The 144,179-nt window shown below is 44.9% G+C and overlaps 2 protein-coding genes across 2 annotated transcripts; one reads left to right on the forward strand and one right to left on the reverse strand.

Annotated features, from left to right (window-relative positions):
- The first annotated feature begins 9,354 nt into the window (after positions 1-9,354).
- Positions 9,355-49,279, forward strand: TM4SF19 (transmembrane 4 L six family member 19). The gene is made up of 5 exons (XM_088466842.1): positions 9,355-9,531; positions 15,581-15,658; positions 23,558-23,730; positions 35,482-35,656; positions 48,451-49,279. The coding sequence occupies exons 1-5, from the start codon at positions 9,355-9,357 to the stop codon at positions 48,451-48,453; spliced, it is 606 nt and encodes a 201-aa protein (XP_088322968.1). The 3' UTR covers positions 48,454-49,279.
- Positions 43,393-58,201, reverse strand: LOC148534416 (sialidase-4-like). Its single transcript, XM_088466841.1, has 3 exons — positions 58,001-58,201; positions 48,444-48,699; positions 43,393-44,474 (listed from the first exon to the last, which is right to left on the reverse strand). The coding sequence occupies exons 1-3, from the start codon at positions 58,199-58,201 to the stop codon at positions 43,393-43,395; spliced, it is 1,539 nt and encodes a 512-aa protein (XP_088322967.1).
- Between the last annotated feature and the right edge of the window lie 85,978 nt (positions 58,202-144,179).

Consider the following 144,179-nt stretch of genomic DNA (forward strand, 5'->3'; position numbering starts at 1 on the left):
AGACATGCACTTTCAAGTGTGGGACCTTTATGTAGACAGGTGTATGCCTTTCAAAATCATGTCCAATCAACTGAATTTACCACAGGTGGACTCCAATTAAGCTGTAGGAACATCTTAAGGATGATCAGTGGAAACGGGATGCACCTAAGCTCAATTTTGAGTTTCATGGCAAAGGCTGTGAATATTTATGTACATGTGTTTTCTTAGCTTTTTTTTTTTTAATATTTGCAAAAATCTCAAAAAAAAGGTTTTTACACGTTGTCATTATGGGGTATTGGGTGTAGAATTTTGAGGAGCAAAATGAATTTATTCCATTTTGGAATAAGGCTGTAACATAACAAAATGTAGAAAAAGTGAAGCACTGTGAATACTTTCCAGATGCACTGTATGTATACACACACTTCTTAGTAACATAAGCATGTCACTTATATGTAACATAAGCATGTAGACATTTCAATATTCACTAAGACAACCTATGGGTTTGGTATATTATGTTGACTGTCATCATGTATGTATTTATGTATGTAGCCATAATATTACAACCACCTGCCTAATATTGCGTAGGACCCCCTCGTGCTGCAAGAATAGATCTGTCAAGGTTTAGACTCCACAAGACCTCTAAAGTAATATTCCTGTGGTATCTGGAGCGTGTTAACCGCAGATCCTTGAAGTGCTGTTGTGAGGTGGGGCCTCCATGGTTCAGACTTGTTTTTCCAGCACATTCCACAGATGCTTGATCAGACTAGATAGATATATTTGGTATGAATACGCATGCTCTCTTTCTTTATATATATGTTTTAAAATAAAGTCCCCGGTTTAATGGTCTGTCTGTTCGTTCAGGCTAATTTCTTGAACCATTGGATGATTTTGATGGGGTTTTCACTATTCTATAAAGCATTTGTTGAGGAAGGTTTAAGTGTATGAACCATTCCTCTGTGACAAAAGGGAGTCGAGCATTGACAATTTTAGTGAAGCAAGTCAGAGAAAAAAAATATCTTGCATCAAGCTGCTTTATAGGAGCTGGCCTGGGTGCTGAAACATCAACAGAGCATCTGAACTGAGGCTTGGAATGAAGCAAGTCACATAAAAATCTGTTGTGCTATATGAGCGACTACTGCTGTAGGGCAGAGGGCTGCGCTCTGATTGGCTCTCTGAGACAGTGATAGCCAATCAGAGATAGCTATGTGCCCTGTTGCTTAGCAGCAGCCTAGAGAGGGGAGAGAGTCTGAGACTGAGCATGGTCACGTCTGAGGCAGAGTGTGAGAGACAGCCTCCAACGAACCCATGAAGATGTCCTGATGCAGACACAGTAGCCAGGAGAGAGGCATAGCTATCAAGAATTAAAAAAACAACCATCAAAACACCATCGAATGATTTCCAAATAAACTAGTGGGTGCTCTATTGTGCATGAATTGTTTTATGTAAAAGAATAACAAAAATTCCAGGCATTAGCAGGTAATGCTCGTACCTCATCTTAAAACTCTGTGGACTGGGCACCACATGATATAATTACTGAACCTCCGTGGCAAACTCCAACTGTCTGCAGCCGATTAACTAGGGCACCAAAAATTCAACATTGGAGGAGCATGGATTGCAGGTGTGCAGACTGGCCTGTGAGACAGCGTGAAGCTGTAATGGACTGCAGACTCTGAACAACCTGGTGTTACCGTCACCATGTAATACCTCTAGAACCACTACAGGCGAGGTCTTCTACCAATAGCAACCACTCGCTGTTCCCTTAGGACACAATACGTTCACCGGTACTTAGGCGGCCCCCTGGTCTTATACTCTGGATAGTAGTGGCTTACACTGTTATCCTCTGAAAGTAATGTGACTGGTTATGGATTGGAGAAATATTGATGCCAAGGTGCAGGCTACTGGGTTGTTCTAAAGAATGGTGCAATGGCTAGGGTGGCCTAAATGTTATTAGGATAGCCGGAATATTACTTTAAAAGCCGAGGTGTAGACAGGCTGAGATGTGGCCTTGCTGGCCAAAGTGCAGCTATGACAGTTGAGGTGCAGGTTGAAATGCGGCTATGACAGCCAAGGTGTGACTAGTGAGCTGAGATAGTACAAGCTGAGATGTGACCTAGCAGGCCGAGGCGCGGCTATTGAGCCGATATGGTACAGGCTAAGCAGCAAACTGGAAACACAAAAATGAGCAAGAACTTCACTGGCAGGAACCGGAAGGACACGTACGGATACGCTGTAGCCGACAAGGCGGCAATGAACCAGCAGGCTTAAGAAACATGAAGGACCAATGGTAGCAAGGTAGGTGATTAATGAATCCCACAGGTGAGAAGGAAACATCATCCAGTATCACGAGCCACTGTCCGGCGTTCTGGTTTCCCGAAAACAGCAGGTGCCGTCACAGTACGGCGTGAACGTAGGCTAGGAACAGGGCTCAGAACAAGTGGTTGACGAGCCGGGGAAGGAGAGGCAACCGGAGCACAGGAAGGTAACAAGACGCGCTGGCGACTTGTAACACCTGGAAGCTGAACTGGTAGCCAGGAACAGGCTAGATTCAGGTAACTAGGTCTGATGATCTGGCCAGATGTGTGTGTATATGTATGAGATAGATAGATATCAGGCTTAATCCATGGCACTCAACCATCTGGGGTGCCCTTGGCTGGGGTGTATCTATAATGGGTGCATGGTGTGCGGGGCCCCGGACCACACACCCTGCACCCATATAATTTAATACTCACCTGTCCGTTGTCCCGTGTCGGGTGTCAGCGCTGCACAGAACACCGGAAAATGGCCACTGCGGCCATTTTTCCGACGTTCTGCGCATGCGCAGTAGACTCCGAGCACACTCTAGTGCCCAGAGTGTACTGCATCTGCGGTGGCTGGCTAGCTGCGTCAGTCGGCCGCTGGGGAGAGAGGAGGGGACCCTGCACGGAGAATGCACACGGGGCCCCTCCTCTCGAGAGACGCCCCTGACCCTTGGTATGCGACTACACCATTTACATAAATAAAAAAATTATACAAATTCGGCACTTACTTTTCAAACTGTAATTCCTTTAAATGTGTTTCTTACCTGATATGCCTGGGTGTGGTTCTGTCTCTTTAAGTTAGGACCCATATTTATGGAGGAAGCATAATTTGTATTTAAAATCTATGTGTTAGCTGGAGCCAAATGAGGCCCAGATTTTTGATTGTCAGTGTAGGGATTGAGCAGATTTTAAGACATAACATCATGATGTGGGGGTATAACCCCCTCCATGCCGACACCACTGCCAGTCCCGGAAGCAATTTCATCTTGCCAAAGCCCCCTGCATCTCATAACAACCTCTGCCATGTCACCTCAGTCCCCTGCATCTCACCACAACCCCCTGCTTTTCACTCCAGCCCCCTGCATCTCACAAGTGTCACCACAACCCCCACTGCTGCTGCACTTCAGCTGGCAGGGGCCATGCCACTGGGATATGCTTGGAAGGGCAGAAGGATCATGGATAAGAGATTTGTATTGCAGCTACCGTAAGCGTTTTCAGCAGTATGTCCCTGGGGCTGGGGCATCTGTGCACATTTCTGCATCCTCCGTGCGCACCCCAGGTTTCGCACTTGGAGAAGAGTAATGTCCTCTTTGCACAATGTACTTTTTTATTTCTCTGGGCTTCTTGTTGAGCTTCCTCACCGTGGTGCCCCAGGTCCAAGAACAGCACTAACAGGTGACTCCTGTTCACAGAGAGCGTGCGGCTGAGCAGGAAGATCATGCTGGAGAGGGAGCACTTCACGGTGGAGGTGTGGTGGCCGGGCGGAGTCCGTCTGCAGGTTCAGCCTACGGATTGACATCTGCATTTGATGGTTACTATCAATGTTTTTGTTCCCATGGTAGTGTTTTTACCATTTAATGGTAGCGGTCCGTTGTTTGTCACCATTGAATTGAAATCATCCCATGGTGGTCCGATTATTATTTTTTTTTAAATCCTGATAGCTTTTCCTCCCCTAGCTCCTTCCTGACTACTGTGTCGTTGTAAGAGCTTTCTCTCTCTGTCTGCCTCAGATGTGACCCTGCTCAGTCGATGACTCTACACTCTAGGCTGCTGCTAAGCAACAGGGCATACTGCTATCTCTGACTGGCTCTGTTCTCAGTGTAACAAGATAAGACTCTCGGATACAAAGACATTAATCAAGCCACACAAACATATATCTCCTTTAAAAAGACATTTATTACAAAGTAAAAGAAAATATATTATAAACACTTAACTTGCTTATCAGCTCATCTACTTAAATGGTTTCCATTTCCAGGAGCTCCTTCCAACATCTTTGAGCTGGAATCTCGCACATTGAGAGAAAGGCAAAGGCTGATGGATGTGCTTTGTCTTGAACTTTTATACCACCTGCTAGTGAGCTCCAAACACCACTTAAAAATATGGGTATAAATCTGCTTCAAGCTACTCTATTGGTTGAATACTGATAAGAAAGGTATAACAAACTAACGCATGCGTAGATACCTAAAGACAACGCCTTGAGGATTTATGACGTGTCTGGTTTCCACATTCCTGTGTGATCTAATGCAATGTCTTACCACCACCTAATGCCTGACACATTCATAAAATCACTGAACAAAACATGGCTTACAGCAGCCATGTTTGCTCTCCCATTACAGGCTCTCACTGTCTTTTGCTGTTTCAGCACCCTGGCCAGCTCCTATACAGCAGCTTGGTGCAATATTTTTTTCTGTGACTTTGTTCACTAAAATTGTCACTGCTTGGTTCCATTTTGTCACAGATGAATGGTTCATACACCTAAACCTTCCTCAACCAATGCTGTATAGAATAATGAAAACCCCATCAAAATCCATCCAGTGGATCAAGAGATTAGCCCAAATGAACAGACAGACCCCTTAACTTATATATAGAGAGAGAAATAAAATAAACATTTGAGGATGATCTGTCCTGTCTCCGTAGTGCCCCCCAACAGCTCCAACAGCAGCAACAGGGGGGCTTTTTCCTGAGTTGTGCTACACCGGTGTGTGAAGATCTGCGCATGCTCAGGATCTGAACTGCACATGTGCAGATCTCATCCTGCAAATTCTCCAACCTGATTGACAGACTGCAGCCATTTGGGGGTGATGCAGGGCCAGCAGCAGGCAGCACCCCATTAAATGGTGGCTTGTCAGCCCTGTTCTCTGTGTGTGCTGAAGCCAGTGGCTACGTCCTTCTACGCAGGTTCACTGGCTTCAGCTGCATGAAAACACCGGCCATCCTGAGTAACCTGAAGGTCCTCGGACGCAGCAGGGGATTAGAGAAGCCATCAGGAAGCGCCTATTTAAACAAGCCACCTCCTGCAGCATTAGCATATTATCGAGCAGTGGCGGTGTGACCTGCATCCATCTCAGAACCAGGCCCATTATATGAAGTCATTTATACAGGGTATTGAAAAATACCAAGGATTTACACTCGTATATAAGTTCCCAGCCTGTGTTCCCATGTCTTTATATGCACACCGGACTTCCTGGTAGCTTCCACCGGAATGGGTATTATACCGGCTGCTCAATAGCTGTCGGTTCATACAGATGCCGGAAACCTGGACTGTGAAGATCCCGACAGAATAGGTAAGTACCATAACTTTCCCCCTTTCCCTACCTTAACCCTCCCTTAGCGGTGCCTTGCCCTAACCTCCCCCTGGTGGTGCTTAACCCTAACCCCCCCTCCCCTGCACCCTAAACACCCTAAACCTAATCCTCCCTGGGGGGTGCCTAATTCTAACCCCCCCCCCCCCATCCCTGGGTAACTACCATACTCACCGGCGTCAGGACATTCAGAATTCCGACACCGGTATCTTGATCCCATTCGGGATAGCGCCGGCATTCTGCTCGCAGTCGGGATTCCAGCAATGGTATATCTGCGGCTGGAATCCCGTTCACCGGTATTTTAACTACATCCCACTTCCACCCTCCTTATAATTTATAGTAGGAGTACATTATACCATACATTATATTAACAACATTTTTAGGTTATAAAAAAAAAAAATGTATTCAGAGCAATAAGTGGAAGGTTTTCATTCTTAGATCATATATCCAACAGTGAAATCAGATAAGTTGGATAAGATAAGGACACACATTAACGTATAAGACTTAAATGAATCTCTTGTGGGAAATGCATCTGTATTCTCATCTAAACATGTGCGTAACTGACTTTGTATGGAGCTTTAAATTTCCTCATTCTAGGCTAAAATTGGAAATTTGTGGTTCAGTGGGGGTGTATATATAACAGTACAAGAGGAAGTCTTCCAAGCAAAGTGGTTATGAATTATTGTGGATGACATCCAGCTAATCCTTTGCTGAGTAGCTGCCCGACAGTGTTGTGACAGAGCCTCATTAGTGTCCTTCTTATAAAAAAGGTGAGTTTGAATGAATGATCTTACACATATATATATATAATATCTAAGGTGGATATATCTTACCATTTATTTCCCAGCTTCACATTAGCATTTCTGCCAAGTCCTCATTTCAGGTGTTAAAGATTCATCTGAATTGTATCTGGATGACATCCTAGTACAGGTGATTCAATGTACCTGTCCCTGCATTAGTCCATAAAAAATAACGAAATCCAATCAATAAAAAATGATGTGGATTACTATAGGTACAACAATATAAGGACTCTATAATAGAAAAATAGAGGCAGATTCAATTAGCCACAAACTAGGCCACATGCCATGTTACTGCATGTAAAACCCACGGCCCGGCCGCGACTTTTTCTATTCAATTAGAAATCCCCTCTAAGTTAACCATGATTTCAATAGGAGACATCACAGCTTTTAGGTCAAACCTACAGAGTAGATAACTATGAAAAAGTCCTTATTTTAATGTAAAGATGAAAACACATAATGCAACTCCACTGATATACTCCTCCAATGAATAATAATATATTTAAAGGTGTTCAAATAGTAGAATATGTCTAATAAAGACTGACCATTTTCTGTGAAAAGCATAAGTTTAATTATGTGGGGCATATACAGTACTTAACATAATTTCTGCACTGTATAATTAGCACGTAATACTATAGGCGCGATAAACCATTTTTAAATGAATTGTGCAAACTATATATTTTTTTTTTTGCCGGTAATATTCTTCTATATGCGCGGAAAGCTAATGCAAGACTTCACACATCCGCATATTCTCCATGACGGTGACTCTTTTTTTACCTTTGTAGTCAGCTGCATTATTGTATAGGTATATTAGACACCTGCATAGGGCAGGATAAAAATGGTGGATGTATATTTTGTTTGATCTTTTCTATTTTTTTTCCTTCTTCTTAAACTAACCACCTCCTTTCCCTGGTAAATAATAAAGCAGGAGTGAGTATTGCACAAAGAAATATGAGCTTGTGGGCTGCACAATCACTAAAGCTGGCCATACACTGGACGATGATCCTTCAGATCAGCTGATGAAACAACCATTCGGATTGATTTCTATGTAGGGACATAAACAATAATCGCTCTGTCATGTCATGACTGCTTAGGATCATTTGATTTGGATATCAAACGTGTCAGATCGTCCCGACCATCGTTCAGCCGATTCCATATGCAACATATGGAGGCACATTTATAATCGGATTATAGCTATGTCCCCAATGACCGCATTACTTTGGATGAATTCACTCACAGTGCCTACAGCTGCACCAATTAGATATATACGGCCCTGTGAGCCAATATCACATTTTCTTTGGATTTCTCACTAAAGGGCCCATTTATCAAAATGTATTTGAGGTAAAATCCCCGAAAACGCACGTTTTTCAGGGGTTTACCTCAAATACTAAGTATCCCCCGGATGTATTAAGGAGGGACCACAGCAGGTATCTCTGATGCCTGCTGTGATCTCTCCATTACCGCTGGCAGCCGCCTCCCCCATAGGTTTCTATGGGGGAAGCAATGCTGCCAAATGTACCAATATCCGGAATGCGATGCATTCCAGATATTGGCCCTGGCAGCTAACGCTATCTGAAGATGATGTTAGTCGCTCTAGCCTATGGGCTACATTGCGCACTATTAGCCGGCGGAGGGATCCGCCAGAACCCTCCCCGACTATGGCGAATGTGCAGGTGCAGTCAACGGGACTGTGCATGTGCACCACCCCCTGCAGTGGTCGGCAGCTCTCCGGAGACATCGCAGGGATGGGTTCCTTTCAGAGCCCTGGTCCCTGCATGTCCGGGATGATACATCCGGCTGAAGAGATCGCTTTTTGCAATGCAATCATGGGCGTTACTGGCTTGCCCTGGTCGCATTGCAAAAGCGATCAGTGATAAATGGGCCCCTATAGCATCTACTTATCCGAGGTAAAACCGTAGGAAAATGGCAGTTTCCCTATGGTTTAACAGTCGGGGCAATCTAGCCTGATTACAGAAGTACATACATTATGCAATTACCGGCTAGATAATTATCAGCGGATTAGGCCAATAATTGCATAGTGTATGGCTGTGACCGATAAGTTATGATCAGACAATCGGGCATGAAATATCTTCCATCATACCCGACTGATCCGATTATTGGTCAGCGCCATCTGGGTGTGTGTTCTCTGACATGGCCAAGAGCGCATCATTTCCCCTGTTCCTTCACAGAGGAGGACAGCAGATATCGTTTGGCCATACACTGTGAAATATCTGTATGGCCATGATATCTGATGGATTATCAGGCTGTCAGATAAAATGTCTGTCAGACTAAATACCCCTTTTACACCAGAGCAAAAACCTGGGTTTTTGCTGGGTCTTCCCTGGTCGCAGCTCAGTGTAAAAAGGTCCCTGAAAAATAACCCGGGTCAAGTGACCCGGCAATCTAACCCAGGTACTGTAGCTACCAGTGTCTGACCCAGAATGGACCTGGGTAATGGTGCAGTGTAAACGGCGCAACCCAGATTATTCGACCTGGGTCATGCCTAAAATGAGCTGATTGGTGGTTGTGGAGCAGTCACCTCCCACTTTATATGACCTCACAAGTTTAGCAGGGCAGACCTGAGAATAACCCAGATCGAAGGTGCAGTGTAAACGGGGTCTGAACTGGGTTGGAACCATGTCCAAAAACCCAGGTTGGACCCGGGTTTTTGGTGGAAAATAGGTATAACAGACCTTTTATCTGACAGTGTATACCCAGAATAACACTGCAGATCACAGTCACCATTATTGTCAATGAGAACTGCAGTCTGTCCCAATTTACCATGAGTTTTTAATCTTAGCCCTTAAGAATGAACACAATTTTAGTTTCTGCTGTAAATGTACCATTAATAAATGGTCACTGAAAATAACCAGAATTTGTAGCAGTTATTGTTTGTGCAGTGTGTTGTGCATACTAGAAATCATGTGTTTAAATAGATGTATCCATTCCTTATATTTTCAGCCGCGTGCTTCTGAAGGCATGTGCGTAGAGAAGTGCGCCCGTAGTATTGGCCTCTGCCTCATTCTCCTGGCCCTGCTTTCTATTGCTACAAACCTTTTCCTTCTCTACCCCAAACTTGATGGGTTGTACCTGAGAAAGAACCAAATCAGCAGGTACGCTGGAAGCATGCGGGGAGTTTGGGCGGGAGGACTCATGGTGAGTATTGAACTAATAAATATTCTAACAATCCAAACTGATCCGCACCTGCCACAAGTCAGCAAAAGCAAACTGCTATGTGGTCAGATACCACTTAGGAAAAAAAAAGGCAATAGTGACACTAGCGAGGAAATAGATAAATAATATAACATCTATGTAATAGGAAACTTTATCATTATTTGCCAGTGTAAATTTTAAAGCATAAAGTTCATTAAGCAAAGTCAGAGATGGCTTCTCTCGTTTTAAAAAAAATAAATAAAACAAAAATATATGGATATAAATCGTTTAACGATAATCGTTCAAAAAATTGTTGTGTGTGTATGCAGTATGCACCTATAGATGTTAGTTATGGATCACATATTAATTAATTCAGGCAAATATATGCACACGTGTGTGTTCAATAGCACATGGACACAATCATTCAGGTCTCATTAGATTGTGTCCTGGCTTATACTAGACTACTGTATAAAATATATGGGTCTATTTACTAAGCAGTGTTAGGAGACAGAGTGAAAAGTGATAAGAAAGTGCTAAGGTGCCAGCCAATCAGCTCCCTACTGTCATTTCTCAAACACAGCCTGTAAGTTGGGAGCTAATTGGCTTGTACCTTATCACTTTTCACTCTGTCTCCTAACACTGCTTAGTAAATAGACCCCATAAGGTCTTATTTGGTAGTCATGCTCATTTATATAGATACATGTCCTCAGTAACATATAAACTAGGGATGTGCAGGCTCGGATAGGTTCGAGTTTGCACGTGGAGTTCGGATTTTTCCCTCCAAAAAAACGGAACTCAGAACGAGGCAAAACGTCATCTTACATGGACGAACATCATCATTCCTGGACAAAAGACCAGGAATGATGATGTTCGTCCATGTAAGATGACGTTTTGCCTCGTTTTGAGTTCCGTTTTTTTGGAGGGAAAAATCCGAACTCCACGTGCAAACTCGAACCTATCCGAGCCTGCACATCCCTAATATAAACCCAGTCAAACCAGATTTATTAGACTGTGTTCTGGCTTTTTTCCAAACCTCTATATAATATATTGTGATTTGTACATGAAAATATTATATGTTAATAATGTGTAGTTGCACTTATTTAACAAGGAAGTACTCCTTGTTAGCTTCCAAATTAAAGCAAGACACAGTGGGGTAAGAGAGTGTTCACCGTAGCTGGTTTCTAGCAGCGTGTAATTTTATTGCTTTAGGCAATCTGTCAAAGCCGTGCGTGCGTTCTATTAATTTATAGCTTTTTTTGCACTCCGACAAACCCCTGTACGTATTCTATTTAATTTATGGCACAGCAATTAGTAAATTTAACACGGTTGGTTTATGGAGTGCTTACATACAGCTATTGTGCATTGCTTAATTTATAGCATTGTCTTCCTTATAAGTAGATGCTGACAGATTTAATGCGGTCAACGTCTGGGACACAGACGTAAAGTAAATACATTCAAAAGATTTATATCATAGCATCCCTCGTGTGAACATTTTCTAAATTAGCACAGTTGTTAGAAGAAGCATATATGTTCTCTCATGTACGATACAGTATAAGCTGATGAGTTTAATTAAAATCAGCTACATGAACGCGTGAGATTGATTAATGTCAAGACGAGGTGTGTAACTAGAACTCTGTGGGCCCCATAGCAAAATTTCTAATGGGTCCCCCCCAAGTCAGGTATCCACCACAGTGGTAATGCCTAGTGCCGCACTAGAGGCGAGTTTACCGTTGACTATCATTTTTATGCAATGTACAAACCTTCTCCTGCACAAAGCCTATTAAGGCAATCAATGTCGCTGGTATGCCTGTACACTGTGTGCTGCTTTACATATGGTAACAACTATTACCGCTGCTGACCGCGGGCCTGGACACCATCATCTGCAGTGAAGACTCATTTCTTGCTGCAGATGGTAGTGTCCCGGCCCGGAGGCAGCAGCGGTAATAGCTGGGTGTTGTGGGGAGCAGTCCACCTGGACTCACTAAAGGACTAATGCAGCCAGGGGCTGGCTGGCAACTTTTAGCCTGGGGGGCAAATACATGCAGGTGGCCCTGGCAGAGGAGTAGCGTGTAGCCAGGGTGCCCGGAGCACGTGCTTGCTTAGGCACACCCCCCCTCAAGTGTTCCAGGGAGGAGGCGGCTCCATTTGGGATTAATGTAAAGTAAAAATAAAGATATGGGGCAGCCCCCTGTAGTGGTGCCCATATGCAGTGCCCTCTGTGCCCCAGGAGAGGACCCCCTTATGCAGGCCACCAGTAGTGCCCCTAGTAGTGATCTTCCTATGCAGTGCCCCTTATACAGCGCCCCAGTAGTGGTCCCCCCTGTGCAGTGCCCCCTGTGCCCCCAGTATTAAGCCCCTTATATAGTGCCCCCAGTAGTGGTCCCCCCTGTGCAGTGCCCCCAGTAGTAGTCCCCCCCTTGTAGCTTGTAGTGCCCCCAGTAGTTGTCCCCCCCTTGTAGTGCCCCCAGTAGTAGTCCCCCCTTGTAGTGCCCCCAGTAGTAGTCCCCCCCTTGCAGTGCCCCCAGTAGTGCTCTCCCCCTTGTAGTGCCCCCAGTAGTAGTCCCCCCTTGTAATGTCCCCAGTAGTGCTCCCCCCCTTGTAGTGCCCTCAGTAGTGCTCTCCCCCTTGTAGTGCCCCCAGTAGTAATCCCCCCCTTGTAATGCACCCAGTAGTGCTCTCCCCTTGTAGTGCCCCCAGTAGTAGCCCCCTTGTAGTGCCCCCAGTAGTAGCCCCCCCTTGTAGTGCCCGCAGTAGTAGTCACCCCCTTGTAATGCCCCCAGTAGTAGACCCCCTTTTAGTGCCTCCAGTAGTAATCCTCCTTGTAGTGCCCCCAGTAGTAGCCCCCCCGCAGTAGAGACACACGTAATAAAAAAAAAAAAACACTTACCTGATACCCCGCTCCTGGTCCCGCCGCTGCTATCAGCTCCTCCGTCCGTCCTCCCGGGCCGCTTTGCATTATGGGAGAGACGTCATGACATCATGTCGTCTCTCCCATTACCCACTGCGGGAGCTGGAAGATGGCTCCTGCAGTGGGAGCAGCAGCAGCCAATGAGCGTCTGACAGACTCTCATCAGCTGCTGAAACAAACACACAGCTGCCGGAGCCAGCGGCTGTGTGTTTGTCACTGTGTAGCGCTGACCGAATTCCGTCTGGTCAGCGCTACACGCACGGTGCAGCCTGTGTCACAGTGACAAAGACTGCCCGCGGCCAACATGGCGCTGCGGCCCGGGGGGCACATGGCACTCTGCCCCCCCAGCCCAGCCCGCCACTGAATGCAGCTGCGGTCTGCGGGTCAGCAGCGGTAATGGTCGGAGTGCCCGGGCCCAGGTGGTGTGGGGAGAGCGGTTGCCATGCTCTTACCTGCCTATACGCACCGTCTCCTCTCCTTCCTGGACCGTCACTCGCGAAATGATGACGTCATTGTCGTTATCTCGCGAGTCTTGTAGCGGGCGGCTGCGGGCGGCTCACCTCTCATTGCTGGACTCCTTCTCCTGGCCGGGCCTGCCTCCAGTGCGGTTTAAACCTTCGGTGGCTGCCGCATAACTACAGAGGGAACAGGGGGCCCACACCAGATTAAATAAACTTTAAATTTAAAAAAAATAAGATTGCTTGCACTCGGGCCCCCCCAGGCCGCGGGCCCCATAGCAACTGTAGTTACGCCAATGGTCAAGACACTCCTAAATAAGGAACACTAATTAAGCCCCAGTAACCAATGGCTATAGCCTTGAGAAAGCAAACTGTGAAACGTGCGTTGGCTGTGTGCTGATGCACTGCTGTCCTCTTATGTTATCTACTATGGTTAGCGATCAGTAGCCTCATGAAATTAGACTTCCGACTGTTATTCTAAATCTAAAGAGTGGCTGAATGTATGCGCTCTCAAACTCCTATGTGTAATAGATGCAACTATATTTGTCCATTGGCTACTATCGCAGAGTTTCCCAAACTCCGCCTTTAAAGTCCAAGGGCCTGATTCAGCAAGGATCGCTATTGTGATCATGCATGCAGTCTCACTGCGAAGATATGCTAATGATTTCAATCGCAATGCTATATGCAGCCTAACATAATGATGCCCACTTTACCTTACACACATCCGTAGTACTTAGCAAGACTGCGAAACCATCGGTACTATCGAGTACCGTCAGAGCCTCACACACATTTGCACAAGGTCTGACCCTACTCAGGAATTGTTAACCTCATCGCTCGCAGTGAAAGCCCAAGCTGCGTATGGCATTGTCTGTGTAATCCCAGTTGTGATCGCTACTGAATCAGGCCCCATGTTTTAAGGATATCCATGCTTGAGTCCAGACGATTAAATCAAACTGACTAAGGTGCTAATTAAGTCACCTGTGCTCAAGCATGGATATACTTAAAAACTGGACTGTAATGGCGGAGTTTGGGAACCTCTGCACTATGGTGTGGTGTGTACACGCTTTATCATGGAGCTCTCATTGTGTCATATGATGGACTCAGTATTTAATACTGCAGGGGCTAAGTAAATTGACTTTGAAAAGCGCTACCTAGTAAATTTACCCCTTGATGACATATACTCATGAAACTCTACAAGCTGTGTATTACAGAGAGTACAATGAATTCGAATATATAATTCAGGTACCGGATTTATATCGGCCAAGGAGTAATTAGTCAGCAGTATTGTGGTTTGTTTTGGGAGGGAAATAGATGAGAGTTTATGTGGAATTGGGGAAGTCTTTTCAATATCTTCTTATGATTTTTAGGTGCAACCTTCTTTGTTGTTTTAAAATATTTTACACATTTGGTTCTTTCATGCTTGATCTATTTATATTTTGGCATTACGTACCTACTAACCTATGTATAATGAAAAGAGATGTGCACCGACCCTTGTGTTTTGGTTTTGGATCTGGATCCCCCCTGGTTTTGGATCTGGATTGGTTTTGCAAAAACCTCAACTCCGTGTTTTGTTTTCGTGTTTTGATTTTGGATCTGGATTTTTTCTTAACAAACATAAAAACAGCTAAAATCACACAAAATTGGTCTGTTTTTTTATTTCCAGTAATCTCCAATAAATTTTGACCACCTCACAATATTATTTGCTTCATCTAGTTAAGGCCAAAAGGTTGCAACCAGCTAGCTGGCTGACTAAGCTAAGTGACACAGTGGGCGGCACTAACATGTGGCAGTTCAGCTTCTAATTTCCAACACGGATACAGTGTGTTATACAATGTGGGTTGGATACACCAATAGTGCACGTACTGTGACAGCAGTGTCGGCAGAGCGGGGTTGCTGACTTTGTCCTCAGTACATGGAATGGCAGTGCTGGCAGTGTCCTCAGTGAAGGGTACCGGTGATGTTGGGGGTGCCAGCGGTGCCTTTAGTGCAGGTTTGCTGGCTGTGACGGCAGTGCGGGGGTTGCTGGCTGTGTCTTCAGTACATGGAATGACAGTGCTGCGGTGCTGGCAATGTTCTCAGTGAAGGGTACCGGCGGTGTCGGCAGAGCGGGGGTGCCAGCGATAGCCTCAGTGCAGGTTTGCTGTGTCGGCAGTGCAGGGTGTTCTTAATGCAGGGTGTCGGCAGAGTGGGGGTGCCAGTGGTGTCCTCAGTGCATGTGTGCTGACAGTGTCAGCAGTGCAGGGGTGCTGGTGGTGTCCTCAATATGGGAGTGTCGGCAGTGTGGGGGTTGCTGACGGTGTCCTCAGTATGGGGGCAGCAGTGCAGGGGTGCCGGCAGTGTTAGCAGCAGTGGTGTCGGCAGCCAGGAATGCTGCCAGTGGGGGTGCCGGCAGTGTCGGCAGTGGGGGGTGCCGGCGGTGTCAGGCGGCGGGGGATGGCGGGTGCCATCTTCTTTTTCTTCTGTGTGCATTTTCAATAGGCTTAATGCTGATTGGCTGAGAGCCGTGACAGAGGGACCACACATCAGCTTAAAAGTTATCAATGTCATTGTGATTTTGTAAATCACCACATCAACAACATTGCTCATGAGCACAACTGGGCACCATCAAGGCACAGATAATGTACACATGATAAAATCTGCTTACTCTGTATAAAGTACATTTAATATATTTTATTTTTACTTTGAGGTTTTACTGGCTGGTATACAAATCACAGTTGCTGGGTTTAAAGTGAAAGGCTTGTCCTGCTGTGGACCTCGCTGTGACGTAAGTAGTGGAGGAAGCTTTTATCACATTTTCTCCAGAATTATATAAATAATGTGACTTATGGCATTTAAGTCTACAATAGAGAACGAAGAAAAAATGTCCTCTGAACAGTATATGTCCATGCGGATGATGGTTAAACTTTAGGCACACCAGCAATGTCATTCAGAAACAGGAAAGGGCCTTAGGCATGCCAGCAATGTCATTCAGAAACAGGAAAGGACCTTAGGCACACCAGCAATGTCATGCAGAAACAGGAACGGACCTTAGGCACACCAGCAATGTCATGCAGAAACAGGAAAGGGCATTAGGCACACCAGCAATGTCATGCAGAAACAGGAACGGACCTTAGGCACACCAGCAATGTCATACAGAAACAGGAACGGACCTTAGGCACACCAGCAATGTCATGCAGAAACAGGAAAGGGCATTAGGCACACCAGCAATGTCATGCAGAAACAGGAAAGGGCCTTAGGCATGCCAGCAATGTCATGCAGAAACAGGAAAGGACCTTAGGCACACCAGCAATGTCATGCAGAAACAGGAAAGGACCTTAGGCACACCAGCAATGTCATACAGAAACAGGAAAGGGCTTTAGGCACACCAGCAATGTCATACAGAAACAGGAAAGGGCCTTAGGCACACCAACAATGTCATGCAGAAACAGGAAAGGGCCTTAGGCACGCCAGCAATGTCATGCAGAAAGAGGAAAGGACCTTAGGCACACCAGCAATGTCATGCAGAAACAGGAAAAGGCCTTAGGCACACCAGCAATGTCATGCAGAAACAGGAAAGGGCATTAGGCACACCAGCAATGTCATGCAGAAACAGGAAAGGACCTTAGGCACACCAGCAATGTCATGCAGAAACAGGAAAGGACCTTAGGCACACCAGCAATGTCATGCAGAAACAGGAAAGGGCCTTAGGCACGCCAGCAATGTCATTCAGAAACAGGAAAGGACCTTAGGCACACCAGCAATGTCATGCAGAAACAGGAACGGACCTTAGGCACACCAGCAATGTCATGCAGAAACAGGAAAGGGCATTAGGCACACCAGCAATGTCATGCAGAAACAGGAACGGACCTTAGGCACACCAGCAATGTCATACAGAAACAGGAACGGACCTTAGGCACACCAGCAATGTCATGCAGAAACAGGAAAGGGCATTAGGCACACCAGCAATGTCATGCAGAAACAGGAACGGACCTTAGGCACACCAGCAATGTCATGCAGAAACAGGAACGGACCTTAGGCACACCAGCAATGTCATGCAGAAACAGGAAAGGACCTTAGGCACACCAGCAATGTCATGCAGAAACAGGAAAGGGCATTAGGCACACCAGCAATGTCATGCAGAAACAGGAAAGGGCATTAGGCACACCAGCAATGTCATGCAGAAACAGGAAAGGGCATTAGGCACACCAGCAATGTCATGCAGAAACAGGAAAGGACCTTAGGCACACCAGCAATGTCATGCAGAAACAGGAAAGGACCTTAGGCACACCAGCAATGTCATGCAGAAACAGGAACGGACCTTAGGCACACCAGCAATGTCATGCAGATACAGGAAAGGACCTTAGGCACACCAGCAATGTCATGCAGAAACAGGAAAGGGCCTTAGGCACGCCAGCGATGTCATGCAGAAACAGGAAAGGGCATTAGGCACACCAGCAATGTCATGCAGAAACAGGAAAGGGCCTTAGGCACGCCAGCGATGTCATGCAGAAACAGGAAAGGACCTTAGGCACGCCAGCGATGTCATGCAGAAACAGGAAAGGACCTTAGGCACACCAGCAATGTCATGCAGAAACAGGAACGGACCTTAGGCACACCAGCAATGTCATGCAGAAACAGGAAAGGGCATTAGGCACACCAGCAATGTCATGCAGAAACAGGAAAGGACCTTAGGCACACCAGCAATGTCATGCAGAAACAGGAAAGGGCCTTAGGCACACCAGCAATGTCATGCAGAAACAGGAAAGGGCATTAGGCACACCAGCAATGTCATGCAGAAACAGGAAAGGGCCTTAGGCACACCAGCAATGTCATGCAGAAACAGGAAAGGACCTTAGGCACACCAGCAATGTCATGCAGAAACAGGAAAGGACCTTAGGCACACCAGCAATGTCATGCAGAAACAGGAAAGGACCTTAGGCACACCAGCAATGTCATGCAGAAACAGGAAAGGGCATTAGGCACACCAGCAATGTCATGCAGAAACAGGAAAGGGCATTAGGCACACCAGCAATGTCATGCAGAAACAGGAAAGGACCTTAGGCACACCAGCAATGTCATGCAGAAACAGGAAAGGACCTTAGGCACACCAGCAATGTCATGCAGAAACAGGAACGGACCTTAGGCACACCAGCAATGTCATGCAGAAACAGGAAAGGACCTTAGGCACGCCAGCAATGTCATGCAGAAACAGGAAAGGGCCTTAGGCACGCCAGCATTGTCATGCAGAAACAGGAAAGGGCATTAGGCACGCCAGCAATGTCATGCAGAAACAGGAAAGGGCCTTAGGCACGCCAGCGATATCATGCAGAAACAGGAAAGGACCTTAGGCACGCCAGCAATGTCATGCAGAAACAGGAACGGACCTTAGGCACACCAGCAATGTCATGCAGAAACAGGAAAGGGCATTAGGCACACCAGCAATGTCATGCAGAAACAGGAAAGGACCTTAGGCACACCAGCAATGTCATGCAGAAACAGGAAAGGGCCTTAGGCACACCAGCAATGTCATGCAGAAACAGGAAAGGGCATTAGGCACACCAGCAATGTCATGCAGAAACAGGAAAGGGCCTTAGGCACACCAGCAATGTCATGCAGAAACAGGAAAGGGCCTTAGGCACACCAGCAATGTCATGCAGAAACTGGAAAGGGCATTAGGCACACCAGCAATGTCATGCAGAAACAGGAAAGGACCTTAGGCACACCAGCAATGTCATGCAGAAACAGGAAAGGACCTTAGGCACACCAGCAATGTCATGCAGATACAGGAAAGGACCTTAGGCACACCAGCAATGTCATGCAGAAACAGGAACGGACCTTAGGCACACCAGCAATGTCATGCAGAAACAGGAAAGGGCATTAGGCACACCAGCAATGTCATGCAGAAACAGGAAAGGGCATTAGGCACACCAGCAATGTCATGCAGAAACAGGAAAGGACCTTAGGCACACCAGCAATGTCATGCAGAAACAGGAAAGGACCTTAGGCACGCCAGCAATGTCATGCAGAAACAGGAACGGACCTTAGGCACACCAGCAATGTCATGCAGAAACAGTAAAGGACCTTAGGCACACCAGCAATGTCATGCAGAAACAGGAAAGGGCATTAGGCACGCCAGCAATGTCATGCAGAAACAGGAGCGGACCTTAGGCACACCAGCAATGTCATGCAGAAACAGGAAAGGGCCTTAGGCACACCAGCAATGTCATGCAGAAACAGGAAAGGGCCTTAGGCACACCAGCAATGTCATGCAGAAACAGGAACGGACCTTAGGCACACCAGCAATGTCATGCAGAAACAGTAAAGGACCTTAGGCACGCCAGCAATGTCATGCAGAAACAGGAAAGGGCATTAGGCACGCCAGCAATGTCATGCAGAAACAGGAAAGGACCTTAGGCACACCAGCAATGTCATGCAGAAAGAGGAACGGACCTTAGGCACACCAGCAATGTCATGCAGAAACAGGAACGGACCTTAGGCACACCAGCAATGTCATGCAGAAACAGTAAAGGACCTTAGGCACACCAGCAATGTCATGCAGAAACAGGAAAGGGCATTAGGCACGCCAGCAATGTCATACAGAAACAGGAATGGGTCTTCCTCAAACCACAAAATTGGACACACGCACTTCTGTAGAGTGCCATTGTATGTTGTTGCATTGAGAATTCCCTTCATTAGAACTAAGGGGCCTAAACCATTATTCCACCTGAACGGATTCTTACAGTTGGGAGCAGTGGAGGCTCCAGAGGTGAGGCTGCAGTACAGTACAACATTCAAATAGGGGAGCCACACCAACTGCCACCCCAAATGCTGCCAAACATCACTGACTGGGACTCACTGGCAGTTGGTGTAGCTCCCCAATTTGAATTTTGGACTGTGCCGAAGCCGCCTCTGGTTGGGAGTACACATTCAGCTGGATGTATACTCCTAACATCCACCTCTGCCAAACCTAGATTTGTCCATCAGAATGGCAGATGATACATCTCTCAAAAGTGCTTTACACTGCTCCAGCTGACAATTGGCATTGCACATGGTGTATTGAGGCTTGTGTGCAGCTGCTCAGCCACAATGCCCCAAGATAAATAGTTGTTGTGCTGATGTGGCTTCCAGTGGTGGTCTGGTGCAGATTGTTGCAACCAATGACAGGTGACTCTTACTCGCTTTTTAGCTTTCAGCACTCCCAATCTGAGAGCTTGTGTGGCCTACAGCTTCACGCCTGAGCTGCTGCTCCTAGGCTCTTCCACTTCACATTTACAGTGCAGCAGGACAGAAATGTGACAAACTGACTTGTTGTGACCGTGCAAATGACAGTCACTGATCACTTCAGTACCAGGGGTGTATTAAGAGAGGAGGGGCCCATGTGCCTTTCCCGTCCACGATTTATCACGCTGATACGGCAAATCGTGCCAATATTGTCCAAGTGTGTATCAGTCCTTAGACACATGGGGGGTGAGTTGCGTGGAAATGCTGGCAACGACACTGCAGCTCTATCCCCCTTGTGTCCTGATCTCTCCGCGGGTCCGGGGGTACCGTAAGCGCAGCACATAGCCTCACTAACTCGTGGCCATAGCTAATTAGCGGCTAATTGAATCAATTCCATATTGTGCCCTGTACACAATCAGTGTCGCCAATTGCTTCAGACAGTACTTTATTTCTATGAAAGAAGGTAATGGTACTCACCTAAAGCTACAAGCTGATCACAGATTTATAGTAGTTTCCACACTCTGGCCACTTATTTTATTCATTTTTTTATTTACATTTTTTTGCTGATTTCTTCCTTTTTGGGCACTAGTTATAAGAACTAACAATGGTACCAGACACAAGGAGCCAGTACTGCGTACCATTAAGTACCACTGAAGTAAAAATCACTGGTGTTACAGATTGCTACTACAGCATTGCAGAGTATCACTAATGCTAATCTAGCTGCAGGATAGAGCAGCCAGAGACCAGAGAGACAGATGGACTCCGAGAGCTGGATGCTGTGTAGCTAATAACAGGAGATGAGGTTCCTCTGGGCAGCAAGCAGGTCTGGCCTTAGGGAATGGGATTGTATTGCTGGCGGCTGTAAGGCTGCCGGTTCAAATCCCGACAGCAGCTGGCCGAAGGGAGGAAATCCCGACAGCGGAGGTAAGTACAGCTAACCCTCCTTTAGGGGTGCCAAACCTTAACATTCCCCCCTAGTGCCTAACCCTAACCTCCCTCCGTTAGTGCCTAAACCTAACCCCCCCTCCCAGCACACTAAACCTAACCCTGGGGGGTGCCTATCCCTAACGCCCCTTCCCCTAGCCTAACCCACCCCGGGGGGTGCCTCACCCTAAGTCCCCCTTCCCCTAGCCTAACCCACCCCGGGGGGTGCATACCCCTAACCCCCCCTTCCCCAAGTCTAACCCTAAGTCCCCCTGGGGTGTCCTAAACCTAACCCCCCCTCCCCCCCGCGGCTAAGAGGCCGGGCATCCGTACTTACCTCGTTCGGGCATGCGTCGTTCTGCATTCCGGCATCGGGATTATGACAGGCGTCGGTATCTTGCCGCCTCTCATAACTCCCTAGCCGGCATTCCAGCATTAACTACATCCCGGGCCTTAGTATATGCTCAGATAATGTATTTTGGGGTATATTTACTAAAGTTGGGGGTTTTAGAAGTGGAGATATTGCCCATAGCAACCAATCAGATTCTATGTATTATTTTCTAGAAGGTGCTAGATAACTGATAAGTAGAATTTGATTGGTTGCTATGGGCAACAACTCCACTTCTAAAAACTCGCACGTTAGTAAATAAACCACCTTCCTTGAAACATGCTGAATAGTCTTCAATATTGCTGATTTACAAGGTTTGCAGTCTCCTGGATACAACACCATGCTTGTATTATGACACTGACGCTTTTTGTAGGACATCAGGGGGTATATTTACTAAAGTGTGGGTTTTTAGAAGTGGATATAATGCCCATAGCAACCAATCAGATTCTACTTCGCATTAATTTAGCACCTTCTAGAAGATAGTAGCTAGAATCTGATTGGTTGCTATGGGCAACAGCTCCACTTCTAAAAACCCGCACATTAGTAAATATACCCCCAGGTGTCAAAAGTATTATTGAACTGGGAAGAATCATCTGCCATAGCACTAGCTGCTAACGGGAGATGCAGTATCCTGATCAATGGGCTCGATTCTATTCAGTGCGATGTAAATAGCTCCAGGAGTGAGCTCCCGGAGCTATTCAATACACCGCGCTGACAAGTCCGACTAATGATTTCTTCTCTCATCCCTCCGGGGATGAGAGAAGAAATCCGACAAAAGTCCCGGCGCAAGGCTGTTTTCTGCACTTAGCGCCGGGAAAACAGCCTCGCACCGGGAAGTTAGGTCGGGGAATGCCCGTTATCGCGCCTAAACACCCTGTTTAAGGCGCGATAACGAGCCTTCCCCGACCTAACAGCGCGATGAATTGAATAGCTCCGGGAGCTATCTCCCGGCGCTATTTACATCGCGCTGAATTAAATCGTGCCCATTGATAGCTGATGTCACCTGGCAGAAGCTCATTCCAGTTACTTCCTGCTGTTTCCACAACTTGAGAATAATCTCACTGTTGTTCATGAGATAGAATAGAGCGGTATTATTATTATTACATTTTATTTATAGGGCCCCACAAGAGGTCCGCAGCGCCGTACATACAGTAAAGGGTACACAGAACATTACATTACAATACAGTAACCAACTTATAAACAGATCACAAGTAACAATTAGCAACACAATTCTCCATACACAATACAGCTGGGAAGGTGAAGGTTGTCATAGAAGTGCTAGAGAAGAGAGCTGTGAGACAGAAGGGAGGAGGACCCTGCTCCTAGGAGCTTACAATCTAGCCTAGCCTTCTGAAATCAGGTCTATAAGTAAAGTGAATAGCAAACCTGATCTGGTGATCACTATCTCTACCTTTTGTTATATCCATTTTCTTAATGATCAATAATGGTAATTAGGATTTGTGGAGACTACTATAATTGTTGCCATTGGTTGAAAGCCACTCTAAAAGCAAACATCTCCCTGTCCCCAGGGCTTTCTTGAGTAAAGGGCCCATGGATACATCATCCTCTTTGTTGACGGTTACGGAGACACAATGGCCCTTACAGCAGTGTCAGAGGCACTTACTTCCAAGATGAATGAATGTAGGATTTGGATGTGCCAATAACAGAGTGGAGTTAGTAATGTTGCAGAGTTAAGCTGTCACCATTGTTTGTGATGCTCACTGGGGTTGGGGCTATTCCAGGCAAACACAGGATTTTTCCAAATTACACTGGAATTTCTCATTAATCCAGTCAACCACTACCAACAGCAATGGCGTCATGGAAGCGGCTGGCTGCTGAAAACATGGAGTCAGGAAGAATGAAGCTGGCGATAGAGGAGCCTGGAGTGCACAGTATCTGTACAGGGGCCAGGGGGGGGGGTGATAGTGATCCAAGCTCATCAGGAACCGAACCTTGTCTCTCCTCTCCTTCACTAAACAAAAATCTTAAACTTGTAGCAGGATTAATACTGGGTAAAGCCTAATGGTTTGTGTGACCAGTCTGGGGGCCTCTCATAGTAATATAGACAATGAGTTGGGGCTGGAGGGAATGGGATAGCACTCTAAATATCAATGAAATCGCATGAGATAAATAATATTATTTTTGCTCCAGATGCTGCTGTCTGGTATTTCCTCTTTCATGGCTATGGCTGGAGCTGCAATTTCCCTTTTAACATCTGTAGCTGGACTTTTCAATGGTCCTTATTGCTTATACAAGGTGAATGATGGAACGGGAGAGAAGTGGGGTTATCCTTTTAGAAGTACTGATTCAAACTTCAACAGCAGGTGAGTTATGTGCTAGACATGTGCTCGCCTCTGCAACGTCTATAACCATTACTCTAACCATTATTCTATAACCCTTACTCTATATCTATAACCATTACTCTAACCATTATTCTATAACCCTTACTCTATATCTATAACCATTACTCTAACCATTATTCTATAACCCTTACTCTATATCTATAACCATTACTCTATAACCATTACGCTATAACATTACTCTATAACCATTACTCTGTAACCATTACTCTAACCATTATTCTATAAACCTTACTCTATATCTATAACCATTACTCTAACCATTATTCTATAACCCTTACTCTATATCTATAACCATTACTCTATAACCATTACGCTATAACATTACTCTATATCTGTAACATTACTCTATAACCATTACTCTACAACATTACTCTATAACCATTACTCTATATCTATAACATTATTCTAACCATTACTCTATAACATTACTTTATAACCATTACTCTATTATTATTATTATTATTATTATTATTCTTTATTTATATGGCGCCACAAGTGTTCTGCAGCGCCTTACAAAGTACATAAACAAATAATTTGACAAGTGACTTGCAGAACAATATAGTACAAGAATATGGATAATATACATTGCTACATTAGTGACCATAAAACCTAGATATGCAACAGAGCGTAAGCAACCAAGTGTTAGGTGCCCTGGTGGGGGGTAAGAAGTAGATGAAAGTAAAGTAGGGAGAAGCACAAGAGGGTAGAGGCCCTGCTCGTAAGAGCATACATTCTAAAGGGGAGGGACAGACAAACCGGTGTGACACAGATGGGGTAAACAGGGAGGAAGGAGCATGTTGCAACACATTAGGATGGGAGCTGGGAGGCTTTGATGAAGTAATGGGTCTTGAGAGCCCGTTTGAAGGATTGTAAAGAGGTGGAGAGTCTGATAGGGAGAGAGTTCCAAAGGTCAGGAGCAGCATGGGCAAAATCTTGGAGGCGGGAGTGGGAAGAAGTAATCAGTTGGCATGAGAGGTGACGTGCATTAGTTGAGCGAAGGGGGCGGACATGAGAGTGGAGGGAGATGAGGTCAGAGATGTAAATGGGAGAGGAATGGGTGAGAGCTTTGTAAGTGAGTGTGAGAACTTTGAATTGGGTTCTAAAAGGGAAAGGGAGCCAGTGGAGGGCTTGTAGGAGAGGGGAGGCAGATGTAGAGCATTTGGAGAGGAAGATGAGTCAAGCAGCAGCATTGAGGACAGACTGGAGAGGAGAGAGATGGGAGTTGGGGAGGCCAGATAGGAGGAGGTTACAGTAGTCCAATCTGGATATGACCAGTGAGTGTATAAGGGTTTTGGTGGCATCCTGGGTGAGAAAGGGTCTAATCTTGGAAATATTTTTGAGATGGAAATGACAGGACTGTGAGAGGCTCTGGATATGTGGTTTGTAGGAGAGGGAGGAGTCCAGGATAATTCCAAGACAGCGCACTTTGGGGCTAGAAGAGATAGTTGTGCCATCAATTGTTAAAGAAATAGTGGGAAGTGAGGTTATGTTGGAGGGTGGGAAAATGATCAGCTCAGTCTTAGACATATTAAGTTTAAGAAATCGCTGGAATATCCAGGAAGAAATAGCAGAGAGACAGTTGGAGATATGAGTGAGGAGAGAGGGGGAAAGGTCAGGGGAGGAAAGGTAGATCTGAGTATCATCAGCATAGAGATGATAATGGAGGTCAAAAGAGCTGATGAGTTCACCTAGAGAGGACCTATAGAGGGAGAATAGTAGAGATCCAAGAACGGAACCTTGGGGAACACCTACTGTAAGAGGCTGTGCTGGGGAAGAGGAGTAATGAGAAGAAACATAGAAGGACTGGTCTGAGAGGTAGGAGGACAGCCAGGAGAGAGCAGTGTCACCTAGAACAAGGGCGTGAAGGATTTGCAGCAGGAGAGGGTGGTCAACAGTGTCGAAGGCAGCAAAGAAGTCAAGGAAAATAAGCAGAGAGTAGTGGCCCTTGGATTTGGCATCAAGGAGGTAATTGCTGACTTTTGTGAGGGCAGTTTCAGTGGAGTGGAGAGAATGGAAGCCAGACTGAAAAGTATCAAGGAGGGAGTGGGAGGAAAGAAAGATGGTAAGGCAGTTGTAGACAACATGCTCAAGGAGCTTGGAGGCAAAAGGGAGGAGAGAGATGGGACGGTAGTTGGAGAGAGTGTTAGGATCAATGGTAGGTTTTTTAAGAATGGGGGAGACAAGGGCATGTTTGAATGCAGAAGGGGCAGTGCCAGATGAGAGGGAGAGATTGAGGAGGTGGGCATGATGGGAACAGGCACAAGTAGAGAGGTAGCGGAGGAGACGTGAAGGGATAAGGGGGAGGTGAAAGGGGGGGAGGACCAGATAAGAGCCATGACTTTCTCTCCAGATACAGGGGAGAAGGATGTCAGAGTCGGTGAAATGGATGGAGATGGGTGATCCGGGACAGGAGGAGGTGTGGAGCAGGCGGACTGGTGGGATATGATGATCTGATGTATGGAATCAATTTTAGATGTAAAGTAGGTAGCAAAGTCAAGGGCAGTGAGTGAGAAGGGGAGGCGAGGAGGGGGTGGACAGAGGAGGGAGTTGAATGTTGTGAAGAGACGCTGGGGATTTGAGGACTGGAAGGAGATGAGGTTCTTGAAATAGGACTGTTTAGAGAGGGAAAGGGCAGCAATGTAGGATGAGAGCATACATTTGAAGTGGAGAAAATCTGCCTTAGAGCGTGATCTTCTCCACTGTCACTCGGCGGTTCTTGAACACTTTTGCAGATAACTGGTGCATTTGGAATGCCAGGGTTGTAGTGTGGATCTGCGAGGGGGAGTAGTGATTGCCGGAGCAACAGAGTCCAGAGCAGAAGTAAAGGAGATATTGTATAGGGCAGCAGCTTGTTCAGGGCAGGAGAGAGAGAAGATAGGGGAGAGAAGAGAGTCAAGCAGGGAAGATAAAGAAACGGCATTGATAGCCTCAATGTTACATTTAGTGATGGTAGCCTTTGGGGGTAGAAGAGAGGCAGGAGATAGGTTAAAAGAGAGAAGGTGATGGTCAGAGAGGGGGAATGGGGAATTGGAATAATCAGAAATATTACAATGGTGAGTGAAGACTAGATCAAGTGAGTGCCCACTCACATGTGAGGGTGAGGAGGTCCATTGGGAGAGGCCAAATGAAGATGCAAGGGAAAGTAGTTTGGAGGTAGAGGATTCTGTGGGGATATCAATTGGAATATTGAAGTCACCTAGGATAATGGAGGGAAGGTCTGAGGAGAGAAAGTGAGGGAGCCAGAAAGCAAAGTTGTCAAGGGAGGGCCAGGGGGACGGCAAATGACAGCTACTCGCAGGTGTACTGGTTGGAAGAGGCGTATAGCATGAATCTCACATGTAGAGAATGTAAGGGATGGTTGAGAGGGTAGGAGTAACCTGGGGATAGAAGGACCCCCACACCACCACCATGGCGACCCCCAGGCAAGGAGTATGAGAGAAGGTGAGGCCCCCAGAAGAAAGAGCTGCAGGGGAAGTTGTGTCAGAGGGTGAAATCCAGGTTTCAGTAATGGCTAGGGGATGCAAGTTTTTGGAAAGGAAAAGGTCATGGGTGGGAACCAGTTTATTACAGACTGATCTGGCATTCCAGAGGGCACAAGATAGAGGGACATTGTTTATGGGAGAGATTTGAATGAGATTATCAGGGTTGCTGTGAAGAGAAGGTGAAGATTAATTGGGTGACCGAGATGAATGTAGTGGAGAGATTGTGCGGGCACCAGTGTTGGGAAGGGAACCTGAAGGTGGTGGGCAGGGAGGGAGTTAATGAGATGTGGGTGGAGGTGGGAGGCTTGGAGGAAGGATTAGCGGTGGGGTAGTAGGAGCCAGGTTGGGTAGAAGAGAACAAATGTGGAGTAATGGGAGAGGAGAGGGAGGAAGGCAGACAGAGGAGGGGAGATAAAGGAAGGAGGAGGTGGAGGAGATAAGGAGAAAATGATAAAGATGGAAGAAGGGGGCAAAGCAGAGGATCAGGTAGACACTGAGTGGAGGAGGAATTGGATGAAAACATGGTCATGGTGAGGCTGGGTTGTGTTTGGGGAGAAAATCTAGATGTAGAAATAAAGTATGATTGTGAGAGAAAGTGCAGGAGATTTGCAGAGAAGTAGGTAAAAGTACAGTGGAAGAAGGTGTATTTGTGTAATGATAAAAGGTTATAATTGAGTGAAGGAAAAATGGAGATTTAGTGGGGAAGAAATGGAATATTAAAGTAAACTGAATTAGAAGATACATGATAGGCTTGGCAAATAATTAAAATAGAACGAAAGTATTTCTAAAGCTGCATACACACGCAACGATTTTTTGAATGATTATCGTTAAACAATATCGTTTAACAATAATAGTTTGAAAAAATCATTCACTTTCTGAGTCAAACGATGAACGATTACCGTTCATCCATGTTCATGTTTGTAGTTTGTAGTTTGGTGTTCAGTCAGACTTGTCAACTCAACGATTTTCATTAAGTTAATATGCAAAATTCATTTGTAGTTCAAAAAATTTGTTCATTACACTTTAAAAAATCTGACAGATAATCTGACAGATAATATGAGATATGGTAAGAACTTACCCATGTTATCTCTATTTCTACGAAGTCCATAGGGTTCCACAGGATACCTTGGGTATAGGTGTGACGTCAGTCGCTGGGCACCATAGAGTTAAGCTTTTCAGCCTCCCAGGATGCACTAGGGTCCCCCTCCTATACCCCGCCCCCGAACCAAGGCACCTCAGTTAGTTATCAAGCCATAGGCCGGAGGAGGAGAAGGAAGAGAGAGAAAAAAGATCTGGACACATACAAGAATCACATTCTCACCAGAGGGAGACGGAAAACCGGTGACCAGAGCAAAGCCCATCTGCAGCACAGGTGCGACAGGGCGGGAGTCCTGTGGAACCCTATGGACTTCGTAGAAATAGAGATAACAAGGGTAAGTTCTTACCATATCTCATATTTTCTACTTCAGGGTCCATAGGGTATCCACAGGATACCTTGGGGATGTCCCAAAGCAGTATCCTTTAAGGGTGGGGACGCTCCTGTGCAGAAAGGAGAATCCGCCGCCCGAAGGAAGCATCCTGAGAGGCGAAGGTGTCAAACCTGTAATACCTCACAAAGGTATGGACAGAGGACCACGTAGCAGCCTTGCAGATCTGAACTGCCAAGGCACCACGTCGAGCTGCCCACGAAGGACCCACAGACCTAGTGGAATGAGCCTTCAGAGAAGGAGGGACTCATGAAGATAAGCTTCAGAAATAGCCATACGGATCCAGGCTGCCAAAGTTTGCTTTGAAGCAGGCCAACCCTTTTTACGGAAGCCATAGAGGACAAACAAAGCGTCCGACTTCCTAAACGAAGAAGTGCGGTCAACATAAGTCCTTAAGGCCCGCACAACATCCAAAGAGGCCTCACCCACGGAAAGACCCGGTGAGTTAAAGGCCGGAACAACTATTTCCTCGTTAACATGAAACTGGGAAACAACTTTGGGAAGAAACTCGGGCCGAGTGCGGAGCACTGCCCTGTTCCCATAAAAAAACAAGAAAGGGGGTCTACAAGAAAGAGCCCCTAACTCAGAAACACGTCTGGCCGAAGCAATGGCCAGAAGGAAAACAGTCTTAGCTGTTAGCCATTTAAGATCCACTGAGCCCAGTGGTTCAAACGGCGGTCCTTGGAGAGCCCTCAGGACCACAGCCAAATCCCAAGGCGCCACAGGTGGAACAAAGGGCGGCTGAATGCGGAGAACACCCTGCATAAAGGTGCGCACCTCCGGGATTGTAGCAATCCTACGGTGAAACCAGACAGATAGGGCCGAAACCTGTACCTTCAAAGAAGCAAGGCGAAGCCCATGATCTAGTCCCGCTTGCAGGAAGGCGAGAATCCGAGACAGACGAAACTCCCGCGGTGCATAACCTCTCGGTCGACACCACTGGAAGAACGTATGCCACACGCGATGGTATATCCTCGCGGAAGACGGTTTCCGAGCTCGTAACATGGTACGCACCACAGAGCTGGAAAACCCCCGGGACCTCAGCATGGCCGTCTCAACAGCCACGCCGTCAAAGACAGCCGAGTCAGGTCCGGGTGAAGGCAAGGACCCTGAGACAGAAGGTCCGGTCGTAGCGGCAACCGCAGAGGACTGTCCACGGACAGACCCTGAAGGTCTGAGAACCAGTGCCGTCTGGGCCACGCGGGAGCTATCAACAGGAGCGTCCCTCCTTCCTGTTTGAATTTCCGGATTACCCGTGGAAGAAGGGAGACCGGAGGGAACAGGTATGCGAACCGGAACGTCCACCGGACGGACAGAGCATCCACCAGAGACGCCCCTTCATCTCTTGTGCGAGACCCGTACACCGGCAACTTGTTGTTGTGCCGGGACGCCATGAGGTAGATTTCTGGAAGACCCCACCTGTCCACCAGTAGTTGAAAAACGTCCGGGTGCAGGGACCATTCCCCCGGATGAACGTCCTGGCGACTTAGAAAGTCCGCCTCCCAATTTAGCACTCCCGGGATGAAGACTGCTGATATGGCCGGAAGATTGCGCTCCGCCCAAACCAGGATCCGAGAGACATCTACGAGAGCCGCCCGACTGCGAGTTCCTCCTTGCCTGTTTATGTAGGCCACGGTGGTAGCGTTGTCCGACTGGACCTGCACCGGGCGACCCTGGAGAAACCGCTGTGCCTGCTGGAGAGCATTGAAGACCGCACGGAGTTCCAAGATATTTATTGGAAGCTCCGCTTCTGTCGGCGTCCACCTGCCCTGGAACAAGTGTGGACCCGAAACTGCTCCCCAGCCCCGAAGACTGGCGTCCGTTGTCAACAGGACCCAATTTGGAACCCAGAACGGACGTCCCTTGTTGAGGTGGGTCGTCTGTAACCACCACGCAAGGGACAGGCGAACCTCCTGGGTGAGCACAATCGTCTGGGACTTCAGAGACTGAGGCAGCCCGTTCCACTTGGACAGGATCAGGTGCTGCAGAGGTCTGGAGTGAAACTGGGCGTATTCCACCATGTCGAACACCGACACCATGGAGCCCAGTAACCTCATCGCCGAGTGTAAGGACACCCGGCGGCTGTGCAGGCAACTGCGCACCCTTGACTGTAAAGCAGAGATCTTGTCCTCCGTCACGAAGATCCTTTGCTGTCCCGAGTCCAATAAGGCTCCAAGATGCAGAATCCTCCGAGACGGGATTAGAGTGGACTTCTGCCAGTTGATTAGCCAGCCGTGCCGTTGCAGCAGTGCAATGGTCAGGTCCAAGTGGCGTAACAGGAGCTCTGGAGATCCTGCCACCAATAACAGGTCGTCCAAATACAGCAACATGCGGACTCCCTGCAGCCGCAGAGAAGCCGCCATGACCGCCATCACCTTGGTGAAAACACGTGGTGCTGTTGCCAGGCCAAAAGGTAACGCCCGAAACTGGAAGTGGTCGCTGCGGATTGCAAACCTGAGGAACTGTTGATGGCGCAAAAGAATAGGGACATGCAGGTAAGCGTCCTGTATGTCCAATGACACCAAGTAGTCCCCAGGTTCCAGCGCCAGAATGATGGACCGTAGGGTCTCCATCCGAAACTTCGGGACCCGCAAAGACTTGTTGAGTGCTTTGAGGTTGAGAATCAGACGATATGACCCATTGGGTTTCTGTACCAAAAATAGATTTGAATAGAAACCCTGGCCCCTCTGGGAGAATGGAACAGCCACTATAACTCCAGACTGGAGCATAGTGTGCAATACCTTCCGCAGCTCCGTAGCCTTGTTCCGGTCTGATGGGAGACCCGTGGTGAAGAAGCGAGCCGGGGGTCTGTGCCGGAAGGAGAGGGCGTATCCGTGGGAAACCACCTCCAGAACCCAAGTGTCTGTCGTAGTGGTCGACCAACACTGGGCGAACTGTAGCAGGCGGCCTCCCACCCTGGGATCCCCCAAAGGGAGGCCCGGACCGTCAGGCCGCAGGCTTGTCATCTGGCTTGGGGGCCGGACGTCTGGTACTCCATGCCTGCTTCCGGGGCTTGACCGATTTCTTAGGGCCAGCCTGTCGAGGAAACGACTGTGGTTTGGGCCTGCCCTGGGCCCTAGATGACCGAAAGGACGATGGTCCCGAACCAGAAGGAGCAGCGGCCGACGGGAGACAAGCAGATTTGGCTGCCGCCAGCGTGGCCACAATCTTATCCAGATCCGGACCGAAGAGAACTTCTCCGGTAAACGGCAACGCTTCCAGACCTTTCTTGGAATCTGCGTCCGCCTTCCAGGATCGCAGCCACAAGGTGCGACGAGCAGCTACCGCTGCTGAAGAAATTCTAGACACCAGAGTACTAATGTCTAGAGCCGCCTCGTTGATGTAGGTGGCCGAATCACGGAGATTGCCAATCAACTCCGCCTGTTCGGCCGGACAGTCGGATTCAAAAGAAGCCTCTAATGAATCCGCCCAGCGCTCCATCGCTCTGGCAACCCAGCAAATGGCCATAGCCGGCCGTGCTGCCCCCCCTGCAAGGGAATAAGCGGACTTCAGGCAGATTTCTACCTTGCGGTCCGTAGCATCCTTAAGGGAGGACATGGATGGCATCGGCAATGTGGCACTACGGACAAGACGGGTCACGTGAGAATCCACCTGTGGAGGGGATTCCCACTTAGCAAAATAATTATCCGCGAACGGATAAGCCACCGCCAGGCGTCTCTGCGGCTGGTATCTTTTGCCAGGTTGTTTCCACGCCTCCTCTAAATGGTCCACCAACTGACCCGAAAGAGGAAAGACTGTGGCATCGCCCTTCACATCTTTGAAAAAGGCATACTTAGATTTAGCCGCTGGGGGAACTTCGTCCTCAATCACCAAGGCTGTGCGGACCGCCCGAATAAGTCCAGGAATATATACTTTGGACTTAGCATCAGCGTCCTTAGTATGGAGAGGTTCCTGATCGTAAGGATCTAGAATCTCCCCATCATCAGACGTCCCTTCGTCATCCTCATAAGGAGCGGACAGAGATGCCACCGGCCTTTTATGAGGCCGCATCACAGACTCCCCTTGCAACACATCCGACAAGTGCTGTACAGAACTCGTCAGGGAGTTAACCCACGCTGGCTCCTGAGAACCCGGGAGCGGGGAAATAGGGAGACTGTGGGGTACCACCAATTGTCGTGGGAACCCCTGCATGGGTGACGACACCACAGGCTGCTGGGACAAACCCATCGGAGTAAACGCGGGCTGCGGAGCTAACTGGCCCACTAAAGCTGTTAACGCCTGAGTGAAACAAGCCCAGGGCGGCTCCTGTACCGGTGCTGTAACCGTAATAGGCCGCGCCATGGACAAACACTGCCGGCAAAGGCCCTCCGCGCTACCCTCCCCCTCCGCTAACGGTACTTTGCACGTGGTACACTGTAGCCGGAGGGGAAAATCACTTTCAGACATGATGGCACCACGTATGTGACCTCTCTCACCAATTAAGTATTAAATAGGCGAGAGACCACCCTGCAGCACCGCACCGCAAGGGCTTTAGCAGAAGAACAGGGACAGTAATAAAGCTGACAGTTTAGTAGAAGAAAAGTTACAGGCAGCGCTAGCACAGTCACATACAATGCAGAGAAATAACAATTCCTGCACTAACAGCGCTGATCACTCAACTACACAGACACAGGGCCTGGTAGGACACAGCGCTGCATACACAGACCTGAGCCACAGCGGAGGAGAGGTATGCGGGGGGACCCAGACCACGATGCTTCCGTCCAGCGCTTCCAGCAGCGTTCACCATGCGTTCTGGAGAAGATGGCCGCCGAGGAGCAGAGAGGAGGCTGGCCTGGGGGAGGAGCGCTGCCACAGGACCAGTCGGCAGCATGCAGAGAGGGCTGTGTGCAGCGGGGGAGGCGCTGGCTGTGAGACAGGGAAGGCGCGCTCCCCTGGCATGCATTTCACCCCTGGGACGCCGCAGCGCTACCGCTCTGCTGCGGTCCGCTGTCCCAGGGGGTAGTGGAAAGCGCAGGTTGGTCGCCTGGCTCCATGCTGCAGCCTGTCCCCAGGGAGCCCCCTGCCTGGGGACTTAGGACCATGTGACCAGCGGGGACCCACCGCGGGACCCCGCTGCTTACCTTTGTCCCCCTTGGATCCGGCCATGGTCCGGAACATCTGGGGTCACCGCTAGCTGTGACCCCAGATGCTCACCAGCATCCCCGGATCGGTACCGGCGTTCTGGTACCGGCGGGGGTGTAGGGAAGACAGCATGGACGTCAGGACTGACTGTCCATGCTGTACATCCAGATGTGCAGCCACAGCTGCACTGAAGAAAGCTTCAGGGGCTCTTCTAGCCCCCCACTCCGACAGGTGCACCCGACGCCGGCCGGGCACCAAACTAAACTGAGGTGCCTTGGTTCGGGGGCGGGGTATAGGAGGGGGACCCTAGTGCATCCTGGGAGGCTGAAAAGCTTAACTCTATGGTGCCCAGCGACTGACGTCACACCTATACCCAAGGTATCCTGTGGATACCCTATGGACCCTGAAGTAGAAAACCGTTCATAAAATCGTTGGTAACAAAATCGTTGTGTGTGTATGCAGCTTTAGAGATAAACTGAAATTGGCACAGATACAGTACATTATGCTTTGAAATATTTGTGAAATCAGAGAGCCAGCACAAATATTAGCAAGTAAAGTGTTAAACTCTTACAGTGAGCAGACAGAGTCCAGTGATTAATGTCCAGGTAAGCAGATGGCAGTTGCTTGTAGAGAAGAGATTGTGAATTTACATACAGTACTTTGTCGAAATGTTCTGGTTTTTGGATGGGTTGAGGTTAGAGTGGACTCCTTCTGTTTGACTTCGGTTTAACGCCGGTATAATGCCAAAATTTTGTTATAGTGCACTTGTAAAATTATGCACTTATTAATATTATGCACCAGCAGCCACGGCCTGCAGCCTTCCAATGAAACTAAATAGTGAATGCTGTCATGTGTATGCAATGATTACAATCAACCCCCAGTACCCTCCCACTAATATGGCTAATAATAATAAAATAAAATTCCTAACACAAACAAACAAGGAATACCACAAAGCTAAGAGGAACTTGGTCTAGTTATCAATATACTGTGCAGATAGTTTAGAATGGGACATTCTGCAGCAATGATGGAATTTAGATTTATATACCTAGTAATCAGTAGATTATTGCAAACAAGAACATACTTGCATCAATGTTTTTTTTTAGATATACTCTATAATCATTACTCTATAACATTACTTTATAATCATTACTCTATAACATTACTTTATAATCATTACTCTATAACCATTACGACCTGTAAATAATTATTGTTTCTGTTTAGGTTATAAACTCTTTGGGTCAGAAATTCCTGTCCAAATGTTTTCTTCTGTTGTTGTGTGTTATTGTGTGTCCTATGGCAGGAACATGGCCTCTAGGGCTGCAGCTCTGGAATGCAGTCCCATTTGTCATACCGTCTGTCTTGATCACAACAACAGCATCTTCCTGCATACACTCTGTGTAACACGTGTGTCATAGGGGTATCTGACCTTTATGTGCATGCACTGTGACAAATAGTCTCTCAGCTACGGGGACATCGGCCTAACGTTTGAATTGCGTGTGCCTCTGACTAACGCCTAAAAGCTTGTGTTCTTGTACTATAATGGCAGATGTGACGGAAGCATTATTATGAAATAAATGTAATGCACAGATGAATATTTATGTACTTGTGTATATACTTGTGCAGTAACCAAATAACTTCATTATATTTTCTTTGCCTTGCAGCATGGCTACATCAGACATGTCCTCCATTTGCATTGAGCCTCCACAAATCGTGACCTGGAACTCAGCTTTCTTTCTGTTCCTGTCCCTAATCAACATGTTGCAGATTGTGCTGTGTCTTTCCCAGTTCTTGAATGCCTGTCTTGGGGTGGTCTGCGGACACTGTGAGCAGAAAAGGGTTTGTATTGCTGAGAGCGTTGCCTGAGCTTACCTGGCTATGTCACATCTACAGATCTCACAGCTACTAATCCATAAATTCATGTTCATTTGTGATGAGATTGAGATTTTGCATAATTATAATTTTGCAGTAGAACAGGTTTATTTGCAGAGGTAAAAAGTTCTATGATACAATCTTGTTCCAAGCCCCATATTTTCTGCTTATTTTTTTCAAATCCTATTAATACTTACTGTATATACAGTAGTATATAATACTTTACAGCAGGAATACTTTGGCAAGTCATATGTAGAGTCTTCATTAGACATTTGGTGTATTCTTTGGAAGTACCATGCTGGATCTAAAGCTAAGCTTGGAAGGTTAATTGTTTCACATAAAAGTCTATTTTTCTAAACCACTCGATTATGGAGTGTGTGACAGGTCACTTGATCCTCCAGCCAGGGCCCTAGGCAGCAGATAAAGTATAGGATATTGAGCCCCTGGTGGAGCACTTACACAGAAGGTCACTGGGATTTATGGGAGCCTCATGAGTAATGCATAGTGCACTGTATCTCATTGTTTAAGAGCCTGATTCAGAGGCGCTTGCTATTTGCGAGCGCTCGCTCTGAATCAGGGCGTATTTAAAAAAAAAAAAAATCCACCTCCAGGCCGCTTGCATAGCTGTGCGTGACCACCCACAGCTTTTGTGAGCGGCCTGGCGATGGTCACGTTTATCACGACCATCGGGCTTGCGACGAGACCCTTGTGGTAGGGTCTGTGTTCCCGCACAGACCCTACCACAAGGATAGAGCAGGAAGTTCACTACTGACATCACGAATTATGTCATTAGGGCCGCCCACAAACGGCAGGCGTTCCTTCGGGAACGCCTCCGTTTGTCCAGCCACTCCCCACCTACAAAACGTTTTGTAGCGAGCCCTGGAGCAAGTGAAGTTCTCACTCGCTCTGGGGCTCGCGCACACCACGCGTGCGCACTGGCCGACCATCGACCCACTTACAAGCGGGTCTGAATTGCCACTCCCTTAACCTCCAATGTCATCCCTCCAGACGGAGTCCAGCCAAGCCTTGCGTCAAAGGAGTGTCTGAAGACCTTTGCCCCTAAGAAATCTTTTGCCTCTGGAGGGCCATGAGGAGGACATGGATTTCTGACTGCACTCTTTTTTTATATGGTGCACAAGAGCACTGATTCTGGGCTTTTAGGGAAAAAAAAGAGGTTGTATGACAGACAGGTGACTTGTCATGATGGGAAAATGAAGGCATTTGCTGCACTGTTTGGATGTTTTAGTAATCATTAATATTTTGAGACCTGTGAGTAGAAGTAGTGGCCACTTGCTGCCCCAATAAAGTGGCAGTGTAGGATGTGAATTAAGTAGAATAAATGACATGCTGTGGGTTCTGAAGTACGATAGTAGGAGCTTAGGGCCTGATTCAGAGCCGCTCGTTCGCTCCGAGCGATGTTCGCACATCTGCGCATGCGTATGGGTTTTAATGCGCATGCGCCAACCAGTCAGTGCGGTCAGAAATCGTGTGCTCGCAAAATAGCGAATGCCTGCTAATTTGAGTGACAGGTTGAGGCGTTTGCGAGTGGTAACAGGGGAAGGTGCTTGAAAACGGGGAGTGGAGATCCGAACACAGGCGTGCCAAAAGGTCAAAACGGGCATTTTAAGGGTGTGCATAATTAACAAAGCAGCGTCATCGACCACGTCACTTGGTTGTCTTTTAGCCTGAACTGCTTGCATGATTGCGGTAGGAAAATGCTACCACAAGAATAGCGAGCAGTTCATACGCCTTTCGATGTACTCGATTAATCTAATAAATAGCGGAGATGACGTATGATGCGAGCGGCCAAGGGGTGCCTTTACAAAATAGCGAGCGCATGTTTCGGACGCTCGCTCAGACATAGAGACGTCAACAGACCGCAAAGAGTGAGCGCTCAATTTAAATAGCCAGCTCCTTTTTCTGAACGAGCGTCCGCAAATAGCGTCCGGCTCTGAATCAGGCCCTTAAAAAGCTATGAAGGAAACTAAGCCAAGGCTTGCTTTAATATAGAAATATCAGTCGATCCCTCTCTCAGGAGGACAGAGCTCTTTTTGAAGTTTGCGGAAGGGTCAGACTTCACCATCTATATGCCAATGTTTAAGGTTTGAATACGAAATTCAGTGGCAGAGATTGTGGGGTGGGTGCATTAGGGAACATTGTGTATCCCAGGGATTGTCTTTTCACATTTTTAATGATTTATCTCTTCAACTTCTACCCAGAGTTTGGCCTAGCAGGGGGTCCTGTAGTAATGCAGTATTGAGTGGAGTTGTAATCATGGACATCAAGAGGACGGGTATAGATTACCAGGCCTTTCTGGGGGTGCTAACATATGTAGCAGTGGGCAATATACAGAATAGGGTGTGGCCAAGACCCCACAATTGTCCCCACCCCCCACTTTAGCACCAGGGCCCACCTGATGTCTCGGCAGCCCTAATTGTCTCCCAGTTTATGTTGCCATAATGTCAAATACCTTTTTAAAATTGTTAGGAGATTTTGATCGCTTTCTGAAAATGTTTGGTTAGTTGGAAATATTTTTACTTTGTGGACAATCCTCAGCAGGACATTTACTTTTCAATATATTTATGTTGCCAATCTACCAAAAAGAGATGAAAACCCATTGATCTAAGATCCTGCTTTATGTTTGTTAGTAATGGAGGGAAATTAAGTTGATAGAGGAGGCCATTGTATTACTACTGTAGCAAGTGATACGTGATGTGTGTCTGGATATAAATTCAAAGTCGGCTGGCGCCATTGGACCTGTGCATCAAGGAAAACAGAAGAGCAACTGAGTTTGAGTTATTGTAAAATTGGAAATTGACAAAATTGGGGAGAGAGATTATAGGAATAACATGAAAGCCAGAAGATCATTGGTACATAGAGGCATTTTGTGCTTGGAGTTCATTTTTTATGTAGTTTATATTTTTGTTGGATTGGATTGTCAGGGTTTCTATACAAAGAGTTAAGATAAGTTAGGATAAAGGCCCTCCTAGTCTTATACTATAGATATATATTAAATCAGAGGGGGAGCCTCTGAGCCTGATTAATTACAGATAGTAATTGAGATTATGTACGCAGACAGACGATTATTGCGCACTGCAATCGCAGAGACCACGCAGACCCATCGCAAAATGATTGACAGGTAGTGAGCGTTTGGAGGTGTTGATGGGGGTGGTCGGCGAAACGCAGGCGTGCCAGTGCTTTTGAATGCCGTTACAGTGGCGTGCATAAATTAGCCACTGCGATGCCATATGCAGCTTGAGCTCTCACTGCGTACAGGAAGGTTAGCAAGTTCTGAGTAAGGTCTGACCTTGTGCAATTGTGCGTGAGACTCCGATGTTAATGGTACCAATGTTTTTCGCAGACTTGCAAGGTATAACGGATGTGAGAAAGGGGAAGTGAGCTTCTTTATGTTGGCCTGCGACGGCATTGCGATTGCAAACATTAGCATATTTTTGCAGTGGGCCTGTGTGCGTAATCGCAGCTGCGATCGCAATAGCGATCCATAGTAAATCAGGCCCTCTATCTTTATCCTAGCAAAGTGATATTTATAGGGTTAGTATTCTACAGAGGCCACGCAGTCTAGACTCATGTGCCCAAGATCAGCTGTGGTAAAGTTCCAATCAATCCTACTTAAGTCTGCTTAAGATTATTGCTGGGATACTGGCTGCAGTGACATGACGTGTAAATCAATGGACCTTATGGTACTGTCTCTTATTTTTCTCCTGCAAGCAAAGTCCATATTATCCCCCATTAATTGCACCACATCTGGGAGAAGTACGATTTGAGTTAGTGTACTAGAAATTTAGCTAAAAGTTTTTTATATCTATGTTTAGCAAAAAAAAAAAATTCAGTACATAGATGGATTCTTTTATATCTTGGGTTTTGTGAGTTGGGTTAACAAAATTTACCCAGTAAAACCTATAAATCAGAACAGATTTTGATTCCCTTTTTTTTTTAACCTTCCTTAAATTCCTAGTCTAATAACGTGCTGTAAGCTGGAGAGCATATTGCGTGTGGTTTCCATGATGATCCTTTAGGTAGCCATCAGTACATAACCAAGATGGCCGCCGTCTGGTCTTCTGTACATGTGCAACGCCATCTTGCCACTGTGAAGGAGCATCACAGTGGGGCATGAGGTGTTTCATTTAGCTCAGTGAGACCCTGTGATATACTGTATATACTGTACTCTCCACCTCTGTCACCGCTTGCATCCTGCACTGCTACAGTGCATCTGGAATGTATTCACAGAGCTTCACATTTTCCACATTTTGTTATGTTACAGCCTTATTCCAAAATGGAATAAATTCATTTTTGTTCTCAAAATTCTACACACAATACCCCATAATGACAACGTGTAAAAAGTTTTTGTTGAGATTTTTGCAAACTTAATTAAAAAAAAACACTAAGAAATCACATTTACAAGTATTCACGGCCTTTGCCATGAAGCTCAAAATTGAGCTCAGGTGCATCCTGTTTCCACTGATCATCCTTGAGATGTTCCTACAGCTTAATTGAAGTGCACCTGTGGTAAATTCAGTTGATTGGACATGATTTTGAAAGGCATACACCTGTCTATATAAGGTCCCACACTTGACAGTGCATGTCAGAGCATAAACCAAGCATGAAGTAAAAGGAATTGTCTGTAGACCTCCGAGACAGAGTTGTCTCGAGGCACAAATTTGTGGAAGGGTACAGAAAAATATCTGCTGCTTTGAAGGTCATAAATGAGCACAGTGGCCTCCATCATCCGTAAATGGAAGAAGTTCGGAGCCACCAGGACTTTTCCTAGAGTCGGCCAGCCTTCTAAACTGAGTGATCAGGGGAGAAGGGCCCTAGTCAGGTAGGTGACCAAGAACTCGATGGTCACTCTGTCAGAGCTACAGCATTCCTCTGTGGAGAGAGGAGAACCTTCCAGAAGGACAACCATCTATGCAGCAATCCACCAATCAGGCCTGTATGGTAGAGTGGCCAGACGGAAGCCACTCCTTAGTAAAAAGCACATGGCAGCCCGCCTGGAGTTTGCCAAAATGCACCTGAAGGACTCTCAGACCATGAGAGATAAAGATTGTACTCTTTGGCGTGAATGGCAGGCATTATGTTTGGAGGAAACCAGGCACCGCTCATCACCAGGCCAATACCATCCCTACAGTGAAGCATGGTGGTGGCAGCATCATGCTGTGGGGATGTTTTTCAGCGGCAGGAACTGGGAGACTAGTCAGGATAGAGAGAAAGATGAATGCAGCAATGTACAGAGACATCCTGGATGAAAACCTGCTCCAGTGCGCTCTTGACCTCAGACTGGGACGACGGTTCATCTTTCAGCAGGTCAACGACCCTAAGCACACAGTCAAGATATCAAAGGAGTGGCTTCAGGACAACTCTGTGAATGTCCTTGAGTGGCCCATCCAGAGCCCAGACTTGAATTAAGTTGAACATCTCTGGAGAGATCTGAAAATGGCTGTGCACGAACGCTTCCCATCCAACCTGATGGAGCTTGAGAGGTGCTGCAAAGAGGAATGGGCGAAACTGCCCAAAGATAGGTGTGCCAAGCTTGTGGCATCACATTCAAAAAGACTTGAGGCTGTAATTGCTGTCAAAGGTGCATCAACAAAGTATTGAGCAAAGGCTGTGAATACTTATGTACATGTGATTTCTTAGAGGGTTTTTTTTATTTTTTCAATTTGCAAAAATCGTAAAAAAACTTTTTACACGTTGTCATTATGGGGTATTGTGTGTAGAATTTTGAGGACAAAAATGAATTTATTCCATGTTGGAATAAGGCTGTAACATAACAAAATGTGGAAAATGTGAAGCGTTGTGAATACTTTCCAGATGCACTGTATCTACATAAGTCACCGACAGTCTGTTACAGTATGTGCATAACTGTGACTATGGCTGCACATCCACATTGCTGCTAAATAAACCACTCCACTGGTTAAGCACTGGGCTGTTTTGTGACTGTGAGGGATCTGCTTGTGTATTACCCTGCTATTACCATCGCCAATAGTCACAGGTTTTTAACAGTATGGATCACATACTGACTATGGCAGCAGCCATTTTGTGGGCTTAGGCAATATATTTATCAATGCAATGGAATTAGTCACATCACTGAGGTATGAGGTATTATGATGATGCTATTCAACAAAAATATTTCCCACACTTGCCATATTTGTTAGCTCTGTGTGGAAATAATGGGTTTGTATTCCCCGCAGATTACCAATTTCCTCCTCTGAGTAAGCACTTTTCACGAGTTTGAGGAATTGTTTTAGCTTCTGAAGACTTTTATCTTACATAGCAAATGTTATTTTTGTCAGGCTGCTTATCTCATCATTATACAGCAAAAACGATAACCACAGGAAGCAAATTATGTAACTTGCCAATAGTGAATACTAGTGATACTGAGGCTAATTCACGTCTACATATGATATAATCTCCAATGTGTTTAGTGTCATTTTTAATGCACATAAATGGGAGAGAGAATTATATTTATTCTTAGGAAAGTGACATCAAGGCTAGAAACAGTGTATTGTTTATAAATTAATTTTACAGCAGAAGAATCGTTGATCGGTTTTTACTTAAGAGGATGGCTAGATATATATTACGCAGTAATTACTCAATAAAGAGACGTTATCATGTTTGCGTAAAAGTATTATTCATACCTCCCAACTGCACTGATTTTAGCAGAACAGTTCTTATTGGCTAACCATGAAAAGGGGTGGAGTTTATGAATGTGATTATGGTTGGTCAGAAAGTGGGTGTGACTAAATTGAACGGTTTATTTAATTCCAGTTTTTAATGGATAACATTTGGCAGGTATGCTTTCTACATTGCACTACTGGTGTGTTTGTGCACAGGCTGTGGAGGGAAAATAATGTAATCCCTTTGCATTATATATCATTCCTCTGGCTTGGCTTCTGACTCAGCACCAAACTATATTACGCTCATTTCTGGCTACTGCTTTTATGGAAAGATAAACGAAATGACTGTATAGGAGTGGAGAGGGTTAAACTTCCTAGGCTGGGGGCAGACCAGTGTGAGGGATCATGTGATAATTAGGGCCAATGGGTTTTTAGGGTTGTAGGTTATAGCAGGGATATTAGAGATTGTTGGAGGCGGAGTCAGCCTCTTTTGTTCCTGTCTTCCCACCCTCCCTCCCTAAAGTTTATTTTTATGGGCTCTTTTTGATTTGGGTTTGGTGATTGTTTCGTTGGCTATTTTAGGCGGGAAAGAACGGCAGGTTACCTATTAGCACTGTGAATATTTGTTTACTCATTGTTTTGCTCACCTTCGTTGACTCATAAAGTCTGCTGGACCACCCTGCCGGGGGCAGCATCATCACCTTACCGGGTGGGTAGTCAAGATAGAAGGCTTGAGCGTATTGTGTTGTGGTTGGAGTGTTTATAGTGTTAGGCTTGGGCTGTTGTTAGCCGTTCTTTCTTTGCCACCATATTTAAATGAATTTAATTAATATAGTAACTAATTCATTATATGTTTTTAAATAAATAGCTAACAAATTCTGCCAAATACAAGTCTCTGTGTCTTTATTTCAATTAAGTATGTTATTGTCACTGATTCACATGCAGGTCAATCCTCAGACGATGGGAAGTTTAAATGTAGATATTGCCCAGGAGTGAGCATAATATTATATATGGGTGACATGGACAAGTGTCAGGTTTTTCTAGGGATGATTTTATCATTTTCATTTAAGATGTCATACAGTTCCCTTTTATTCTACTTTTGTTCACAGACTGATGGAGAATGGGATTAGGAGGTAGGCTTTGTATGACTTCATACAGGGTAAATATGCTGAATGATATCTGTTCATACGGAGAATGTATGCCATTTTCAAAGAGACATGCAAATGCAACTACTGGAGGGGACCCCATTGCCTCACCATCACCAGAAGTTACTTCTATATATGCCAGGTCTGAGTAGGCACTAGGTCCTTCATATATGATCCAAGGGCCGGTCCAGCTGTCAGCGTCCTTAGGATATGGGCTGAGGTAGACACCCAGGTTCACACGTGTCCGTGCACTGGTAGGATGAGAGTATAGGACCCACGTTGGAGTCTGGAATCTTTGGCTAGTCCTGAGAAGAGTCTCTTGTTGCACTTGTAATTTAAGTAACCCCATTAATGATGGTGATTCTGCACTGACCTGACAACTGTCCCTGCAATTCTCCTTCCCTGGTATCAATTTGCAAAGACTGCTCTCACTGTTTAAATGACATTGTTGTAGCCTGCTTCCAGATTTATTAGGTTGCTGATATACTTGTACCCTCTTGTTATCCCTGTTTCTTACTTGTAACATTTCAGTTTTAGTTATTGCACTCCGTGGCTGTTCAGATAGGAGATTAATGGCATTAAGTCCTGAGAAGAAAGGAAATGGAGCAGGGAAACCAATGACGCTTCCATGGCACCCACTGGGTGTCTCCACCAATTTCTCCACTAGCTGTCCTGGCTGGAAGACAATGCCGCCATCAGAACTCAGAGCCTGCACTCTGAACCCTAGGGGGCTTCTAGCATTACAATACAGGATGTTTGTGCCATCCTCCTCGTCCACTGACACCAGCTGACACTCCACTGTTTGTAGGTTTGGGATGAGTTCTCCAAATGTCCAGGTCTTTCCATGGTCGTCACTGCGAAATGTGAATGCCTGCGGTGTGGTACGGCAGAGCTTCCCAAAACAATCTCTGCAGTTGATGTGATAGGTATAAGCAGGGACAAGGAGACGGCCTGACTTCAGCTGGATGCCATGTCCTGGTCCCAAAGCAAAGGTGGCCCACTCTGAAATACAGAGAAATGTCCATACAGTAATAGTAATTTCCATGGAGCATCATTCTCAAACGCAACAAGTTACATTTCACTCTTGGTAAAGCACTGATCCACAGAGGGCCTGATTCATCACAGATCACAACTGCAACGGCGTATGCAGATCAGTTGATGGTGTGCACTGCGCATGTGTAAGCATCGCAGTGTGTGTGCCTGAGTTAGCATTGTGATCACTCTGCAGTCACTCACGCAGCAAGAAAGTCATCGCAGAGTGAGTGACGGGAGGTCAGCTCTTGGGGGTGCTGATGGGGGAGTGGTCGAGAAACGCAGGCGTGCCTGTCCATTTAAAGGCTGTTGCATGGGCGTGCATAAATTAGCAACTGTGACGGCAGCTTGAGTACTTTCTGCGTGCGACGAGGTTAGCCATTTCTGAGTAAGGTCAGACCTGCTGTAATTGTGCGTGAGGGGCCGATGTTAACCGATGTGTACACAAGACTGCAAGGTATTATGGATGTGAGATAGCGGTAGTGGGCATCCTGGATCCAGGGGGGCCCACACCGCACACCTTGAACCCATGTGTAGTACTTACCTCTCCGGAGTTCCACGATGGCGCTGCAGAAGCAGCGCAAATCACCGGGAAAATGGCACAGCAGCAATTTTCCCGGAACTTTGCGCATGCGCAGTGGATGGTGTCCCCGGTACCAAGACACGGGTGCCATGTTACCGGAGACCTGCACATGCAACGTAGAGGTGTCCCCAGTACAATGGCGTGGACACAATGGCAGAGTCTACTGCACCACATAGAGGTGACTTTCCTGCATGGAGTAGTCTACACATGGGCCCCTCATCTCTCGTAAAACCACCCCTGCCTATAGGTGTATCTACATCTGCATCTCTTACTGTACCTGGCCTCCTGTTGTCTTCCTCTTCCCTCCTCTGTTCCACCTCTCCAATCCTAAAGAGATGTAAGTGTAATACCGGGTACACACTAGATGTCTATAATAATATACGAGATCGGCAGCGGCGGTACCTGGCGGGGTGTGTCGGCAACGGCACGTGCATACACAGTTGCAGATGCCGGCAGCGTTGGAACAACAGCGGGGGCCATGCTGCATTTGGCCGCATGGCCCCCAATAACAATATCGCCCGTTGGACCTGCATGCAGGTCCGCAGGAGGATGCCGCTGATGACGCGCAGGAACACGCATTGTCAGCGACATAGCGGGTACCCACTGGCCGATGTGGACGATATGTCGGCCCAGTTCACCAGATCGGGGAACATATCATCTAGTGTGTAACCAGCTCTTTTTTGTGCTTGTGCAGTGATAAAATGCATCAGTTACATAAAACATATGTGCATCCAACTCTACATGAGACTAGGGGGTAAATTTACTAAGAATCGGGATTGACCCGATTTGCAAAGTGATTCATCTCGGTATAAATCGCCGGAACTCGGGTGATTTTTTTTCCAAATGTACCAACAGGCGATTTGAGGCTAAACGAGTTTGCCGATGGTGATGTACGTCAAGATTCTCGGGTGATTTGTAAGCAAGCTCGAGTGAGTTATGTCACCCTAGATTGCAGTGATTTCTCTCTGCACAACTCTCCTTAGCAAGCAGCCTGCACATATCAGTGAGATATGTGTAAGCTGCTTGTGTTGTACCTGTAAAAAACTGGGTTAATGTTTTAAAAAAATTGACGTGAGGTCCCCCCCCCCAAAAAAACCCCATTTCTTTACAGGTGATCTACACGTACCAGCGGGCCCTAATGCCCTGCATGCTGGTACTTGTGGTTCTCCAAGTACCAGGATGCGGGGGAGGCTTGCTGGGTCCTGTAGTTCCACTGTAAAGACAATGTTGATAATTCTATTTTTAACACTACATATACTCTATCAACCCGCCACCCACCGCCCAGGGGGATAGCCCCGGGCTATCAGCCCAGGCCAGGGGTGCCCTGGAGAGGGGCACCCCTATATCCTTGGAATGGGCTGACTAGCGGTCAGGGCTGATGCTGCGGCTGGGGGGCCTGGTGAAAGGGTAACCAGCCCCCCGCTAGAAAGGGTCCGGAGCTGGTTTTAAATATAGGGGTAACCTCACGCCATTTTGTTTTCTCCCTATATTTAAAACCTGCCCTGTCCCTGCTGCCTGGTGCTGGTTCTTAAATTACAGTGGAACCCTACACATTTTTTCTCCTGTAAGTTTAAGAACCAGGACTGGCTGACAAGTCCGGGGCTGGTTAGTCTTTAGGGGGGGGACCTCACGTTATTTTTTATTTTATTTTTTTTAGAAGATTAACCCTATTTTAACCATTTACAGAAATAAACATACACAAATCACAATGATTTGTGTATGTTTCTGATAATCTCGTAGCTCAGGGGGTTGAGAGATTGAAAAGTGATTTTGGCAGAGAGTTTGCTCCTATTTCACCCGAGCTTGTCGTCCCGATTCTTGGTAAATTTGTATGTATGTTTGAGGTGAAAAGTATTTCCGATTTGGCCCGATGGTGATTTGATTCGAGATTGCTATCTCACCCGAGTTTTACGAGTGAGATGAGCGAAATCTCTCTCTAACCTTTACAAAATTTGCAAGCAGGAAAAAAATGATTAAATCACCCGAGATGGTCATCTCAACATCTCAAATCTTAGTAAATTTACCCCCAGTTGTGATAATTTCAGCATGTATTAAACTGTCACTAAGAGGGACAATTACTACTTTTTTTTTTTTTAAATTTGTGGATAATTCGTTCCCACCTATCAAAACTCATAATCGTATACTACTTTGTCATGCTGCAGTTTACAGTCATTAATATTGGTCATTTTTACTGAATCAACTAATTTAAAATGTAAGTCGTTTTGAGTGGAAAACATATATATAATAAATGTTATTATTATTATTATTATCCTTTATTTATATGACGCCACAAGGGGTCAGTAGCACCTTACAATGTATATAAACACAAAAAAAGTGACACAGTAAAAATCCATGCAGGACAAGGACAATGTTTTATAAATTGACATTAGCCTGAAGTTCATTTTTATAATACCTCACAAAACAACAGAGATCCAATGTCCGTGATCACTACACCCAACTATTCGGGAGATCCTTGCCACTCTCTAGTGGATCATCAACCAGTTTCATCACTCATGAGTGTTAAAACTCGTTGCGTATGATAAATGGTGCTCCAGCCAATCAGCTCCCGACTGTAATTTTTCAAACACATGACAGTTGGGAGCTGATTGGCTGGAGCTCCATTTATCATACACAATGAGCTTTATCACTTGTTGTGAATGATAAAACTCGTTGATAAATGAGGCCCTTAGTATTGTCAGGGTTGGGAGTTTGTGAATTTACGTTATTGGGGGGGATGCATGATGAAAAATGTGAAGGACAGCTCTCTTGGTAAGTGAGTGTGGGAGTGAGGGACTCCTGGCTCCATGACCCAGAAGTCCCACTGGCATCCTTCTGCACATGCGCAGAAGGACGCGCACTGCAGGGGGTGCTGGGAGGGATCCGATTGCGGGGGGGGGGTGTGCTGAGGGATCTAATCAGAATGCGGTCAAACACCCGAAAATTGCATTTTCGTGGGTTTGACTGCATTTCTGGCTTTGCTGCATCCCATCGATGGTATGTTTATGAAGATTGCTTTCATCCTGCATCATTGTTTTTTTTTTTCAATTAGTCTATTAAAGTGGATATGGTAATCCTATAATAAAATCACTCTGATGTATCAAGTAAGAGTGGGGTTGATGTATAAAGTAGTGGAAAAAAAGTAGAGAAGTTGCCCATAGCAACCAATCATCTTCTACCATGCATATGGAATGTACTTGGTAAGTGCTACCTCAAAGCTGATTGGTTGTTATGTTAAACTTCTCCACTGGTTCACTTCCCCACTCTTTTCACAGCTTCATACATCAACCCAAATGTCTCTAGATAACTATCTAACACCATTCAGTATAATGACATACAATATGTTTTCTCATTTGCACCTTTTAGTGACTCCCCGATGACCTTGTTCGTTAAGTCTGTGACATCACTCCAACTTCTGCCTTGATCTGAACTTGTGACATAGCACAGACGCGCCAGGTTACGCCCAGTGATGATCTGGTAGGACTCTGTGGCCCTGCCCAGAACAGCAATAAAGAAAAGGAACATCTGTCCTGTAAAGTCATTGTAGATTGGACATGGGTTCATTGATCGATGTCCAGGAAGGTGGGCTCTCTCCACCGCATACATGTCCTCCCACTGCAGGAATACACAGTGTGCCTTTATTCATTTTTTATTAACATATTAGTGCATATAATGCTATGAAAAGAACATGAATGTATGATAGATCTACTAATACTCTCTGTTATATGAATTGTGCTTCTACAGTGGTAAAACACTCACACTTCAATTACTTCTAATATAGCACTAAAGTTTGCTCATGAAACAATAAATCAGTTCTTATATGTTGTGGACATAAAATAAAAAGAGAAGACATTACATCTGGCCTTTAGTCACATGGATTCCTAATATTTATTTCTTTCCTCACTTTTTTTCCCATGGACTAGAGTAGTAAATACTGTACCTTTTAGTATATACTGTAAGTTCTCACATACATGGCCCTCCTTCCACTTGTTCCTCCCTTAGCCCTATACACAAGCTGTGACTAGGGGTGTGCGAGCTTGCAGGGTGCCTGGAACGGACACTCCTTTGGTCAGCTTGTACAGCTGCCTGGAACATCCTAAGGCCCGCCCCCTCAGGATGCTGTCACGGCGTGAGGCCAGCACAGGTAGTAAAATCAACCTACTCCGTCACTGCCTATACATGACACCTGTGCTCCTTGGCCCTCATTCAGAGCCGTACGCTCTGAGCAGAGCGCACGCTCTGAATGAGGGCCGCCCTCCATAAAAATGGAGCGTCCTCCTGGACGCTCGTATAGCTGTGGGTCACCACCCACAGCCTATACGAGCGTGCAGTTTCATGGCCGCGATGGTCGTGACCATCGCGACCATCGAAACTGCGAGCCGGAGCCTGCGGTTGAGGTTTTCAACCGCAAGGCCCAGAGTGATTTTGGCTCTATCAGAGCCAAAATCACTCCCACTGACATCACTAGCTCCCTCCGTCGTGCGCATGCTCAGTGCAGACCATCGACCCACTTGCGAGAGGGTCTGAATCAGGGCCCTTGTCTTTTGTCTCCAAGGGGTACAATCTATTAAATATCGAAAATGTAGCACCTGTTTCGAAGATTTTCGATGCAAAGCTGTAATGTCAGAGGGGGTCTATTCATCAATACATAAATAGCGATAATTATGTTTTAAACTCGCTGCAAGTTTAAACAACAATTGGGAAGCATTCATCGCGCCTCATTGCCTAAAGTATCACTTCCGAAGAGCTGCTCTTTTTGTGGAGTCAGGTTTTCGTAATTGTGATATTTTTCCTCTGCAGCTAAAGTGTCCATAAGGACTTCCCCAAACTGAGCAAGCGGAGTCACCCCCCACCACCAACCACGCTAACCCTGCCGCTATCTGTAATAACCATAGACCTCTGTTCCCCTGACAGCAGTTTCTGTCCGCCCCTGCCAGTCTCTGTCGTGGCCCCCCCCCACTGCCTATGTCTGTCCGAGCACCTTATCCGCCGGTGTCTTCCCCCACATCCTTTTACCTGTCTCCTTGCAGTGGAGTCTGGCCGGTAAGAGCAGCTGAGGTCAGCCGGAAGCAGTGTAGGGGACAATGGACTGAGGTGCTGCCGGAGCTCTCAGCTCCTGGAGTTATGCAGATACAGCAGGGAGGGATCTGAATAGATGCCTCTGCTGGCTGCAGAGGCTGCTGTGTAAATCTTCACAGGCTGCCATGCCATCTCAGGATGACATACTGTAACACCACCAAGTTCCGAAAAAAAAATGCTTTTTCAGATCTTGATGAACGGCCCTGACAATTTATACAAAAGTAAGTGTAAGTGTTAATTTTCACCTGCTTTTATATTTAATTACGTAATGATGAATAGACCCCATAATTTCCCCAAATCACGCCTGACATACTGCTCAAAAATTTATATGACTCCTGTCGACTTATCTCGGTTAGTTCTTATCAGGAATTATTTTTGAATGTATATCATAGAACATATATTTGCCCACACCGTAGTTTCCTGATGGGTTCCTTGATCTCGCATGCATGTCTCCGTTGTGGGGAAGATAACGCAGATATTATCCACTGTCTGTGGTCTTGCCCCCTTGTTAGAGTTTTTTGGTTAAGGGTTCCCTCTGGATAATTTAGTTAATTTTGTGCCATTTGACCCTACATGGGCAATATTGGGTATTTTCCCCCAAGACCAATATATATCAAAGGGATGTCGCAAACTACTGTTGGCAATTAGCGCAGCCGCTAAGAAACCTATTCTGCAGGTTTGGAGCCAACCAGGCACCCCCCCCCCTTTTCATTATTTAAAGAAAAGTTATTTTACTTGTTCCAAATGGATTGGGTGGAGGCTTCTTTGGGCAAAGAATCCAGAGTGGCTAAATTGTTTGAGATATGGGAGAGCTATATTTCTACACTTCCAGTAGCTACACAACTTATCAAATGTTTTTCTTCTTCCTCATGGTACCTCATGCGTTTGCTTGATAATGATCCCCCAGTGGCCCAATAGATGTGTTCCACACAGCGCGTCCCTTACTTTTATTATTTATATTACCTATATTACTTTTATTATTTACACTCTCAATACATTGTTATTCACAATTTGTATCATATATACACCGATATTCTGTTAGTTCAGTTTGAAAATGCTTGCTACTTTGTGTCCATATACTTATATTTGACTTAATGTTGAATTGTTTGTTTACATGTTTCTGACCTAATAAAAAGAATTTAAAAAAATAATAATAATTTCCTGAATTGAGTGAAAGATAAATTATCCACTCATCCAGCGGTCGCTGACAGCTGATATTCTACAGGGCTAAGGAGCAATGCAACTTCCAAAGCAGCCAAATAGAGCTTGCATAAATTACGCAACAGACTCTCACCCCTAAACCTGCAGTCAGTGACCCTCCCACTGCAGGGAGAAGAAATTATGTCACCCCCAAAAAAAATAAAAAACAACTTTATAGAAAATGTTTTCTGCAGTTTTATGATTCCCATTGTGGGACAAATGATAACGGCGCCATGGATCTGGCGATATGTTTAGAAGATGCAAGGCAAAACCGTAAGTGTAACTAATAAGGGAACAGGGGGAAGGAGAATGTATAAACCCGCCGCACAGGTAGAACTACTGTTTGAATATCAAAAAAGGGAAAAATGAAAAAAAAACTTGTAAATAAGTAGAATATCTTCACGTGTTTCCTCTATTAATTAAACAATTTAGTCCAAATAGGAATTGTGGTGGTGCTACTCAGAGTAACAGACAGTAGTTTCAAAAAGGAGAAGGTCTGTTTGACATGCCAAGACTCTATTATGGAGCACTCTTATAGCCAAAGATAGCATAGTGTCGCATAAAACATAACATTTATTACTCCAAAGGAATATTAAACTTGACTTACAGAACAAACATCTGAGACAAAAGGTACAAGGTGTAAGCAGGGCCGGTTCTAGACATTGTGGAGCTCAGGGCGAAAGTTCACAGTTGCACCCCCCCCTCCCCAAAAAAACAACAACTTTTTGTAGATGACGTTCCTCTGCCAGCGCTGAATGCACACGCGCTTCCAGAATGGGGGCGTGTCCTTGCAGAACACCCCCAATTCATCACACTGTGGGGCGCGACCTCTCCTCTTGTGGCGAATAATTGCCATGTGCAGTAATGCGCCTTACACAGTAATGTCCTTTATAAATACATTATGCCACACGCAGTAATGCCCTGTATAACACATTATGCCACACGCAGTAATGCCCTGTATAACACATTATGCCACACACAGTAATGGCCTTTATAACACATTATGCCACATGCAGTAATGGCTTTTATAACACATTATGCCACATGCAGTAATGGCTTTTATAACACATTATGCCACATGCAGTAATGGCTTTTATAGCACATTATGCCACATGCAGTAATGCCCTGTATAATACATTATGCCACATGCAGTAATGCCCTGTATAATACAGTATCCCCAATTCAAATTACGCCACACATTAGTCCCTTATGCATGTTATGACACACAGTGGTGCCCCTTTTACACAATGCCCAAATTAGTGCCCCTTATACACAAGGCCCACAGTACTGAGTAGTAGTGCCCCTAATACAATGCCCACAGTAGTAGTGCCCCCATTAGTAGTGCCCCAGTAATAATGCCCCCATTAGTAGTGCCCCAATAATAATACCCCCTATAGTAGTGCCCACAGTAGGAATGCCTCCTATAGTAGTGCCCAAAGTTGGAATGCCCCCATTAGTGCCCCATATAGTAGTGCCCCCAGTAGGAATGCCCCCTTATAGACATCTCCCCAGTAGTAATGCCCCCTTATAGACATGCCCCCTTATAGACATGCCCCCAGTAGAAATGCCCCCTTATAGACATGCTCCCAGTAGTAATGCCCCCTATAAACATGCCCCCAGTAATAATGTCCCTTATAGACATGCCCCCTTATGGATATGCCCCCCTATAGACATGCTCCCAGTAGTAATGCCCCCCTATAGACATGCCCTCAGTAGTAATGTCCCTTATAGACATGCCCCAGTAGTAATGCCCCCCTATAGACATGTCCCCAGTAGTAATGCCTCTTATAGACATGCTCCCAGTAGTAATGCCCCTTATAGACATGCTCCAAGTAGTAATGCCCCTTATAGACATGCTCCCAGTAGTAATGCCCCCTATAGACATGTCCCCAGTAGTAATGCCCCTTATAGACATGCTCCCAGTAGTAATGCCCCCCTATAGACATGTCCCCAGTACTAATGCCCCTTATAGACATGCTCCCAGTAGTAATGCCGTCCTATAGACATGTCCCCAGTAGTAATGCCCCTTATAGACGTGCCATCAGTAGTAATGCCCCCTTATAGACATGCCCCCAGTAGTAATGCCCCCATGCCTCCCTTCTGAAAAATACAAACACAATACTTACCTTAGGCCCCGCTCCTGCGTCCGCTGCCGTCCGGTCCGACCACAGATCCACCACAGATCTATGAGAGACGTCATGACGTCCCTCCCATAGTGCTCTCTGCTGGATCCGGAGCTCTGGAGTGAGCTCCAGCTCCACGGATCTATGGGAGAGACGTCCCTCCCATAGTGCTCTATGCGGGAGCCGGAGCTCTGGAGTGAGCTTAGGCTGTTTCTGCAGGGAGGGAGCCTGGTGCCCGCTGATAACAAATATCAGCGGGCGCCCGGCGCTGTTTTTTTTTTATTATGGTTTTTATTTTATTTTTTTACCTTCTGGGGACTCAGTGGTGCTCTCTAGGGGCCGGCGCCCCGGGCGACTGCCCTGTTAGCCCACCCCTAGAACCGCCACTGGGTGTGAATGTTATATAGATGGGATAGGAGGGATCATTCCTCTTGGGGCGGCGAAATATGACAAACAATTCTTAAAGCATATACACAATTACAGACAGAAATACATATAACAAAAAAGACAATTCTCTAGTGTTAATAATTTTGACGGTATTGAAGCCTATGGCGGATATAGAAATAGCTGGAGGAGCATGAGTTGGTTGTCTTTATGACTTGACAGCCCCTTTTATATGTGATGTAGTCGGCATCCTGGTGCACACAATGCCTGTGGTCAGAATCCCAGTGCCGGAATCAGTGGTGGTTCTAGGGGCGGGTTAACAGGGCTGTTGCCCGGCGCGCCGGCCCCTAGAGGGCGCCACTGAGTCCCCAGAAGGGAAAAAAAAATCCCATAAGAAAAAATAAACCGCACCGCAGGGAGGCTCCATTTGCCGGGCGCCCACTGATATTTGTTATCAGCTGGCACTTGGCTCCCTCCCTGCAGTGGCAGCCGAAAGCCGGAGCTCACTCCTGAGCTCTGGCTCCAGCAGAGAGCACTATGGGAGGGACGTCATGACGTCTCTCCCATAGATCCGTGGTGGAGCTGTGGTCGGACCGGACAGCAGCGGACGGAGGAGCGGGGCCTAAGGTAAGTATTGTGTTTGTAATTTTTATTGTATTTTTTTTTTTCAAAAGGGAGGCATGGGGGCATGGCTATAGGGAGGCATTACTACTGGGGGCATGGCTATAGGGGAGCATTACTACAGGAGGCATGGCTATAGGGGGGCATTACTACTGGGGGCATGGCTATAGGGGGCATTAGAACTAGGGGCATGGCTATAGGGGACATTACTACTGGGGGCATGGCTATAGGGGACATTACTACTGGGGGCATGGCTATAGGGGGACATTACTACTGGGGGCATGGCTATAGGGAGACATTACTACTGGGGGCATGGCTATAGGGAGACATTACTACTGGGGGCATGGCTATAGGGTGGCATTACTACTGGGGGCATGGCTATAGGGAGACATTACTATGGGGGGCATGGCTATAGGGGGGCATTACTACGGTGGGCATGGCTATAGGGGGGCACTACTACGGGGGGCATGGCTATAGGGGGGCATTACTACAGGGGGCATATCTATAGGGGGGCATTACTACGTGGGGTATGGCTATAGGGGACATTACTACGGGGGGCATGGCTATAGGGGACATTACTACGGGGGCATGGCTATAGGGGACATTACTACTGGGGCATGGCTATAGGGTGGCATTACTACGGGGGGCATGGCTATAGGGTGGCATTACTACTGGGGGCATGGCTATAGGGGGGCATTACTACTGGGGCATGGCTATAGGGGGCATTACTACTGGGGGCATGGCTATAGGGGGCATTACTACTGGGGGCATGGCTATAGGGGGGCATTACTACTGGGGCATGGCTATAGGGGGCATTACTACTGGGGGCATGGCTATAGGGGGCATTCCTACTGGGGGCACTACTATAGGGGGCACTACTGTGGACACTACTATAGGGGGCAATACTACTTTGGTTACTACTATAGGGAGCATTCCTACTGTGGGCGCTACTATAGGGGGCATTACTGTTGGGGGCAATACTACTGGGGGCACTACTATAAGGGACTTTACAAAAGGGGGCATTAACACTGGGGGCATTACCACTGTGGGCACTACTAATGAGGGCACTGCATGGGGGGCACCACTACCGGGGCCATTGTGTAAGGGGCACCACTACTGTGAGCATTGTGACAGGGGCACTACTACTGTGGGCATTGTATCAGGGGCACCACTACTGTGGGCATTGTATAATGGGCACTACTACTGTGGGCATTGTATCAAGGGCACTACTACTGTGGGCCTTGTGTATGATGGCCACTAATTTGGGCATTGTGTAAAAGGAGCACCACTATGTGTCATAACATGAATAAGGGACTAATGTGTGGTGTAATTTGAATTGGGGATAATGTATTATAAAGGGAATTACTGTGTGTCGCATACTGTATTATAAAGGGAATTACTGTGTGTGGCATAATGTATTATACAGGGCATTACTGCCTGTGGCATTATGTGTTATACAGGTTCTTACTGCGTATGGCATAATGTGTTATACAGGGCATTACTGTGTGTGGCATAATGTGCTATAAAGGCCATTACTGTGTGTGGCATAAAGCGTTATAAAGGCCATTACTGCATGTGGCATAAAGCGTTATACAGGGCATTACGGCTTGTGGCATAATGTGTTATAAAGGCCGTTACTGCGTGTGGCATAATGTTTTATAAAGGGCATTACTGCATCTGGCATAATGTGTAAAACAGGGCATTACTGCGTGTGGCATAATGTGTTCATAAAGGGCATTACTGTGTAAGGCGCATTATTCGCCACGAGGGGAGAGCTTGGGGGCAGCCCAACACCTTCATAAGTGCTGGGCACGCCCCACAGTGTGATGATTTGGGGGTGTTCCGCAAGGACATGCTCCCTTCGGGAAGCGCGTGCGCTTTCAGCGCGTGTAGAGGAATGCCATCTAAAAAAAGTCTTGGTTTTTTTTTTTGGGGGGGGGCAACTGTGAACTTTCGCCCTGAGCTCCGCAATGTCTAGAACCAGCCCTGGCAGGAATCCCGATAGTGGTCAGAATCTCGGTTCCAGAATCCTGATGGCTGCTATCCCGATGGTGAGGGTTAGGGGGAGGCTTAGGGTTAGACACTAGGGGGAGGGTTAGGGTGAGGCTGTGGTGGGGAGGGTTAGGGCTATGCTGTGGGAGGGGAGGTTTAGGGCTATGCTGTGGGGAGGGGGAGGGTTAGGGTGAGGCTGTGGGGGGGAGGGATAGGGTGAAGCTACTGGAGGGGAGGGTTAGGCTGTGGGGGCAGGGTTAGGCTGCCAAAGTGGAAGATTAAGGTTATGCTGTGGGAGGCGACGGTTGGGGTTATTCTGCGGGAGGGGTGGGTTAAAGTTAAGCTGCGGGAGGGGTGGGTTAGGATTATGCTGCGGGAGGGGTGGGTTGGGTTTATGCTGTGGGAGGGGTGGGTTAAGGTTAGGCTGCGGGAGGGATGGGTTAGGATTATGCTGCGGGAGGGGTGGGTTAAGGTTAGGCTGTGGGAGGGGTGGGTTAGGGTTATGCCGCGGGAGGGGAGGGTTAGGGTTATGCTGCAGGAGGGGAGGGTGAGGGATATGCTATGGGAGGGGAGGGTTAGGGTTATGCTGTGGGAGGGGAGGGTGAGGGTTATGCTGCAGGAGGGTTAGGGTTATGCTGCGGGAGGGGAGGGTTAAGGTAAGGCTGTGGAGTGCAGGGTTAGGGTTAGCTGCCGAAATGGAAGGTTAGGGTTAGGCTGTGTGGGGGGGGGGGGGGGTTAGGGTTAGGCTGCCGAAGTGGAAGGTTAGGGTTAGGCTACGGGAGGGGATGTTTAGGGTTATGCCGCGGGAGGAGTGGGTTAGGGTTATACTGCGGGAGGGGTGGGTTAGGGTTCGACTGCGGGAGGGGTGGGTTAGGGTTATGCTGCAGGAGGGGTGGGTTAGGATTATGCTGCAGGAGGGGTGGGTTAGGGTTATGCTGCGAGGTTATGCTGCGGGAGGGGTGGGTTAGTAGAAGGGTTAGAATACTTACCTGCATGCATCAGGATTTCCACCATCAGAATTCTGACCGCCGACATTCAGTGCCGGGATCACGTACCCAACTCCGTTATACAAGGATATGTGAGGCGTATAGCACTGCATTTTTAGTAATTTGTGTTTATCTTATGCTTATTACAATTGTATCCAAGTCAGTTTAATGACACTAATACTATACGCTCGCCATTACCTGGTGCACAGGCTCTGCAAGTGCCAAACTACCTACAGTACTCTGCCTTTAACTTGCCATTGTATGCCCTACAAGATAGTGAGCTGCCCTACCCTCACCCCACTTCTTTCCTTTTCTGTCATTTTATTGTTTCTAAATCTGGAAAATTATTGTCTTAGATAATGACTATGTCAAAACGATGCTCTTTCTGCGTTCATCACCTCTTCTCCAATCATTTACAATAACTGTTCATATCCTTTGTCATGCACTGTTACATTTATCCTGTGATATCTTGTTTTGAGCCATAATAAAAAATAGTTTGATAAAAGATAATGACTGCGCGCCCCCTCTGACCTCCACGTAGCTGTGGTAAAAGGTGCCACGGCGTAATACCAGCAGATTAGCATGGGCATCATCCGCACTAAACCTCTCTTCTGCGAATGCCAAAAGTGTTGACCAGCGTGGGATGTACAGGAGGGCTGGGACGCGATACGTCACTCCATTCTTCTCTCTCTCAAACAGGACTGTCCGAGCAGGAACATGACGGGACCCCATAACAACTGAAACTGTTAAAAAAACAAATGCAGCTGTCAAAACACTCTTTAATGCCTCATTTGCATCCAAACTACCTCACGTCTCCTCTAATCTTCCTCTGACTGGTCGCATGTTACGTAGCATCTGATAGGTTGCTATGGGTAACATCTCCACTTCTAAAAACTCTCACTTTAGTAATTATACATCCAAGACTTTTCCCTGCTCTGAAACTCACTACCGCACTCTATCAGCCTCTCTATCAGCCTCTCTATCATGGTTTCAATGTGCTCTGAAATCATCTGTTTATTAACGCCTTCCAGCTTTTCCCAATCTTATCTCATACTCTCTATCCTCCCTCCTCATCTCTTGCTCATTCCCCACCCAATTATACCTCTCTAAGGGCTCTATTTACTACAATCCGCATATTGAATGCGGATTGTAGTGTGATATTACCGAGTGAATTCGCATTGCGAATTCAGGCAATATCACAGGGATTTACTATAAATCCCTTGCAGGGACAGAGCTTGCGATAAAGCTCTGTCCCTGCGGATCCCATCCGCACTCTAGTCGCGGTATTTTCGGAAAAAATACCGCGACTAAGAGCCCGCGCATGCGCCGACCGACCACCGCTACTACCCCCCACCGACGCTAAGCCCCCCCAGGCGCTAAGCCCCGCCCCCCGCGATCGCGGACCCCCGCGACCCCCCCCTCCCTTCATTACACTTACCTGCATCCTCCTGGCCTCCGGTGGTCTTCTCCGGGCTTCCCGATCAGGTGATCTCCCATACTGCACTGGGGCCTGATCACCTGATGACCGGGCCCCAGTGCACTGTGGGAGACCAGCTGACCGGAGAGGAGCCTTCACCGGAGGCCCGATCACCGGTCCCTGGATTCAGGTAAGTAAAAAAAAAATGGTTTAATTTTTTTATTTCTTTTTTTTACAGCAATCAGCTTGTGGTCTGCTTAGACCACATAGCTGATTACTGGTACCGGCTCCCGCCTCTGCTCTCCCCGTTAGAGCAGAGTGGGAGCCCTGTAACCGGGGGAGACCCTGGATAACGCCACCTCCACCTATGGGAAATGCGATCTGCTTTACTAAAAATAAGTGATACTGGGGGTTTTAGTAGAATTTTACTAATTCTACTCCAATTGCCCTGTAATAACTACAGGTGAAACTAAAATAATGTGAAAAGGGTGTGAAAACACCCTTTTTCACTTTATTTTAGTAAAAATAATGTTAATAAATAGAGCCCTTACTCTTATTACTTACATGTACACTGTTTCCATTACAGTCCTCACTGTCTCTTATTATCCTGTATATGTACACTGTTTCCATTATAGTCCTCTGGCCTCTCTGTCTCATATTATCCTGTACACCCCCCTCTGTCTGCTAAGTACATGTACACTGTATCCTATTATCCTGTACTTGAAAACATTGCACTGCTCTGTGTCCTATTATTCTTTACCTGCACACTGTATTCATTACACTCCTCCCTGTCTCATATCATCCTGGACTGTCCCTGTACAGTACACTGTTGGCCTGATTCAGCAAGCAACGCAAGTGAGAGAACTCACGGTGCGAGCCGATGTTTGCGATCTGTGCATGCGTATGCATAGCATTGTGCATGCGCGAACAGGTTGCTGAGTACAGTAAGGGCTCTCTCACAGTACGCAGGGAGCCCGCAGAGACCTACGATGTTGATTGACAGGAAGTGCCGTTTGTGGGTTGTAACAGGGGGGTGGTCGGCTGAACGCAGGCGTGTCTGTGCGTTCGCACTCTGTTACAGGGGCGTGCATAAATTAATCTCAATGGTGCCGCACGCAGCCTGGCGCCTCTCTGCATGCAGGAATCTCTCAAATCTTGCGGCAGGGTCAGGTCTATAATTAGCTTACACTCAGATTTGATGGCACTCGATGTTCACGAAGTGTACGCTGTCAATCACGGCATAGGTGGGCGGCTTTACGTTTTGCTGGGTGTCTGCTTCTTGTGCTGCGGTCTCCGTGCATATGCAATGATTAGCATATTCTCGCAGCGGCTGGGTGTGTGTGTCTGCTAGCATGCGTTCCTTGCTGAATCAGGCCCTGTATGCATTACACTCTTGACTCCTATTACCCTGTACATCAGGGGTTCCCAACTATGGTCCTCAAGGCACACTGACAGTCCAGGTTTTAAGGATAGCCATAGTTGAGCACAGGTGACTTAATTAGTACCTTAGTTATATTGATTTAACCATATGTGCTTAAGCATGGATATCACTAAAACCAGGACTGTTAGTGTGTTTTACGGACCGAGATTGGGAATCACTTCTGTACATTGTCAAAACTGGATTATTAGCTGAGACAAGATCAGTTTAAAATTGAAGCGTGCGCGACGCCATCTTGCAAATGTAAGCTAGACTCCAGTTTAGAAACAAGAATCTGCAAGACGCCATTTTATGACCAACGTCATTTCAAGTTACAATTCAGGAGCTAAGAACAGATGGCAATGTTAATCTACCAAGGGCAACTAGAAAACAAACTTTCTGAGTAAAAGTAAATAGAAATAGACAATGGGTAGTTTTACATACAAATTGGGAATCCCTGGATGCAGATAAAGTAAAGTTGTGGCAATTGTAATATAATCCAGGCATTGATATACTCAATTGGATTTGTCTGAATCCTAGACAGGATGGCCCCAAATTTCACAGCTTGAGGTGATAATACATTTGCATTCCACACTAGAGTCTAGGAGAACAAAATAGGTTTTTCCCTTTGAACACAGGAAAGGTGGGAGGGCCTGTTGACAGGACATGTAGAACTATCTGGCCCAGCATGCTAAAATGTTAGAGACAAATGCACTCATCTTCATACACACATTAAATATGTCTTTATACCAAACCCTGAATACCAACACATTTCATATTCACTCATAAGGTTCCATAAGCATCAAAATGTATGATCCAAATTGGTTAAGTTAGTTTAAATAATGAGAAATAAAGGTTTTTGATAACTAAGGTATTAAACATGATAAGCAAGTTGTGTTTGGTCTTGTTCTGATGCGTACGCTTTTTACAGCATTCCGGTATTATCGGTGGAGAGATCGCCTCATGCAAACTCAAGTTATGGATCGCAGAACCTACAAGCAACAAAATGTTTAAACTGTTGGAATGTACAGAAGGTGTTACTAGAAAGATTCCCCTGCTGTTAGAGGCAGGAAGAGTCTATTTGAAACAGCCTGTTAAATGTGCTGTAACATATGCTTCTCCTCTGGGAACCAATTACATCAGCAGGAAATTTCCCCTTTGTCCTGTTTTAGTCTGGAGGGGATAAATACATGTGCCCGAATACTGGTTTTTTAGTCAATGCTGAAGGTTGTATGAACTGAGGGTCTCTAGTCTGAGGTCTATCTCTGGGTCCGGAGGCGCAGCGTATGTATACTGTACTTGGATCTGTAATATTTCCTTTTACGCCTAAATTGTGTATGTATCAATTGCGTGTAACTGACTGTACTTTTACCTGAATAATACTTGTGCGTTGGAACCACAGATTCCACTCATGTCTTTATTTGCAGTCAGACTGCGTACGCAAATTAGCGTTATTCTTAGAGGTTTATAGGAAGGATATTTAGAAGGTATAGGCAGGGGTATATAGAGGTTCATTTTTAAATCAACAACATGTACACTGTATCCATTACACTCCTCTATATCTCCTTTTATCAGCTGTACTTCTACACTGTAGCCATTACACTCCCTTCTGTCTCCTATTATACTGTACCTGTACACTGTATGCATTACACTCCTCTCTGTCATCTATTATCCTGTACCTGTACATTGTATGCATTACACTCTTCTCTGTCTCCTATTATCCTGTACATGTACACTGTATGCATTACATTCCCTTCTGTCTCCTATTATACTGTACATGTACACTGTATGCATTACACTCCCTTCTGTCTCCTATTATCCTGTACCTGTACACTGTATGCATTACACTCCCCTCTGTCTCCTATTATCTTGTACATGTACACTGTATGCATTACACTCCCTTCTGTCTCCTATTATCCTGTACCTGTACACTGTATGCATTACACTCCTCTCTGTCTCCTATTATCCTGTACCTGTACACTGTAGCCATTACACTCCCTTCTGTCTCCTATTATACTGTACCTGTACACTGTATGCATTACACTCCCCTCTGTCATCTATTATCCTGTACCTGTACACTGTATGCTTTACACTCCCTTCTGTCTCCTATTATCCTGTACCTGTACACTGTATGCATTACATTTCCTTCTGTCTCCTATTATCCTGTACCTGTACACTGTATGCATTACACTCTTCGCTGTCTCCTATTATCCTGTACCTGTACACTGTATGCATTACACTCCTCTCTGTCATCTATTATCCTGTACCTGTACACTGTATGCATTACACTCCCTTCTGTCTCCTATTATCCTGTACATGTACACTGTATGCATTACACTCCCTTCTGTCTCCTATTATCCTGTACACTGTATGCATTACACTCCTCTCTGTCATCTATTATCCTGTACCTGTACACTGTATGCTTTACACTCCCTTCTGTCTCCTATTATACTGTACCTGTACACTGTATGCATTACATTCCCTTCTGTCTCCTATTATCCTGTACATGAACACTGTATGCATTACACTCCCTTCTGTCTCCTATTATCTTGTACCTGTACACTGTTTCTGTCTCCTATTATCTTGTACCTGTACACTGTATGCATTACTCTCCCATCTGTCTCCTATTATCCTGTACACTGTATGCATTACACTCCCCTCTGTCTCCTATTATCCTGTACATGTACACTGTATGCATTACACTCCTTTCTGTCTCCTATTATCCTGTACCTGTACACTGTTTCTGTCTCCTATTATCTTGTACCTGTACACAGTATACATTACACTCCCTTCTGTCTCCTATTATCCTGTACACTGTATGCATTACACTCCCCTCTGTCTCCTATTATCCTGTACATGTACACTGTATGCATTACACTCCCTTCTGTCTCCTATTATCCTGTACCTGTACACTGTCTGCATTACACTCCTCTCTGTCTCCTATTATCCTGTACCTGTACACTGTATGCATTACACTCCTCTCTGTCTCCTATTATCCTGTACCTGTACTCTGTATGCATTACACTCCCTTCTGTCTCCTATTATCCTGTACCTGTACACTGTATGCATTACACTCCCTTCTAGCTCCTGTTATACTGTACCTGTACACTGTATGCATTACACTCCTCTCTGTCATCTATAAACCTTCTATCGGATGAGGTGTTGTCATGTGTGCAAACCACTTATCATACTAACATAAAATAAAGACACTGAGACGTGGATTTGGCAGATAACTTGATGGCGATTTATTGGAGCAATAATAATTATTATTTATTTAAGGATGTATGGTGGCAAAGAAAGGACGGCCAGAAATCAGCCAGATCTGCTATGCCCACACACAAACAACAAAAGGCATAGCAGGCGTAGATCGCCCAGAGTGCATACACATAACCATGTAACTCATATCATCAACAAAAGGTAACGCTCACCCCCATCTTGACTTCCCACCCGTTTAGGTGGTGATACTGCCCCCCGTTAGGTTGGTACAGCCAACTACCAGTCAACGAAGGGAGCGCCCTTAAATCATAATTGCACCCGGACTGGCGACCTGCCGTTCTTTCCCGCCACCCAAAACCAAACCCACAACATACCAAAATTTATAGGGGAGGGAGGGTGGGGAATCTGGAACAAAGAGGCTTTGGCCCACACTTTTATCCCACTATATAATGTTCCTGTTACAAACCCGCCCCTACTTGCCATAGGCTAACTCCCACAAGTAATTTGCATACATGCCTGCCCCCATCCTAGAGGTTTAAAACACCTCTTTTCTTATGCAATCTTTCGGTTTCTCTAAACCTTCTATCGGATGAGGTGTTGTCATGTGTGCAAACCACTTATCATACTAACATAAAATAAAGACACTGAGACGTGGATTTGGCAGATAACTTGATGGCGATTTATTGGAGCAATAATAATTATTATTTATTTAAGGATGTATGGTGGCAAAGAAAGGACGGCCAGAAATCAGCCAGATCTGCTATGCCCACACACAAACAACAAAAGGCATAGCAGGCGTAGATCGCCCAGAGTGCATACACATAACCATGTAACTCATATCATCAACAAAAGGTAACGCTCACCTCCATCTTGACTTCCCACCCGTTTAGGTGGTGATACTGCCCCCCGTTAGGTTGGTACAGCCAACTACCAGTCAACGAAGGGAGCGCCCTTAAATCATAATTGCACCCGGACTGGCGACCTGCCGTTCTTTCCCGCCACAGCAAGGTTCTGCTTATAGAACCGCTGCACCGCCACCATACCAAGTACTACCCCAATAACGCCAACTCCTCAAAAAGATCCCCAATAAACAATGACCAACCCTCCTCTGTTAAATGAACTCCATCAGGTCTATACATATAACTAAATCGAAATTGAATGTTCTTATGGTAAATGAAACGGCCATAATTGGCCATCACAAATTTGGCAACTGCGAAATTAAGTTTCTTCCTAGCTTCGTCATTAGCAGGAAAACTCCTAACTAGGGATGTGCGCCGGACCATTTTTGCCGGATTTGGATTTGGTTCTAATTCGTCGTCCGGCTTTGGATTTGGATTTGCCAAACTGCGGTGACTGGCTTTGGATTTGGATTTGGATTTGGATTTTTTTACAAAAATTGACAAAAAAAGCTAAAATCACATAAATTGGTCTTTTTTTTCTTCCTAGAGTATTATTAACCTCAATAACATTAATTTCCAGTCAATTTAGACCATATCACAGCTTATAATATTGTTTTCAACATTATTGGCCAAAGGTTGCAGTGAGCTGACTGGTTACTAAGCGACAAAGCAGCGGCACAACGACACAGACACCACAGTATAAAGCACATCTATGACACATTGCCACACAGCAGTGGCAGAAATGAAAAGTAGTGCACCCACCCAGTGGGGTACGGCCAGCAGAGTCACAGTACTTGTTTACAAAGTGGGCTACGGCCCTAGGAGTCACAGTGCACAATCTTATTAGCATTACACCGCACATAGGGCCTGATTCACATTACACCATAAAGTAGTGTCTCTTATTTATGTTACGACACACAGTAGTGCCCCTTTTACACAATGCCCACAGTAGTGACCCTTTTACACAATGCCCACAGTAGCGGTGTCCCTTACACAATGTCCCCCAGCAGTGGTGCCCCCTATGCAGTCCACTTAGTAGTACGGTCCACTATGCAGTGCCCCCAGTTGAATGCTCCCCAGTAGTATGCCCCCCATTAGCAGGCCCCCCCAGTAGTATGTCCCCCATTAGCAGGCCCCCCCAGTAGTATGCCCCCCATTAGCATGCCACCCAGTAGTATGCCCCCCCAGTAGTATGGCTCCCCCAGTAGTAGGCTGCCCCAGTAGCAGGCCCCCCCAGTAGTAGGCTGCTCCAGTAGTAGCCCCCCCTGTAGTATGGCCCCCCCTGTAGTATGGCCCCCCCTGTAGTAGGCCCCCCCAGTAGTATGGCCCCCCCAGTAGCAGGCCCCTCAGTAGTATGGCCCCCCCAGTAGCAGACCCCCCCCAGTAGTATAGCCCCCCCCAGTAGCAGGCCCCTCTGTAGTATGGCCCCCCCAGTAGTATAGCCCTGCCCAGTAGCAGACCCCCCCCAGTAGTGCAGACCCCCCCAGTAGTATAGCCCCCCCCCAGTAGCAGGCCCCTCTGTAGTATGGCCCCCCAATAGTGCAGATCCCCCCCAGTAGTATGGCCCCCCCAGTAGCAGACCCCCCCCAGTAGTATAGCCCCCCCCAGTAGCAGGCCCCTCTGTAGTATGGCCCCCCAGTAGTATTGCCTCCCCCAGTAGCAGACCCCCCCCAGTAGTGCAGACCCCCCCAGTAGTATAGCCCCCCCAGTAGCAGGCTCCTCTGTAGTATGGCCCCCCCAGTAGTATAGCCCCCCCCCCCCAGTAGCAGACCCCCCAGTAGTGCAGACCCCCCCCCCCAGTAGCGCCCCCGGACCTTTGACAAGTAAAAAAATAAAAAAAATAAAACTTACCTGTATCCCCGCTCCCGCGCCGTCCGCTCTGTCACACGCTGAGGAGGGAGCCGGAAGACGGAGCTCATGTGTGAGCTCCAGCCGGCTCCCTCCGTGCAGCAGCCAATGAGAGTCTGTGTGACTCTCATTGGCTGCTGTAACAAACACACAGCTGCCGCTGGCGGCTGTGTGTCTGTGTAGGGCAGAGCGCTATCACTGCGCTCTGCCCTACACGCGAGGAGACCTGATGTCGGATTCTCTAGTGAGAATCCGACATCAGGCGGCCGCCGTTCGGCCCCGAACGGGGATCTGAGTCAGGCGGTGAACACCCGAACAGGGTTCGGGTGGACTCGGATCCCCAATGTTCGGAGCGGTTCGGATTCCACAGAATCCGAACCGCTCATCTCTACTCCTAACCCCACGCCAGACCTGTCGAGGTACAATGCAAGACCAAATTAATTTACACAAGGGCCAGGCCGATAGCACCCTCGCCAAATCGTTGACAATATCAACTCGTAATTCTACAGTGGACCTCTGCCCTAAGTCGTTGCCTCCTAAATAAGCCACCAAAATACGTGGCCTACCAAAAAGCCTTGCATACTCTAACAGTTTAGGACAAAAGGAATGCCATCTCATACCTCTGGAACCTATGCAACGGACCCTAGCTGAATATTCAAAAATTGGAGCTTGATCTGAACTCAAACCTAGCAGCCCAGAAAATATATGAGTGGCCTATAACCCAAATTTCCTGCGTGTCAAAGAGCAATCCTAAAGGTGGAGGAAAGCAGTAAATAAAAAATTAGTAATTGTCATAAAACAATAAAATTTTATGGTGTATTAGTGGGATCTGATAGAACATAAGTGAGTATCTGCCAAAAAGAAAAATTTTCTATTGGTCGCCGACTTTACTATTTGAAGTGGCTGAGACAAACAGAAGACACAAAGGGGAAGAATGGGTGGGGGGGAATTGGGAAAAAACAGGTGAACTCGGCAAGAGGTAAAATAAAAACCTGCTGAGGGATGGACTATGGCCTAATTAAATGATTGAGAATAGCCGAATTGAATCCGTCAGTTCAGGTAAAAATTGTAAAATCCCTCAAGACTCCCATTGCCAGCAATGGCGAGTAGCTAATCCCGAGTAGTACGGACAGGGGTAACAGACAAGACAGGACAGTACATGAGACAAGACAAAAACCAGGCAAGCATAAAATATAAACGTAACCGGAACAGACTGTGAAATGACTTTAAAACAAAGGGCCTTCACGCCTAGGTCGAATGTAACCTTTATAACTATCCGATTTCCAATGTCCTAGGGCCTTAATTTCTGATGCCGAGAAACCCGCAGCTGCCGCCGAAGTTGCGGCTCCGATCAGAAACGAGTGTGTACCAAAATCTTGAGGCGGGAGGCCTAAAACTGATACACACCTCTTCAAAAACCAACCAAACTGGTATTTGGTAAGCGGAGTCCTGTCCATATGCATGAGTCATGAACCAGGAACATCCGGCCGCAATAACTCATACCGCATAGCTAGTGCCACGGGGCAGATCTGTTCGTACCTAGATGGACCCAACGAGATCCACCCACCCCTACCAGTCTGGTCGGTCTTTGACCGCCGAATCCTACAGAGAACAGACCTCTCACTGACCAGGATATCCGAGAGGAGCACGGCGGCATCAACCCATTTGGATGATGCCACCAGCTCCGATACCCTCAAGGTGCCGTGAAAAGCCTCTGAAAACACCACTTGAATCAGGACCGCCTCATACGCAGTAAGAGCCACTCCGAGAACCGCCCCTAATACTGCCGGAAGCAGATGAGCGTCCACAGGTCTCCTAAGGTCAGCTACTGGCCGGGAGACCCGTGCCCAACCCTTTAAAGCCTTCACAATCAGAAAACTTTTAGTAAAGTCAGGTTGGCCCTTCAATTTACAATAAAATGCAATGCCCCCCAAAGAGCGCGCAACAGAAGCCCTGGATCTGCCAGCCAAATGGAGACTCCAAATAAAAGAAAGCATCGAACGATGCTGACTCTTACCTGCCTGTTTGCTGCTACGGGAATAATCTTCCCATTCATTCCATGCCTGCCGATATGCTCGCAACGTGGAGGGGGCTAAAGACTGTTCTGCTAAGCCCTCCATGCCGGCTCGATCACCTGCCAAACATAAGAGGGGCAAAGCACAACGTCAGCACCAGGGGCCACAGATCGGGACCTAGCCCACTGGAAACGTGATAACGCATCGTCTATCTCATTCTCCACCCCAGGAACGTGTCTTGCCTTAAACATGATGTTACAGCGCAAACATGTGAGCACAGCTGCGCTAGCAAGCGCAAAACCAGCAGGGAAGCCGCATGTTGCTGATTGTATCGCATGGACCACGCCCAGGTTGTCACACCTGATAATGATGCTGCGATTGCGTAACCATTCCCCCCAGATTTCCAAGGAAACCATTATGGGAAAGAGTTTGAGAAGGAGTAAGTCCTTAGTCAAACCCCTTTCCCACCCATTCTTCCAGCCAACGGCCAACGCACCAGGAGCCATCAAGGTAACATCCGAACCCTGTGGTGCCTGCTGCGTCGGTGAACAATTGCAGCTGCAAATTGTCAGCGGCTGGAGACATCCACAACCGAACGCCATTAAAATCCCGAAGAAACGAGACCCAGACAGAGAGGTCCTGCTTAATCTCTGAGGATAAACGTAGCAAATGTCTCGGTTAGTGACACCAGCCGTGGCCCTTTCCAATTTACGTGAAAAAGCTCTGCCCATTGGAATTACTTTACAGGCCCAGGAGGGATTGCGCCTGCCGCAGGGTAATTCTACTGGAAGCCGTGCATTCCACTATGGCATTACGCAACTTGACAGGCTTATCGAGAGGAATGCGACAAGAACCCGCTGAGGTACAGATCTCGATACCCAGGAATGACAAGGGGAAGGGCCCTCCGTTTTGTCCGCAGCAACGGGAACTCCAAATGAAAAAACAGCGCTCGTAAAGAAAACAAAAGATAACTGCATCTGCCTGAACCGGAAGGGCCGACACACAGAAAGTCATCGAGATAGTGGGCTATTCCATGACTACCGCAAAAATTAAATAAATAAATTCCGCGCACCAGTGTAGGAAGGTGCTAAAATGCTCGAAAAACGCACAGGACACAGAACACCCCATAGGCAAGCATTTGTCTATGCAATATCCGTTGTCCAAGCTAAAAACCCATAAACTGGAATGACTCTGGGTGCAAAGGAAGTAGACGAAAAGCTGACTCAATATCTATCTTAGCCATCAGTGCGCCCGGACCATAACACCTAATGACATCCAAAGCATCGTCAAAAGACTGGTACACCACCGAGGAAACCTCAACTGGTATGGCATAATTTACTGACGAGCCTGGCGGATAAGACAGATGTTGCATGAGCCTGTATTTTCCTGGAATTTTCTTGGGAACCACTCCCACCGGGGAATTCACAAGATCCCTTATGGGGGTTCTGCAAAAGGCCCTGCAATGCGCCTGACGCTAACCTCGCCAGCCACTTTTTCCCTAAGAATGTGAGGCAATTCAAAGGCAGACTTCAAATTTCTAGGCGAATATGTGTCGACATCCCTGCAAATAGGTAAACGAAAACCAAAACTGAAGCCTTTTAACGAAAATTCTGCGTCCTGCAGAACCGGGTACCAACTCAACCATTTTGCTATCGCTGTGACACGGACAGGGGATGGAACTTTACTTAGCACTTGTGCCTTTTGCTGGCTGTGCAGGCTGCTGCTGGGCACCCCCCTTGAAACACTTGGCAACTGGGTGATTGCCACCACATCGCAAGCAGAGGTGACGAAAATGACATTTTCGTCCCTGCGTACAGGTGGAATTATTAAAGGCGAAGCATTTTCCCCAGACGCCTGCTGTTAGCCCTGACGAACTGAACTAGCTGCTTTGCTCGCGTTGTACCCCTCATAGGCAGGACGCGAAGGCTGCGTGACCTCCAGCAATGTATATTTGTCGAAGTAGGAGCATAGCTGAGAATGGAGCTTCCCGGTGATAGCTGCTTGGGGCAGTGATTGCAATAATAAGCTGTGCACCCTGTAGAAATTCACTGTAGCACATGTATTCTGTCTATTTTGTAAGTTAAATGCTCAGAATACAGTATATAATACAATCTCCTCTATTGACTGATAATATGATTCAAAGGAGATAAAAGCTAGATCTAAGGTGCCATACATAAATAAAGCAGTGTCAAAGCCATTACCCCTTACTGTCAGATAACGCATCACTAAAGCATTCTATTCCCCCAATGATACCTCAATGCCCAGCATAATACTGACACTGTTTGCTGCAACTGTTTTCTACCATTAAGAGGGCATAATCAGCACAGACCAGCTATAAAATACATCATACGAATGTACTGAATGATATAATTCTGGCATATACAGGACCAGCAAACACAGTAAGCAATTATATGTAGAAGTAGAGCCATCCTGTCTGAGCTGAATCTTTTTATTTCATGTGCAGGCTCCTTTACAGATGATGAGAAACCGAAAGATTGCATAAGAAAAGAGGTGTTTTAAACCTCTAGGATGGGGGCAGGCATGTATGCAAATTACTTGTGGGAGTTAGCCTATGGCAAGCAGGGGTGGGTTTGTAACAGGAACATTATATAGTGGGATAAAAGTGTGGGCCAAAGGCTCTTTGTTCCAGATTCCTCCAGGACAGGGAAGTGCATTTTGTCAGTTGTCATTTTCCTTAATAAAACTCTCTTAGTGCTTCTCCTCCTTCTCTCCTCCTTTTCCTTATTGTATTTAGTCATTCTTTTCATTTACTTCATATCATTGCTTTTACTTTTCCTTTCTGTCCTCAATCACTGTCTTTTCTGATTTCTTGTTCTGCTGGGGGGTGGGGTGGCTATGTCCTGCCTAGTAATGAGCCTCCCCAGACCTTGGTCCCTGGCTCCACAGTGCCCCCATGTTATTATGGGGTGCAGGTGTGGTTCCCCTATTGATAGTTCTATCCCCCCTCAGGCTGCTGCAGCAGCTTTGTGGAAGGTGTGCCAGTGTGGGGGAGGGGTGCTTCCCTTCAGTCATTAATGCCCCTGGTCAATATCATCTTTGTGGCTGCAGTGGCCAGCACCATAGGCAAATGCAGGAGGGGTTTATGAGTGCCTTGCCTGAACCTCCCCCCCCCTCAGCCCACACCATGATGACTACAATAGAAATAGCATATAATACTAAAGTTGCATGTTTTTTAGGATCCCCTCAGTGTCACAAATTAAATAACTAGCACTACAGTCCCTGTTGATCTCTTAAATGTGTCAGCCAGTAGAAAAAGTTAAAAAGCCAGTAATAAATATTGTTGTGCACCAACTAGATCTGGAAAACATGCATTGTACGGGGTGCACTGATATGGATCACCTATTGGATCAATTATTAATACTGGATAATACACCATACAGTACATAAGGGGACCAATCTGTGCATCTATGTCCAGGACAGTGCACGGTTTCTTTTTCTACCCTCCCCCAGATTCCCCAACTTGCTCATATGATCTGTAAAGGAGCCAACATATGTAATAAAAGATTCAGCTCAGACAGGATGGCTCTACTTCTACATATAATTGCTTACTGTGTTTGCTGGTCCTGTATATGCCAGAATTATATCATTCAGTACATTCATATGATGTATTTTATAGCTGGTGTAAGTGCTGATTATGCCCTCTTACTGATAGAAAACAGTTGCAGCAAAGTGTCAGTATTATGCTGGGCATTGAGGTATCATTGGGGGAATAGAATGCTTTAGTGATGCATTATCTGACAGTAAGGGGTAATGGCTTTGATACTGCTTTATTTATGTATAGCACCTTAGATCTAGCTTTTATCTCCTTTGAATCATATTATCAGTCAATAGAGGAGATTGTATTATATACTGTATTCTGAGCATTTAACTTACAAAATAGACAGAATACATGTGCTACAGTAAATTTCTACAGGGTGCACAGCTTATTATTGCAATCACTGCCCCAAGCAGCTATCACCGGGAAGCTCCATTCTCAGCTATGCTCCTACTTCGACAAATATACATTGCTGGAGGTCACGCAGCCTTCGCGTCCTGCCTATGAGGGGTACAACGCGAGCAAAGCAGCTAGTTCAGTTCGTCAGGGCTAACAGCAGGCGTCTGGGGAAAATGCTTCACCTTTAATAATTCCACCTGTACGCAGGGACGAAAATGTCGTTTTCGTCACCTCTGCTTGCGATGTGGTGGCAACCACCCAGTTGCCAAGTGTTTCGAGGGGAGTGCCTAGCAGCAGCCTGCACAGCCAGCAAAAGGCACAAGTGCTAAGTAAAGCTCCATCCCCTGTCCGTGTCACAGCGATAGCAAAATGGTTAAGTTGGTACCCGTTTCTGCAGGACGCAGAATTTTCGTTAAAAGGCTTCAGTTTTGGTTTTCGTTTACCTATTTGCAGGGATGTCGACACATATTCGCCTAGAAATTTGAAGTCTGCCTTTGAATTGCCTCACATTCTTAGGGAAAAAGTGGCTGGCGAGGTTAGCGTCAGGCGCATTGCAGGGCCTTTTGCAGAACCCCCATTAGGGATCTTGTGAATTCCCCGGTGGGAGTGGTTCCCAAGAAAATTCCAGGAAAATACAGGCTCATGCAACATCTGTCTTATCCGCCAGGCTCGTCAGTAAATTATGCCATACCAGTTGAGGTTTCCTCGGTGGTGTACCAGTCTTTTGACAATGCTTTGGACGTCATTAGGTGTTATGGTCCGGGCGCACTGATGGCTAAGATAGATGTTGAGTCAGCTTTTCGTCTACTTCCTTTGCACCCAGAGTCATTCCAGTTTATGGGTTTTTAGCTTGGACAACGGATATTGCATAGACAAATGCTTGCCTATGGGGTGTTCTGTGTCCTGTGCGTTTTTCGAGCATTTTAGCACCTTCCTACACTGGTGCGCGGAATTTATTTATTTAAGTTTTGCGGTAGTCATGGAATAGCCCACTATCTCGATGACTTTCTGTGTGTCGGCCCTTCCGGTTCAGGCAGATGCAGTTATCTTTTGTTTTCTTTACGAGCGCTGTTTTTTCATTTGGAGTTCCCGTTGCTGTGGACAAAACGGAGGGCCCTTCCCCTTGTCATTCCTGGGTATCGAGATCTGTACCTCGGCGGGTTCTTGTCGCATTCCTCTCGATAAGCCTGTCAAGTTGCGTAATGCCATAGCGGAATGCATGGCTTCCAGTAGAATTACCCTGCGGCAGGCGCAATCCCTCCTGGGCCTGTAAAGTAATTCCAATGGGCAGAGTTTTTTCACGTAAATTGGAAAGGGCCACGGCTGGTGTCACTAACCGAGACATTTGCTACGTTTATCCTCAGAGATTAAGCAGGACCTCTCTGTCTGGGTCTCGTTTCTTCGGGATTTTAATGGCGTTCGGTTGTGGATGTCTCCAGCCGCTGACAATTTGCAGCTGCAGCTGTTCACCGACGCAGCAGGCACCACGGGGTTCGGATGTTACCTTGATGGCTCCTGGTGCGTTGGCCGTTGGCTGGAAGAATGGGTGGGAAAGGGGTTTGACTAAGGACTTACTCCTTCTCAAACTCTTTCCCATAATGGTTTCCTTGGAAATATGGGGGGAATGGTTACGCAATCGCAGCATCATTATCAGGTGTGACAACCTGGGCGTGGTCCATGCGATACAATCAGCAACTTGCGGCTTCCCTGCTGGTTTTGCGCTTGCTAGCGCAGCTGTGCTCACATGTTTGCGCTGTAACATCATGTTTAAGGCAAGACACGTTCCTGGGGTGGAGAATGAGATAGACGATGCGTTATCACGTTTCCAGTGGGCTAGGTCCCGATCTGTGGCCCCTGGTGCTGACATTGTGCTTTGCCCCTCTTTTATGTTTGGCAGGTGATCGAGCCGGCATGGAGGGCTTAGCAGAACAGTCTCTAGCCCCCTCCACGTTGCGAGCATATCGGCAGGCATGGAATGAATGGGAAGATTATTCCCGTAGCAGCAAACAGGCAGGTAAGAGTCAGCATCGTTTGATGCTTTCTTTTATTTGGAGTCTCCGTTTGGCTGGCAGATCCAGGGCTTCTGTTGCGCGCTCTTTGGGGGGCATTGCATTTTATTGTAAATTGAAGGGCCAACCTGACTTTACTAAAAGTTTTCTGATTGTGAAGGCTTTAAAGGGTTGGGCACGGGTCTCCCGGCCAGTAGCTGACCGTAGGAGACCTGTGGACGCTCATCTGTTTCCGGCAGTATTAGGGGCGGTTCTCGGAGTGGCTCTTACTGCGTATGAGGCGGTCCTGATTCAAGTGGTGTTTTCGGAGGCTTTTCACGGCACCTTGAGGGTATCGGAGCTGGTGGCATCATCCAAATGGGTTGATGCCGCCATGCTCCTCTCGGATATCCTGGTCAGTGAGAGGTCTGTTCTCTGTAGGATTCGGCGGTCGAAGACCGACCAGACTGGTAGGGGTAGGTGGATCTCGTTGGGTCCATCTAGGGACGAACAGATCTGCCCCGTGGCACTAGCTATGCGGTATCAGTTATTGCGGCCGGATGTTCCTGGTTCATGACTCATGCATATGGACAGGACTCCGCTTACCAAATACCATTTTGGTTGGTTTTTGAAGAGGTGTGTATCAGTTTTAGGCCTCCCGCCTCAAGATTTTGGTACACACTCGTTTCTGATCGGAGCAGCAACTTCGGCGGCAGCTGCGGGTTTCTCGGCATCAGAAATTAAGGCCCTAGGACATTGGAAATCGGATAGTTATAAAGGTTACATTCGACCTAGGCGTGAAGGCCCTTTGTTTAAAGTCATTTCACAGTCTGTTCCGGTTACGTTTATATTTTATGCTTGCCTGGTTTTTGTCTTGTCTCATGTACTGTCCTGTCTTGTCTGTTACCCCTGTCCGTCCTACTCGGGATTAGCTACTCGCCATTGCTGGCAATGGGAGTCTTGAGGGATTTTACAATTTTTACCTGAACTGACGGATCCAATTCGGCTATTCTCAATCATTTAATTAGGCCATAGTCTATCCCTCAGCAGGTTTTTATTTTACCTCTTGCCGAGTTCACCTGTTTTTTCCCAATTCCCCCCCACCCATTCTTCCCCTTTGTGTCTTCTGTTTGTCTCAGCCACTTTAAATAGTAAAGTCGGCGACCAATAGAAAATTTTTCTTTTTGGCAGATACTCACTTATGTTCTATCAGATCCCACTAATACACCATAAATTTTATTGTTTTATGACAATTACTAATTTTTTATTTACTGCTTTCCTCCACCTTTAGGATTGCTCTTTGACACGCAGGACATTTGGGTTATAGGCCACTCATATATTTTCTGGGCTGCTAGGTTTGAGTTCAGATCAAGCTCCAATTTTTGAATATTCAGCTAGGGTCCGTTGGATAGGTTCCAGAGGTATGAGATGGCATTCCTTTTGTCCTAAACTGTTAGAGTATGCAAGGCTTTTTGGTAGGCCACGTATTTTGGTGGCTTATTTAGGAGGCAACGACTTAGGGCAGAGGTCCACTGTAGAATTACGAGTTGATATTGTCAACGATTTGGCGAGGGTGCTATCGGCCTGGCCCTTGTGTAAATTAATTTGGTCTTGCATTGTACCTCGACAGGTCTGGCATGGACTTAGGAGTTTTCCTGCTAATGACGAAGCTAGGAAGAAACTTAATTTCGCAGTTGCCAAATTTGTGATGGCCAATTATGGCCGTGTCATTTACCATAAGAACATTCAATTTCGATTTAGTTATATGTATAGACCTGATGGAGTTCATTTAACAGAGGAGGGTTTGTCATTGTTTATTGGGGATCTTTTTGAGGAGTTGGCGTTATTTGGGTAGTACTTGGTATGGTGGCGGTGCGGCGGTTCTATAAGCAGAACCTTGCTGTGGCGGGAAAGAACGGCAGGTCGCCAGTCCGGGTGCAATTATGATTTAAGGGCGCTCCCTTCGTTGACTGGTAGTTGACTGTACCAACCTAACGGGGGGCAGTATCACCACCTAAACGGGTGGGAAGTCAAGATGGGGGTGAGCGTTACCTTTTGTTGATGATATGAGTTACATGGTTATGTGTATGCACTCTGGGCGATCTACGCCTGCTATGCCTTTTGTTGTTTGTGTGTGGGCATAGCAGATCTGGCTGATTTCTGGCCGTCCTTTCTTTGCCACCATACATCCTTAAATAAATAATAATTATTATTGCTCCAATAAATCGCCATCAAGTTATCTGCCAAATCCACGTCTCAGTGTCTTTATTTTATGTTAGTATGATAAGTGGTTTGCACACATGACAACACCTCATCCGATAGAAGGTTTAGAGAAACCGAAAGATTGCATAAGAAAAGAGGTGTTTTAAACCTCTAGGATGGGGGCAGGCATGTATGCAAATTACTTGTGGGAGTTAGCCTATGGCAAGCAGGGGTGGGTTTGTAACAGGAACATTATATAGTGGGATAAAAGTGTGGGCCAAAGCCTCTTTGTTCCAGATTCCCCACCCTCCCTCCCCTATAAATTTTGGTATGTTGTGGGTTTGGTTTTGGGTGGCGGGAAAGAACGGCAGGTCGCCAGTCCGGGTGCAATTATGATTTAAGGGCGCTCCCTTCGTTGACTGGTAGTTGGCTGTACCAACCTAACGGGGGGCAGTATCACCACCTAAACGGGTGGGAAGTCAAGATGGGGGTGAGCGTTACCTTTTGTTGATGATATGAGTTACATGGTTATGTGTATGCACTCTGGGCGATCTACGCCTGCTATGCCTTTTGTTGTTTGTGTGTGGGCATAGCAGATCTGGCTGATTTCTGGCCGTCCTTTCTTTGCCACCATACATCCTTAAATAAATAATAATTATTATTGCTCCAATAAATCGCCATCAAGTTATCTGCCAAATCCACGTCTCAGTGTCTTTATTTTATGTTAGTATGATAAGTGGTTTGCACACATGACAACACCTCATCCGATAGAAGGTTTAATGAGCAAGTCGGGGAATCTGGGAGAGGGCAGAAAAAGAAACCATGCACTGTCCTGGACATAGATGCACAGATTGGTCCCCTTATGTACTGGATGGTGTATTATCCAGTATTAATAATTGATCCAATAGGTGATCCATATCAGTGCACCCCGTACAGTGCATGTTTTCCAGATCTAGTTGGTGCACAACAATATTCATTACTGGCTTTTAACTTTTTCTACTGGCTGACACATTTAAAAGATCAACAGGGACTGTAGTGCTAGTTATTTCATTTGTGACACTGAGGGGATCCTAAAAAACATGCAACTTTAGTATTATATGCTATTTCTATTGTAGTCATCATGGTGTGTGCTGAGGGGGGGTTCAGGCAAGGCACTCATAAACCCCTCCTGCATTTGCCTATGGTGCTGGCCACTGCAGCCACAAAGATGATATTGACCAGGGGCATTAAGGACTGAAGGGAAGCACCCCTCCCCCGCACTGGCACACCTTCCACAAAGCTGCTGCAGCAGCCTGAGGGGGGATAGAACTATCAATAGGGGAACCACACCTGCAGCTCCTAATAACATGGGGGCACTGTGGAGCCAGGGACCAGGGTCTGGGGAGGCTCATTACTAGGCAGGACATAGCTACACCCACCCCCAGCAGAACAAGAAATCAGAAAAGACAGTGATTGAGGACAGAAAGGAAAAGTAAAAGCAATGATATGAAGTAAATGAAAAGAATGACTAAATACAATAAGGAAAAGGAGGAGAGAAGAAGGAGAAGCACTAAGAGTTTTATTAAGGAAAATGACAACTGACAAAATGCACTTCCCTGTCCTGGAGGAATCTGGAACAAAGAGGCTTTGGCCCACACTTTTATCCCACTATATAATGTTCCTGTTACAAACTCGCCCCTACTTGCCATAGGCTAACTCCCACAAGTAATTTGCATACATGCCTGCCCCCATCCTAGAGGTTTAAAACACCTCTTTTCTTATGCAATCTCTCGGTTTCTCTTATCCTGTACCTGTACACTGTATGCATTACACTCCCTTCTGTCTCCTATTATCCTGAACACTGTATGCATTACACTCCCCTCTGTCTCCTATTATCCTGTACATGTTCACTGTATGCATTACACTCCTCTCTGTCTTCTATTATCCTGTACATGTACACTGTATGCATTACACTCCCTTCTGGATCCTATTATCCTGTACCTGTACACTGTATGCATTATACTCCTCACTGTCTCCTATTATCCTGTACATGTACTCTGTATGCACTACACTCCCTTCTGTCTCCTATTATCCTGTACCTGTACACTGTATGCATTACACTCCCCTCTGTCTCCTATTATCTTGTACATGTACACTGTATGCATTACACTCCCTTCTGTCTCCTATTATCCTGTACCTGTACACTGTATGCATTACACTCCCCTCTGTCTCCTATTATCTTGTACATGTACATTGTAGCCATTACACTCCCTTCTGTCTCCTATTATACTGTACATGTACTCTGTATGCATTACACTCCCTTCTGTCTCCTATTATCCTGTACATGTACACTGTATGCATTACACTCCCTTCTGTCTCCTATTATCCTGTACCTGTACACTGTTTCTGTCTCCTATTATCTTGTACCTGTACACTGTATGCATTACACTCCTTTCTGTCTCTTATTATCCTGTACATGTACACTGTATGTATTACACTCCTCTCTGTCTCCTATTATCCTGTACCTGTACACTGTATGCATTACACTCCTCTCTGTCTCCTATTATCCTGTACATGTACTCTGTATGCATTACACTCCCTTCTGTCTCCTATTATCCTGTACATGTACACTGTATGCATTACACTCCCTTCTGTCTCCTATTATCCTGTACCTGTACACTGTTTCTGTCTCCTATTATCTTGTACCTGTACACTGTATGCTTTACACTCCCTTCTGTCTCCTATTATCCTGTACCTGTACACTGTATGCATTACATTCCCTTCTGTCTCCTATTATCCTGTACCTGTACACTGTATGCATTACACTCTTCGCTGTCTCCTATTATCCTGTACCTGTACACTGTATGCATTACACTCCTCTCTGTCATCTATTATCCTGTACCTATACACTGTATGCATTACACTCCCTTCTGTCTCCTATTATCCTGTACATGTACACTGTATGCATTACACTCCCTTCTGTCTCCTATTATCCTATACCTGTACACTGTTTCTGTCTCCTATTATCTTGTACCTGTACACTGTATGCATTACACTCCCTTCTGTCTCCTATTATCCTGTACACTGCATGCATTACACTCCCCTCTGTCTCCTATTATCCTGTACATGTACACTGTATGCATTACACTCCTTTCTGTCTCTTATTATCCTGTACATGTACACTGTATGCATTACACTCCTCTCTGTCTCCTATTATCCTGTACATGTACACTGTATGTATTACACTCCTCTCTGTCTCCTATTATCCTGTACCTGTACACTGTATGCATTACACTCCCTTCTGGATCCTGTTATACTGTACCTGTACACTGTATGCATTGCACTCCCTTCTGTCTCCTATTATCCTGTACCTGTACACTGTATGCATTACACTCCTCTCTGTCTCCTATTATCCTGTACATGTACTCTGTATGCATTACACTCCCTTCTGTCTCCTATTATCCTGTACCTGTACACTGTATGCATTACACTCCCTTCTAGCTCCTGTTATACTGTACCTGTACACTGTATGCATTACACTCCCTTCAGGCTCCTGTTATACTATACCTGTACACTGTATGCATTACACTCCCTTCTGGCTCCTGTTATACAGTACCTGTACACTGTATGCATTACACTCCCTTCTGTCTCCTATTATCCTGTACATATACACTGTATGCATTACACTCCCTTCTGTCTCGTATTATACTGTACCTGTACACTGTATGCATTACACTCCCTTCTGGCTCCTGTTATACTGTACGTGTACACTGTATGCTTTACACTCCCCTCTGTCTCCTATTATCCTGTAAAAGTACACTGTATGCATTACACTCCCTTCTGTCTCCTATTATCCTGTACCTGTACACTGTATGCATTACACTCCTCTCTGTCTCCTATTATCCTGTCCCTGTACACTGTATGCATTACACTCCTCTCTGTCTCCTATTATTCTGTACATGTTCTCTGTATGCATTGCACTCCCTTCTGTCTCCTATTATCCTGTACCTGTACACTGTATGCATTATACTCCCTTCTAGCTCCTGTTATACTGTACCTGTACACTGTATGCATTACACTCCATTCTTGCTCCTGTTATACTGTACCTGTACACTGTATGCATTACACTCCCTTCTGTCTCCTATTATCCTGTACATATACACTGTATGCATTACACTCCCTTCTGTCTCCTATTATACTGTACCGGTACACTGTATGCATTACACTCCCTTCTGGCTCCTGTTATACTGTACCTGTACACTGTATGCATTAAACTCCCCTCTGTCTCCTATTATCCTGTACCTGTACACTGTATGCATTACACTCCCTTCTGTCTCCTATTATCCTGTACATGTACACTGTATGCATTACACTCCCTTCTGTTTCCTATTATCCTGTACCTGTACACTGTTTCTGTCTCCTATTATCTTGTACCTGTACACAGTATGCATTACACTCCCTTCTGTCTCCTATTATCCTGTACACTGTATGCATTACACTCCCCTCTGTCTCCTATTATCCTGTACCTGTACACTGTCTGCATTACACTCCTTTCTGTCTCCTATTATCCTGTACCTGTACATTGTATGCATTACACACCTCTCTGTCTCCTATTATCCTGTACCTGTACTCTGTATGCATTACACTCCCTTCTGTCTCCTGTTATCCTGTACCTGTACACTGTATGCATTACACTCCCTTCTAGCTCCTGTTATCCTGTACCTGTACACTGTATGCATTACACTCCCTTCTGGCTCCTGTTATACTGTACCTGTACACTGTATGCATTACACTCCCTTCTGGCTCCTGTTATACTGTACCTGTACACTGTATGCATTACACTCCCTTCTGTCTCCTATTATCCTGTACATATACACTGTATGCATTACACTCCCTTCTGTCTCCTATTACACTGTACCTGTACACTGTATGCATTACACTCCCTTCTGGCTCCTGTTATACTGTACCTGTACACTGTATGCATTACACTCCCCTATGTCTCCTATTATCCTGTACCTGTACACTGTATGCATTACACTCCCTTCTGTCTCCTATTATACCGTACCTGTACACTGTATGCATTACACTCCTTTCTGGCTCCTGTTATACTGTATCTGTACACTGTATGCATTACACTCATCCCTTTCTCCTATTATCCTGTACATGTACACTGTATGCATTACACTCCCTTCTGTCTCCTATTATACCGTACCTGTACACTGTATGCACTACACTCCCTTCTGTCTCCTATTATACCGTACCTGTACACTGTATGCATTACATTCCCTTCTGTCTCCTATTATACCGTAAATGTACACTGTATGCATTACACTCCCTTCTGTCTCTTATTATCCTGTACCTGTACACTGTATGCATTACACTCCCTTCTGTCTCCTATTATACTGAACCTGTACACTGTATGCATTACACTCCCCTCTGTCATCTATTATCCTGTACCTGTACACTGTATGCTTTACACTCCCTTCTGTCTCCTATTATCCTGTACCTGTACACTGTATGCATTACATTCCCTTCTGTCTCCTATTATCCTGTACCTGTACACTGTATGCATTACACTCTTCTCTGTCTCCTATTATCCTGTACCTGTACACTGTATGCATTACACTCCCTTCTGTCTCCTATTATCCTGTACCTGTACACTGTATGCATTACACTCCCTTCTGTCTCCTATTATCTTGTACCTGTACACTGTTTCTGTCTCCTATTATCTTGTACCTGTACACTGTATGCATTACTCTCCCATCTGTCTCCTATTATCCTGTACACTGTATGCATTACACTCCCCTCTGTCTCCTATTATCCTGTACCTGTACACTGTATGCATTACACTCCCTTCTGGCTCCTATTATCCTGTACATGTACACTGTATGCATTACACTCCCTTCTGTCTCCTATTATCCTGTACCTGTACACTGTTTCTGTCTCCTATTATCTTTTACCTGTACACTGTATGCATTACACTCCCTTCTGTCTCCTATTATCCTGTACACTGTATGCATTACACTCCCCTCTGTCTCCTATTATCCTGTACATGTACACTGTATGCATTACACTCCTTTCTGTCTCCTATTATCCTTTACATGTACACTGTATGCATTACACTCCTCTCTGTCTCCTAATATCCTGTACATGTACACTGTATGCATTACACTCCCTTCTGGATCCTATTATCCTGTACCTGTACACTGTATGCATTATACTCCTCACTGTCTCCTATTATCCTGTACATGTACTCTGTATGCACTACACTCCCTTCTGTCTCCTATTATCCTGTACCTGTACACTGTATGCATTACACTCCCTTCTGTCTCCTATTATCCTGTACCTGTACACTGTATGCATTACACGCCCCTCTGTCTCCTATTATCTTGTACATGTACACTGTAGCCATTACACTCCCTTCTGTCTCCTATTATCCTGTACCTGTACACTGTATGCATTACACTCCCTTCTGTCTCCTATTGTCCTGTACCTGTACACTGTATGCATTACATTCCCTTCTGTCTCCTATTATCCTGTACCTGTACACTGTATGCATTACACTCTTCGCTGTCTCCTATTATCCTGTACCTGTACACTGTATGCATTACACTCTTCTCTGTCATCTATTATCCTGTACCTGTACACTGTATGCATTACACTCCCTTCTGTCTCCTATTATCCTGTACATGTACACTGTATGCATTACACTCCCTTCTGTCTCCTATTATCCTGTACCTGTACAGTGTTTCTGTCTCCTATTATCTTGTACCTCTACACTGTATGCATTACACTCCGTTCTGTCATCTATTATCCTGTACCTGTACAGTGTTTCTGTCTCCTATTATCCTGTACCTGTACACTGTATGCATTACACTCTTCTCTGTCATCTATTATCCTGTACCTGTACACTGTATGCAATACACACCCTTCTGTCTCCTATTATCCTGTACCTGTACACTGTATGCATTACACTCCTCTCTGTCTCCTATTATCCTGTACATGTACTCTGTATGCATTACACTCCCTTCTGTCTCCTATTATCCTGTATCTGTACACTGTATGCATTACACTCCCTTCTAGCTCCTGTTATACTGTACCTGTACACTGTATGCATTACACTCCCTTCTGGCTCCTGTTATACTGTACCTGTACACTGTATGCATTACACTCCCTTCTGTCTCCTATTATCCTGTACATATACACTGTATGCATTACACTCCCTTCTGTCTCCTATTATCCTGTACCTGTACACTGTTTCTGTCTCCTATTATCTTGTACCTGTACACTGTATGCATTACACTCCCTTCTGGCTCCTGTTATACTGTACCTGTACACTGTATGCATTACACTCCCTTCTGTCTCCTATTATCCTGTACCTGTACACTGTTTCTGTCTCCTATTATCTTGTACCTGTACACTGTATGCATTACACTCCCTTCTGGCTCCTGTTATACTGTACCTGTACACTGTATGCATTACACTCCCCTCTGTCTCCTATTATCCTGTACCTGTACACTGTATGCATTACACTCCCTTCTGTCTCCTATTATCCTGTACCTGTACACTGTTTCTGTCTCCTATTATCTTGTACCTGTACACAGTATGCATTACACTCCCTTCTGTCTCCTATTATCCTGTACACTGTATGCATTACACTCCCCTCTGTCTCCTATTATCCTGTACATGTACACTGTATGCATTACACTCCCTTCTGTCTCCTATTATCCTGTACCTGTACACTGTATGCATTACACTCCTCTCTGTCTCCTATTATCCTGTACCTGTACACTGTATGCATTACGCTCCTCTCTGTCTCCTATTATCCTGTACCTGTACTCTGTATGCATTACACTCCCTTCTGTCTCCTATTATCCGGTACCTGTACACTGTATGCATTACACTCCCTTCTAGCTCCTGTTATACTGTACCTGTACACTGTATGCATTACACTCCCTTCTGGCTCCTGTTATACTGTACCTGTACACTGTATGCATTACACTCCCCTCTGGCTCCTGTTATACTGTACCTGTACACTGTATGCATTACACTCCCTTCTGTCTCCTATTATCCTGTACATATACACTGTATGCATTACACTCCCTTCTGTCTCCTATTATACTGTACCTGTACACTGTATGCATTACACTCCCTTCTGTCTCCTGTTATCCTGTACCTGTACACTGTATGCATTACACTCCCTTCTGTCTCCTGTTATCCTGTACCTGTACACTGTATGCATTACACTCCCCTCTGTCTCCTATTATCCTGTACCTGTACACTGTATGCATTACACTCCCTTCTGTCTCCTATTATACCGTACCTGTACACTGTATGCATTACACTCCTTTCTGGCTCCTGTTATACTGTATCTGTACACTGTATGCATTACACTCATCCCTGTCTCCTATTATCCTGTACATGTACACTGTATGCATTACACTCCCTTCTGTCTCCTATTATACTGTACCTGTACACTGTATGCACTACACTCCCTTCTGTCTCCTATTATACCGTACCTGTACACTGTATGCATTACATTCCCTTCTGTCTCCTATTATACCGTACATGTACACTGTAGGCATTACACTCCCTTCTGTCTCCTATTATCCTGTACCTGTACACTGTATGCATTACACTCTTCTCTGTCTCCTATTATCCTGTACCTGTACACTGTATGCACTACACTCCTCTCTGTCATCTATTATCCTGTACCTGTACACTGTATGCATTACACTCCCTTCTGTCTCCTATTATCCTGTACATGTACACTGTATGCATTACACTCCCTTCTGTCTCCTATTATCTTGTACCTGTACACTGTTTCTGTCTCCTATTATCTTGTACCTGTACACTGTATGCATTACTCTCCCTTCTGTCTCCTATTATCCTATACACTGTATGCATTACACCCCCCTCGGTCTCCTATTATCCTGTACATGTACACTGTATGCATTACACTCCCTTCTGTCTCCTATTATACTGTACCTGTACACTGTATGCACTACACTCCCTTCTGTCCCCTATTATCTTGTACCTGTACCATACTTGCCGACAGTCAGCTCCAGCCTTCCGGGAGGGAGCTGATTGTCGGCTAATAGCAGGGGGCGGGGCCGGCCTTTGGGGGCGGAGCCGGGCGTGGGGGCGGCCATTTGGTGGGACACTGGGGGCGGGGACGCACGAACGCTTCATCGTGACTCCGCCCCCTCTTCACAATGCTGTTATTTTCAGCTTTGTGAAGCAGGGGGCGGGGCCACGATGACGCGATTCTACGCGAATCGCATCACCGGGCCCCCCGCTGCAGGGGTTTCCGTTTGTTTCAGGGGGGAGGTGGGGAGGTTCGGAAGCTTCCGGGAGGCTTGCCTGCCTTTCTGGGGGGCCGGGAACGGCACCCGAAAATCGGGAGGCTCCCGGCCAAATCGGGTGGGTAGGCAAGCCTGACCTGTACACACTATGCACTACACTCCCTTCTGTCTCCTATTATCCTGTACCTGTACACTGTATTCATTACACTCCTCTCTGTCTCCTATTATCCTGTACCTGTACACTGTATGCATTACACTCCCTTCTGTCTCCTGTTATCCTGTACCTGTACACTGTATGCATTACACTCCCTTCTGTCTCCTGTTATCCTGTATCTGTACACTGTATGCATTACACTCCTCTCTGTCTCCTGTTATCCTGTATCTGTACACTGTATGCATTACACTCCTCTCTGTCTCCTGTTATCCTGTACATGTACACTGTATGCATTACACTCCTCTCTGTCTCCTGTTATCCTGTACATGTACACTGTATGCATTACACTCCTCTCTGTCTCCTGTTATCTTGTACATGTACACTGTATGCATTACACTCCTCACTGTCTCCTGTTATCCTGTACATGTACACTGTATGCATTACACTCCTCTCTGTCTCCTGTTATCCTGTACATGTACACTGTATGCATTACACTCCTCTCTGTCTCCTGTTATCTTGTACATGTACACTGTATGCATTACACTCCTCACTGTCTCCTGTTATCCTGTACATGTACACTGTATGCATTACACTCCTCTCTGTCTCCAGTTATCCTGTACATGTACACTATATGCATTACACTCCCTTCTGTCTCCTATTATCCTGTACCTGTACACTGTTTCTGTCTCCTATTATCTTGTACCTGTACACAGTATGCATTACACTCCCTTCTGTCTCCTATTATCCTGTACACTGTATGCATTACACTCCCCTCTGTCTCCTATTATCCTGTACCTGTACACTGTATGCATTACACTCCCTTCTGTCTCCTATTATCCTGTACCTGTACACTGTATGCATTACACTCCTCTCTGTCTCCTATTATCCTGTACCTGTACACTGTATGCATTACACTCCTCTCTGTCTCCTATTATCCTGTACCTGTACTCTGTATGCATTACACTCCCTTCTGTCTCCTATTATCCTGTACCTGTACACTGTATGCATTACACTCCCTTCCAGCTCCTGTTATACTGTACCTGTACACTGTATGCATTACACTCCCTTCTGGCTCCTGTTATACTGTACCTGTACACTGTATGCATTACACTCCCTTCTGGCTCCTGTTATACTGTACCTGTACACTGTATGCATTACACTCCCTTCTGTCTCCTATTATCCTGTACATATACACTGTATGCATTACACTCTCTTCTGTCTCCTATTATACTGTACCTGTACACTGTATGCATTACACTCCCTTCTGGCTCCTGCTATACTGTACCTGTACACTGTATGCATTACACTCCCCTCTGTCTCCTATTATCCTGTACCTGTACACTGTATGCATTACACTCCCTTCTGTCTCCTATTATACCGTACCTGTACACTGTATGCATTACACTCCTTTCTGGCTCCTGTTATACTGTATCTGTACACTGTATGCATTACACTCATCCCTGTCTCCTATTATCCTGTACATGTACACTGTATGCATTACACTCCCTTCTGTCTCCTATTATACTGTACCTGTACACTGTATGCACTACACTCCCTTCTGTCTCCTATTATACCGTACCTGTACACTGTATGCATTACATTCCCTTCTGTCTCCTATTATACCGTACATGTACACTGTAGGCATTACACTCCCTTCTGTCTCCTATTATCCTGTACCTGTACACTGTATGCATTACACTACCTTCTGTCTCCTATTATACTGTACCTGTACACTGTATGCATTACACTCCCCTCTGTCATCTATTATCCTGTACCTGTACACTGTATGCTTTACACTCCCTTCTGTCTCCTATTATCCTGTACCTGTACACTGTATGCATTACATTCCCTTTTGTCTCCTATTATCCTGTACCTGTACACTGTATGCATTACACTCTTCTCTGTCTCCTATTATCCTGTACCTGTACACTGTATGCATTAAACTCTTCTCTGTCTCCTATTATCCTGTACCTGTACACTGTATGTATTACACTCCTCTCTGTCATCTATTATCCTGTACTTGTACACTGTATGCATTACACTCCCTTCTGTCTCCTATTATCCTGTACCTGTACACTGTATGCTTTACACTCCCTTCTGTCTCCTATTATCCTGTACCTGTACACTGTATGCATTACATTCCCTTTTGTCTCCTATTATCCTGTACCTGTACACTGTATGCATTACACTCTTCTCTGTCTCCTATTATCCTGTACCTGTACACTGTATGCATTACACTCTTCTCTGTCTCCTATTATCCTGTACCTGTACACTGTATGTATTACACTCCTCTCTGTCATCTATTATCCTGTACCTGTACACTGTATGCATTACACTCCCTTCTGTCTCCTATTATCCTGTATATGTACACTGTATGCATTACACTCCCTTCTGTCTCCTATTATACTGTACCTGTACACTGTATGCACTACACTCCCTTCTGTCACCTATTATCCTGTATCTGTACCATACTTGCCGACAGTCAGCTCCAGCCTTCCGGGAGGGAGCTGATTGTCGGCTAATAGCAGGGGGCGGGACCGGCCTTTGGGGGCGGAGCCGGGCGTGGGGGCGGCCATTTGGTGGGACACTGGGGGTGGGTGCGGGGACGCACGAACGCTTCATCGTGACTCCGCCCCCTCTTCACAATGCTGTTATTTTCAGCATTGTGAAGCAGGGGGCGGGGCCACAATGACGCTATTCTACGCGAATCGCGTCACCGGGCCCCCCGCTGCAGGGGTTTCCGTTTGTTTCAGGGGGGAGGTGGGGAGGTTCGAAAGCTTCCGGGAGGCTTGCCTGCCTTTCTGGGGGGCCGGGAACGGCACCCGAAAATCGAGAGGCTCCCGGCCAAATCGGGTGGGTAGGCAAGCCTGACCTGTACACACTATGCACTACACTCCCTTCTGTCTCCTATTATCCTGTACCTGTACACTGTATTCATTACACTCCTCTCTGTCTCCTATTATCCTGTACCTGTACACTGTATGCATTACACTCCCTTCTGTCTCCTATTATACTGTACCTGTACACTGTATGCATTACACTCCCTTCTGTCTCCTGTTATCCTGTACCTGTACACTGTATGCATTACACTCCCTTCTGGATCCTGTTATACTGTACCTGTACACTGTATGCATTGCACTCCCTTCTGTCTCCTATTATCCTTTACCTGTACACTGTATGCATTACACTCCTCTCTGTCTCCTATTATCCTGTACCGGTACACTGTATGCATTACACTCCTCTCTGTCTCCTATTATCCTGTACATGTACTCTGTATGCATTACACTCCCTTCTGTCTCCTATTATCCTGTACCTGTACACTGTATGCATTACACTCCCTTCTAGCTCCTGTTATCCTGTACATATACACTGTATGCATTACACTCCCTTCTGTCTCGTATTATACTGTACCTGTACACTGTATGCATTACACTCCCTTCTGGCTCCTGTTATACTGTACTTGTACACTGTATGCATTACACTCCCCTCTGTCTCCTATTATCCTGTAAAAGTACACTGTATGCATTACACTCCCTTCTGTCTCCTATTATCCTGTACCTGTACACTGTATGCATTACACTCCTCTCTGTCTCCTATTATCCTGTCCCTGTACACTGTATGCATTACACTCCTCTCTGTCTCCTATTATTCTGTACATGTTCTCTGTATGCATTACACTCCCTTCTGTCTCCTATTATCCTGTACCTGTACACTGTATGCATTATACTCCCTTCTAGCTCCTGTTATACTGTACCTGTACACTGTATGCATTACACTCCATTCTTGCTCCTGTTATACTGTACCTGTACACTGTATGCATTACACTCCCTTCTGTCTCCTATTATCCTGTACATATACACTGTATGCATTACACTCCCTTCTGTCTCCTATTATACTGTACCGGTACACTGTATGCATTACACTCCCTTCTGGCTCCTGTTATACTGTACCTGTACACTGTATGCATTACACTCCCCTCTGTCTCCTATTATCCTGTACCTGTACACTGTATGCATTACACTCCCTTCTGTCTCCTATTATCCTGTACATGTACACTGTATGCATTACACTCCCTTCTGTTTCCTATTATCCTGTACCTGTACCTGTACACTGTTTCTGTCTCCTATTATCTTGTACCTGTACACAGTATGCATTACACTCCCTTCTGTCTCCTATTATCCTGTACACTGTATGCATTACACTCCCCTCTGTCTCCTATTATCCTGTACCTGTACACTGTCTGCATTACACTCCTCTCTGTCTCCTATTATCCTGTACCTGTACATTGTATGCATTACACACCTCTCTGTCTCCTATTATCCTGTACCTGTACTCTGTATGCATTACACTCCCTTCTGTCTCCTGTTATCCTGTACCTGTACACTGTATGCATTACACTCCCTTCTAGCTCCTGTTATCCTGTACCTGTACACTGTATGCATTACACTCCCTTCTGGCTCCTGTTATACTGTACCTGTACACTGTATGCATTACACTCCCTTCTGGCTCCTGTTATACTGTACCTGTACACTGTATGCATTACACTCCCTTCTGTCTCCTATTATCCTGTACATATACACTGTATGCATTACACTCCCTTCTGTCTCCTATTACACTGTACCTGTACACTGTATGCATTACACTCCCTTCTGGCTCCTGTTATACTGTACCTGTACACTGTATGCATTACACTCCCCTATGTCTCCTATTATCCTGTACCTGTACACTGTATGCATTACACTCCCTTCTGTCTCCTATTATACCGTACCTGTACACTGTATGCATTACACTCCTTTCTGGCTCCTGTTATACTGTATCTGTACACTGTATGCATTACACTCATCCCTTTCTCCTATTATCCTGTACATGTACACTGTATGCATTACACTCCCTTCTGTCTCCTATTATACCGTACCTGTACACTGTATGCACTACACTCCCTTCTGTCTCCTATTATACCGTACCTGTACACTGTATGCATTACATTCCCTTCTGTCTCCTATTATACCGTAAATGTACACTGTATGCATTACACTCCCTTCTGTCTCCTATTATCCTGTACCTGTACACTGTATGCATTACACTCCCTTCTGTCTCCTATTATACTGTACCTGTACACTGTATGCATTACACTCCCCTCTGTCATCTATTATCCTGTACCTGTACACTGTATGCTTTACACTCCCTTCTGTCTCCTATTATCCTGTACCTGTACACTGTATGCATTACATTCCCTTCTGTCTCCTATTATCCTGTACCTGTACACTGTATGCATTACACTCTTCTCTGTCTCCTATTATCCTGTACCTGTACACTGTATGCATTACACTCCCTTCTGTCTCCTATTATCCTGTACATGTACACTGTATGCATTACACTCCCTTCTGTCTCCTATTATCTTGTACCTGTACACTGTTTCTGTCTCCTATTATCTTGTACCTGTACACTGTATGCATTACTCTCCCATCTGTCTCCTATTATCCTGTACACTGTATGCATTACACTCCCCTCTGTCTCCTATTATCCTGTACATGTACACTGTATGCATTACACTCCTTTCTGTCTCCTATTATCCTGTACCTGTACACTGTATGCATTATACTCCCTTCTGGCTCCTATTATCCTGTACATGTACACTGTATGCATTACACTCCCTTCTGTCTCCTATTATCCTGTACCTGTACACTGTTTCTGTCTCCTATTATCTTTTACCTGTACACTGTATGCATTACACTCCCTTCTGTCTCCTATTATCCTGTACACTGTATGCATTACACTCCCCTCTGTCTCCTATTATCCTGTACATGTACACTGTATGCATTACACTCCTTTCTGTCTCCTATTATCCTTTACATGTACACTGTATGCATTACACTCCTCTCTGTCTCCTAATATCCTGTACATGTACACTGTATGCATTACACTCCCTTCTGGATCCTATTATCCTGTACCTGTACACTGTATGCATTATACTCCTCACTGTCTCCTATTATCCTGTACATGTACTCTGTATGCACTACACTCCCTTCTGTCTCCTATTATCCTGTACCTGTACACTGTATGCATTACACTCCCCTCTGTCTCCTATTATCTTGTACCTGTACACTGTATGCATTACACTCCCTTCTGTCTCCTATTATCCTGTACCTGTACACTGTATGCATTACACGCCCCTCTGTCTCCTATTATCTTGTACATGTACACTGTAGCCATTACACTCCCTTCTGTCTCCTATTATACTGTACCTGTACAGTGTATGCATTACACTCCCCTCTGTCATCTATTATCCTGTACCTGTACACTGTATGCTTTACACTCCCTTCTGTCTCCTATTGTCCTGTACCTGTACACTGTATGCATTACATTCCCTTCTGTCTCCTATTATCCTGTACCTGTACACTGTATGCATTACACTCTTCGCTGTCTCCTATTATCCTGTACCTGTACACTGTATGCATTACACTCCTCTCTGTCATCTATTATCCTGTACCTGTACACTGTATGCATTACACTCCCTTCTGTCTCCTATTATCCTGTACATGTACACTGTATGCATTACACTCCCTTCTGTCTCCTATTATCCTGTACCTGTACACTGTTTCTGTCTCCTATTATCTTGTACCTCTACACTGTATGCATTACACTCCGTTCTGTCTCCTATTATCCTGCACACTGTATGCATTACACTCCCCTCTGTCTCCTATTATCCTGTACATGTACACTGTATGCATTACACTCCTCTCTGTCTCCTATTATCCTGTACATGTACACTGTATGCATTACACTCCTCTCTGTCTCCTATTATCCTGTACATGTACACTGTATGCATTACACTCCTCCCTGTCTCCTATTATCCTGTACCTGTACACTGTATGCATTACACTCCCTTCTGGATCCTGTTATACTGTACCTGTACACTGTATGCAATATACACCCTTCTGTCTCCTATTATCCTGTACCTGTACACTGTATGCATTACACTCCTCTCTGTCTCCTATTATCCTGTACATGTACTCTGTATGCATTACACTCCCTTCTGTCTCCTATTATCCTGTACCTGTACACTGTATGCATTACAGTCCCTTCTAGCTCCTGTTATACTGTACCTGTACACTGTATGCATTACACTCCCTTCTGGCTCCTGTTATACTGTACCTGTACACTGTATGCATTACACTCCCTTCTGTCTCCTATTGTCCTGTACATATACACTGTATGCATTACACTCCCTTCTGTCTCCTATTATCCTGTACCTGTACACTGTTTCTGTCTCCTATTATCTTGTACCTGTACACTGTATGCATTACACTCCCTTCTGGCTCCTGTTATACTGTACCTGTACACTGTATGCATTACACTCCCTTCTGTCTCCTATTATCCTGTACCTGTACACTGTTTCTGTCTCCTATTATCTTGTACCTGTACACTGTATGCATTACACTCCCTTCTGGCTCCTGTTATACTGTACCTGTACACTGTATGCATTACACTCCCCTCTGTCTCCTATTATCCTGTACCTGTACACTGTATGCATTACACTCCCTTCTGTCTCCTATTATCCTGTACATGTACACTGTATGCATTACACTCCCTTCTGTCTCCTATTATCCTGTACCTGTACACTGTTTCTGTCTCCTATTATCTTGTACCTGTACACAGTATGCATTACACTCCCTTCTGTCTCCTATTATCCTGTACACTGTATGCATTACACTCCTCTCTGTCTCCTATTATCCTGTACCTGTACACTGTATGCATTACACTCCTCTCTGTCTCCTATTATCCTGTACATGTACTCTGTATGCATTACACTCCCTTCTGTCTCCTATTATCCTGTACCTGTACACTGTATGCATTACACTCCCTTCTAGCTCCTGTTATCCTGTACATATACACTGTATGCATTACACTCCCTTCTGTCTCGTATTATACTGTACCTGTACACTGTATGCATTACACTCCCTTCTGGCTCCTGTTATACTGTACGTGTACACTGTATGCATTACACTCCCCTCTGTCTCCTATTATCCTGTAAAAGTACACTGTATGCATTACACTCCCTTCTGTCTCCTATTATCCTGTACCTGTACACTGTATGCATTACACTCCTCTCTGTCTCCTATTATCCTGTCCCTGTACACTGTATGCATTACACTCCTCTCTGTCTCCTATTATTCTGTACATGTTCTCTGTATGCATTACACTCCCTTCTGTCTCCTATTATCCTGTACCTGTACACTGTATGCATTATACTCCCTTCTAGCTCCTGTTATACTGTACCTGTACACTGTATGCATTACACTCCATTCTTGCTCCTGTTATACTGTACCTGTACACTGTATGCATTACACTCCCTTCTGTCTCCTATTATCCTGTACATATACACTGTATGCATTACACTCCCTTCTGTCTCCTATTATACTGTACCGGTACACTGTATGCATTACACTCCCTTCTGGCTCCTGTTATACTGTACCTGTACACTGTATGCATTACACTCCCCTCTGTCTCCTATTATCCTGTACCTGTACACTGTATGCATTACACTCCCTTCTGTCTCCTATTATCCTGTACATGTACACTGTATGCATTACACTCCCTTCTGTTTCCTATTATCCTGTACCTGTACACTGTTTCTGTCTCCTATTATCTTGTACCTGTACACAGTATGCATTACACTCCCTTCTGTCTCCTATTATCCTGTACACTGTATGCATTACACTCCCCTCTGTCTCCTATTATCCTGTACCTGTACACTGTCTGCATTACACTCCTCTCTGTCTCCTATTATCCTGTACCTGTACATTGTATGCATTACACACCTCTCTGTCTCCTATTATCCTGTACCTGTACTCTGTATGCATTACACTCCCTTCTGTCTCCTGTTATCCTGTACCTGTACACTGTATGCATTACACTCCCTTCTAGCTCCTGTTATCCTGTACCTGTACACTGTATGCATTACACTCCCTTCTGGCTCCTGTTATACTGTACCTGTACACTGTATGCATTACACTCCCTTCTGGCTCCTGTTATACTGTACCTGTACACTGTATGCATTACACTCCCTTCTGTCTCCTATTATCCTGTACATATACACTGTATGCATTACACTCCCTTCTGTCTCCTATTACACTGTACCTGTACACTGTATGCATTACACTCCCTTCTGGCTCCTGTTATACTGTACCTGTACACTGTATGCATTACACTCCCCTATGTCTCCTATTATCCTGTACCTGTACACTGTATGCATTACACTCCTTTCTGGCTCCTGTTATACTGTATCTGTACACTGTATGCATTACACTCATCCCTTTCTCCTATTATCCTGTACATGTACACTGTATGCATTACACTCCCTTCTGTCTCCTATTATACCGTACCTGTACACTGTATGCACTACACTCCCTTCTGTCTCCTATTATACCGTACCTGTACACTGTATGCATTACATTCCCTTCTGTCTCCTATTATACCGTAAATGTACACTGTATGCATTACACTCCCTTCTGTCTCCTATTATCCTGTACCTGTACACTGTATGCATTACACTCCCTTCTGTCTCCTATTATACTGTACCTGTACACTGTATGCATTACACTCCCCTCTGTCATCTATTATCCTGTACCTGTACACTGTATGCTTTACACTCCCTTCTGTCTCCTATTATCCTGTACCTGTACACTGTATGCATTACATTCCCTTCTGTCTCCTATTATCCTGTACCTGTACACTGTATGCATTACACTCTTCTCTGTCTCCTATTATCCTGTACCTGTACACTGTATGCATTACACTCCTCTCTGTCATCTATTATCCTGTACCTGTACACTGTATGCATTACACTCCCTTCTGTCTCCTATTATCCTGTACATGTACACTGTATGCATTACACTCCCTTCTGTCTCCTATTATCTTGTACCTGTACACTGTTTCTGTCTCCTATTATCTTGTACCTGTACACTGTATGCATTACTCTCCCATCTGTCTCCTATTATCCTGTACACTGTATGCATTACACTCCCCTCTGTCTCCTATTATCCTGTACATGTACACTGTATGCATTACACTCCCCTCTGTCTCCTATTATCCTGTACCTGTACACTGTATGCATTACACTCCCTTCTGGCTCCTATTATCCTGTACATGTACACTGTATGCATTACACTCCCTTCTGTCTCCTATTATCCTGTACCTGTACACTGTTTCTGTCTCCTATTATCTTTTACCTGTACACTGTATGCATTACACTCCCTTCTGTCTCCTATTATCCTGTACACTGTATGCATTACACTCCCCTCTGTCTCCTATTATCCTGTACATGTACACTGTATGCATTACACTCCTTTCTGTCTCCTATTATCCTTTACATGTACACTGTATGCATTACACTCCTCTCTGTCTCCTAATATCCTGTACATGTACACTGTATGCATTACACTCCCTTCTGGATCCTATTATCCTGTACCTGTACACTGTATGCATTATACTCCTCACTGTCTCCTATTATCCTGTACATGTACTCTGTATGCACTACACTCCCTTCTGTCTCCTATTATCCTGTACCTGTACACTGTATGCATTACACTCCCCTCTGTCTCCTATTATCTTGTACCTGTACACTGTATGCATTACACTCCCTTCTATCTCCTATTATCCTGTACCTGTACACTGTATGCATTACACGCCCCTCTGTCTCCTATTATCTTGTACATGTACACTGTAGCCATTACACTCCCTTCTGTCTCCTATTATACTGTACCTGTACAGTGTATGCATTACACTCCCCTCTGTCATCTATTATCCTGTACCTGTACACTGTATGCTTTACACTCCCTTCTGTCTCCTATTGTCCTGTACCTGTACACTGTATGCATTACATTCCCTTCTGTCTCCTATTATCCTGTACCTGTACACTGTATGCATTACACTCTTCGCTGTCTCCTATTATCCTGTACCTGTACACTGTTTCTGTCTCCTATTATCTTGTACCTCTACACTGTATGCATTACACTCCGTTCTGTCTCCTATTATCCTGCACACTGTATGCATTACACTCCCCTCTGTCTCCTATTATCCTGTACATGTACACTGTATGCATTACACTCCTTTCTGTCTCCTATTATCCTGTACATGTACACTGTATGCATTACACTTCTCTCTGTCTCCTATTATCCTGTACATGTACACTGTATGCATTACACTCCTCCCTGTCTCCTATTATCCTGTACCTGTACACTGTATGCATTACACTCCCTTCTGGATCCTGTTATACTGTACCTGTACACTGTATGCAATATACACCCTTCTGTCTCCTATTATCCTGTACCTGTACACTGTATGCATTACACTCCTCTCTGTCTCCTATTATCCTGTACATGTACTCTGTATGCATTACACTCCCTTCTGTCTCCTATTATCCTGTACCTGTACACTGTATGCATTACAGTCCCTTCTAGCTCCTGTTATACTGTACCTGTACACTGTATGCATTACACTCCCTTCTGGCTCCTGTTATACTGTACCTGTACACTGTATGCATTACACTCCCTTCTGTCTCCTATTGTCCTGTACATATACACTGTATGCATTACACTCCCTTCTGTCTCCTATTATCCTGTACCTGTACACTGTTTCTGTCTCCTATTATCTTGTACCTGTACACTGTATGCATTACATTCCCTTCTGTCTCCTATTATCCTGTACCTGTACACTGTATGCATTACACTCCCTTCTGTCTCCTATTATCCTGTACCTGTACACTGTTTCTGTCTCCTATTATCTTGTACCTCTACACTGTATGCATTACACTCCGTTCTGTCTCCTATTATCCTGCACACTGTATGCATTACACTCCCCTCTGTCTCCTATTATCCTGTACATGTACACTGTATGCATTACACTCCTTTCTGTCTCCTATTATCCTGTACATGTACACTGTATGCATTACACTTCTCTCTGTCTCCTATTATCCTGTACATGTACACTGTATGCATTACACTCCTCCCTGTCTCCTATTATCCGGTACCTGTACACTGTATGCATTACACTCCCTTCTAGCTCCTGTTCTACTGTACCTGTACACTGTATGCATTACACTCCCTTCTGGCTCCTGTTATACTGTACCTGTACACTGTATGCATTACACTCCCTTCTGGCTCCTGTTATACTGTACCTGTACACTGTATGCATTACACTCCCTTCTGTCTCCTATTATCCTGTACATATACACTGTATGCATTACACTCCCTTCTGTCTCCTATTATACTGTACCTGTACACTGTATGCATTACACTCCCTTCTGGCTCCTGTTATACTGTACCTGTACACTGTATGCATTACACTCCCCTCTGTCTCCTATTATCCTGTACCTGTACACTGTATGCATTACACTCCCTTCTGTCTCCTATTATACCGTACCTGTACACTGTATGCATTACACTCCTTTCTGGCTCCTGTTATACTGTATCTGTACACTGTATGCATTACACTCATCCCTGTCTCCTATTATCCTGTACATGTACACTGTATGCATTACACTCCCTTCTGTCTCCTATTATACTGTACCTGTACACTGTATGCACTACACTCCCTTCTGTCTCCTATTATACCGTACCTGTACACTGTATGCATTACATTCCCTTCTGTCTCCTATTATACCGTACATGTACACTGTAGGCATTACACTCCCTTCTGTCTCCTATTATCCTGTACCTGTACACTGTATGCATTACACTCCCTTCTGTCTCCTATTATACTGTACCTGTACACTGTATGCATTACACTCCCCTCTGTCATCTATTATCCTGTACCTGTACACTGTATGCTTTACACTCCCTTCTGTCTCCTATTATCCTGTACCTGTACACTGTATGCATTACATTCCCTTTTGTCTCCTATTATCCTGTACCTGTACACTGTATGCATTACACTCTTCTCTGTCTCCTATTATCCTGTACCTGTACACTGTATGCATTAAACTCTTCTCTGTCTCCTATTATCCTGTACCTGTACACTGTATGTATTACACTCCTCTCTGTCATCTATTATCCTGTACCTGTACACTGTATGCATTACACTCCCTTCTGTCTCCTATTATCCTGTACCTGTACACTGTATGCTTTACACTCCCTTCTGTCTCCTATTATCCTGTACCTGTACACTGTATGCATTACATTCCCTTTTGTCTCCTATTATCCTGTACCTGTACACTGTATGCATTACACTCTTCTCTGTCTCCTATTATCCTGTACCTGTACACTGTATGCATTACACTCTTCTCTGTCTCCTATTATCCTGTACCTGTACACTGTATGTATTACACTCCTCTCTGTCATCTATTATCCTGTACCTGTACACTGTATGCATTACACTCCCTTCTGTCTCCTATTATCCTGTATATGTACACTGTATGCATTACACTCCCTTCTGTCTCCTATTATACTGTACCTGTACACTGTATGCACTACACTCCCTTCTGTCACCTATTATCCTGTATCTGTACCATACTTGCCGACAGTCAGCTCCAGCCTTCCGGGAGGGAGCTGATTGTCGGCTAATAGCAGGGGGCGGGACCGGCCTTTGGGGGCGGAGCCGGGCAAGGGGGCGGCCCTTTGGTGGGACACTGGGGGTGGGTGCGGGGACGCACGAACGCTTCATCGTGACTCCGCCCCCTCTTCACAATGCTGTTATTTTCAGCATTGTGAAGCAGGGGGCGGGGCCACAATGACGCTATTCTACGCGAATCGCGTCACCGGGCCCCCCGCTGCAGGGGTTTCCGTTTGTTTCAGGGGGGAGGTGGGGAGGTTCGAAAGCTTCCGGGAGGCTTGCCTGCCTTTCTGGGGGGCCGGGAACGGCACCCGAAAATCGGGAGGCTCCCGGCCAAATCGGGTGGGTAGGCAAGCCTGACCTGTACACACTATGCACTACACTCCCTTCTGTCTCCTATTATCCTGTACCTGTACACTGTATTCATTACACTCCTCTCTGTCTCCTATTATCCTGTACCTGTACACTGTATGCATTACACTCCCTTCTGTCTCCTATTATACTGTACCTGTACACTGTATGCATTACACTCCCTTCTGTCTCCTGTTATACTGTACCTGTACACTGTATGCATTGCACTCCCTTCTGTCTCCTATTATCCTTTACCTGTACACTGTATGCATTACACTCCTCTCTGTCTCCTATTATCCTGTACCTGTACACTGTATGCATTACACTCCTCTCTGTCTCCTATTATCCTGTACATGTACTCTGTATGCATTACACTCCCTTCTGTCTCCTATTATCCTGTACCTGTACACTGTATGCATTACACTCCCTTCTAGCTCCTGTTATCCTGTACATATACACTGTATGCATTACACTCCCTTCTGTCTCGTATTATACTGTACCTGTACACTGTATGCATTACACTCCCTTCTGGCTCCTGTTATACTGTACGTGTACACTGTATGCATTACACTCCCCTCTGTCTCCTATTATCCTGTAAAAGTACACTGTATGCATTACACTCCCTTCTGTCTCCTATTATCCTGTACCTGTACACTGTATGCATTACACTCCTCTCTGTCTCCTATTATCCTGTCCCTGTACACTGTATGCATTACACTCCTCTCTGTCTCCTATTATTCTGTACATGTTCTCTGTATGCATTACACTCCCTTCTGTCTCCTATTATCCTGTACCTGTACACTGTATGCATTATACTCCCTTCTAGCTCCTGTTATACTGTACCTGTACACTGTATGCATTACACTCCATTCTTGCTCCTGTTATACTGTACCTGTACACTGTATGCATTACACTCCCTTCTGTCTCCTATTATCCTGTACATATACACTGTATGCATTACACTCCCTTCTGTCTCCTATTATACTGTACCGGTACACTGTATGCATTACACTCCCTTCTGGCTCCTGTTATACTGTACCTGTACACTGTATGCATTACACTCCCCTCTGTCTCCTATTATCCTGTACCTGTACACTGTATGCATTACACTCCCTTCTGTCTCCTATTATCCTGTACATGTACACTGTATGCATTACACTCCCTTCTGTTTCCTATTATCCTGTACCTGTACACTCTTTCTGTCTCCTATTATCTTGTACCTGTACACAGTATGCATTACACTCCCTTCTGTCTCCTATTATCCTGTACACTGTATGCATTACACTCCCCTCTGTCTCCTATTATCCTGTACCTGTACACTGTCTGCATTACACTCCTCTCTGTCTCCTATTATCCTGTACCTGTACATTGTATGCATTACACACCTCTCTGTCTCCTATTATCCTGTACCTGTACTCTGTATGCATTACACTCCCTTCTGTCTCCTGTTATCCTGTACCTGTACACTGTATGCATTACACTCCCTTCTAGCTCCTGTTATCCTGTACCTGTACACTGTATGCATTACACTCCCTTCTGGCTCCTGTTATACTGTACCTGTACACTGTATGCATTACACTCCCTTCTGGCTCCTGTTATACTGTACCTGTACACTGTATGCATTACACTCCCTTCTGTCTCCTATTATCCTGTACATATACACTGTATGCATTACACTCCCTTCTGTCTCCTATTACACTGTACCTGTACACTGTATGCATTACACTCCCTTCTGGCTCCTGTTATACTGTACCTGTACACTGTATGCATTACACTCCCCTATGTCTCCTATTATCCTGTACCTGTACACTGTATGCATTACACTCCTTTCTGGCTCCTGTTATACTGTATCTGTACACTGTATGCATTACACTCATCCCTTTCTCCTATTATCCTGTACATGTACACTGTATGCATTACACTCCCTTCTGTCTCCTATTATACCGTACCTGTACACTGTATGCACTACACTCCCTTCTGTCTCCTATTATACCGTACCTGTACACTGTATGCATTACATTCCCTTCTGTCTCCTATTATACCGTAAATGTACACTGTATGCATTACACTCCCTTCTGTCTCCTATTATCCTGTACCTGTACACTGTATGCATTACACTCCCTTCTGTCTCCTATTATACTGTACCTGTACACTGTATGCATTACACTCCCCTCTGTCATCTATTATCCTGTACCTGTACACTGTATGCTTTACACTCCCTTCTGTCTCCTATTATCCTGTACCTGTACACTGTATGCATTACATTCCCTTCTGTCTCCTATTATCCTGTACCTGTACACTGTATGCATTACACTCTTCTCTGTCTCCTATTATCCTGTACCTGTACACTGTATGCATTACACTCCTCTCTGTCATCTATTATCCTGTACCTGTACACTGTATGCATTACACTCCTTTCTGTCTCCTATTATCCTGTACATGTACACTGTATGCATTACACTCCCTTCTGTCTCCTATTATCTTGTACCTGTACACTGTTTCTGTCTCCTATTATCTTGTACCTGTACACTGTATGCATTACTCTCCCATCTGTCTCCTATTATCCTGTACACTGTATGCATTACACTCCCCTCTGTCTCCTATTATCCTGTACATGTACACTGTATGCATTACACTCCTTTCTGTCTCCTATTATCCTGTACCTGTACACTGCATGCATTACACTCCCTTCTGGCTCCTATTATCCTGTACATGTACACTGTATGCATTACACTCCCTTCTGTCTCCTATTATCCTGTACCTGTACACTGTTTCTGTCTCCTATTATCTTTTACCTGTACACTGTATGCATTACACTCCCTTCTGTCTCCTATTATCCTGTACACTGTATGCATTACACTCCCCTCTGTCTCCTATTATCCTGTACATGTACACTGTATGCATTACACTCCTTTCTGTCTCCTATTATCCTTTACATGTACACTGTATGCATTACACTCCTCTCTGTCTCCTAATATCCTGTACATGTACACTGTATGCATTACACTCCCTTCTGGATCCTATTATCCTGTACCTGTACACTGTATGCATTATACTCCTCACTGTCTCCTATTATCCTGTACATGTACTCTGTATGCACTACACTCCCTTCTGTCTCCTATTATCCTGTACCTGTACACTGTATGCATTACACTCCCCTCTGTCTCCTATTATCTTGTACCTGTACACTGTATGCATTACACTCCCTTCTGTCTCCTATTATCCTGTACCTGTACACTGTATGCATTACACGCCCCTCTGTCTCCTATTATCTTGTACATGTACACTGTAGCCATTACACTCCCTTCTGTCTCCTATTATACTGTACCTGTACACTGTATGCATTACACTCCCCTCTGTCATCTATTATCCTGTACCTGTACACTGTATGCTTTACACTCCCTTCTGTCTCCTATTGTCCTGTACCTGTACACTGTATGCATTACATTCCCTTCTGTCTCCTATTATCCTGTACCTGTACACTGTATGCATTACACTCTTCGCTGTCTCCTATTATCCTGTACCTGTACACTGTATGCATTACACTCCTCTCTGTCATCTATTACCCTGTACCTGTACACTGTATGCATTACACTCCCTTCTGTCTCCTATTATCCTGTACATGTACACTGTATGCATTACACTCCCTTCTGTCTCCTATTATCCTGTACCTGTACACTGTTTCTGTCTCCTATTATCTTGTACCTCTACACTGTATGCATTACACTCCGTTCTGTCTCCTATTATCCTGCACACTGTATGCATTACACTCCCCTCTGTCTCCTATTATCCTGTACATGTACACTGTATGCATTACACTCCTTTCTGTCTCCTATTATCCTGTACATGTACACTGTATGCATTACACTCCTCTCTGTCTCCTATTATCCTGTACATGTACACTGTATGCATTACACTCCTCCCTGTCTCCTATTATCCTGTACCTGTACACTGTATGCATTACACTCCCTTCTGGATCCTGTTATACTGTACCTGTACACTGTATGCAATACACACCCTTCTGTCTCCTATTATCCTGTACCTGTACACTGTATGCATTACACTCCTGTCTGTCTCCTATTATCCTGTACATGTACTCTGTATGCATTACACTCCCTTCTGTCTCCTATTATCCTGTACCTGTACACTGTATGCATTACAGTCCCTTCTAGCTCCTGTTATACTGTACCTGTACACTGTATGCATTACACTCCCTTCTGGCTCCTGTTATACTGTACCTGTACACTGTATGCATTACACTCCCTTCTGTCTCCTATTATCCTATACATATACACTGTATGCATTACACTCCCTTCTGTCTCCTATTATCCTGTACCTGTACACTGTTTCTGTCTCCTATTATCTTGTACCTGTACACTGTATGCATTACACTCCCTTCTGGCTCCTGTTATACTGTACCTGTACACTGTATGCATTACACTCCCCTCTGTCTCCTATTATCCTGTACCTGTACACTGTATGCATTACACTCCCTTCTGTCTCCTATTATCCTGTACCTGTACACTGTTTCTGTCTCCTATTATCTTGTACCTGTACACTGTATGCATTACACTCCCTTCTGGCTCCTGTTATACTGTACCTGTACACTGTATGCATTACACTCCCCTCTGTCTCCTATTATCCTGTACCTGTACACTGTATGCATTACACTCCCTTCTGTCTCCTATTATCCTGTACATGTACACTGTATGCATTACACTCCCTTCTGTCTCCTATTATCCTGTACCTGTACACTGTTTCTGTCTCCTATTATCTTGTACCTGTACACAGTATGCATTACACTCCCTTCTGTCTCCTATTATCCTGTACACTGTATGCATTACACTCCCCTCTGTCTCCTATTATCCTGTACATGTACACTGTATGCATTACACTCCCTTCTGTCTCCTATTATCCTGTACCTGTACACTGTATGCATTACACTCCTCTCTGTCTCCTATTATCCTGTACCTGTACACTGTATGCATTACACTCCTCTCTGTCTCCTATTATCCTGTACCTGTACTCTGTATGCATTACACTCCCTTCTGTCTCCTATTATCCGGTACCTGTACACTGTATGCATTACACTCCCTTCTAGCTCCTGTTATACTGTACCTGTACACTGTATGCATTACACTCCCTTCTGGCTCCTGTTATACTGTACCTGTACACTGTATGCATTACACTCCCTTCTGGCTCCTGTTATACTGTACCTGTACACTGTATGCATTACACTCCCTTCTGTCTCCTATTATCCTGTACATATACACTGTATGCATTACACTCCCTTCTGTCTCCTATTATACTGTACCTGTACACTGTATGCATTACACTCCCTTCTGGCTCCTGTTATACTGTACCTGTACACTGTATGCATTACACTCCCCTCTGTCTCCTATTATCCTGTACCTGTACACTGTATGCATTACACTCCCTTCTGTCTCCTATTATACCGTACCTGTACACTGTATGCATTACACTCCTTTCTGGCTCCTGTTATACTGTATCTGTACACTGTATGCATTACACTCATCCCTGTCTCCTATTATCCTATACATGTACACTGTATGCATTACACTCCCTTCTGTCTCCTATTATACTGTACCTGTACACTGTATGCACTACACTCCCTTCTGTCTCCTATTATACCGTACCTGTACACTGTATGCATTACATTCCCTTCTGTCTCCTATTATACCGTACATGTACACTGTAGGCATTACACTCCCTTCTGTCTCCTATTATCCTGTACCTGTACACTGTATGCATTACACTCTTCTCTGTCTCCTATTATCCTGTACCTGTACACTGTATGCACTACACTCCTCTCTGTCATCTATTATCCTGTACCTGTACACTGTATGCATTACACTCCCTTCTGTCTCCTATTATCCTGTACATGTACACTGTATGCATTACACTCCCTTCTGTCTCCTATTATCTTGTACCTGTACACTGTTTCTGTCTCCTATTATCTTGTACCTGTACACTGTATGCATTACTCTCCCTTCTGTCTCCTATTATCCTATACACTGTATGCATTACACCCCCCTCTGTCTCCTATTATCCTGTACATGTACACTGTATGCATTACACTCCCTTCTGTCTCCTATTATACTGTACCTGTACACTGTATGCACTACACTCCCTTCTGTCACCTATTATCCTGTACCTGTACCATACTTGCCGACAGTCAGCTCCAGCCTTCCGGGAGGGAGCTGATTGTCGGCTAATAGCAGGGGTCGGGGCCGGCCTTTGGGGGCGGAGCCGGGCGTTGGGGCGGCCATTTGGTGGGACACTGGGGGCGGGGGCGGGGACGCACGAACGCTTCATCGTGACTCCGCCCCCTCTTCACAATGCTGTTATTTTCAGCTTTGTGAAGCAGGGGGCGGGGCCACGATGACGCGATTCTACGCGAATCGCATCACCGGGCCCCCCGCTGCAGGGGTTTCCGTTTGTTTCAGGGGGGAGGTGGGGAGGTTCGGAAGCTTCCGGGAGGCTTGCCTGCCTTTCTGGGGGGCCGGGAACGGCACCCGAAAATCGGGAGGCTCCCGGCCAAATCGGGTGGGTAGGCAAGCCTGACCTGTACACACTATGCACTACACTCCCTTCTGTCTCCTATTATCCTGTACCTGTACACTGTATTCATTACACTCCTCTCTGTCTCCTATTATCCTGTACCTGTACACTGTATGCATTACACTCCCTTCTGTCTCCTATTATACTGTACCTGTACACTGTATGCATTACACTCCCTTCTGTCTCCTGTTATCCTGTACCTGTACACTGTATGCATTACACTCCCTTCTGTCTCCTGTTATCCTGTATCTGTACACTGTATGCATTACACTCCTCTCTGTCTCCTGTTATCCTGTACATGTACACTGTATGCATTACACTCCTCTCTGTCTCCTGTTATCCTGTACATGTACACTGTATGCATTACACTCCTCAGTGTCTCCTGTTATCCTGTACATGTACACTGTATGCATTACACTCCTCTCTGTCTCCTGTTATCCTGTACATGTACACTATATGCATTACACTCCCTTCTGTCTCCTATTATCCTGTACCTGTACACTGTTTCTGTCTCCTATTATCTTGTACCTGTACACAGTATGCATTACACTCCCTTCTGTCTCCTATTATCCTGTACACTGTATGCATTACACTCCCCTCTGTCTCCTATTATCCTGTACCTGTACACTGTATGCATTACACTCCCTTCTGTCTCCTATTATCCTTTACCTGTACTCTGTATGCATTACACTCCCTTCTGTCTCCTATTATCCTGTACCTGTACACTGTATGCATTACACTCCCTTCCAGCTCCTGTTATACTGTACCTGTACACTGTATGCATTACACTCCCTTCTGGCTCCTGTTATACTGTACCTGTACACTGTATGCATTACACTCCCTTCTGGCTCCTGTTATACTGTACCTGTACACTGTATGCATTACACTCCCTTCTGTCTCCTATTATCCTGTACATATACACTGTATGCATTACACTCTCTTCTGTCTCCTATTATACTGTACCTGTACACTGTATGCATTACACTCCCTTCTGGCTCCTGCTATACTGTACCTGTACACTGTATGCATTACACTCCCCTCTGTCTCCTATTATCCTGTACCTGTACACTGTATGCATTACACTCCCTTCTGTCTCCTATTATACCGTACCTGTACACTGTATGCATTACACTCCTTTCTGGCTCCTGTTATACTGTATCTGTACACTGTATGCATTACACTCATCCCTGTCTCCTATTATCCTGTACATGTACACTGTATGCATTACACTCCCTTCTGTCTCCTATTATACTGTACCTGTACACTGTATGCACTACACTCCCTTCTGTCTCCTATTATACCGTACCTGTACACTGTATGCATTACATTCCCTTCTGTCTCCTATTATACCGTACATGTACACTGTAGGCATTACACTCCCTTCTGTCTCCTATTATACTGTACCTGTACACTGTATGCATTACACTCCCCTCTGTCATCTATTATCCTGTACCTGTACACTGTATGCTTTACACTCCCTTCTGTCTCCTATTATCCTGTACCTGTACACTGTATGCATTACATTCCCTTTTGTCTCCTATTATCCTGTACCTGTACACTGTATGCATTACACTCTTCTCTGTCTCCTATTATCCTGTACCTGTACACTGTATGCATTACACTCTTCTCTGTCTCCTATTATCCTGTACCTGTACACTGTATGTATTACACTCCTCTCTGTCATCTATTATCCTGTACCTGTACACTGTATGCATTACACTCCCTTCTGTCTCCTATTATCCTGTACCTGTACACTGTATGCTTTACACTCCCTTCTGTCTCCTATTATCCTGTACCTGTACACTGTATGCATTACATTCCCTTTTGTCTCCTATTATCCTGTACCTGTACACTGTATGCATTACACTCTTCTCTGTCTCCTATTATCCTGTACCTGTACACTGTATGCATTACACTCTTCTCTGTCTCCTATTATCCTGTACCTGTACACTGTATGTATTACACTCCTCTCTGTCATCTATTATCCTGTACCTGTACACTGTATGCATTACACTCCCTTCTGTCTCCTATTATCCTGTATATGTACACTGTATGCATTACACTCCCTTCTGTCTCCTATTATCCTGTACCTGTACACTGTATGCATTACTCTCCCTTCTGTCTCCTATTATCCTATACACTGTATGCATTACACTCCCCTCTGTCTCCTATTATCCTGTATCTGTACACTGTATGCATTACACTCCTCTCTGTCTCCTGTTATCCTGTACATGTACACTGTATGCATTACACTCCTCTCTGTCGCCTGTTATCCTGTACATGTACACTGTATGCATTACACTCCTCACTGTCTCCTGTTATCCTGTACATGTACACTGTATGCATTACACTCCTCTCTGTCTCCTGTTATCCTGTACATATACACTGTATGCATTACACTCCACTCTGTCTCCTGTTATCCTGTACATGTACACTGTATGCATTACACTCCTCTCTGTCTCCTGTTATCCTGTACATGTACACTGTATGCATTACACTCCCCTCTGTCTCCTATTATCTTGTACATGTACACTGTATGCATTGCATTCCCTTCTGTCTCCTATTATCCTGTACCTGTACACTGTATGCATTACACTCCTCTCTGTCATGTATTATCCTGTACCTGTACACTGTATGCATTACACTCCCTTCTGTCTCCTATTATCTTGTACCTGTACACTGTTTCTGTCTCCTATTATCTTGTACCTGTACACTGTATGCATTACATTCCCTTCTGTCTCCTATTATCCTGTACACTGCATGCATTACACTCCCCTCTGTCTCCTATTATCCTGTACATGTACACTGTATGCATTACACTCCTTTCTGTCTCCTATTATCCTGTACATGTACACTGTATGCATTACACTCCTCTCTGTCTCCTATTATCCTGTACATGTACACTGTATGTATTACACTCCTCTCTGTCTCCTATTATCCTGTACCTGTACACTGTATGCATTACACTCCCTTCTGTCTCCTATTATCCTGTACCTGTACACTGTATGCATTACACTCCTCTCTGTCTCCTATTATCCTGTACCTGTACACTGTATGCATTACACTCCTCTCTGTCTCCTATTATCCTGTACATGTTCTCTGTATGCATTACACTCCCTTCTGTCTCCTATTATCCTGTACCTGTACACTGTATGCATTACACTCCCTTCTAGCTCCTGTTATACTGTACCTGTACACTGTATGCATTACACTCCCTTCTGGCTCCTGTTATACTATACCTGTACACTGTATGCATTACACTCCCTTCTGGCTCCTGTTATACAGTACCTGTACACTGTATGCATTACACTCCCTTCTGTCTCCTATTATCCTGTACATATACACTGTATGCATTACACTCCCTTCTGTCTCCTATTATACTGTACCTGTACACTGTATGCATTACACTCCCTTCTGGCTCCTGTTATACTGTACCTGTACACTGTATGCATTACACTCCCATCTGTCTCCTATTATCCTGTACATGTACACTGTATGCATTACACTCCCTTCTGTCTCCTATTATCCTGTACCTGTACACTATGAATTACACTCCTCTCTGTCTCCTATTATCCTGTACCTGTACACTGTATGCATTACACTCCTCTCTGTCTCCTATTATTCTGTACATGTTCTCTGTATGCATTACACTCCCTTCTGTCTCCTATTATCCTGTACCTGTACACTGTATGCATTACACTCCCTTCTAGCTCCTGTTATACTTTACCTGTACACTGTATGCATTACACTCCCTTCTTGCTCCTGTTATAATGTACCTGTAAACTGTATGCATTACACTCCCTTCTGTCTCCTATTATCCTGTACATATACACTGTATGCATTACACTCCCTTCTGTCTCCTATTATACTGTACCTGTACACTGTATGCATTACACTCCTTTCTGGCTCCTGTTATACTGTACCTGTACACTGTATGCATTACACTCCCCTCTGTCTCCTATTATCCTGTACCTGTACACTGTATGCATTACACTCCCTTCTGTCTCCTATTATCCTGTACATGTACACTGTATGCATTACACTCCCTTCTGTTTCCTATTATCCTGTACCTGTACACTGTTTCTGTCTCCTATTATCTTGTACCTGTACACAGTATGCATTACACTCCCTTCTGTCTCCTATTATCCTGTACACTGTATGCATTACAATCCCCTCTGTCTCCTATTATCCTGTACATGTACACTGTATGCATTACACTCCCTTCTGTCTCCTATTATCCTATACCTGTACACTGTCTGCATTACACTCCTCTCTGTCTCCTATTATCCTGTACCTGTACACTGTATGCATTACACTCCTCTCTGTCTCCTATTATCCTGTACCTGTACTCTGTATGCATTACACTCCCTTCTGTCTCCTGTTATCCTGTACCTGTACACTGTATGCATTACACTCCCTTCTAGCTCCTGTTATACTGTACCTGTACACTGTATGCATTACACTCCCTTCTGTCTCCTATTATACCGTACCTGTACACTGTATGCATTACACTCCTTTCTGGCTCCTGTTATACTGTATCTGTACACTGTATGCATTACACTCATCCCTGTCTCCTATTATCCTGTACATGTACACTGTATGCATTACACTCCCTTCTGTCTCCTATTATACTGTACCTGTACACTGTATGCACTACACTCCCTTCTGTCTCCTATTATACCGTACCTGTACACTGTATGCATTACATTCCCTTCTGTCTCCTATTATACCGTACATGTACACTGTAGGCATTACACTCCCTTCTGTCTCCTATTATACTGTACCTGTACACTGTATGCATTACACTCCCCTCTGTCATCTATTATCCTGTACCTGTACACTGTATGCTTTACACTCCCTTCTGTCTCCTATTATCCTGTACCTGTACACTGTATGCATTACATTCCCTTTTGTCTCCTATTATCCTGTACCTGTACACTGTATGCATTACACTCTTCTCTGTCTCCTATTATCCTGTACCTGTACACTGTATGCATTACACTCTTCTCTGTCTCCTATTATCCTGTACCTGTACACTGTATGTATTACACTCCTCTCTGTCATCTATTATCCTGTACCTGTACACTGTATGCATTACACTCCCTTCTGTCTCCTATTATCCTGTACCTGTACACTGTATGCTTTACACTCCCTTCTGTCTCCTATTATCCTGTACCTGTACACTGTATGCATTACATTCCCTTTTGTCTCCTATTATCCTGTACCTGTACACTGTATGCATTACACTCTTCTCTGTCTCCTATTATCCTGTACCTGTACACTGTATGCATTACTCTCCCTTCTGTCTCCTATTATCCTATACACTGTATGCATTACACTCCCCTCTGTCTCCTATTATCCTGTATCTGTACACTGTATGCATTACACTCCTCTCTGTCTCCTGTTATCCTGTACATGTACACTGTATGCATTACACTCCTCTCTGTCGCCTGTTATCCTGTACATGTACACTGTATGCATTACACTCCTCACTGTCTCCTGTTATCCTGTACATGTACACTGTATGCATTACACTCCTCTCTGTCTCCTGTTATCCTGTACATATACACTGTATGCATTACACTCCACTCTGTCTCCTGTTATCCTGTACATGTACACTGTATGCATTACACTCCTCTCTGTCTCCTGTTATCCTGTACATGTACACTGTATGCATTACACTCCACTCTGTCTCCTGTTATCCTGTACATTTACACTGTATGCATTACACTCCCCTCTGTCTCCTATTATCCTGTACCTGTACACTGTATGCATTACACTCCCTTCTGTCTCCTATTATACCGTACCTGTACACTTCATGCATTACGCTCCTTTCTGGCTCCTGTTATACTGTATCTGTACACTGTATGCATTACACTCATCCCTGTCTCCTATTATCCTGTACATGTACACTGTATGCATTACACTCCCTTCTGTCTCCTATTATACTGTACCTGTACACTGTATGCACTACACTCCCTTCTGTCTCCTATTATACCGTACCTGTACACTGTATGCATTACATTCCCTTCTGTCTTCTATTATACCGTAAATGTACACTGTATGCATTACACTCCCTTCTGTCTCCTATTATCCTGTACCTGTACACTGTATGCATTACACTCCCCTCTGTCTCCTATTATCTTGTACATGTACACTGTATGCATTACATTCCCTTCTGTCTCCTATTATCCTGTACCTGTATACTGTATGCATTACACTCCTCTCTGTCATGTATTATCCTGTACCTGTACACTGTATGCATTACACTCCCTTCTGTCTCCTATTATCTTGTACCTGTACACTGTTTCTGTCTCCTATTATCTTGTACCTGTACACTGTATGCATTACATTCCCTTCTGTCTCCTATTATCCTGTACACTGCATGCATTACACTCCTCTCTGTCTCCTATTATCCTGTACCTGTACACTGTATGCATTACACTCCTCTCTGTCTCCTATTATCCTGTACCTGTACACTGTATGCATTACACTCCTCTCTGTCTCCTATTATCCTGTACATGTTCTCTGTATGCATTACACTCCCTTCTGTCTCCTATTATCCTGTACCTGTACACTGTATGCATTACACTCCCTTCTAGCTCCTGTTATACTGTACCTGTACACTGTATGCATTACACTCCCTTCTGGCTCCTGTTATACTATACCTGTACACTGTATGCATTACACTCCCTTCTGGCTCCTGTTATACAGTACCTGTACACTGTATGCATTACACTCCCTTCTGTCTCCTATTATCCTGTACATATACACTGTATGCATTACACTCCCTTCTGTCTCCTATTATACTGTACCTGTACACTGTATGCATTACACTCCCTTCTGGCTCCTGTTATACTGTACCTGTACACTGTATGCATTACACTCCCATCTGTCTCCTATTATCCTGTACATGTACACTGTATGCATTACACTCCCTTCTGTCTCCTATTATCCTGTACCTGTACACTATGAATTACACTCCTCTCTGTCTCCTATTATCCTGTACCTGTACACTGTATGCATTACACTCCTCTCTGTCTCCTATTATTCTGTACATGTTCTCTGTATGCATTACACTCCCTTCTGTCTCCTATTATCCTGTACCTGTACACTGTATGCATTACACTCCCTTCTAGCTCCTGTTATACTTTACCTGTACACTGTATGCATTACACTCCCTTCTTGCTCCTGTTATAATGTACCTGTACACTGTATGCATTACACTCCCTTCTGTCTCCTATTATCCTGTACATATACACTGTATGCATTACACTCCCTTCTGTCTCCTATTATACTGTACCTGTACACTGTATGCATTACACTCCTTTCTGGCTCCTGTTATACTGTACCTGTACACTGTATGCATTACACTCCCCTCTGTCTCCTATTATCCTGTACCTGTACACTGTATGCATTACACTCCCTTCTGTCTCCTATTATCCTGTACATGTACACTGTATGCATTACACTCCCTTCTGTTTCCTATTATCCTGTACCTGTACACTGTTTCTGTCTCCTATTATCTTGTACCTGTACACAGTATGCATTACACTCCCTTCTGTCTCCTATTATCCTGTACACTGTATGCATTACAATCCCCTCTGTCTCCTATTATCCTGTACATGTACACTGTATGCATTACACTCCCTTCTGTCTCCTATTATCCTGTACCTGTACACTGTCTGCATTACACTCCTCTCTGTCTCCTATTATCCTGTACCTGTACACTGTATGCATTACACTCCTCTCTGTCTCCTATTATCCTTTACCTGTACTCTGTATGCATTACACTCCCTTCTGTCTCCTGTTATCCTGTACCTGTACACTGTATGCATTACACTCCCTTCTAGCTCCTGTTATACTGTACCTGTACACTGTATGCATTACACTCCCTTCTGGCTCCTGTTATACTGTACCTGTACACTGTATGCATTACACTCCCTTCTGGCTCCTGTTATACTGTACCTGTACACTGTATGAATTACACTCCCTTCTGTCTCCTATTATCCTGTACATATACACTGTATGCATTACACTCCCTTCTGTCTCCTATTATACTGTACCTGTACACTGTATGCATTACACTCCCTTCTGTCTCCTATTATCCTGTACATATACACTGTATGCATTACACTCCCTTCTGTCTCCTATTATACTGTACCTGTACACTGTATGCATTACACTCCCTTCTGGCTCCTGTTATACTGTACATATACACTGTATGCATTACACTCCCTTCTGTCCCCTATTATACTGTACCTGTACACTGTATGCATTACACTCCCTTCTGGATCCTGTTATACTGTACCTGTACACTGTATGCATTACACTCCCCTCTGTCTCCTATTATCCTGTACCTGTACACTGTATGCATTACACTCCCTTCTGTCTCCTATTATCCTGTACATGTACACTATGCATTACACTCCCTTCTGTTTCCTATTATCCTGTACCTGTACACTGTTTCTGTCTCCTATTATCTTGTACCTGTACACAGTATGCATTACACTCCCTTCTGTCTCCTATTATCCTGTACACTGTATGCATTACACTCCCCTCTGTCTCCTATTATCCTGTACATGTACACTGTATGCATTACACTCCCTTCTGTCTCCTATTATCCTGTACCTGTACACTGTCTGCATTACACTCCTCTCTGTCTCCTATTATCCTGTACCTGTACACTGTATGCATTACACCTCTCTGTCTCCTATTATCCTGTACCTGTACTCTGTATGCATTACACTCCCTTCTGTCTCCTGTTATCCTGTACCTGTACACTGTATGCATTACACTCCCTTCTGGCTCCTGTTATACTGTACCTGTACACTGTATGCATTACACTCCCTTCTGGCTCCTGTTATACTGTACCTGTACACTGTATGCATTACACTCCCTTCTGGCTCCTGTTATACTGTACCTGTACACTGTATGAATTACACTCCCTTCTGTCTCCTATTATCCTGTACATATACACTGTATGCATTACACTCCCTTCTGTCTCCTATTATACTGTACCTGTACACTGTATGCATTACACTCCCTTCTGGCTCCTGTTATACTGTACCTGTACACTGTATGCATTACACTCCCTTCTTGCTCCTGTTATACTGTACCTGTACACTGTATGCATTACACTCCCTTCTGTCTCCTATTATCCTGTACATATACACTGTATGCATTACACTCCCTTCTGTCTCCTATTATACTGTACCTGTACACTGTATGCATTACACTCCCTTCTGGCTCCTGTTATACTGTACCTGTACACTGTATGCATTACACTCCCCTCTGTCTCCTATTATCCTGTACCTGTACACTGTATGCATTACACTCCCTTCTGTCTCCTATTATCCTGTACATGTACACTGTATGCATTACACTCCCTTCTGTTTCCTATTATCCTGTACCTGTACCCTGTTTCTGTCTCCTATTATCTTGTACCTGTACACAGTATGCATTACACTCCCTTCTGACTCCTATTATCCTGTACACTGTATGCATTACACTCCCCTCTGTCTCCTATTATCCTGTACATGTACACTGTATGCATTACACTCCCTTCTGTCTCCTATTATCCTGTACCTGTACTCTGTATGCATTACACTCCCTTCTGTCTCCTGTTATCCTGTACCTGTACACTGTATGCATTACACTCCCTTCTAGCTCCTGTTATACTGTACCTGTACACTGTATGCATTACACTCCCTTCTGGCTCCTGTTATACTGTACCTGTACACTGTATGCATTACACTCCCTTCTGGCTCCTGTTATACTGTACCTGTACACTGTATGCATTACACTCCCTTCTAGCTCCTGTTATACTGTACCTGTACACTGTATGCATTACACTCCCTTCTAGCTCCTGTTATACTGTACCTGTACACTGTATGCACTACACTCCCTTCTGTCTCCTATTATATCGTACCTGTACACTGTATGCATTACATTCCCTTCTGTCTCCTATTATACCGTAAATGTACACTGTATGCATTACACTCCCTTCTGTCTCCTATTATCCTGTACCTGTACACTGTATGCATTACACTCCCCTCTGTCTCCTATTATCTTGTACATGTACACTGTATGCATTACACTCCCTTCTGTCTCCTATTATACTGTACCTGTACACTGTATGCATTACACTCCCTTCTAGCTCCTGTTATCCTGTACATATACACTGTATGCATTACACTCCCTTCTGTCTCGTATTATACTGTACCTGTACACTGTATGCATTACACTCCCTTCTGGCTCCTGTTATACTGTACGTGTACACTGTATGCATTACACTCCCCTCTGTCTCCTATTATCCTGTAAAAGTACACTGTATGCATTACACTCCCTTCTGTCTCCTATTATCCTGTACCTGTACACTGTATGCATTACACTCCTCTCTGTCTCCTATTATCCTGTCCCTGTACACTGTATGCATTACACTCCTCTCTGTCTCCTATTATTCTGTACATGTTCTCTGTATGCATTACACTCCCTTCTGTCTCCTATTATCCTGTACCTGTACACTGTATGCATTATACTCCCTTCTAGCTCCTGTTATACTGTACCTGTACACTGTATGCATTACACTCCATTCTTGCTCCTGTTATACTGTACCTGTACACTGTATGCATTACACTCCCTTCTGTCTCCTATTATCCTGTACATATACACTGTATGCATTACACTCCCTTCTGTCTCCTATTATACTGTACCGGTACACTGTATGCATTACACTCCCTTCTGGCTCCTGTTATACTGTACCTGTACACTGTATGCATTACACTCCCCTCTGTCTCCTATTATCCTGTACCTGTACACTGTATGCATTACACTCCCTTCTGTCTCCTATTATCCTGTACATGTACACTGTATGCATTACACTCCCTTCTGTTTCCTATTATCCTGTACCTGTACCTGTACACTGTTTCTGTCTCCTATTATCTTGTACCTGTACACAGTATGCATTACACTCCCTTCTGTCTCCTATTATCCTGTACACTGTATGCATTACACTCCCCTCTGTCTCCTATTATCCTGTACCTGTACACTGTCTGCATTACACTCCTCTCTGTCTCCTATTATCCTGTACCTGTACATTGTATGCATTACACACCTCTCTGTCTCCTATTATCCTGTACCTGTACTCTGTATGCATTACACTCCCTTCTGTCTCCTGTTATCCTGTACCTGTACACTGTATGCATTACACTCCCTTCTAGCTCCTGTTATCCTGTACCTGTACACTGTATGCATTACACTACCTTCTGGCTCCTGTTATACTGTACCTGTACACTGTATGCATTACACTCCCTTCTGGCTCCTGTTATACTGTACCTGTACACTGTATGCATTACACTCCCTTCTGTCTCCTATTATCCTGTACATATACACTGTATGCATTACACTCCCTTCTGTCTCCTATTACACTGTACCTGTACACTGTATGCATTACACTCCCTTCTGGCTCCTGTTATACTGTACCTGTACACTGTATGCATTACACTCCCCTATGTCTCCTATTATCCTGTACCTGTACACTGTATGCATTACACTCCCTTCTGTCTCCTATTATACCGTACCTGTACACTGTATGCATTACACTCCTTTCTGGCTCCTGTTATACTGTATCTGTATACTGTATGCATTACACTCATCCCTTTCTCCTATTATCCTGTACATGTACACTGTATGCATTACACTCCCTTCTGTCTCCTATTATACCGTACCTGTACACTGTATGCACTACACTCCCTTCTGTCTCCTATTATACCGTACCTGTACACTGTATGCATTACATTCCCTTCTGTCTCCTATTATACCGTAAATGTACACTGTATGCATTACACTCCCTTCTGTCTCCTATTATCCTGTACCTGTACACTGTATGCATTACACTCCCTTCTGTCTCCTATTATACTGTACCTGTACACTGTATGCATTACACTCCCCTCTGTCATCTATTATCCTGTACCTGTACACTGTATGCTTTACACTCCCTTCTGTCTCCTATTATCCTGTACCTGTACACTGTATGCATTACATTCCCTTCTGTCTCCTATTATCCTGTACCTGTACACTGTATGCATTACACTCTTCTCTGTCTCCTATTATCCTGTACCTGTACACTGTATGCATTACACTCCCTTCTGTCTCCTATTATCCTGTACATGTACACTGTATGCATTACACTCCCTTCTGTCTCCTATTATCTTGTACCTGTACACTGTTTCTGTCTCCTATTATCTTGTACCTGTACACTGTATGCATTACTCTCCCATCTGTCTCCTATTATCCTGTACACTGTATGCATTACACTCCCCTCTGTCTCCTATTATCCTGTACATGTACACTGTATGCATTACACTCCTTTCTGTCTCCTATTATCCTGTACCTGTACACTGTATGCATTACACTCCCTTCTGGCTCCTATTATCCTGTACATGTACACTGTATGCATTACACTCCCTTCTGTCTCCTATTATCCTGTACCTGTACACTGTTTCTGTCTCCTATTATCTTTTACCTGTACACTGTATGCATTACACTCCCTTCTGTCTCCTATTATCCTGTACACTGTATGCATTACACTCCCCTCTGTCTCCTATTATCCTGTACATGTACACTGTATGCATTACACTCCTTTCTGTCTCCTATTATCCTTTACATGTACACTGTATGCATTACACTCCTCTCTGTCTCCTAATATCCTGTACATGTACACTGTATGCATTACACTCCCTTCTGGATCCTATTATCCTGTACCTGTACACTGTATGCATTATACTCCTCACTGTCTCCTATTATCCTGTACATGTACTCTGTATGCACTACACTCCCTTCTGTCTCCTATTATCCTGTACCTGTACACTGTATGCATTACACTCCCCTCTGTCTCCTATTATCTTGTACCTGTACACTGTATGCATTACACTCCCTTCTGTCTCCTATTATCCTGTACCTGTACACTGTATGCATTACACGCCCCTCTGTCTCCTATTATCTTGTACATGTACACTGTAGCCATTACACTCCCTTCTGTCTCCTATTATACTGTACCTGTACAGTGTATGCATTACACTCCCCTCTGTCATCTATTATCCTGTACCTGTACACTGTATGCTTTACACTCCCTTCTGTCTCCTATTGTCCTGTACCTGTACACTGTATGCATTACATTCCCTTCTGTCTCCTATTATCCTGTACCTGTACACTGTATGCATTACACTCTTCGCTGTCTCCTATTATCCTGTACCTGTACACTGTATGCATTACACTCCTCTCTGTCATCTATTATCCTGTACCTGTACACTGTATGCATTACACTCCCTTCTGTCTCCTATTATCCTGTACATGTACACTGTATGCATTACACTCCCTTCTGTCTCCTATTATCCTGTACCTGTACACTGTTTCTGTCTCCTATTATCTTGTACCTCTACACTGTATGCATTACACTCCGTTCTGTCTCCTATTATCCTGCACACTGTATGCATTACACTCCCCTCTGTCTCCTATTATCCTGTACATGTACACTGTATGCATTACACTCCTCTCTGTCTCCTATTATCCTGTACATGTACACTGTATGCATTACACTCCTCTCTGTCTCCTATTATCCTGTACATGTACACTGTATGCATTACACTCCTCCCTGTCTCCTATTATCCTGTACCTGTACACTGTATGCATTACACTCCCTTCTGGATCCTGTTATACTGTACCTGTACACTGTATGCAATATACACCCTTCTGTCTCCTATTATCCTGTACCTGTACACTGTATGCATTACACTCCTCTCTGTCTCCTATTATCCTGTACATGTACTCTGTATGCATTACACTCCCTTCTGTCTCCTATTATCCTGTACCTGTACACTGTATGCATTACAGTCCCTTCTAGCTCCTGTTATACTGTACCTGTACACTGTATGCATTACACTCCCTTCTGGCTCCTGTTATACTGTACCTGTACACTGTATGCATTACACTCCCTTCTGTCTCCTATTGTCCTGTACATATACACTGTATGCATTACACTCCCTTCTGTCTCCTATTATCCTGTACCTGTACACTGTTTCTGTCTCCTATTATCTTGTACCTGTACACTGTATGCATTACACTCCCTTCTGGCTCCTGTTATACTGTACCTGTACACTGTATGCATTACACTCCCCTCTGTCTCCTATTATCCTGTACCTGTACACTGTATGCATTACACTCCCTTCTGTCTCCTATTATCCTGTACCTGTACACTGTTTCTGTCTCCTATTATCTTGTACCTGTACACTGTATGCATTACACTCCCTTCTGGCTCCTGTTATACTGTACCTGTACACTGTATGCATTACACTCCCCTCTGTCTCCTATTATCCTGTACCTGTACACTGTATGCATTACACTCCCTTCTGTCTCCTATTATCCTGTACATGTACACTGTATGCATTACACTCCCTTCTGTCTCCTATTATCCTGTACCTGTACACTGTTTCTGTCTCCTATTATCTTGTACCTGTACACAGTATGCATTACACTCCCTTCTGTCTCCTATTATCCTGTACACTGTATGCATTACACTCCTCTCTGTCTCCTATTATCCTGTACCTGTACACTGTATGCATTACACTCCTCTCTGTCTCCTATTATCCTGTACATGTACTCTGTATGCATTACACTCCCTTCTGTCTCCTATTATCCTGTACCTGTACACTGTATGCATTACACTCCCTTCTAGCTCCTGTTATCCTGTACATATACACTGTATGCATTACACTCCCTTCTGTCTCGTATTATACTGTACCTGTACACTGTATGCATTACACTCCCTTCTGGCTCCTGTTATACTGTACGTGTACACTGTATGCATTACACTCCCCTCTGTCTCCTATTATCCTGTAAAAGTACACTGTATGCATTACACTCCCTTCTGTCTCCTATTATCCTGTACCTGTACACTGTATGCATTACACTCCTCTCTGTCTCCTATTATCCTGTCCCTGTACACTGTATGCATTACACTCCTCTCTGTCTCCTATTATTCTGTACATGTTCTCTGTATGCATTACACTCCCTTCTGTCTCCTATTATCCTGTACCTGTACACTGTATGCATTATACTCCCTTCTAGCTCCTGTTATACTGTACCTGTACACTGTATGCATTACACTCCATTCTTGCTCCTGTTATACTGTACCTGTACACTGTATGCATTACACTCCCTTCTGTCTCCTATTATACTGTACCGGTACACTGTATGCATTACACTCCCTTCTGGCTCCTGTTATACTGTACCTGTACACTGTATGCATTACACTCCCCTCTGTCTCCTATTATCCTGTACCTGTACACTGTATGCATTACACTCCCTTCTGTCTCCTATTATCCTGTACACTGTATGCATTACACTCCCCTCTGTCTCCTATTATCCTGTACCTGTACACTGTCTGCATTACACTCCTCTCTGTCTCCTATTATCCTGTACCTGTACATTGTATGCATTACACACCTCTCTGTCTCCTATTATCCTGTACCTGTACTCTGTATGCATTACACTCCCTTCTGTCTCCTGTTATCATGTACCTGTACACTGTATGCATTACACTCCCTTCTAGCTCCTGTTATCCTGTACCTGTACACTGTATGCATTACACTCCCTTCTGGCTCCTGTTATACTGTACCTGTACACTGTATGCATTACACTCCCTTCTGGCTCCTGTTATACTGTACCTGTACACTGTATGCATTACACTCCCTTCTGTCTCCTATTATCCTGTACATATACACTGTATGCATTACACTCCCTTCTGTCTCCTATTACACTGTACCTGTACACTGTATGCATTACACTCCCTTCTGGCTCCTGTTATACTGTACCTGTACACTGTATGCATTACACTCCCCTATGTCTCCTATTATCCTGTACCTGTACACTGTATGCATTACACTCCTTTCTGGCTCCTGTTATACTGTATCTGTACACTGTATGCATTACACTCATCCCTTTCTCCTATTATCCTGTACATGTACACTGTATGCATTACACTCCCTTCTGTCTCCTATTATACCGTACCTGTACACTGTATGCACTACACTCCCTTCTGTCTCCTATTATACCGTACCTGTACACTGTATGCATTACATTCCCTTCTGTCTCCTATTATACCGTAAATGTACACTGTATGCATTACACTCCCTTCTGTCTCCTATTATCCTGTACCTGTACACTGTATGCATTACACTCCCTTCTGTCTCCTATTATACTGTACCTGTACACTGTATGCATTACACTCCCCTCTGTCATCTATTATCCTGTACCTGTACACTGTATGCTTTACACTCCCTTCTGTCTCCTATTATCCTGTACCTGTACACTGTATGCATTACATTCCCTTCTGTCTCCTATTATCCTGTACCTGTACACTGTATGCATTACACTCTTCTCTGTCTCCTATTATCCTGTACCTGTACACTGTATGCATTACACTCCTCTCTGTCATCTATTATCCTGTACCTGTACACTGTATGCATTACACTCCCTTCTGTCTCCTATTATACCGTACCTGTACACTGTATGCACTACACTCCCTTCTGTCTCCTATTATACCGTACCTGTACACTGTATGCATTACACTCCCTTCTGTCTCCTATTATCTTGTACCTGTACACTGTTTCTGTCTCCTATTATCTTGTACCTGTACACTGTATGCATTACTCTCCCATCTGTCTCCTATTATCCTGTACACTGTATGCATTACACTCCCCTCTGTCTCCTATTATCCTGTACATGTACACTGTATGCATTACACTCCCCTCTGTCTCCTATTATCCTGTACCTGTACACTGTATGCATTACACTCCCTTCTGGCTCCTATTATCCTGTACATGTACACTGTATGCATTACACTCCCTTCTGTCTCCTATTATCCTGTACCTGTACACTGTTTCTGTCTCCTATTATCTTTTACCTGTACACTGTATGCATTACACTCCCTTCTGTCTCCTATTATCCTGTACACTGTATGCATTACACTCCCCTCTGTCTCCTATTATCCTGTACATGTACACTGTATGCATTACACTCCTTTCTGTCTCCTATTATCCTTTACATGTACACTGTATGCATTACACTCCTCTCTGTCTCCTAATATCCTGTACATGTACACTGTATGCATTACACTCCCTTCTGGATCCTATTATCCTGTACCTGTACACTGTATGCATTATACTCCTCACTGTCTCCTATTATCCTGTACATGTACTCTGTATGCACTACACTCCCTTCTGTCTCCTATTATCCTGTACCTGTACACTGTATGCATTACACTCCCCTCTGTCTCCTATTATCTTGTACCTGTACACTGTATGCATTACACTCCCTTCTATCTCCTATTATCCTGTACCTGTACACTGTATGCATTACACGCCCCTCTGTCTCCTATTATCTTGTACATGTACACTGTAGCCATTACACTCCCTTCTGTCTCCTATTATACTGTACCTGTACAGTGTATGCATTACACTCCCCTCTGTCATCTATTATCCTGTACCTGTACACTGTATGCTTTACACTCCCTTCTGTCTCCTATTGTCCTGTACCTGTACACTGTATGCATTACATTCCCTTCTGTCTCCTATTATCCTGTACCTGTACACTGTATGCATTACACTCTTCGCTGTCTCCTATTATCCTGTACCTGTACACTGTATGCATTACACTCCTCTCTGTCATCTATTATCCTGTACCTGTACACTGTATGCATTACACTCCCTTCTGTCTCCTATTATCCTGTACATGTACACTGTATGCATTACACTCCCTTCTGTCTCCTATTATCCTGTACCTGTACACTGTTTCTGTCTCCTATTATCTTGTACCTCTACACTGTATGCATTACACTCCGTTCTGTCTCCTATTATCCTGCACACTGTATGCATTACACTCCCCTCTGTCTCCTATTATCCTGTACATGTACACTGTATGCATTACACTCCTTTCTGTCTCCTATTATCCTGTACATGTACACTGTATGCATTACACTCCTCTCTGTCTCCTATTATCCTGTACATGTACACTGTATGCATTACACTCCTCCCTGTCTCCTATTATCCTGTACCTGTACACTGTATGCATTACACTCCCTTCTGGATCCTGTTATACTGTACCTGTACACTGTATGCAATATACACCCTTCTGTCTCCTATTATCCTGTACCTGTACACTGTATGCATTACACTCCTCTCTGTCTCCTATTATCCTGTACATGTACTCTGTATGCATTACACTCCCTTCTGTCTCCTATTATCCTGTACCTGTACACTGTATGCATTACAGTCCCTTCTAGCTCCTGTTATACTGTACCTGTACACTGTATGCATTACACTCCCTTCTGGCTCCTGTTATACTGTACCTGTACACTGTATGCATTACACTCCCTTCTGTCTCCTATTGTCCTGTACATATACACTGTATGCATTACACTCCCTTCTGTCTCCTATTATCCTGTACCTGTACACTGTTTCTGTCTCCTATTATCTTGTACCTGTACACTGTATGCATTACACTCCCTTCTGGCTCCTGTTATACTGTACCTGTACACTGTATGCATTACACTCCCCTCTGTCTCCTATTATCCTGTACCTGTACACTGTATGCATTACACTCCCTTCTGTCTCCTATTATCCTGTACCTGTACACTGTTTCTGTCTCCTATTATCTTGTACCTGTACACTGTATGCATTACACTCCCTTCTGGCTCCTGTTATACTGTACCTGTACACTGTATGCATTACACTCCCCTCTGTCTCCTATTATCCTGTACCTGTACACTGTATGCATTACACTCCCTTCTGTCTCCTATTATCCTGTACATGTACACTGTATGCATTACACTCCCTTCTGTCTCCTATTATCCTGTACCTGTACACTGTTTCTGTCTCCTATTATCTTGTACCTGTACACAGTATGCATTACACTCCCTTCTGTCTCCTATTATCCTGTACACTGTATGCATTACACTCCCCTCTGTCTCCTATTATCCTGTACATGTACACTGTATGCATTACACTCCCTTCTGTCTCCTATTATCCTGTACCTGTACACTGTATGCATTACACTCCTCTCTGTCTCCTATTATCCTGTACCTGTACACTGTATGCATTACACTCCTCTCTGTCTCCTATTATCCTGTACCTGTACTCTGTATGCATTACACTCCCTTCTGTCTCCTATTATCCGGTACCTGTACACTGTATGCATTACACTCCCTTCTAGCTCCTGTTCTACTGTACCTGTACACTGTATGCATTACACTCCCTTCTGGCTCCTGTTATACTGTACCTGTACACTGTATGCATTACACTCCCTTCTGGCTCCTGTTATACTGTACCTGTACACTGTATGCATTACACTCCCTTCTGTCTCCTATTATCCTGTACATATACACTGTATGCATTACACTCCCTTCTGTCTCCTATTATACTGTACCTGTACACTGTATGCATTACACTCCCTTCTGGCTCCTGTTATACTGTACCTGTACACTGTATGCATTACACTCCCCTCTGTCTCCTATTATCCTGTACCTGTACACTGTATGCATTACACTCCCTTCTGTCTCCTATTATACCGTACCTGTACACTGTATGCATTACACTCCTTTCTGGCTCCTGTTATACTGTATCTGTACACTGTATGCATTACACTCATCCCTGTCTCCTATTATCCTGTACATGTACACTGTATGCATTACACTCCCTTCTGTCTCCTATTATACTGTACCTGTACACTGTATGCACTACACTCCCTTCTGTCTCCTATTATACCGCACCTGTACACTGTATGCATTACATTCCCTTCTGTCTCCTATTATACCGTACATGTACACTGTAGGCATTACACTCCCTTCTGTCTCCTATTATCCTGTACCTGTACACTGTATGCATTACACTCCCTTCTGTCTCCTATTATACTGTACCTGTACACTGTATGCATTACACTCCCCTCTGTCATCTATTATCCTGTACCTGTACACTGTATGCTTTACACTCCCTTCTGTCTCCTATTATCCTGTACCTGTACACTGTATGCATTACATTCCCTTTTGTCTCCTATTATCCTGTACCTGTACACTGTATGCATTACACTCTTCTCTGTCTCCTATTATCCTGTACCTGTACACTGTATGCATTAAACTCTTCTCTGTCTCCTATTATCCTGTACCTGTACACTGTATGTATTACACTCCTCTCTGTCATCTATTATCCTGTACCTGTACACTGTATGCATTACACTCCCTTCTGTCTCCTATTATCCTGTACCTGTACACTGTATGCTTTACACTCCCTTCTGTCTCCTATTATCCTGTACCTGTACACTGTATGCATTACATTCCCTTTTGTCTCCTATTATCCTGTACCTGTACACTGTATGCATTACACTCTTCTCTGTCTCCTATTATCCTGTACCTGTACACTGTATGCATTACACTCTTCTCTGTCTCCTATTATCCTGTACCTGTACACTGTATGTATTACACTCCTCTCTGTCATCTATTATCCTGTACCTGTACACTGTATGCATTACACTCCCTTCTGTCTCCTATTATCCTGTATATGTACACTGTATGCATTACACTCCCTTCTGTCTCCTATTATACTGTACCTGTACACTGTATGCACTACACTCCCTTCTGTCACCTATTATCCTGTATCTGTACCATACTTGCCGACAGTCAGCTCCAGCCTTCCGGGAGGGAGCTGATTGTCGGCTAATAGCAGGGGGCGGGACCGGCCTTTGGGGGCGGAGCCGGGCAAGGGGGCGGCCATTTGGTGGGACACTGGGGGTGGGTGCGGGGACGCACGAACGCTTCATCGTGACTCCGCCCCCTCTTCACAATGCTGTTATTTTCAGCATTGTGAAGCAGGGGGCGGGGCCACAATGACGCTATTCTACGCGAATCGCGTCACCGGGCCCCCCGCTGCAGGGGTTTCCGTTTGTTTCAGGGGGGAGGTGGGGAGGTTCGAAAGCTTCCGGGAGGCTTGCCTGCCTTTCTGGGGGGCCGGGAACGGCACCCGAAAATCGGGAGGCTCCCGGCCAAATCGGGTGGGTAGGCAAGCCTGACCTGTACACACTATGCACTACACTCCCTTCTGTCTCCTATTATCCTGTACCTGTACACTGTATTCATTACACTCCTCTCTGTCTCCTATTATCCTGTACCTGTACACTGTATGCATTACACTCCCTTCTGTCTCCTATTATACTGTACCTGTACACTGTATGCATTACACTCCCTTCTGTCTCCTGTTATCCTGTACCTGTACACTGTATGCATTACACTCCCTTCTGGATCCTGTTATACTGTACCTGTACACTGTATGCATTGCACTCCCTTCTGTCTCCTATTATCCTTTACCTGTACACTGTATGCATTACACTCCTCTCTGTCTCCTATTATCCTGTACCTGTACACTGTATGCATTACACTCCTCTCTGTCTCCTATTATCCTGTACATGTACTCTGTATGCATTACACTCCCTTCTGTCTCCTATTATCCTGTACCTGTACACTGTATGCATTACACTCCCTTCTAGCTCCTGTTATCCTGTACATATACACTGTATGCATTACACTCCCTTCTGTCTCGTATTATACTGTACCTGTACACTGTATGCATTACACTCCCTTCTGGCTTCTGTTATACTGTACGTGTACACTGTATGCATTACACTCCCCTCTGTCTCCTATTATCCTGTAAAAGTACACTGTATGCATTACACTCCCTTCTGTCTCCTATTATCCTGTACCTGTACACTGTATGCATTACACTCCTCTCTGTCTCCTATTATCCTGTCCCTGTACACTGTATGCATTACACTCCTCTCTGTCTCCTATTATTCTGTACATGTTCTCTGTATGCATTACACTCCCTTCTGTCTCCTATTATCCTGTACCTGTACACTGTATGCATTATACTCCCTTCTAGCTCCTGTTATACTGTACCTGTACACTGTATGCATTACACTCCATTCTTGCTCCTGTTATACTGTACCTGTACACTGTATGCATTACACTCCCTTCTGTCTCCTATTATCCTGTACATATACACTGTATGCATTACACTCCCTTCTGTCTCCTATTATACTGTACCGGTACACTGTATGCATTACACTCCCTTCTGGCTCCTGTTATACTGTACCTGTACACTGTATGCATTACACTCCCCTCTGTCTCCTATTATCCTGTACCTGTACACTGTATGCATTACACTCCCTTCTGTCTCCTATTATCCTGTACATGTACACTGTATGCATTACACTCCCTTCTGTTTCCTATTATCCTGTACCTGTACACTCTTTCTGTCTCCTATTATCTTGTACCTGTACACAGTATGCATTACACTCCCTTCTGTCTCCTATTATCCTGTACACTGTATGCATTACACTCCCCTCTGTCTCCTATTATCCTGTACCTGTACACTGTCTGCATTACACTCCTCTCTGTCTCCTATTATCCTGTACCTGTACATTGTATGCATTACACACCTCTCTGTCTCCTATTATCCTGTACCTGTACTCTGTATGCATTACACTCCCTTCTGTCTCCTGTTATCCTGTACCTGTACACTGTATGCATTACACTCCCTTCTAGCTCCTGTTATCCTGTACCTGTACACTGTATGCATTACACTCCCTTCTGGCTCCTGTTATACTGTACCTGTACACTGTATGCATTACACTCCCTTCTGGCTCCTGTTATACTGTACCTGTACACTGTATGCATTACACTCCCTTCTGTCTCCTATTATCCTGTACATATACACTGTATGCATTACACTCCCTTCTGTCTCCTATTACACTGTACCTGTACACTGTATGCATTACACTCCCTTCTGGCTCCTGTTATACTGTACCTGTACACTGTATGCATTACACTCCCCTATGTCTCCTATTATCCTGTACCTGTACACTGTATGCATTACACTCCTTTCTGGCTCCTGTTATACTGTATCTGTACACTGTATGCATTACACTCATCCCTTTCTCCTATTATCCTGTACATGTACACTGTATGCATTACACTCCCTTCTGTCTCCTATTATACCGTACCTGTACACTGTATGCACTACACTCCCTTCTGTCTCCTATTATACCGTACCTGTACACTGTATGCATTACATTCCCTTCTGTCTCCTATTATACCGTAAATGTACACTGTATGCATTACACTCCCTTCTGTCTCCTATTATCCTGTACCTGTACACTGTATGCATTACACTCCCTTCTGTCTCCTATTATCCTGTACCTGTACACTGTATGCATTACATTCCCTTCTGTCTCCTATTATCCTGTACCTGTACACTGTATGCATTACACTCTTCTCTGTCTCCTATTATCCTGTACCTGTACACTGTATGCATTACACTCCTCTCTGTCATCTATTATCCTGTACCTGTACACTGTATGCATTACACTCCTTTCTGTCTCCTATTATCCTGTACATGTACACTGTATGCATTACACTCCCTTCTGTCTCCTATTATCTTGTACCTGTACACTGTTTCTGTCTCCTATTATCTTGTACCTGTACACTGTATGCATTACTCTCCCATCTGTCTCCTATTATCCTGTACACTGTATGCATTACACTCCCCTCTGTCTCCTATTATCCTGTACATGTACACTGTATGCATTACACTCCTTTCTGTCTCCTATTATCCTGTACCTGTACACTGTATGCATTACACTCCCTTCTGGCTCCTATTATCCTGTACATGTACACTGTATGCATTACACTCCCTTCTGTCTCCTATTATCCTGTACCTGTACACTGTTTCTGTCTCCTATTATCTTTTACCTGTACACTGTATGCATTACACTCCCTTCTGTCTCCTATTATCCTGTACACTGTATGCATTACACTCCCCTCTGTCTCCTATTATCCTGTACATGTACACTGTATGCATTACACTCCTTTCTGTCTCCTATTATCCTTTACATGTACACTGTATGCATTACACTCCTCTCTGTCTCCTAATATCCTGTACATGTACACTGTATGCATTACACTCCCTTCTGGATCCTATTATCCTGTACCTGTACACTGTATGCATTATACTCCTCACTGTCTCCTATTATCCTGTACATGTACTCTGTATGCACTACACTCCCTTCTGTCTCCTATTATCCTGTACCTGTACACTGTATGCATTACACTCCCCTCTGTCTCCTATTATCTTGTACCTGTACACTGTATGCATTACACTCCCTTCTGTCTCCTATTATCCTGTACCTGTACACTGTATGCATTACACGCCCCTCTGTCTCCTATTATCTTGTACATGTACACTGTAGCCATTACACTCCCTTCTGTCTCCTATTATACTGTACCTGTACACTGTATGCATTACACTCCCCTCTGTCATCTATTATCCTGTACCTGTACACTGTATGCTTTACACTCCCTTCTGTCTCCTATTGTCCTGTACCTGTACACTGTATGCATTACATTCCCTTCTGTCTCCTATTATCCTGTACCTGTACACTGTATGCATTACACTCTTCGCTGTCTCCTATTATCCTGTACCTGTACACTGTATGCATTACACTCCTCTCTGTCATCTATTACCCTGTACCTGTACACTGTATGCATTACACTCCCTTCTGTCTCCTATTATCCTGTACATGTACACTGTATGCATTACACTCCCTTCTGTCTCCTATTATCCTGTACCTGTACACTGTTTCTGTCTCCTATTATCTTGTACCTCTACACTGTATGCATTACACTCCGTTCTGTCTCCTATTATCCTGCACACTGTATGCATTACACTCCCCTCTGTCTCCTATTATCCTGTACATGTACACTGTATGCATTACACTCCTTTCTGTCTCCTATTATCCTGTACATGTACACTGTATGCATTACACTCCTCTCTGTCTCCTATTATCCTGTACATGTACACTGTATGCATTACACTCCTCCCTGTCTCCTATTATCCTGTACCTGTACACTGTATGCATTACACTCCCTTCTGGATCCTGTTATACTGTACCTGTACACTGTATGCAATACACACCCTTCTGTCTCCTATTATCCTGTACCTGTACACTGTATGCATTACACTCCTGTCTGTCTCCTATTATCCTGTACATGTACTCTGTATGCATTACACTCCCTTCTGTCTCCTATTATCCTGTACCTGTACACTGTATGCATTACAGTCCCTTCTAGCTCCTGTTATACTGTACCTGTACACTGTATGCATTACACTCCCTTCTGGCTCCTGTTATACTGTACCTGTACACTGTATGCATTACACTCCCTTCTGTCTCCTATTATCCTGTACATATACACTGTATGCATTACACTCCCTTCTGTCTCCTATTATCCTGTACCTGTACACTGTTTCTGTCTCCTATTATCTTGTACCTGTACACTGTATGCATTACACTCCCTTCTGGCTCCTGTTATACTGTACCTGTACACTGTATGCATTACACTCCCCTCTGTCTCCTATTATCCTGTACCTGTACACTGTATGCATTACACTCCCTTCTGTCTCCTATTATCCTGTACCTGTACACTGTTTCTGTCTCCTATTATCTTGTACCTGTACACTGTATGCATTACACTCCCTTCTGGCTCCTGTTATACTGTACCTGTACACTGTATGCATTACACTCCCCTCTGTCTCCTATTATCCTGTACCTGTACACTGTATGCATTACACTCCCTTCTGTCTCCTATTATCCTGTACATGTACACTGTATGCATTACACTCCCTTCTGTCTCCTATTATCCTGTACCTGTACACTGTTTCTGTCTCCTATTATCTTGTACCTGTACACAGTATGCATTACACTCCCTTCTGTCTCCTATTATCCTGTACACTGTATGCATTACACTCCCCTCTGTCTCCTATTATCCTGTACATGTACACTGTATGCATTACACTCCCTTCTGTCTCCTATTATCCTGTACCTGTACACTGTATGCATTACACTCCTCTCTGTCTCCTATTATCCTGTACCTGTACACTGTATGCATTACACTCCTCTCTGTCTCCTATTATCCTGTACCTGTACTCTGTATGCATTACACTCCCTTCTGTCTCCTATTATCCGGTACCTGTACACTGTATGCATTACACTCCCTTCTAGCTCCTGTTATACTGTACCTGTACACTGTATGCATTACACTCCCTTCTGGCTCCTGTTATACTGTACCTGTACACTGTATGCATTACACTCCCTTCTGGCTCCTGTTATACTGTACCTGTACACTGTATGCATTACACTCCCTTCTGTCTCCTATTATCCTGTACATATACACTGTATGCATTACACTCCCTTCTGTCTCCTATTATACTGTACCTGTACACTGTATGCATTACACTCCCTTCTGGCTCCTGTTATACTGTACCTGTACACTGTATGCATTACACTCCCCTCTGTCTCCTATTATCCTGTACCTGTACACTGTATGCATTACACTCCCTTCTGTCTCCTATTATACCGTACCTGTACACTGTATGCATTACACTCCTTTCTGGCTCCTGTTATACTGTATCTGTACACTGTATGCATTACACTCATCCCTGTCTCCTATTATCCTGTACATGTACACTGTATGCATTACACTCCCTTCTGTCTCCTATTATACTGTACCTGTACACTGTATGCACTACACTCCCTTCTGTCTCCTATTATACCGTACCTGTACACTGTATGCATTACATTCCCTTCTGTCTCCTATTATACCGTACATGTACACTGTAGGCATTACACTCCCTTCTGTCTCCTATTATCCTGTACCTGTACACTGTATGCATTACACTCTTCTCTGTCTCCTATTATCCTGTACCTGTACACTGTATGCACTACACTCCTCTCTGTCATCTATTATCCTGTACCTGTACACTGTATGCATTACACTCCCTTCTGTCTCCTATTATCCTGTACATGTACACTGTATGCATTACACTCCCTTCTGTCTCCTATTATCTTGTACCTGTACACTGTTTCTGTCTCCTATTATCTTGTACCTGTACACTGTATGCATTACTCTCCCTTCTGTCTCCTATTATCCTATACACTGTATGCATTACACCCCCCTCTGTCTCCTATTATCCTGTACATGTACACTGTATGCATTACACTCCCTTCTGTCTCCTATTATACTGTACCTGTACACTGTATGCACTACACTCCCTTCTGTCACCTATTATCCTGTACCTGTACCATACTTGCCGACAGTCAGCTCCAGCCTTCCGGGAGGGAGCTGATTGTCGGCTAATAGCAGGGGTCGGGGCCGGCCTTTGGGGGCGGAGCCGGGCGTGGGGGCGGCCATTTGGTGGGACACTGGGGGCGGGGGGCGGGGACGCACGAACGCTTCATCGTGACTCCGCCCCCTCTTCACAATGCTGTTATTTTCAGCTTTGTGAAGCAGGGGGCGGGGCCACGATGACGCGATTCTACGCGAATCGCATCACCGGGCCCCCCCGCTGCAGGGGTTTCCGTTTGTTTCAGGGGGGAGGTGGGGAGGTTCGGAAGCTTCCGGGAGGCTTGCCTGCCTTTCTGGGGGGCCGGGAACGGCACCCGAAAATCGGGAGGCTCCCGGCCAAATCGGGTGGGTAGGCAAGCCTGACCTGTACACACTATGCACTACACTCCCTTCTGTCTCCTATTATCCTGTACCTGTACACTGTATTCATTACACTCCTCTCTGTCTCCTATTATCCTGTACCTGTACACTGTATGCATTACACTCCCTTCTGTCTCCTATTATACTGTACCTGTACACTGTATGCATTACACTCCCTTCTGTCTCCTGTTATCCTGTACCTGTACACTGTATGCATTACACTCCCTTCTGTCTCCTGTTATCCTGTATCTGTACACTGTATGCATTACACTCCTCTCTGTCTCCTGTTATCCTGTACATGTACACTGTATGCATTACACTCCTCTCTGTCTCCTGTTATCCTGTACATGTACACTGTATGCATTACACTCCTCAGTGTCTCCTGTTATCCTGTACATGTACACTGTATGCATTACACTCCTCTCTGTCTCCTGTTATCCTGTACATGTACACTATATGCATTACACTCCCTTCTGTCTCCTATTATCCTGTACCTGTACACTGTTTCTGTCTCCTATTATCTTGTACCTGTACACAGTATGCATTACACTCCCTTCTGTCTCCTATTATCCTGTACACTGTATGCATTACACTCCCCTCTGTCTCCTATTATCCTGTACCTGTACACTGTATGCATTACACTCCCTTCTGTCTCCTATTATCCTTTACCTGTACTCTGTATGCATTACACTCCCTTCTGTCTCCTATTATCCTGTACCTGTACACTGTATGCATTACACTCCCTTCCAGCTCCTGTTATACTGTACCTGTACACTGTATGCATTACACTCCCTTCTGGCTCCTGTTATACTGTACCTGTACACTGTATGCATTACACTCCCTTCTGGCTCCTGTTATACTGTACCTGTACACTGTATGCATTACACTCCCTTCTGTCTCCTATTATCCTGTACATATACACTGTATGCATTACACTCTCTTCTGTCTCCTATTATACTGTACCTGTACACTGTATGCATTACACTCCCTTCTGGCTCCTGCTATACTGTACCTGTACACTGTATGCATTACACTCCCCTCTGTCTCCTATTATCCTGTACCTGTACACTGTATGCATTACACTCCCTTCTGTCTCCTATTATACCGTACCTGTACACTGTATGCATTACACTCCTTTCTGGCTCCTGTTATACTGTATCTGTACACTGTATGCATTACACTCATCCCTGTCTCCTATTATCCTGTACATGTACACTGTATGCATTACACTCCCTTCTGTCTCCTATTATACTGTACCTGTACACTGTATGCACTACACTCCCTTCTGTCTCCTATTATACCGTACCTGTACACTGTATGCATTACATTCCCTTCTGTCTCCTATTATACCGTACATGTACACTGTAGGCATTACACTCCCTTCTGTCTCCTATTATACTGTACCTGTACACTGTATGCATTACACTCCCCTCTGTCATCTATTATCCTGTACCTGTACACTGTATGCTTTACACTCCCTTCTGTCTCCTATTATCCTGTACCTGTACACTGTATGCATTACATTCCCTTTTGTCTCCTATTATCCTGTACCTGTACACTGTATGCATTACACTCTTCTCTGTCTCCTATTATCCTGTACCTGTACACTGTATGCATTACACTCTTCTCTGTCTCCTATTATCCTGTACCTGTACACTGTATGTATTACACTCCTCTCTGTCATCTATTATCCTGTACCTGTACACTGTATGCATTACACTCCCTTCTGTCTCCTATTATCCTGTACCTGTACACTGTATGCTTTACACTCCCTTCTGTCTCCTATTATCCTGTACCTGTACACTGTATGCATTACATTCCCTTTTGTCTCCTATTATCCTGTACCTGTACACTGTATGCATTACACTCTTCTCTGTCTCCTATTATCCTGTACCTGTACACTGTATGCATTACACTCTTCTCTGTCTCCTATTATCCTGTACCTGTACACTGTATGTATTACACTCCTCTCTGTCATCTATTATCCTGTACCTGTACACTGTATGCATTACACTCCCTTCTGTCTCCTATTATCCTGTATATGTACACTGTATGCATTACACTCCCTTCTGTCTCCTATTATCCTGTACCTGTACACTGTATGCATTACTCTCCCTTCTGTCTCCTATTATCCTATACACTGTATGCATTACACTCCCCTCTGTCTCCTATTATCCTGTATCTGTACACTGTATGCATTACACTCCTCTCTGTCTCCTGTTATCCTGTACATGTACACTGTATGCATTACACTCCTCTCTGTCGCCTGTTATCCTGTACATGTACACTGTATGCATTACACTCCTCACTGTCTCCTGTTATCCTGTACATGTACACTGTATGCATTACACTCCTCTCTGTCTCCTGTTATCCTGTACATATACACTGTATGCATTACACTCCACTCTGTCTCCTGTTATCCTGTACATGTACACTGTATGCATTACACTCCTCTCTGTCTCCTGTTATCCTGTACATGTACACTGTATGCATTACACTCCACTCTGTCTCCTGTTATCCTGTACATTTACACTGTATGCATTACACTCCCCTCTGTCTCCTATTATCCTGTACCTGTACACTGTATGCATTACACTCCCTTCTGTCTCCTATTATACCGTACCTGTACACTTTATGCATTACGCTCCTTTCTGGCTCCTGTTATACTGTATCTGTACACTGTATGCATTACACTCATCCCTGTCTCCTATTATCCTGTACATGTACACTGTATGCATTACACTCCCTTCTGTCTCCTATTATACTGTACCTGTACACTGTATGCACTACACTCCCTTCTGTCTCCTATTATACCGTACCTGTACACTGTATGCATTACATTCCCTTCTGTCTTCTATTATACCGTAAATGTACACTGTATGCATTACACTCCCTTCTGTCTCCTATTATCCTGTACCTGTACACTGTATGCATTACACTCCCCTCTGTCTCCTATTATCTTGTACATGTACACTGTATGCATTGCATTCCCTTCTGTCTCCTATTATCCTGTACCTGTACACTGTATGCATTACACTCCTCTCTGTCATGTATTATCCTGTACCTGTACACTGTATGCATTACACTCCCTTCTGTCTCCTATTATCTTGTACCTGTACACTGTTTCTGTCTCCTATTATCTTGTACCTGTACACTGTATGCATTACATTCCCTTCTGTCTCCTATTATCCTGTACACTGCATGCATTACACTCCCCTCTGTCTCCTATTATCCTGTACATGTACACTGTATGCATTACACTCCTTTCTGTCTCCTATTATCCTGTACATGTACACTGTATGCATTACACTCCTCTCTGTCTCCTATTATCCTGTACATGTACACTGTATGTATTACACTCCTCTCTGTCTCCTATTATCCTGTACCTGTACACTGTATGCATTACACTCCCTTCTGTCTCCTATTATCCTGTACCTGTACACTGTATGCATTACACTCCTCTCTGTCTCCTATTATCCTGTACCTGTACACTGTATGCATTACACTCCTCTCTGTCTCCTATTATCCTGTACATGTTCTCTGTATGCATTACACTCCCTTCTGTCTCCTATTATCCTGTACCTGTACACTGTATGCATTACACTCCCTTCTAGCTCCTGTTATACTGTACCTGTACACTGTATGCATTACACTCCCTTCTGGCTCCTGTTATACTATACCTGTACACTGTATGCATTACACTCCCTTCTGGCTCCTGTTATACAGTACCTGTACACTGTATGCATTACACTCCCTTCTGTCTCCTATTATCCTGTACATATACACTGTATGCATTACACTCCCTTCTGTCTCCTATTATACTGTACCTGTACACTGTATGCATTACACTCCCTTCTGGCTCCTGTTATACTGTACCTGTACACTGTATGCATTACACTCCCATCTGTCTCCTATTATCCTGTACATGTACACTGTATGCATTACACTCCCTTCTGTCTCCTATTATCCTGTACCTGTACACTATGAATTACACTCCTCTCTGTCTCCTATTATCCTGTACCTGTACACTGTATGCATTACACTCCTCTCTGTCTCCTATTATTCTGTACATGTTCTCTGTATGCATTACACTCCCTTCTGTCTCCTATTATCCTGTACCTGTACACTGTATGCATTACACTCCCTTCTAGCTCCTGTTATACTTTACCTGTACACTGTATGCATTACACTCCCTTCTTGCTCCTGTTATAATGTACCTGTAAACTGTATGCATTACACTCCCTTCTGTCTCCTATTATCCTGTACATATACACTGTATGCATTACACTCCCTTCTGTCTCCTATTATACTGTACCTGTACACTGTATGCATTACACTCCTTTCTGGCTCCTGTTATACTGTACCTGTACACTGTATGCATTACACTCCCCTCTGTCTCCTATTATCCTGTACCTGTACACTGTATGCATTACACTCCCTTCTGTCTCCTATTATCCTGTACATGTACACTGTATGCATTACACTCCCTTCTGTTTCCTATTATCCTGTACCTGTACACTGTTTCTGTCTCCTATTATCTTGTACCTGTACACAGTATGCATTACACTCCCTTCTGTCTCCTATTATCCTGTACACTGTATGCATTACAATCCCCTCTGTCTCCTATTATCCTGTACATGTACACTGTATGCATTACACTCCCTTCTGTCTCCTATTATCCTATACCTGTACACTGTCTGCATTACACTCCTCTCTGTCTCCTATTATCCTGTACCTGTACACTGTATGCATTACACTCCTCTCTGTCTCCTATTATCCTGTACCTGTACTCTGTATGCATTACACTCCCTTCTGTCTCCTGTTATCCTGTACCTGTACACTGTATGCATTACACTCCCTTCTAGCTCCTGTTATACTGTACCTGTACACTGTATGCATTACACTCATCCCTGTCTCCTATTATCCTGTACATGTACACTGTATGCATTACACTCCCTTCTGTCTCCTATTATACTGTACCTGTACACTGTATGCACTACACTCCCTTCTGTCTCCTATTATACCGTACCTGTACACTGTATGCATTACATTCCCTTCTGTCTCCTATTATACCGTACATCTACACTGTAGGCATTACACTCCCTTCTGTCTCCTATTATACTGTACCTGTACACTGTATGCATTACACTCCCCTCTGTCATCTATTATCCTGTACCTGTACACTGTATGCTTTACACTCCCTTCTGTCTCCTATTATCCTGTACCTGTACACTGTATGCATTACACTCTTCTCTGTCTCCTATTATCCTGTACCTGTACACTGTATGTATTACACTCCTCTCTGTCATCTATTATCCTGTACCTGTACACTGTATGCATTACACTCCCTTCTGTCTCCTATTATCCTGTACCTGTACACTGTATGCTTTACACTCCCTTCTGTCTCCTATTATCCTGTACCTGTACACTGTATGCATTACATTCCCTTTTGTCTCCTATTATCCTGTACCTGTACACTGTATGCATTACACTCTTCTCTGTCTCCTATTATCCTGTACCTGTACACTGTATGCATTACTCTCCCTTCTGTCTCCTATTATCCTATACACTGTATGCATTACACTCCCCTCTGTCTCCTATTATCCTGTATCTGTACACTGTATGCATTACACTCCTCTCTGTCTCCTGTTATCCTGTACATGTACACTGTATGCATTACACTCCTCTCTGTCGCCTGTTATCCTGTACATGTACACTGTATGCATTACACTCCTCACTGTCTCCTGTTATCCTGTACATGTACACTGTATGCATTACACTCCCCTCTGTCTCCTATTATCCTGTACCTGTACACTGTATGCATTACACTCCCTTCTGTCTCCTATTATACCGTACCTGTACACTTTATGCATTACGCTCCTTTCTGGCTCCTGTTATACTGTATCTGTACACTGTATGCATTACACTCATCCCTGTCTCCTATTATCCTGTACATGTACACTGTATGCATTACACTCCCTTCTGTCTCCTATTATACTGTACCTGTACACTGTATGCACTACACTCCCTTCTGTCTCCTATTATACCGTACCTGTACACTGTATGCATTACATTCCCTTCTGTCTTCTATTATACCGTAAATGTACACTGTATGCATTACACTCCCTTCTGTCTCCTATTATCCTGTACCTGTACACTGTATGCATTACACTCCCCTCTGTCTCCTATTATCTTGTACATGTACACTGTATGCATTACATTCCCTTCTGTCTCCTATTATCCTGTACCTGTACACTGTATGCATTACACTCCTCTCTGTCATGTATTATCCTGTACCTGTACACTGTATGCATTACACTCCCTTCTGTCTCCTATTATCTTGTACCTGTACACTGTTTCTGTCTCCTATTATCTTGTACCTGTACACTGTATGCATTACATTCCCTTCTGTCTCCTATTATCCTGTACACTGCATGCATTACACTCCTCTCTGTCTCCTATTATCCTGTACCTGTACACTGTATGCATTACACTCCTCTCTGTCTCCTATTATCCTGTACCTGTACACTGTATGCATTACACTCCTCTCTGTCTCCTATTATCCTGTACATGTTCTCTGTATGCATTACACTCCCTTCTGTCTCCTATTATCCTGTACCTGTACACTGTATGCATTACACTCCCTTCTAGCTCCTGTTATACTGTACCTGTACACTGTATGCATTACACTCCCTTCTGGCTCCTGTTATACTATACCTGTACACTGTATGCATTACACTCCCTTCTGGCTCCTGTTATACAGTACCTGTACACTGTATGCATTACACTCCCTTCTGTCTCCTATTATCCTGTACATATACACTGTATGCATTACACTCCCTTCTGTCTCCTATTATACTGTACCTGTACACTGTATGCATTACACTCCCTTCTGGCTCCTGTTATACTGTACCTGTACACTGTATGCATTACACTCCCATCTGTCTCCTATTATCCTGTACATGTACACTGTATGCATTACACTCCCTTCTGTCTCCTATTATCCTGTACCTGTACACTATGAATTACACTCCTCTCTGTCTCCTATTATCCTGTACCTGTACACTGTATGCATTACACTCCTCTCTGTCTCCTATTATTCTGTACATGTTCTCTGTATGCATTACACTCCCTTCTGTCTCCTATTATCCTGTACCTGTACACTGTATGCATTACACTCCCTTCTAGCTCCTGTTATACTTTACCTGTACACTGTATGCATTACACTCCCTTCTTGCTCCTGTTATAATGTACCTGTACACTGTATGCATTACACTCCCTTCTGTCTCCTATTATCCTGTACATATACACTGTATGCATTACACTCCCTTCTGTCTCCTATTATACTGTACCTGTACACTGTATGCATTACACTCCTTTCTGGCTCCTGTTATACTGTACCTGTACACTGTATGCATTACACTCCCCTCTGTCTCCTATTATCCTGTACCTGTACACTGTATGCATTACACTCCCTTCTGTCTCCTATTATCCTGTACATGTACACTGTATGCATTACACTCCCTTCTGTTTCCTATTATCCTGTACCTGTACACTGTTTCTGTCTCCTATTATCTTGTACCTGTACACAGTATGCATTACACTCCCTTCTGTCTCCTATTATCCTGTACACTGTATGCATTACAATCCCCTCTGTCTCCTATTATCCTGTACATGTACACTGTATGCATTACACTCCCTTCTGTCTCCTATTATCCTGTACCTGTACACTGTCTGCATTACACTCCTCTCTGTCTCCTATTATCCTGTACCTGTACACTGTATGCATTACACTCCTCTCTGTCTCCTATTATCCTGTACCTGTACTCTGTATGCATTACACTCCCTTCTGTCTCCTGTTATCCTGTACCTGTACACTGTATGCATTACACTCCCTTCTAGCTCCTGTTATACTGTACCTGTACACTGTATGCATTACACTCCCTTCTGGCTCCTGTTATACTGTACCTGTACACTGTATGCATTACACTCCCTTCTGGCTCCTGTTATACTGTACCTGTACACTGTATGAATTACACTCCCTTCTGTCTCCTATTATCCTGTACATATACACTGTATGCATTACACTCCCTTCTGTCTCCTATTATACTGTACCTGTACACTGTATGCATTACACTCCCTTCTGTCTCCTATTATCCTGTACATATACACTGTATGCATTACACTCCCTTCTGTCTCCTATTATACTGTACCTGTACACTGTATGCATTACACTCCCTTCTGGCTCCTGTTATACTGTACATATACACTGTATGCATTACACTCCCTTCTGTCCCCTATTATACTGTACCTGTACACTGTATGCATTACACTCCCTTCTGGATCCTGTTATACTGTACCTGTACACTGTATGCATTACACTCCCCTCTGTCTCCTATTATCCTGTACCTGTACACTGTATGCATTACACTCCCTTCTGTCTCCTATTATCCTGTACATGTACACTATGCATTACACTCCCTTCTGTTTCCTATTATCCTGTACCTGTACACTGTTTCTGTCTCCTATTATCTTGTACCTGTACACAGTATGCATTACACTCCTTCTGTCTCCTATTATCCTGTACACTGTATGCATTACACTCCCCTCTGTCTCCTATTATCCTGTACATGTACACTGTATGCATTACACTCCCTTCTGTCTCCTATTATCCTGTACCTGTACACTGTCTGCATTACACTCCTCTCTGTCTCCTATTATCCTGTACCTGTACACTGTATGCATTACACCTCTCTGTCTCCTATTATCCTGTACCTGTACTCTGTATGCCATTACACTCCCTTCTGTCTCCTGTTATCCTGTACCTGTACACTGTATGCATTACACTCCCTTCTGGCTCCTGTTATACTGTACCTGTACACTGTATGCATTACACTCCCTTCTGGCTCCTGTTATACTGTACCTGTACACTGTATGCATTACACTCCCTTCTGGCTCCTGTTATACTGTACCTGTACACTGTATGAATTACACTCCCTTCTGTCTCCTATTATCCTGTACATATACACTGTATGCATTACACTCCCTTCTGTCTCCTATTATACTGTACCTGTACACTGTATGCATTACACTCCCTTCTGGCTCCTGTTATACTGTACCTGTACACTGTATGCATTACACTCCCTTCTTGCTCCTGTTATACTGTACCTGTACACTGTATGCATTACACTCCCTTCTGTCTCCTATTATCCTGTACATATACACTGTATGCATTACACTCCTTCTGTCTCCTATTATACTGTACCTGTACACTGTATGCATTACACTCCCTTCTGTCTCCTATTATACTGTACCTGTACACTGTATGCATTACACTCCCCTCTGTCTCCTATTATCCTGTACCTGTACACTGTATGCATTACACTCCCTTCTGTCTCCTATTATCCTGTACCTGTACACTGTATGCATTACACTCCCTTCTGTTTCCTATTATCCTGTACCTGTACCCTGTTTCTGTCTCCTATTATCTTGTACCTGTACACAGTATGCATTACACTCCCTTCTGACTCCTATTATCCTGTACACTGTATGCATTACACTCCCCTCTGTCTCCTATTATCCTGTACATGTACACTGTATGCATTACACTCCCTTCTGTCTCCTATTATCCTGTACCTGTACTCTGTATGCATTACACTCCCTTCTGTCTCCTGTTATCCTGTACCTGTACACTGTATGCATTACACTCCCTTCTAGCTCCTGTTATACTGTACCTGTACACTGTATTGCATTACACTCCCTTCTGGCTCCTGTTATACTGTACCTGTACACTGTATGCATTACACTCCCTTCTGGCTCCTGTTATACTGTACCTGTACACTGTATGCATTACACTCCCTTCTAGCTCCTGTTATACTGTACCTGTACACTGTATGCATTACACTCCCTTCTAGCTCCTGTTATACTGTACCTGTACACTGTATGCACTACACTCCCTTCTGTCTCCTATTATATCGTACCTGTACACTGTATGCATTACATTCCCTTCTGTCTCCTATTATACCGTAAATGTACACTGTATGCATTACACTCCCTTCTGTCTCCTATTATCCTGTACCTGTACACTGTATGCATTACACTCCCCTCTGTCTCCTATTATCTTGTACATGTACACTGTATGCATTACACTCCCTTCTGTCTCCTATTATACTGTACCTGTACACTGTA

The sequence above is a fragment of the Taudactylus pleione genome, unplaced genomic scaffold, assembly GCF_031769625.1.
Source record: "Taudactylus pleione unplaced genomic scaffold, aTauple2 ptg000066l, whole genome shotgun sequence".
In the NCBI taxonomy this organism is placed as follows: domain Eukaryota; kingdom Metazoa; phylum Chordata; class Amphibia; order Anura; family Myobatrachidae; genus Taudactylus; species Taudactylus pleione.

Excerpts from the sequence above, each read along its gene's own strand:
- TM4SF19 (XM_088466842.1), top strand. The coding sequence starts at position 9,355 with ATGTGCGTAGAGAAGTGCGCCCGTAGTATTGGCCTCTGCCTCATTCTC. Across the intron at positions 9,532-15,580 it reads TTTGGGCGGGAGGACTCATG|GTTTTACTGGCTGGTATACA; the intron begins GTGAGTATTGAA and ends TTTTACTTTGAG. Across the intron at positions 23,731-35,481 it reads GATTCAAACTTCAACAGCAG|CATGGCTACATCAGACATGT; the intron begins GTGAGTTATGTG and ends TTTGCCTTGCAG.
- LOC148534416 (XM_088466841.1), bottom strand. The coding sequence starts at position 58,201 with ATGGGGTCCCGTCATGTTCCTGCTCGGACAGTCCTGTTTGAGAGAGAG. Across the intron at positions 48,700-58,000 it reads TTTACCACAGCTACGTGGAG|TGGGAGGACATGTATGCGGT; the intron begins GTCAGAGGGGGC and ends GTATTCCTGCAG. Across the intron at positions 44,475-48,443 it reads CATCGGGGAGTCACTAAAAG|AGTGGGCCACCTTTGCTTTG; the intron begins GTGCAAATGAGA and ends TCTGTATTTCAG.